Here is a 144,179-nt window from a genome sequence, read left to right on the forward strand (position 1 = left end):
TGGGGGACGATATGGTAACTGGTTTGGTGGGCGTCGGCCTCCGCGGGGTAGGTATGGCCCGTCACTCGCTCTTCCTCCTCCATAATTCCAGCCTCCGCCCTCTTCTGCATTCCATGGTGGTGGCGGTTGTGGGTGCCAGGTTCCTCTGGCCTCGTTCCTCCCCCCACGTGGAACGTTATTCAGCGTGTTGTGGACGGGTGTTGATTCTATTGGGTTAGGCGCCCTCTCCTGGGGGAATTCATGTCCACCCCGTGTGGCGCTAATATCATTCCTTGGAGATTCGCTTCCCTCCAGATCGAGGCATTCTTTATTTCTGGTGACGATGTGGGTTTTGGCTATGCCAGTGGTTTTCCGTCCGTTCACCCAGGCCGTGTGGGCCTTGCTTTCAATCTGGCGTAGGGAGGCAGTCTCGGGGTCCAACATCATTCCTACTATTCTCACTATTTCAGGTCTCAATGATTGGAAGAACATCACTTTTAAGACTGTCTTATCTCCCTGGGCATTGTCCACGTCCCCTGCGTAATATGCTTTCTTAAGGCGTAGGAGATAATCTCGTGGGTCTTCGTCTACACGCTGGGTCATCAACTTTGCCGCGTTCAATCCTTCGGATAGTGTGGAGTATTCCCCAAATCTCTTAACTACTGCTCGGCTCAATTGTTTAAAGTCACTCTTCACCCTATTTGGCAGGGAGGCTACCCATGGTCTGGCGGGTTCATGTAGGCTCCTTGATAATAAACATGCCTTTTCTGCTGATTTACCCAGACCCCGGATCTTAGCCTCCTGTTCCACTGTAGCTATGTGAGTGTGTATATCCCTGTTCTTGTTATGTGGATCGAAATAGGGAATTCTCACGAGTGCTTTGTCCATTAGTTTTAGTGTCTTACTGTTAAAAGTGTGTTGTTCGTCATCAGTGGTGTCGGTTCCTGAGGAGTGCTCCCTTGAGCTACCCTTGTCTCCACTATCACTGTTGTCATGTGTCCCGTGTCTGTGTCGTGATCTCCCTCTGTCCGAGGATTCGTATCTGTACCGTTGCTTGTGTCTCTTGTTTTCCTTATGTGGGTCTCGTGATTCGTGCTTGTGGGTTGGTGTGCGTGGTCTCCTTGAGCGGTGTCTATGTGGTGAGTGTTTTTGTCCTTGACCTTCATGCTGCCTACTACGTGTGTGGTGCCTGCTAGGTGAGGTGTTGCATTTATGTTTGTCTCGTGCTTCATGGTTATCGGGATTCCTGTCTCTGTCATCTGTGGTGCGGGTGGTTTTGCGTGAGTGATTTTTACATGTCATGCGTCCCTCTGGTGAGCTCTCTCTGTTACCCATGTCGTGTTGGTCATCGTCAGAGGAGTCAGTGTCAGATGAGCCGTCACCACCACGGTGGCTCTGCTTAACATAACTTTTGTAGTGCCTTTTGCACCTGTTACGTGGGTCAACTTGGCTCGGTGATTTCTGCTTATCCCATGGCTCATGCTTGTGTGATGTGCGTCTCTCTGGTGAGCTCCTGTTACCCGTATCGTGTTGGTCGTGTTTGTGCGAGGTGCGTTTCTCTGGTGAGCTGTCTCTGTCATCTGCGGTGCGGGTGGTTTTGCGTGGGTGATTTTTACATGTCATGCGTCCCTCTGGTGAGCTCTCTCTGTTACCCATGTCGTGTTGGTCATCGTCAGAGGAGTCAGTGTCAGATGAGCCGTCACCATCACGGTGGCTCTGCTTAACATAACTTTTGTAGTGCCTTTTGCACCTGTTACGTGGGTCAACTTGGCTCGGTGATTTCTGCTTAACCCATGGCTCATGCTTGTGTGATGTGCGTCTCTCTGGTGAGCTCCTGTTACCCGTGTCGTGTTGGTCGTGTTTGTGCGAGGTGCGTTTCTCTGGTGAGCTGTCTCTGTCATCTGCGGTGCGGGTGGTTTTGCGTGGGTGATTTTTACATGTCATGCGTCCCTCTGATGAGCTCTCTCTGTTACCCATGTCGTGTTGGTCATCGTCAGAGGAGTCAGTGTCAGATGAGCCGTCACCATCACGGTGGCTCTGCTTAACATAACTTTTGTAGTGCCTTTTGCACCTGTTACGTGGGTCAACTTGGCTCGGTGATTTCTGCTTATCCCATGGCTCATGCTTGTGTGATGTGCGTCTCTCTGGTGAGCTCCTGTTACCCGTATCGTGTTGGTCGTGTTTGTGCGAGGTGCGTTTCTCTGGTGAGCTGTCTCTGTCATCTGCGTCATGTCGGTCATACTTGCGTAGCGTGCGTCTGCCTGGTGTGCTGTTTATGTCATGTTTCCCGTCTTGCACCAGCTCCGCCCTTTTCCGCTCTATCATTACAGTGTATCCTGATGACTTAGGGTTAATTATTTGTCTCTCTCTAACGTTGGGGTGGTCGGCCTCATGTTTTCCCGTTTGTATTATTATTTCCTCTTCTCTCTCCTCGATTTGCGAGGGTGTTACTTTATCAAAATTGCTTTGCATAGTAGCCATACTCATTGTGAGATCTGGCCCTGGGCTACGTCCACGTGGCTCGGAGTGTGGTAAATTGTTACTCCCGTATGTGTTCTGTGTATCAACGTCTGGGTGTTTCACTGGTGCATTTAGTGCGGATTCTTTCTCTCTCACGAGGGCGTGCAGACGCTCTACCTGCACCATTAAGGACAGTTTCTCTTGTCTCTCCCTTTCAAATTTTTCCTCACTCCATAATCTTTCTCTGTCTGTCTGTGCGAGGAGATACGAGTCTACCCTCGCTATTTCTGCAATTTTTACGTCACGTTTGGCTTTGCCACATTTCATCACGTCCTTAAGTAGTTTCCTTCTATGGGCCTTAACATCTTCTGTATGGCTCCCCTCCCATATATCTCTCTGCTCCGTCTGCTGGCTAGCAGTCCGTCCAGTACGTTTTAACACAAATTCCCGATATTGTTTTTCCATAGATTCCATCTCCTCCTCAGAGGTCCACTCTGTATCAGTGTTATGCGTTGGTGTGTCAAACTCAGAATGTTGTGGATCCTGTGCCATCTCTATTATGTAGTGTGGTTAATAGACTTAAGAGTGTATCTTAATTCTAACATCTCATGTGCGTCGTGAGTTACTCTAGAATTCCCCTTCAGAGCACATATAAACAATTGTATCACAGGATGCGTCAGTTCAACTCGAGCAAATAATCTCAGCCCAGCTGTCTTTGTTATACTCTGCTACTCTGGTATTTCCCTTCAGAGCGCGTTTTGTTTGTATACCCTCGTTTACAATCACAAGGCAACGTTAGTTCACAACACTTTGATTAACACAACAGTGATTCGTTCCTGAATTCATGCATAAACTGTCTGCGAGAAATCCCGGACGACGCCCACATTATGTTGTATATGTTGGTTATCAAAATTAGTTATGTTGTATGCGTGCGTGGGTGAAATTATTATGTTGTATATGTGGGTTATGAATATTCAGTGAAAATAATAATAATTAAATGAAATTTGGCCAAATGTGTAATTATCCGAAAATATGTTAATTTATGTAATTATGCACATCTAATTATGCCAATTCGAGAGGCAATCGTATTAATTATGCGAGTGGGTGTAATTATGACAATGCAAGTCGTTATGATAACCAGACCCCGCCTCGGTGACGAGGGTGGGTTATGATCGGAATAAGGCAATTAATCGTATGCGGTTATGCAGGTGTGGTGTAAGTATGCAAGATTAACTTAGACTAACTCGGCATCGTTGTCTAGGTTCGTCTCATTCTCGCTTTAACATTCCCAGAGTGTGTATTCGTGGTTATATTTAGGTCCCCGGTTCACCCCGTTATCGCTTTAACATTTACTGAGTATGTATTAGTGTGTTTATTAAGGTCACCAAGTTCAAATCTCAACGCAGAAGCAGATCTTATGCATAGATTTCAGGAAAGAATCACACAACCACTTCTGTATTAATCAATTTATTACTAATTCAACCTTAACTATGATATATTATGCGAACTCTCAATCCCGGAACGTCAACACGGCATCAATACAGTATCATCAACGATTGTCTGATTTCACTTTGACAACTGCACATGGATCCCGCATAACGCGATGGTTGTTAGTGAGAGAGAGAGTCGTTAAAACACGCAAATACTATGCTAAGAAAACCTTAATGTTAATGAATGATTATACTCAATATTGTTCATAACGCGATGGTTGTTAGTGAGAGAGAGAGTCGTTGAAATATGCAAATACTATGCTAAGAAAACCTTAACGCTAATGAATGATTATACTCAATATTGTTCACGCAGTACCACACTCCTTATTGACCATACGCAACCCTTATCACGTTGTTAACACCTTGGGTCACGGGACAGTTGAATATTCTGTAGAGGATGCGAGTACGTGCGGCGATTATGACTGGAAGATACTTGAAAGATTATACGGCGATAAAAAAAACACAATCAAAACAGTTATTATTCTTAAAGGCACCAATCTCAACAGATACATCGGCAGGTTATCTGACAACAGAACGGCTCGGAGTAAGGGCCTGCGACGGTGCTCCTTTTCCGAAGATCGTTATCTTATACCAAGTTTACTAATTGGGGACCAGATCACCTGATAAGGATCCGGTGGGCCACCACTCCCCACGTGAGCGTAGCTCGGCGGAAGGAGGTGCCAAGAATCAGTTCGTATTGATGGATCTGTTGGGAATTTATGCGATTAAGAGTACAGCCCACTAAATATTAAAGATAAAAATTAAGAATACTCTTATAAACGACGGAGGGCCATCACTCGGTCTCGTTGTGATGCTTTCCAGCCACGGATGGCTTATGGGTTCGAGTGTTTTTGAGTGGTAAGAGTTGTCTTGAATAGTCAGTGTTCGGAGTCGATTCTTTAGGTCAAACAGACGCCTGGTGGTCGTGTGGTGAGGGGGCGGTGCGCGTCATACGTATCAGTCGATCCCCTGTCACTGTGGCGAACTGGTTCGGATGGCTGTTGATACGCTGTCGCAGTTCGGAACCCGGTCGGTAGGTGGCGCCCACAACTCGCTCGTAGCGTGCAGCTCTGGGTTGTCGCCGAACCGCGATGCTCACCACTCCGGTGACAGCAGAGACCCCCGATTCGGCAGAGGTTGACGAGCTGAAGATGAGTCGAGCCGACCCGCTGGTCGCAGCTCGCTCCTGAGTCGACCCTCCCGGTCGAGCTCGCTCCTGGGTCGACCCGCTGGTCGCCCTCGCTCCTGAGTCGACCCTCTGGTCGCACTCCTGAGTGGACCCGCTGGTCGCACTCCTGAGTGGACCCACTCTGGTCGCACTCGTTCCTGAGTCGACCCTCCCGTCGCACTGATTTCCAATGCTCAGGATCCTTTACTTTATGCCGAAAAATCCCCCTGGATCCCGCCCACAAGGCGGGGCTTCTTTCCGATTTTTGCTGTGTCAGGATCTGTCCGTAGGCAGGTGTGTCCATGTGTGTGTCCGTACGTCCGTATGTCCTTGTGTGCATTACTCACGGTATTCCGTTGTCCCACTCCCTCCATGAACCCACGAGCAACAATCAGATGTTACAAATTGCCTCGAGGTCGTCTCTCTGTCTGGGTGCAATATTATCTCTTGTCTGGCCTTCTTCATGAACCCAAAACACAGACGTTACAAATGTCTCATAGGCGTCTTTGTTCGCACCACCTGGAGGGAGGGGCAACGCTCTCTCCGACCCGGCGCACAAAGAAATGGTTAAAAGTTTTAAGTTAACATTTGTCCCTTACTATTTCACAGTTATGATTCTGTATGTAACCTAAGGTCTGTCGTTTCCCATCGTGGTGCTTGACTCAAGTGGAGGTGTTTCCCCGAGCGTATACACACTCCTATCCCGCGCTGCGGGGATACAAAGACGGCCGGGATCTCCCTTCCTCTCCGACCCTGGGTTTAACATCGTTTTTTTTTTATTATGTATTATATTCGACCTGGTGGTGATTCATCCCGTTATCCTGGCTTTTCATAAGTTTTACTTTAGTTTACGGTGAATAGCGTTAACATTGATGTTATGTAGATATTATGTATTGTGATGTCTTTAACTTAACTTGTTTGTCAGAGCTTTACTGACACGAAGTTGCATTTCATAGCCCCGCAGTCTTTGCCCCACCCTATCTCTGCTCGCCGTTGTTGTTGCCGTCCAGCTGGCCGTTGTTCAAGGCCTCATTAATTTCCGTCACTCCTGAGGTGAGGGCGGTTGAGCCTTGGAGTCAGTTCTGGTTTTTGTCTGCCGCCGTGCTCTTAATTTCCTTCCCTCTTCAACCTTATATATGATATATTCGCTCCTGTCTGGGTGCGATTCAATTTTGACTTAGGAAGGTTCTGATTGTCATATGCTTCGGGTCGAGTTGCATAGAAAGTATTAAAGTATGGAAATAACATTTCATTTGACTTAATGATGGTGATGGTTCAGTAGGCGTAACTTGTGGCCTGGTTTAATTGGAGTGGGTGTGAATATCAAACTTTAGCCTACCCTGTTGTTAAATTCCGACTTTAACGTTACTTTAATAGCAATACGGAATAATTGAGCTTTTTGTCTTAACTAGGCGAACGCGAACTTCTGGTGACCCCCGCAGCCTTGTTGTTCAGCTGGGTCTTGCCCGCCTTGAGAGATATACAACACTCTTTTAAATCAGCTCCCTGTGGCCCTCCAACCTTCTGCTCTGGGAATGTTATTCTTAATTTCAGGTCCAAGGCCTTTTTGGGTTTATCTTTGTTTCCTCAGCTGCAGGAGAACAAGGCGTGCTTCTACCTCCCTTTCTGTGTGCACGTGTTCTAATTAGCTCGGAATCCCTAACACACAATCAGTGATGATTCCTGGCTTTCTGTGGTTATGACTTAGACAAAGGCGCCTCTGCTTCCTTTCACTGCCTTTGCCTTGAAGCAAGGTTGCAATTCTGTCATCCTAGCCCTCCTCTCGTTCATTACTTAACAACACCTGGTGTTTTGCAGTTTGGTGCGCTTTGGTGTGTTTCACTCATTAAAAAAACAAGTAAAAAGATAATATATAAAAATAATCAAATATTATTAATCTCAATTATGGAAGAAGGGTTAGGATACAACAGTGTAATCACCATACTGGAGCCCAAATGTACAGCACCACACATAACACTGAGCCATCTTGTTCTCTCTTTATATCGATGACTTGGGCACTGACCTGGATCATTCCAGGGTAAATCTTTATGCAGATGACACGATATTGATTACTGCTGGTCGCTCTCCGGATGACGTGATTGCTCAGCTCCAGGGTGATTTCAAAAAAACAACAACATCAGCTAGTTGCTCTTAAACTAGTCCTGAATACCTCCAAAACCAAGGTGCTATGCCTCTCACCAGGACTAAAGCAGGAAGTTATTTTTCCCCAATTACATTCCTTAAATAATTATCAAATAAAGCAAGTAAAAATCTATAGTATCTTAGGGTCATGCTTGATTCAAAACTGAATTTTGAAGATCACATTGATTATATTGGTAAAAGGACAAAAAGAAAAATTGGTTTTCTGTATCGACACAAGCACTGCTTCCCCCCTATGTTCCGTTTGGAAGTGGTAAAAGCTACCATACTGCCTCTACTTGATTACTGTGACATCGTATATATCAGCCCCCAGTACGGTACTGAAGAAGCTTTACTCAATTTATCACTCGACCTTAAGATTTGCATTGAACTGCCCATATAGGACCCACCACTGTCATCTCTACATTGGGTCAAACTTAACATCTCTTCATGTTCGACGGCTTGTGCATCAGATCTTATTTATTCACGATGTACTTACAAAACAAATCCGCAGACTACCTGCTGGATCTTCTCTCTGTTTCGAAGAACAAATGTGACCGAAGGTCTTCGCTCATTTACTAGCTTCACATTCCTTATTGCCGTGCAAATACTGGAGGAAGGGCCTTTGCTATTCATGCCCCCAGGGTCTGGATGCTATTGCCAATAAACTGCAACTTGAATCTCTACCTATGAGATCTTCACTCAAAACTACTCTAGAGGAGTTGTACACCCCTAGATGCCACTGCTATTTAGTGGCCTAAAATCAAATGTTTCGCTCTGGATGACCGCTTTAAAGTATGATCTTGTGTTTTGATTTAGTGTGCTGATCTTTAAAGGTGCATTGACATTTTTTATACTCCTACTTATGCTCCTGCTGTTGTGAAGTGACTTATGCAGCCAGCTATGGCTACAGGGTTTGGTGGTATATGTTGTTTATGTCGTTTATTGTGAAATTTTGGTCACAGTTCCTATGATCACTGTTACATTGCTTTTATGGCTTTATTTTGGTGATTTCGAAACGTTTATTGGTTTGACCATGTCTGTTTGTTATAGTACGGAGTTAAACTGATGGCTTTAATCTAAGTTGTCTTGTGGCTGTTGTTGTTGTTTGACTTGCATCCCACTGGGATTTTTGCACACAGCGTTGGTGTACGGTGCTTTTTCTGGAAGATTTTGCTGTTTTTTCCTGAATTTTTCTGTTTACGCATAGTCACTTTAAGATATTTTCTTGTTCATGTTTTTTGTTTGTTGCAGTTGCACCCGATTCAAGAGCCGAATCGCTCACAGGGCTATATCAAATAAATGAAACTGAAATTGAGGCACACGAGTCAGCTTTTGTATGGATTTTAATTTGACATCAGCGGTGTAAAGTAGGAATAACACTGGGCCAAATACACCTCCCTGTAGCACACTGCACGTCACCAATGACCTGGTTGACAGGTTACCGGCAAAGCTGACCCTTTGTGTCCGACCTGTAATGAAGGACTCAGTCCATGAAAGCACAGTGCCTTGGATACCATAAGCAGTTCGAAGGCGGCTGACTAAGATGTTGTGATCAACCATGTCAAACGCAGCAGACAGGTCTAATAAGTAGAGTAGCGTGACTTCACCAGTCAGCTGCCATGAGTGCATCGTGGATGACCTTTAGCATTGCTATCTCTGTTTAGTGACCATACCGGTATGCTGATTGAAGATTGAAGTCTTGGAATGAGGCTATTTTCCTCTCGATAGGCCATAGGCTGATGACATTTCAATCATCTCTTGACTAGTTTCAACATGAATGTCAAATTGGAGATTGGCCTGTAGCGATTGTCAGAGGGGTCTGCTCCAGCCTTCTTCAGCCATGGTATGACGATAGCATGGTGCTGGCTAGTTGGTAGACAACCCTGTGTGATTGAAGCATTCGACATGTTTGTGATGAAAGACAAAAGCTCTGGAAGAAACTCATTAAAAAAATATTTGTCGACATTGGGTCCAGTGCACGGGACTTTGGTGGAGCAGCCATGGTGATCCTCCGGATTTCCTCGGCTGTTAATGGCACGAACATATCCAGAACGGCTAGAGCGAGTGGCAAAAATGACTCAGGAGCATTGCCTTCCATTTCCCGATGAATGGCAGCAACTTCTGAGTGAAATAATTCATGAGGTTCTGCGCTGACGAGCAATTTGCTCCTGGTTTCTTTGCCATGTCCGTCCCCAGAAGTTGCTATGGAGCTCCACAGCTTGCTCGGCTAAGCAGACTGCTGAGTGAATTTTTGGTTCCAGTATGATGACTCCGTCTCACGGTAGACATGGTGCCATTTCTGTTCATATTCTACCCACACCTGCCTGTCCAATAATAAGTTAGTTCGACGAAACTATCGTTCTAGCATGCATGAGTGTCGACAAAGTTGGCGGCATTCCATGTCTCACAAAGCCGTAAACTGGTGACGACGAACAGCCAATTTACTCTCGGGTGCGAATTCATTAGCCAGGGAATGGATATGATGCTGGCACAGGTGTAATAAAGGACTCATTCACTGTGTCTGTCTCCGTTGTCCTTTATTCAGGTTCCTTTATACTTGTCCCACACGGCCCTCGCTCAGAGCCTCTCCGCTCGGCAGCTCGATGCTGCCTTCGCTCCCATAGCCTCTCCCCACTCCGATGCAGCTCCACCGCTGCTGGTTCCCCCGTGCAGACCTCCGGCTGCCCTCACAGCAGCTCCACCGCTGCTGCTCGTCCCTCCGTGCTCGGTCACCGCTGGCCGACGGTGCCGAGTCTCACTCCCTGTGTGGCGATCTCGCCACTCTCCAACCTCCGCCCTGCGTAGCCTCACTCTATCTCAATCCCCAACTCTCTCTCGTCTCTTCCGGTTTCTCCCCCTTAAGACTTGATCCCTCTCTCCCACGTGACCTAACTCCTCCCCCCGTGACGTCATATCCGCGAGGCCGTTTACGCCCGCATTACACCACCCTCCCCCGTAGAGAAAAATCCAGCCGACCTCGGCTGAACAATAACGACAACAAGTAATGCGAGCGAACGCGACCGAGACACATTGAAGAACAACAAAGCATACAATAAATATAACAGTAAGAACAAGAACACAACAATAAAATTCAACGAAGTGTAAGGGATTTCGAGCGTGTGTGGGTCGCCGACCCGTCCCGGATGGTCGGCGGCCCTCCCGCAGACCGGGAACGTGACGGGGTTTTAGGAGCGACAGGATGAAGTCCTCCTGTCGCTATTGGAGGCCCGCCAACGTCCCGGTCCCGTATCCCCAAGGCTCAGCGTCGGAGGTGTCCTGCAATCGTGTCCGCAGCGGGGTCGGAAGGGCTGCGGGGCTCGGAGTTCCCGCAGCCGTGGCAGGCACCCCCCGAGCAGAGCCCCTCGTCCCCTGCGGTGTCACGGCCGGCTTGTCTGTAACAGGCACGACAGGCGCTCTTGCAAGATCAACAGGCACAGGCAAGGGTGAGTCGGCAGCAACAGACCCCGGCAAGGCAACATCAAGAGATGACGCATCAGGTAGAGGGGCCACATATGGCTTCAAGCGCGACGTGTGAATGAACCAACGCCGAGATCCAACCCGAACACGCGCCGACTGTGGGTTGGGAACCTTGATGAGGTGAACCGGCCCTTGCCATGGTTTATGTAATTTAGGAGAGGTACCTGGCCGCACCTGTGGGCAATCGAGCCAGGCCAGGTCCCCAACCTTCCAGCGGCACTCCCCCTTAGAGCGTCGAGCACACCGCTCGTTCCGGGCCTGGGCTTTGGCCGTAGCCATGCGGGCCCCTTCCTGCGCCTCAGTAACACGGCGAACGGTGTCCTGAATGTAATCAGGAAGAGGCTGAGCAGGTCTCCTCACTCCAGTTCCCAACTGCACATCCATCGGCGGCACGTTTTCACGACCGTACATAAGGAAAAACGGCGAATATCCTGTAGCCGCATGCGGCGTCATCCGGTACGCCGAAAGTACCCCAGGGATATGCAAATCCCAATCTGATTGTTGTTCACTCACCGTGTGACACAACATGGCGGACAAAGTCCGATTTAGCCGTTCGACCATACCATCCGTTTGCGGGTGGTAGGGAGATGTCCGTATTTTCTTAGTCCCAAGAGCCGCGCACACTTCCCCCAACAATTTAGAAGAAAAATTCCGGCCTTGGTCTGTGAGGAGCCTCTCCGGCGCACCCTTGTCCATAACGTACCCAAATAGAAAGGCGTCTGTAATAGACGCTGCCGACTGGTCGGGCAACGGCCAGGCCATCGGCCAGCGGGAGAGGTACTCCACCCCAACCAGCAAGTATTTATTACCCTTCGCGGATGGCGGGAAGGGTCCCAAAATGTCTAGCGCCACCAATTCATTAACTCGAGACACCTGAATAGACTGTATCGGCGGCACATATGGATGTTTAGGTGGTTTTCACCGGGCACAATCGGGACACGCGCGAACGTGCCCGATGACATCTGTCGCCATGCCGTGCCAAAAGTAATTTCGCTGCAACGTCAGTAGGGTCTTCTGCACCCCCAGATGTAAGAGCGTGTCGCAATGCAGAGTCTTAATCAATTCGTACCGCAAGGATGCCGGTACAACCAGATGCCAGCGTTCCTGTAATCCTTCCCTCCACATGAGCAGACCATCGCGGAGAGCGGTTTCCGGCACACCGGCCGTACCCGGACCCCCACTCTCCTTCGCAGGCCGCTTCCGTAAAGACACCAATGAATAGTCCAACATTTGTTCCCGAATCCACACAGCCCTTGGAAGATTCAAAACCCCATCAGGCGGTCCCGGCTCCATTGGAGCATCAGACACCTCGACTGCCAACGCAACCGGCTGAGGGGGAGGCTGAATCGGTGCACACCCTTGCGTCCCAGACGCGCACGCGCAAGGGGATCACTGCGGCAACCTAGAAAGCGCGTCCGCATTCGTGTGACGCACCCCCTTCCGATGGTGAATTTGGAAGGAAAATTCTTGCAGCGTGTCCAACCAACACGCCAACTGGCCGGATAGTTGGTCCATCTTAAGAGCATACTGCAAGGCCGCATGATCCGTGCGCACAATAAACGAACGACCGTAGAGATACGGTCGAAATTGGCGGAGAAAAAAAACAACAGCCAAAAGTTCCCTGCGAGTGACGCAGTAGCGGGTTTCTGCAGGAGACAAAACCCGGCTACCGTACGCCACCACGCGCTCCACACCCCCTTTGGACTGAGACAACAGCGCCCCAATGCCCGTGTCACTCGCGTCTGTATCCAGAATGAAGGGGTGATCAAAATCTGGATAATCCAACGTCGGCGCCGTAGCCAATAGATCGCGCAGGCCTTGAAAAGCCGCCTCTTCTGGCGGTCCCCAACCAAATTTTCGTCCTTTACCCGTAAGGAGGTGCAAGGGCCTCGCGATCGTCGCAAAATTCGGAACAAACCTCCGATAATATGAGGCAAACCCCAAAAACCAACGCACATCCCCCACCGTGGCCGGGGTTGGCCAGTCACGGACGCACGCTGTTTTGTCCGGATCCGTGGCCACCCCGTCCGCACTCACGATATGCCCCAAGTAACGCACGGACCGTTGCAGTAGGTGACATTTCTTAGGCTTAAATTTCAAATTAGCGGAACGCATCCTGGCGAACACAGCCTCCAACCGCAGTAAATGTTCATCAAATGTGTGGCTGAAGACGATAATATCGTCTAAATATATCATACATGTCTCCCACTGCAACCCCGTTAATACCAGCTTCATCAACCTTTGAAATGTGGCAGGGGCAGCATTCAACCCCATCGGAAGACAATTGAATTGGAATAACCCCTGCGGCGTATGGAAATCAGTTTTCTCCCGCGAGGGCTCGTCAAGGGGAAGCTGCCAGAATCCCGAAGAGAGATCTAGCGTAGAAAAGAACTTCGCCCCCGACAAAGCATCGAGGGAGTCGTCCATACGCGGCAGGGGGTACGCATCTGCCACAGATATCTTATTTAATTTCCGGAAATCTACACAAAATCGCAATTTGCCGTCCTTCTTCTTAACCAAAACAACAGGCGCGCCCCATGGGCTATTAAATGGAGATATTATGTCCGCAGCCAACATGTCATCCACTGCCCCTCGAACGTGTTCTCGCTCGGCCGGACTCATCCGATGTGAGTTTAACCGAATAGGGGCAGCGTCCCCTATGTCAATATGATGGTAAAGCAACGAGGTGCATCCCAAAAACCAAATCGTCAGAGTAAACACATCCGAATAATTCAATAACAATTTACGAATCGCACAACGTTGTTCCCCGGAAAGGGAAGGATTTTCCCCACACAATTCGGCGATCCAGGGATTATCCGCAGCTCCCGGCCCTGAAACCCCAGCAACCACGCCCTGGCTGCCCAGATAATCCTGTGCCGTAAACACCATAGTGGCATGTGCCACAACCGTACCAGCCGGAACACATACATTTTCGGTACTCGCATTAAGCACCTGCAAAAATGGCTGCTGGTCCGGCCGGACAATAGTCTGCGCCCCAACCAGCGCCGATCCGCCCGTTATGGTGGCGGACGGCGACAACAAAACCCCAATTGCACCTTGCCGACCAGGCACAGGCTTCCGATATCGCAAGGGGATAAGCATCTGTGAGCCAGGTGGAATGTCAACAGATTCCTCGGACAGCGCCTGCACCTGGGCGACCGGAGCAGGTCGCCCCAAGGGCGACGGCAGAAACGAAATCTTATGGCCACCCGGCAATTCAATGCAGTTTTCATTAATTCTAATCAGAATGGGCATCTTGGCCAGAAAATCAGTTCCCAACAAACAAGGGACTGCAAGAGACCTCGAAATTAACACAATTCCCGAGGCCGATACTCCCCCGATAGATATTTTAGCGTCCACCTGGCCCACAATGCCCATGCTACCCCCGTTCGCAGCGACGCACGACCCGTAAACCGGACGCACGGCCTCTGGTGGGATGCCCAACAGATGGAAAATTACATCCGATATAATGGTCGCGGACGCTCCGGAATCCACCAAAATACGCACGTCCACCCCTTGTATAGAACCAGGTACAGTGGACGAACCAGTAGCGGCCGCGACGACCCGCCGTGCCAATTTACGCCACTGCGTTACCGAGCGACATGGCCCAGTCGATGGCCTCCCGTTGTTAACAACACCCGGATCGCACGACAACGGTGATGAGTGAGGTGTCAAGCCTTGCCGGGTGTCTGGTGCGCACCGACTTGCCTGTCCTGGAGGATCCTTCCGCGGCGCGTCCGTTGACGAGGCCTCCTGCTGGGGCGGACCTGGGACATGGGCCCAGCAGTCCCTGGCGTAATGGCCCTTACGCCCACAGCGGAAGCAGTCGATGTCGTTGCGCCGCGCCGCAGGCCCCCCGTCCCGACGCGCCCGTGTCGGCGGCGCAGCTCGCGGCCCCAGCCCACTGCGGCCCGACCACGGAGCAGAGGCGGCTGTCAGCTCCTGCGGGCCCCCCCCCCGTCAGGCACGTACACCGCCTTTTTGGAATCCCAACCCACGGCACCTCCTTCGACGATGGGCCCCCCCCCCGACCACGCCGTGACTTGCCTCCAATGGCGCAGGTTGAACTGGGCATCCAGACACTTAGCGGCCACCCAGGATGTCAGCTTTTCGTGGCCACACACCGGCATAGGAATCCCCAAATCCCGGGACAGCTCGAGCATCTTACCCAAGATGAGAGGTTCGAGCAGGTCAGGCTCCGTCTCCGGGTATGCGACCATGGCCAACTCCAATACCGCACCCCTGTATGCCACCGGCGACTCCTCGGGTGCCCGCTGTCGTTGAACAAACCGGCGATGAGCATCATCCGGCGGCTCGTATGCATCTGCCATCTCGTCGAAAACTCCTCTCAATGTTTTCTTCTTCTCGGCCTTTATAGAACGAAAGAATCTCACCGACTCGTCGTCGAGAAGAGTCGGCAGAACCTCCAATGCCTCAGCGTCAGTCCACCTTGCAGAGCGTACCACCGCCAAAAATCTGCAGGCGAAAGCACTCCAATCGCCACCGATGGAGAATTCCTTAACGGTTGTAAGATGACGACTGCGACTCCTTGGCGCGCCGTCCTCAGCCGATGACTAATCAGGCGGCATATTCAAAATGGCGTCGCATCGCAACGTGTTCACGATGGCGGCTTCCCACCGTTCTTCTCCCGCCATGCCCAAGATGGCGTCTTCGTGCCGTGTGGCCAATGGCGCCGCCAGCACAGGCAAGGCGTTGGCCTGCGGACCACCATCGGCTCTCCCCAACGGCGTTCTCGGCGTGACGAGCTCACACAACTGCGCCAGCACGATTTTCAGCGTCTCCAGCTGCGCCGCCATCTGTCTCCATCGCAAATCCGCGTCCTCCGGCGCAGACGGGTCCACCAACGCGGCGACATCCTGAACTCCCGGACCCGCACTCGGTCCCGCTCGGATTTCCTCCTCCATCGCAGGCAGGTCCACCGCCTGAGGAAGGTCGTCATCGTCGGATGATGTAGCAGATGATGGCGCAGGAATATTCTTTCTTCTGAGCTGTTTTGACATGCCATTTCACTTCTGACACCAGTGTAATAAAGGACTCGTTCACTGTGTCTGTCTCCGTTGTCCTTTATTCAGGTTCCTTTATACTTGTCCCACACGGCCCTCGCTCAGAGCCTCTCTGCTCGGCAGCTCGATGCTGCCTTCGCTCCCGTAGCCTCTCCCCACTCCGATGCAGCTCCACCGCTGCTGGTTCCCCCGTGCAGACCTCCGGCTGCCCTCACAGCAGCTCCACCGCTGCTGCTCGTCCCTCCGTGCTCGGTCACCGCTGGCCGACGGTGCCGAGTCTCACTCCCTGTGTGGCGATCTCGCCACTCTCCAACCTCCGCCCTGCGTAGCCTCACTCTATCTCAATCCCAAACTCTCTCTCGTCTCTTCCGGTTTCTCCCCCTTAAGACTTGATCCCTCTCTCCCACGTGACCTAACTCCTCCCCCCGTGAAGTCATATCCGGGAGGCCGTTTACGCCTGCATTACACAGGTAAAAAAAATATCCACCCTTACTATCTAGCTCATAAGCTCCAGAAAGCTTAGAGTTGATAATAGCAGTCCGGAATAAAAAGCTGAATACCTAGAGCCCAGCCAGACACACGACAATATGAGGAGTTAGCTAACTCCTGTTTACCATCATTGTACCCTCCAATTTTATCACTTCACTTTCACAGGTCTCAGTTTGCATTCATAGATAGTCACGGCACAAAACATTATCTAGGTCTACTGCACTCTGGAAGCACGCCCCTCTCCCCCTCATAGAGGACTATGTGAACCTCCACCCGCCGGCTGGGGGGACTTCCCCCTTCCATGACATTTAATAACTATTGGTCTTGTCCCAGATTGGGGGGCACACAACCTATAACTAACCCTACGGGTGCACAAACTGAGGGGGTGGGTCTATGGGACCGGCAGTTGAACAGCCCATGCCACCTTATATATATGTAGAGAAGTTCTGACGGACATACTCGGAGACGGAGGTAAGTTAAGGGCTTCCGCCAGGGTTTATTAAAGCTGTTACAATATTACACATGATGCACAACTCCCAGGGGCTAGGGGTCCTACTCTGAGTCTGGGTCCCTGCCGGCTAGCTCCGGTCTCTCTCTCGTGTTGGATCGTGGACTCTGCCGACTCCACCGACTGGAGAGAAAAGCACCTCTACGGCTACCACCGGCTTCTCCCCAGACTCCCTATTCGATTCCCTCTCTCTACCCCTGGTTCCCTCTTCACTCTTCTTACTCTACCCGTTCCCACAGTGACCCCGCTTACGTCACGGGGTCTCCCTTAAGTACCCTAGGAGACGTGACGTCATCGCACTGAACGGCACACCTAACGTCACGTCCCCATTTACTCCTCTACATATATATACAATTACGCATGACCATCAAACAGGCCAGGTCCAAGAAAAGATACATGACATTCATGGATACAAGAGCCAGATGGGTTTTTTTTCATTCCACTCTGTTATGTGATAACATTAAGGGTTTGTACATAAATGTTCATGTTATTGTTTCATTGGTTGCCGTTTGGACGTGGATAGACACCGGCGCCCCACGGGCTGCAGTCATCACTCAGTCATTACCGAGTAAGATAAAGTAAGTACCTCCCAACCTTCACGATAAAAGACACTCTCCCTTCCTCTACCTACTGACTAGTTTGTAATAGATAAATCTACCTTTTTCATAGCTACAAATATATTGTTATTACATGAAAAAAATTATGAGTTCTGATTGTTAAATAGTCTGTAGTTGATTGTAGATCACAATGCATCACTGGGCCTAGGTAGGAGGCCAGAATCAAGCGTGAATGAAAATAGAAAGTTGAGGAACAACACACCGACTACCTTTCTTCAACCTCCATAATGCCCGGAGGTGAGCAGCTTCCTATCCCTACCCCAGCTTACCTACAAGTCACCTCCTTAAATGTTAATTGACTCAACCACGCAATAAAGAGAGAGAAACCCCTCAGATAATTTAATTTAGAAAAACTGATATTACATTCTTAAAAGAGACCCAATTAACTATATCTGACTCCGCTAAACTATAGCGTGCATCGGTGGAAAAGATATTTACAGTGCCACACATACCTCAAAGTAGAGGTGTCAGAATCCTGATCCACAAAAAATACCTTTCATACCCTCCAAACAAATAGTAGACCCTTCTGGTAGATACATAATAGCGTATGGCAAAATGGAGGACGCCCCTCTGACACTCTGCAACGTTTATAATCTAGCACCAATTAACACATCCACCATAAAAATGTATCACAATGAACCTACAGTCGAACCCTCACGATAATTTCATAATAGAGGGTAATGGAACCTGGCCTGCAACCGCCGAATAAACAAAACACCCCCTCCACCTAAAGAGAAAGGGATAACAACATAGAAGCCCTCGTAGCTATGATATTTAGTGGTAATGAATGGAGACCTAGTCTTCACTGGAGGCAACACGTTTATTTATAACAATAACAACTATAACACGAGGTCCCTAGCACAAAGGGGTATTGGCACCTCCACCAAATACCCTGGGGAGGTATAGCTTCCGGGCTAGCATGTCCTACTCACTGGGACCACTTCCTCGATATATCAGCCCTCTGGCTAGGGGGACCTAGGGGAGGCTAGCTGACCTGACCCAGCCAAGGTCCTCAGGTTCCGGCCACTGGTCCACTCAGTCCCGGCCCTTAGAAGGACGGCGGGTCCGGGGGTTCCCAGGGTCCTATGTTAGGTTGGGTCTTCGGGTCTTCAACTTAACAACGACTGGCAAACCCGTTCAGGGGTTCGCCTTATATACAGCTCCCAGGGTCACTCTGCCCCTGTCCACGCCTACTCTCTGGAACCTTCTGGAGGGACCTGGACTATTTCGTAATCCCCCAGCCCCCCTGGGGGCCTGGGATGTATACCTCCGGTTCCCAACCGCCCTCTGGGTTCCCTGGCCTAACGGCGTTACTTAATACAGACCGTACTCGATTTCGCCCCCTGTTGACCCATGGCTGGCGCTACATCAGGTAAGTAGCAGTGACCACGTATAACACTATCAACACCCACAACAATATAATAACTCTCCCTCATAGACCATTGGCGTACAATCCACCCCCTTGAAAACGACTCCACGCACACATCTGGAGATCACAAATCACACACAAGCTTCGAGCGAAAAGGAAGAAGAGATGCACAACACTACATTTGGTATCAGGAGTGGGGTATTAAAAAAATCCATCTGTAGTGTCGTCGGGATGAGGACGGCAAGACGGTCATCCCTCCGACATCCCCAGGACCCAAGACCCCAGACCCCGGTTACCAAGCCCATGGCTGCTGGGCAGCAGAGGAGCCACTGCGGATCGGCAGGACAGCTGCTACGCAAAATTGCGGGGTGAGCGGCTACGCATCCGTGAGGGGAGAGCGGCTGGGCATCGACGGCGGGGGCAGCTACCCAAGGAGGCGGGAGCGGCTACGCGTCGACAGAGAGAGACCTGATGCATGTCGACAGAGAGAGAGAGCAGCTGGGCGTCCATGGCGGGAGCGGTTACGCAAGAAGGTGGGAGCGGCTCCGCCTCAACAGAGAAAGAGCAACTGTACGTTGACGGAGAGAAAGTGGCCGAGCGTCGACGGAAAGAGTAGCTATGCCAGGTGGCGGGAGCGGATGAGCGTCGACGGAGAGAGAGGCTGCACGTCGACAGAGAGAGAGGGCGGTTGCACGTCGACGGAGAGAGAAAACGAAGGCTGCACATTGACGGAGAGAGAGCAGGAGCTACATGTCGACGAGGAGAGGGGCTGAGATGTTCCTGTGGTCAAGCGCCGACCAAGCAGCATGGCGGAGGACCGCCATGTGGAGAGTGGTGCGGGCCGGCATGAGGTGCGAACCCCAGGGGATGGCACGGAGGAAAGCGGAGAAAACAGAGCGGGAGCTCCCATCGGAGCAGGAGCAGGGGGCTCTGTAAGGGGAACTGCTCACATGGTGAGCACCATTTTGTCACCGGAGGACCTCCCATGGCCAGCAGGCGCCATTTTGAGGCAAGTGCAGGAAAGTGCAGAGGAGGCGCGAAGAGTGACGGAGATGCAGGAGGCCGCTCCTGATCTGGCACGGGAGGCTTGCACAAGATTCCTCCAGAGGGAGCGGATGGAGGACGAGATTCTCTATGCCTTCCGGGCAGCGCTGCTGGCACTGGGACGTGAGGCATACCCACTCTTGGGTGAAGGGGCGCTCAACCTTAGAGTGGCGGAGAGGTTGCGGGAGCTGGCGAGAAGATTGAGGGTTGCCCTGCACTCCGCTGTCAGCACAGAAATTCAATCCTCAACAGTGGCCAGGAAGATGCAGGTCTTCGAGGAGAAACAGCAGCCGGCAAGGTGGGAGGCTGAAACATGGAGCCTGCAAGATATGGTGGCGGCAGTGGGGGGCTGGGGGGCTCAAGCATCAACACCCCCGAGGGAAAACCTGTGGTGGGGAACGCTCCCTCTGCCTTGGAGACTCACGTCCAAGTGCTTCATGTGTGGTGGGTCGGGCCACACTGATGAGTAAGTACCTATAGAGTCATCCGTGCTCGTGGGCCCACTGGCACAGTCAACTCAAGCCCCGTCTCTGAGACCTACCGAGACTGCGAAGTGCGAGGTCTTGGGGACCGAACTCGAGCGGGCACTGCTGAGCGGTGAAGGGCCATGCCCTTTGAGCCGAGGACTCCACCTCCATCGTTTCTTGGCCCTCCGGATTCCGGAGGTGCAGGACCCCACTGAGATGGGGGTGACTGGCACCATGGACTGGATCACGTGGGGGGATTCTCCCTTGCACTGAGAGGGGATCCGAGGGTGAGGGGGTTTTGGGGCTAAGGGCCTGGGTTAAAGGGAGATTGAGGTGGTGCGTCGGTTGTGAGGGGGGGAGGGGGGTTGGCGCTGCATTGTGTGTTGAGGTTTTGCCGATTCGCGGATGGGGGGCCTGTGGGAGAGTTGTCGATTCGCGATTTCGGGAGCACTGCGTTGTGTGTTGGGGTGTCGCCAATTCACGGATGGGGGGGCCTGTAGGAGAATTGCCGATTTGCGAGTTCAGGGGTACTGCGTTGTGTGTGGGGTGTCGCCGATGTACGGATGGGGGGGGGGCCTGTGGGGAGTTGCCAATTCACGAGTTCGGGGGCATTGCGTTGGGGTGAGTGTTGGTTTGTTATCGGGGGGGGGCACCGGGGAGCAGTGGAATGTGTTGTTGATTGTGGGGGAGGCCGCGGTTGTAACGGGATTGTGGGGAAGTTTTTTTCATTCTCGTTGGTGTTCCTCGAGTTGGGGTTATTGCCCTGCCTTGCCTGTTAGTTGTTGCTGCTGTATTGACAGCCGGGACGGCTGTTTTTTTAATGGAGGGGGGGGAGGGTGGACATAGCGCTGACTATTATACAGCAACTGCAACTGCAGGTGGGCACTTACCGTACATGCCGTTGAGCATATATGTAGGACTCTTACTGACGCGACAGCTTCTTTGTCTTTCTCGTTCCTTTTATTCCGCATATAGTTCACATCTCCGACAGCATCACTCAATGTTCCTCCATGCTCTTCAATGCACAACTCTCCATCTCTCTCTCTCCACCAAGGTCCGTTACTCCGCTGCTTCGCTACGCTGTACTCGCTCCGTCCTTGCTACTCTGTCCGTACTCTCTATAGTCTATATCCACTGCTACCGTATACTGTATTCTCCTTGTCCACTGCTACCTTATACTATACACTCTTATCCACTGCTACCTTATACTATACACTCTTATCCACTGCTACCTTATACTATACACTCTTATCCACTGCTACCTTATACTATACACTCTTATCCACTGCTACCTTATACTATACACTCTTGTCCACTGCTATCCTATACTATACACTTTTGTCCACTGCTACCCTATACTATACACTCTTGTCCCAGGCACCAACTCCAACGCTAACTCCAACTGCGACTCCAACACTAACAATGATTCCCGTATCTCCATACGCTCATTGCCTTTATCCCCGAACCAATCAGCCCAAATTAATTATGTCATCCCCCGCTTCGTTACTCGCCCCCAGGCCCCCAGCCTCACGTGATCCTGTTATCGTCGCCACCCCGATGCCAGTCATCAACCACTCACCCTCTCGACCAATCACCGGCCTGCGTCCTCAGTTACCCTTAACACCTGTGGCGTCTCTTAATGATCTCACCCCTTAATTGGCGCAACAACAACTGTATATCCTCAGTTGCCCCCACTGTCCGCTGCACGCTCGCATCGCAACCAAACGCGTGGCGCATGCCATTTCAAGTCCTACATATACACTGGTGTGCCGGCAGGGCGGAGGAACTGGGGCAAGGGTCACGGTAGACCTCGTGGGGAAGCCCCTAGAACCCTCTGGTGGGTTTGAAAAGGGAATATAAAAAGCGGAGAGCTCTGGGCTGCCGGTTCTGGGATTGGATTCGTCTCGTCATCGCTGTCGTCGTCGCCGCCCTCGTTGCTGCCGCCTTCGCCCGATCATTGCACGGCCGGACAGTAATTGGAGAGGGGTTCTGAGTGGTGGCGTGAACTCAACAACAATTAAAGGGAAGGACGGTACCTCCTGCGACTACCTCGTCTCCGACTGAGTGTGTGTGCGACGCACGCCACCCGCACGCACACACAAGCCTCAAGCGAGAAGGAAGAAGGGACGCACGACACTACGCTTATAAGCAAACGACATGATTTGTCTCAGTGGGCCTCACCCGCTAAAGCAAAGCTTGCTGAATGCAACACAATAATTACGAGACTACTGGCAAGAGGGGAAGCCGCTTGGGCACTGCACTATGCATCCGGCCACTGAAGTTGCAGTCTCAGCCACGGCTAATATCAGTGTCCAGTGATGTCTGAGCCGATCCTGGGACCCACCTCTTCACCAACCCGCACTGATCAACCTAGTGATATATGGTCAAATAACCCCCACGATCGACATGGCGTGGGGAGGTCCTCATCCAGCAGAGGATAGACACTGGCTGAGGATGTTGACTGGCAAGAAGCCACCCAAAGAGTTGAAATGTTAGCTAAAATGCAAATCCGGTTAGATAATGAGAAATATGTTCAGCCATGAAATTGCAATTCTATGAACTTGGAAAACAATTAAAATAAATAATATCCCTTTGTCAACCTAGTGCTGAATTGAAGGATCCCCACCCTGTTGGTTACCTAGATTTGTTTGACTATACTTCACCACGCTGGTCAGTGCAGGTTGGTGAAGTCGGGAGAGGCCCAGTTCAGATATTACTCGCCACTGACGTTAGTCGTGACCGGGAATATAACTATCACTACAGAGCGCTGGGTACAATCGCATTGCACTAACCACTACACCACCGCGTAAACCACACATTCACATACAAAGATATTTTTATAGATATATATACCATATTTTTATCGAAGGTAGAAAGTGGACCAACGCATTTGAGCGGTCCCGTAAACTTGTTATGTGTGCTTTGGCTCCAGCGAGAACCCCCGTTAGTAACCATTGGGCCACTGGTCGCATGCACGCACAGACACGCATTTTTACAAACTCCCACGCAGAAAGAGAGAGACAACGCCGCACAGATAGATAGCCCAATGGGTCCCCTTCTTCTGGGCCCATGTTTTATTAAAGCGAATCGCGGCACGCTGCATTTCCCTCGCTGCACCTCGCAGTCGCACCCCCCTTACCGCATCAATTAATAAAGAGCTATTCTTGTAAATACCTTTTTGCGGTTACGGGTGGTGTTTTTTTTTTAATCCATGCTTTTATTTTATTTTTTTGGAAAGAGTCGCGCCAATGCTGCGATCGAGTGGGTTTCCTCGTGAGACGCGTCCTCCGAGGAATATCCCAGGCCACGGAAACCTGCATGCTTGCTATTAGTATTAATATTAATACCAGGGCGCGTGAAAAATGCATGTGTTGTGGCCCCCACTGCAGTGATTTTGCCGTGGTCTTTTCGCTGTTGCGCTTTTTTTTGTTTTATTAGTGCGACGCAAAGAAAAAAAACCCCACGACTAAAACTTTGCGTTAAAAATTGAAAGGTACACTCTTAGCGGTGGTGGCCGCTGCCATCGCCCCGCCACTGCGTGTATTTTTGGTATTTTACTTCGTTCTCTAAAACCTTTTAAAGATCCCAAAAGCCGCGCTTTTTAATGAATTATTGAGTTGTGTCGCAGATAATGTTTAAGTGTTCTCGGTGTGTGCGTGTGCGTGCGTGTGTGTGTACGCGCATGCATTCCTCCCACACTTAAAAGCGCGGCGCGATGGTGCCTCATCATCAGGCTGACGTGGATTGCGAGCAGGAAAACTCGAGCCAACCACCATGCCAACACTAGACATGCCTGCCCGCTAATAATATGCACAGCAAAGAGCTCTCTCTATTTCCCCGGTTCGCCGGCTGCGATTTATCCATTCCGAGGGGGTTCCCGTGACGGATCTCGGCTGGATTGACTTCTCGTTTAGAACGGCTTTCTCCGGCACTTGAAGATCTTGGCATGCGCTGGAGAGGGAAAGAAGAGAGGGGGGGGGGTAAAAAGGGGAGAGTGATGGAACACGAGGAAAAGCGAGAGTGGGGGCGGAGGGCGGGAGGCATGCGGAGGGAGAGAAATGCAGAGGAATCGCACGCTTTTGAAAAATTAATGGTGCCAAAATTTCGCCTTTCCGATCCATTACACTCAATAGCGGCCTCCCGACAAGCCCGGGTGCCCGGAGCATCGCGTCTACTACACGAGCCGGGCGGGACTTGGCCAGGGTGGGGGCCTGGGCGAGTCGGAGGGGGTCAGTTGGGGAGGCGGGGGACGGATGGGGAGGTGAATCTATCTCTCAGGACGTCGTCACTTTCAGCTGAAATCTTCAAAAGCTCCCTTGTTTTCCAAGGTGCCCTCACTGCGTGAGAGCGCTGAGTGAGCAGCGAGGGAAGCCTGGGTTTGAGCTGCCGGTCGGTGATGTTCGGATCGTTGCCGTTGTCAAACTTTTTAAACCACGTTATTAACAATTCGGGAGACTGGGTGGCCACAATAGGCATGTGGAGTTTTAAATGCTGGCTGACGGAGGCGAAATGAGAAGAAGCAACACCACTTACGGCTGCTACGACACTGCCCATGTGTGACCCAGCACAGCGGTGGCGAGATGTTATCTCCCTCACCTGGTATGCAGGAACTCATGGGTTCGATCCCAACCCTGACGCCTGATGTATATTTGGAGTTTGCATGTTCTCCCCGTGGCCACGTGGAGTTTTCCCCAGGCCCTCCTGTTCTTCCCTCCACAGTTAAAAACACGCGTTTGGAGGATTTGTCTGCGATACATTTACACGTGATAAGCCACTTAGTTGAGCTATCATTTGTGGCCAGGTCACTTTAAAAACATTGGTAATAGCTCAGTGGGCTTTACTTGGTAAATACATAAAATAGTGTAGTTTTAAATACTTTTTAGTTTAAATAAAAATGTTCAGCCCTTTTGTCAGTATGCTGCCGGATGAATGCCTGCCCATACGTTGCCGGCCATGAAGGTTGTTTGACCATACTTCACCACGCTGGTCAACAGTGGTGGGTGAAGGGGGAGGCTCAGAACCGGTTAAAATATCACTCGGCAGTGATTTTATCTGTGGATGGGAATCAAACTCGGGTAACCGAATTTGTAGCACGTTACTAGTCTATTCATATTGGTCTTAATATCACTTTATTATACCCCGTCCCATAATAGTGCACTCATTACACAGGTATGTTGTATATGTTGGGTTAAGAAAATTTGTTATGTTGTATGCGTGCGTGGGTGAAATTATTATGTTGTATATGTGGGTTATGAATATTCAGTGAAAATAATAATAATTAAATGAAATCTGGCCAAATGTGTAATTATCCGAAAATATGTTAATTTATGTAATTATGCACATTTAATTATGCCAATTCGAGAGGCAATCGTATTAATTATGCGAGTGGGTGTAATTATGATAATACAAGTCGTTATGATAACCAGACCCCGCCTCGGTGACGAGGGTGGGTTATCGATCGGAATAAGGCAATTAATCGTATGCAGTTATGCAGGTGTGGTGTAAGTATGCAAGATTAACTTAGATTAACTCGGCATCGTTGTCTAGGTTCGTCTCATTCTCGCTTTAACATTCCCAGAGTTTATTCGTGGTTATATTTTTAGGTCCCCGGTTCACCCCGTTATCGCTTTAACATTTACTGAGTATGTATTAGTGTGTTTATTAAGGTCACCAAGTTCAAATCTCAACGCAGAAGCAGATCTTATGCATAGATTTCAGGAAAGAATCACACAACCACTTCTGTATTGATCAATTTATTACTAATTCAACCTTAACTATGATATAGTATGCGAACTCTCAATCCCGGAACGTCAATACGGCATCAATACAGTATCATCAACGATTGTCTGATTTCACTTTGACAACGGCACATGGATCCCGCATAACGCGATGGTTCTTAGTGAGAGAGAGAGTCGTTAAAACATGCAAATATTATGCTAAGAAAACCTTAACGTTAATGAATGATTATACTCAATATTGTTCACGCAGTACCGCACTCCTTATTGATCATACGCAACCCTTATCACGTTGTTAACACCTTGGGTCACGGAACAGTTGAATATTCTGTAGAGGATGCGAGTACGTGCGGCGATTATGACTGAAAGATACTTGAAAGATTATACGGCGATAAAAAAACACAATCAAAAACAGTTATTATTCTTAAAGGCACCAATCTCAACAGATACATCGGCAGGTTATCTCAGAACGGCTCGGAGTAAGGGCCTGCGACGGTGCTCCTTTTCCGAAGATCGTTATCTTATACCAAGTTTACTAATTGGGGACCAGATCACCTGATAAGGATCCGGTGGGCCACCACTCCCCACGTGAGCGTGGCTCGGCGGAAGGAGGTGCCAAGAATCAGTTCGTATTGATGGATCTGTTGGGAATTTATGCGATTAAGAGTACAGCCCACTAAATATTAAAGATAAAAATTAAGAATACTCTTATAAACGACGGAGGGCCATCACTCGGTCTCGTTGTGATGCTTTCCAGCCACGGATGGCTTATGGGTTCGAGTGTTTTTGAGTGGTAAGAGTTGTCTTGAATAGTCAGTGTTCGGAGTCGATTCTTTAGGTCAAACAGACGCCTGGTGGTCGTGTGGTGAGGGGGCGGTGCGCGTCATACGTATCAGTTGATCCCCTGTCACCGTGGCGAACTGGTTCGGATGGCTGTTGATACGCTGTCGCAGTTCGGAACCCGGTCGGTAGGTGGCGCCCACAACTCGCTCGTAGCGTGCAGCGCTGGATCGTCGCCAAACCGCAACGATCACCACTCCGGCGGCAGCAGAGACCTCCGGCGGCAGCAGAGATTGACGAGCTGAAGATGAGTCGAGCCGACCCGCTGGTCGCAGCTCGCTCCTGAGTCGACCCTCCCGGTCGAGCTCGCTCCTGGGTCGACCCGCTGGTCGCCCTCGCTCCTGAGTCGACTCTCTGGTCGCACTCCTGAGTGGACCCACTGGTCGCACTCCTCCTGAGCCGACTCTCCCGGTCGCGCTCCTGAGTGGACCCTCTCGTCACACTCGTTCCTGAGTCGACCCTCCCGGTCGAGCTTCTGAGTGGACCCTCCCGTCGCACTGGTTTCCAATGCTCAGGATCCTTTACTTTATGCCGAAAATTCCCCCTGGATCCCGCCCACAAGGCGGGGCTTCTTCCGATTTTTGCTGTGTCAGGATCTGTCCGTAGGCAGGTGTGTCCATGTGTCTGTCCGTATGTCCGTGTGTCCTTGTGTGCATCACTGACGGTATATTCGTTGTCACACTCCCTCCATAAAACCCACGAGCAAACAATCAGATGTTACAAATTGCCTCGAAGTCGTCTCTCTGTCTGGGTGCAATATTATCTCTTGTCTGGCCTTCTTCATGACCCAAAACACAGACGTTACAAATCGTCTCATAGGCGTCTTTGTTCGTGTTGCACAACCTGGAGGGAGGGGCAACACTCTCTCCGACCCGGCGCACAAAGAAATGTTTAAAAGTTTTAAGTTAACATTTGTCCCTTACTATTTCACAGTTATGATTCTGTATGTAACCTAAGGTCTGTCGTTTCCCATCGTGGTGCTTGACTCAAGTGGAGGTGTTTCCCCGAGCGTATACACACTCCTATCCCGCGCTGCGGGGATACAAAGACGGCCGGGATCTCCCTTTCTCTCCGACCCTGGGTTTAACATCGTTTTTTTTATTATGTATTATATTCGACCTGGTTGTGATTCATCCCGTTATCCTGGCTTTTCCATAAGTTTTACTTTGTCTTTTCATGCATATACTTATTACTATTAATTTATTTCCGATATCTTAGGTTAAGGGGTAAGTTTCTTGATCCTAGGAATTCGTATTCCTTGGTGCCTGGATGGTTATATAAGCGGAATATAGTTTACGGTGAATAGCGTTAACATTGATGTTATGTGCGATATTATGTATTGTGATGTCTTTAACTTAACTTGTTTGTCAGGGCTTTACTGACACGAAGTTGCATTCATAGCCCGCAGTCTTTGCCCCACCCTATCTCTGCTCGCCGTTGTTGTTGCCGTCCAGCTGCCGTTAATTCAAGGCCTCATTAATTTCCGTCACTCCTGAGTAGGTGAGGGCGGTTGAACCTTGGAGTCAGTTCTGGTTTTTGTCTGCCTGCTTCTTCTTGTGTCCCCTGACCCCGGGAGTTATTATTCTACTTTATGGCCTGTCGAAGCCCCACTCGCTGTTGCTGGGCTGGTGTTGTTCCCGGCTTTTTGCTTACGTTTGCAGTTCGCCGTGCTCTTAATTTCCTTCCCTCGTCAACCTTATATCGACTATTCGCTCCTGTCTGGGTGCGATTCAATTTTGACTTAGGAAGGTTCTGATTGTCATATGCTTCGGGTCGAGTTGTATAGAAAGTATTGAAGTATGGAAATAACATTTCACATTGACTTAATGATGGTGATGGTTCAGTAGGCGTAACTTGTGACCTGGTTTAATTGGAGTGGGTGTGAATATCAAACTTTAGCCTACCCTGTTGTTAAATTCCGACTTTAACGTTACTTTAATAGCAATACAGAATAATTGAGCTTTTTGTCTTAACTAGGCGAATGCGAACTTCTGGTGACCCCCGCAGACTTGTTACTCAGCTGGGTCTTGCCCGCCTTGAGAGATATACAACACTCTTTTAAATCACCTCTCCCCCTGTCCAACCTTCTGCTCTGGGAGTGTTATTCTTGATTCCAGGTCCAAGGCCCCCTCACATTCAGACGCGCAGGGTTGTTTACATCAGCCCCCCCCCCCTGTGCACGTGTTCTAACTAGCTCGGAATCCCTGAACACACAATCAGTGATGATTCCTGGCTTTCTGTGGTTGTGATTTAGACAAAGGCGCCTCTGTTTTCTTTCATTGCCTTTGAGTCGACACTGCCCTATTATTTGCCCATGTGCTGAGGTCATAGAATTCGTTTTGACTTCAGTAATATTAACATTCAGTATTGGATTAGCAAATGGGCAATGGTTCATTTATGTAGCTCGCAGCCTGGTCTCCAATTTGAGCGAGCGCGAGGATCGATAATTTAGCCTACTCTGTTGTTGAATTTCGAATTTTGACGTTACTTTAAAACCATGCAGGATGGTTGGGCTTTTTGCCTTAACTATGTCTGGCTGACACTCCCACTGTCTCTGCCGCCTGCACGGGTGACATGTGCCCGTTCATCAGGCCTTATCTTTCCTTGAAGCAAGGTTGCAAATTCTGCCATCCTAGCCCTCCTCCAGTTCATTACTTAACAACACCTGGTGTTTTGCAGTTTGCTGCGCTTGGTGTGTTTCAATCATTAAAAAAACAAGTAAAAAGATAATATATAAAAATCATCAAATATTATTAATCTCAATTATGGAAGAAGGGTTAGGATACAACATACCGCCCTTTTAAAAATGACCAGTGGTCAAATGGCCACGGGTTATTTTTAAAAAAAAATGTATACCCTTCTTCCATCATGAACCATCGATTGTCCTCAAGTTTTGCTGCTATTCCTTACAACGCGCGCGTACGTGTCACAACTTAACATGGTTATATTTGAATTGAGCAAAGAAAATTAAACAAGCGTTAAACATCGATATTGCGTTACATCGGTTCTGATACATCATGACTCCGACGAATATTCATTTTTGTTTTTGTTAAATCCTGGGAAACGCTAGGTAGCGGTTTCGAACGCATTTATGCGTTACCTTCCTCATGTTGCCTCGTTCACCACTTATCACTTCGATAATTCGATCACGGTTTTCGGGTTCGTTTTTGTAGTTTCCTCTCTGACTCTCTGTGTCGTGGGAGTGTGTGGTGAAAAATTGTGCTGCACATAACCAGAATTCGCGCACACGACCCACTTTGACACTTGGTTCGAGGCATTCGCTCTCTCTGCGATTACATGCACATTTGCCGAGTCAGTGTGTCGATTTAATTCTGTCCCTCGTAATGTTGCCCTCTTTGTTTTTACTAGTGTGTTGGATTTCAACACCATTCCCGGTACGTCATGGACATTCGTCTCCATTTTAGCACTCCGATCCACATAATTTTTGGTTTCCCTTGGATATTTTCCATTCAAAGGCTCATGCCTGCGCTCCTCAGGGCGTGTCCCTGCTGTCTGTTTTTGTACTGTCCGATCACGCTTCAATTCAACCCTGTCCTTGTATTCGATCCGCGCGTCATTTACGGGAGCACTGTCCACGTTTTTGCCCGCCCTGTCACTTGCAGCCTGCCTGTATTTCACATTGAGCGCCGGGTTTAACACCTCGGCGGGTGTGGCGCGTATGGGCTGCCCGCTCTCAATCACTGTGGATGGTTCATCACGTATTTGGACCGTATTCTGTGTTATTCCTCTATTCCCTCCTGGTATAGCCGGTGGAGGAATTGGTCGGAATTGGATCGATTGTGTTTGACCTCCCATCCTGCGATTCTCGTGAATGTTCGCATCCATACCTCCGCGGTATGTGTAACACCTTCCCGCTAGGTGGTTATCTTCCCATCTCTGTGCGTAATTTGAACCTTGCGTGTGTCGTGGGATGGGGTGTTGATATGGTTCTGCTCTGAACCTCTCCCTCCTACGATTCTCCTGCACCCTTGGCCCAGTGTTTTTCCCATTTGGGTGCCAAATTTTTCCTGGATTGTTACTTCGCCATCCCTGTGGGTAATCTTGACCTTGCGCATGTCGGGGCATGGGGTGTTGGTATGGTTCTATTCTGAACCTCCCCCTCCTGCGATTCTCCTGAATGTTCGGCTTTGTGCCGCTCTCATTCTCGTGCCAACCTCTCTCTGGGTTATTTTGCCATGTGTGCGTGCGTTTCTGCTGCTCTCTGCATGGTGGGACTGCTCGGTGATTTTTATTCCTCTCTGAGAGGCTGGGTTCCTCATCCCTCTCCCTGTGTTCTGGATCCGAATTATGATTCTTAGCTCTGTATAACCATGCCATGTACGCCTTGCTCTCTATGCGGCGTAAGGATGCGGTTTCTGGATTCAAAACCATTCTCACCCTTTCTGTAATCTCTGGGCTCAAGGATTCAAAAAACATAATTTTGAACATTTTATCCCCTTCGTGGTATTGATTCACATCGCCTGCGTAATACGCTCTTTTAAATTGGACGAGGTAGTCACGTGGATCTTGGTCCATGCCCTGGGTCATCGATTTTACAGCATAAAACCCCTCAGTGAGTGTCGAATATTCTCCAAACTTCCGAATCACTGCCAGGCTCAATTGTTTAAAATCATTTCTAACCTTGTGTGGTAGTGACTTTACCCATGGAATAGATTCTTTATGTAAGGTCCGTTTCAACAAACTCGCTTTTTCATCCCGTCTCCTCAGCCCTCTAATCATTGCCTCCTCTTCCACTGTCGCGATATGTGTGTGGATATCCATAGTCTTATTGTGGGGGTCAAAATCGGGAATTCTGACTAGAGCCTTGTCCATCAACTTAAGGGTTTTACTGGTGAACAGGTATTCCGAAAGTTGATTGCTGACAGCGTCATCATCAAACAAGTTATCATCAGGCAATCTGTCACTTTGGTCTGTGCTGTGTCTCTTCTGTGTGCGCGCCCAGGGCCGTGTCGCTCGTGTTGCCATTTCCCTTCAGTTTTTGCCTCTGCCCTTAGTGTACCATGTCCTGGCGATTTTACTTTAACTTTTGTGCGATCAATCCCTGGACTCTGTCCACGTACCCAAGAGAGTGATTTGATGTTACTTCCATATTTATTCTGTGGCTCAACGTCTGTGAGTTTCGCTGGTGTCGCGAGCTTTGATTTCTCCTCCCTCTCGAGGGTGTGAGGACATTTCTCGTCGTTTATTAGAGACGATTTCTCTCCCGTTTCCTTTCCAAATTTTCCCTCATTCCACAATCCCTGTCTGTACGCCTGTGTGAGAAGGTATGAGTCCTGTCCTGCCTTCTCTGCAGTTTTTGCATCGTGTTTGCCTATGTTACTTTTTATCCAGTCAATTAGTTTCCCCCGAGGTGTGTTCGTGTTATCGATACAGCTCCCTTCCCATATGTCTCTCTGACTGTACTGCTTTGTAACAGATTGGTCGGTACGTTTAAATACGAGCTCCCCGTATCCCGTAACCCATTCAAATATTATTCTTAATCCTAGCATCTTAAGTATGGCAAGAGTTACCTTAATATTTCTTTTCAGAGTGCATATAAACAATTGTATCACAGGATGCGTCAGTTCAACTCGAGCAAATAATCTCAGCCCAGCTGTCTTTGTTATACTCTGCTACTCTGGTACCTCCCTTCAGAGCGCGTTTTGTTTGTATACCCCCGTTTACAATCACAAGGCAACGTTAGTTCACAACACTTTGATTAACACATCAGTGATTCGTTCCTGAATTCATGCATAACTGTCTGCGAGAGATCCCGGAAGACGAGCCCCCATTATGTTGTATATGTTGGGTTAAGAAAATTTGTTATGTTGTATGCGTGCGTGGGTGAAATTATTATGTTGTATATGTGGGTTATGAATATTCAGTGAAAATAATAATAATTAAATGAAATCTGGCCAAATGTGTAATTATCCGAAAATATGTTAATTTATGTAATTATGCACATTTAATTATGCCAATTCGAGAGGCAATCGTATTAATTATGCGAGTGGGTGTAATTATGATAATACAAGTCGTTATGATAACCAGACCCCGCCTCGGTGACGAGGGTGGGTTATCGATCGGAATAAGGCAATTAATCGTATGCAGTTATGCAGGTGTGGTGTAAGTATGCAAGATTAACTTAGATTAACTCGGCATCGTTGTCTAGGTTCGTCTCATTCTCGCTTTAACATTCCCAGAGTTTATTCGTGGTTATATTTTTAGGTCCCCGGTTCACCCCGTTATCGCTTTAACATTTACTGAGTATGTATTAGTGTGTTTATTAAGGTCACCAAGTTCAAATCTCAACGCAGAAGCAGATCTTATGCATAGATTTCAGGAAAGAATCACACAACCACTTCTGTATTGATCAATTTATTACTAATTCAACCTTAACTATGATATAGTATGCGAACTCTCAATCCCGGAACGTCAATACGGCATCAATACAGTATCATCAACGATTGTCTGATTTCACTTTGACAACGGCACATGGATCCCGCATAACGCGATGGTTCTTAGTGAGAGAGAGAGTCGTTAAAACATGCAAATATTATGCTAAGAAAACCTTAACGTTAATGAATGATTATACTCAATATTGTTCACGCAGTACCGCACTCCTTATTGATCATACGCAACCCTTATCACGTTGTTAACACCTTGGGTCACGGAACAGTTGAATATTCTGTAGAGGATGCGAGTACGTGCGGCGATTATGACTGAAAGATACTTGAAAGATTATACGGCGATAAAAAAAACACAATCAAAAACAGTTATTATTCTTAAAGGCACCAATCTCAACATACATCGGCAGGTTATCTCAGAACGGCTCGGAGTAAGGGCCTGCGACGGTGCTCCTTTTCCGAAGATCGTTATCTTATACCAAGTTTACTAATTGGGGACCAGATCACCTGATAAGGATCCGGTGGGCCACCACTCCCCACGTGAGCGTGGCTCGGCGGAAGGAGGTGCCAAGAATCAGTTCGTATTGATGGATCTGTTGGGAATTTATGCGATTAAGAGTACAGCCCACTAAATATTAAAGATAAAAATTAAGAATACTCTTATAAACGACGGAGGGCCATCACTCGGTCTCGTTGTGATGCTTTCCAGCCACGGATGGCTTATGGGTTCGAGTGTTTTTGAGTGGTAAGAGTTGTCTTGAATAGTCAGTGTTCGGAGTCGATTCTTTAGGTCAAACAGACGCCTGGTGGTCGTGTGGTGAGGGGGCGGTGCGCGTCATACGTATCAGTTGATCCCCTGTCACCGTGGCGAACTGGTTCGGATGGCTGTTGATACGCTGTCGCAGTTCGGAACCCGGTCGGTAGGTGGCGCCCACAACTCGCTCGTAGCGTGCAGCGCTGGATCGTCGCCAAACCGCAACGATCACCACTCCGGCGGCAGCAGAGACCTCCGGCGGCAGCAGAGATTGACGAGCTGAAGATGAGTCGAGCCGACCCGCTGGTCGCAGCTCGCTCCTGAGTCGACCCTCCCGGTCGAGCTCGCTCCTGGGTCGACCCGCTGGTCGCCCTCGCTCCTGAGTCGACTCTCTGGTCGCACTCCTGAGTGGACCCACTGGTCGCACTCCTCCTGAGCCGACTCTCCCGGTCGCGCTCCTGAGTGGACCCTCTCGTCACACTCGTTCCTGAGTCGACCCTCCCGGTCGAGCTTCTGAGTGGACCCTCCCGTCGCACTGGTTTCCAATGCTCAGGATCCTTTACTTTATGCCGAAAATTCCCCCTGGATCCCGCCCACAAGGCGGGGCTTCTTCCGATTTTTGCTGTGTCAGGATCTGTCCGTAGGCAGGTGTGTCCATGTGTCTGTCCGTATGTCCGTGTGTCCTTGTGTGCATCACTGACGGTATATTCGTTGTCACACTCCCTCCATAAAACCCACGAGCAAACAATCAGATGTTACAAATTGCCTCGAAGTCGTCTCTCTGTCTGGGTGCAATATTATCTCTTGTCTGGCCTTCTTCATGACCCAAAACACAGACGTTACAAATCGTCTCATAGGCGTCTTTGTTCGTGTTGCACAACCTGGAGGGAGGGGCAACACTCTCTCCGACCCGGCGCACAAAGAAATGTTTAAAAGTTTTAAGTTAACATTTGTCCCTTACTATTTCACAGTTATGATTCTGTATGTAACCTAAGGTCTGTCGTTTCCCATCGTGGTGCTTGACTCAAGTGGAGGTGTTTCCCCGAGCGTATACACACTCCTATCCCGCGCTGCGGGGATACAAAGACGGCCGGGATCTCCCTTTCTCTCCGACCCTGGGTTTAACATCGTTTTTTTTATTATGTATTATATTCGACCTGGTTGTGATTCATCCCGTTATCCTGGCTTTTCCATAAGTTTTACTTTGTCTTTTCATGCATATACTTATTACTATTAATTTATTTCCGATATCTTAGGTTAAGGGGTAAGTTTCTTGATCCTAGGAATTCGTATTCCTTGGTGCCTGGATGGTTATATAAGCGGAATATAGTTTACGGTGAATAGCGTTAACATTGATGTTATGTGCGATATTATGTATTGTGATGTCTTTAACTTAACTTGTTTGTCAGGGCTTTACTGACACGAAGTTGCATTCATAGCCCGCAGTCTTTGCCCCACCCTATCTCTGCTCGCCGTTGTTGTTGCCGTCCAGCTGCCGTTAATTCAAGGCCTCATTAATTTCCGTCACTCCTGAGTAGGTGAGGGCGGTTGAACCTTGGAGTCAGTTCTGGTTTTTGTCTGCCTGCTTCTTCTTGTGTCCCCTGACCCCGGGAGTTATTATTCTACTTTATGGCCTGTCGAAGCCCCACTCGCTGTTGCTGGGCTGGTGTTGTTCCCGGCTTTTTGCTTACGTTTGCAGTTCGCCGTGCTCTTAATTTCCTTCCCTCGTCAACCTTATATCGACTATTCGCTCCTGTCTGGGTGCGATTCAATTTTGACTTAGGAAGGTTCTGATTGTCATATGCTTCGGGTCGAGTTGTATAGAAAGTATTGAAGTATGGAAATAACATTTCACATTGACTTAATGATGGTGATGGTTCAGTAGGCGTAACTTGTGACCTGGTTTAATTGGAGTGGGTGTGAATATCAAACTTTAGCCTACCCTGTTGTTAAATTCCGACTTTAACGTTACTTTAATAGCAATACAGAATAATTGAGCTTTTTGTCTTAACTAGGCGAATGCGAACTTCTGGTGACCCCCGCAGACTTGTTACTCAGCTGGGTCTTGCCCGCCTTGAGAGATATACAACACTCTTTTAAATCACCTCTCCCCCTGTCCAACCTTCTGCTCTGGGAGTGTTATTCTTGATTCCAGGTCCAAGGCCCCCTCACATTCAGACGCGCAGGGTTGTTTACATCAGCTCCCCCCCCCTGTGCACGTGTTCTAACTAGCTCGGAATCCCTGAACACACAATCAGTGATGATTCCTGGCTTTCTGTGGTTGTGATTTAGACAAAGGCGCCTCTGTTTTCTTTCATTGCCTTTGAGTCGACACTGCCCTATTATTTGCCCATGTGCTGAGGTCATAGAATTCGTTTTGACTTCAGTAATATTAACATTCAGTATTGGATTAGCAAATGGGCAATGGTTCATTTATGTAGCTCGCAGCCTGGTCTCCAATTTGAGCGAGCGCGAGGATCGATAATTTAGCCTACTCTGTTGTTGAATTTCGAATTTTGACGTTACTTTAAAACCATGCAGGATGGTTGGGCTTTTTGCCTTAACTATGTCTGGCTGACACTCCCACTGTCTCTGCCGCCTGCACGGGTGACATGTGCCCGTTCATCAGGCCTTATCTTTCCTTGAAGCAAGGTTGCAAATTCTGCCATCCTAGCCCTCCTCCAGTTCATTACTTAACAACACCTGGTGTTTTGCAGTTTGCTGCGCTTGGTGTGTTTCAATCATTAAAAAAACAAGTAAAAAGATAATATATAAAAATCATCAAATATTATTAATCTCAATTATGGAAGAAGGGTTAGGATACAACATACCGCCCTTTTAAAAATGACCAGTGGTCAAATGGCCACGGGTTATTTTTAAAAAAAAATGTATACCCTTCTTCCATCATGAACCATCGATTGTCCTCAAGTTTTGCTGCTATTCCTTACAACGCGCGCGTACGTGTCACAACTTAACATGGTTATATTTGAATTGAGCAAAGAAAATTAAACAAGCGTTAAACATCGATATTGCGTTACATCGGTTCTGATACATCATGACTCCGACGAATATTCATTTTTGTTTTTGTTAAATCCTGGGAAACGCTAGGTAGCGGTTTCGAACGCATTTATGCGTTACCTTCCTCATGTTGCCTCGTTCACCACTTATCACTTCGATAATTCGATCACGGTTTTCGGGTTCGTTTTTGTAGTTTCCTCTCTGACTCTCTGTGTCGTGGGAGTGTGTGGTGAAAAATTGTGCTGCACATAACCAGAATTCGCGCACACGACCCACTTTGACACTTGGTTCGAGGCATTCGCTCTCTCTGCGATTACATGCACATTTGCCGAGTCAGTGTGTCGATTTAATTCTGTCCCTCGTAATGTTGCCCTCTTTGTTTTTACTAGTGTGTTGGATTTCAACACCATTCCCGGTACGTCATGGACATTCGTCTCCATTTTAGCACTCCGATCCACATAATTTTTGGTTTCCCTTGGATATTTTCCATTCAAAGGCTCATGCCTGCGCTCCTCAGGGCGTGTCCCTGCTGTCTGTTTTTGTACTGTCCGATCACGCTTCAATTCAACCCTGTCCTTGTATTCGATCCGCGCGTCATTTACGGGAGCACTGTCCACGTTTTTGCCCGCCCTGTCACTTGCAGCCTGCCTGTATTTCACATTGAGCGCCGGGTTTAACACCTCGGCGGGTGTGGCGCGTATGGGCTGCCCGCTCTCAATCACTGTGGATGGTTCATCACGTATTTGGACCGTATTCTGTGTTATTCCTCTATTCCCTCCTGGTATAGCCGGTGGAGGAATTGGTCGGAATTGGATCGATTGTGTTTGACCTCCCATCCTGCGATTCTCGTGAATGTTCGCATCCATACCTCCGCGGTATGTGTAACACCTTCCCGCTAGGTGGTTATCTTCCCATCTCTGTGCGTAATTTGAACCTTGCGTGTGTCGTGGGATGGGGTGTTGATATGGTTCTGCTCTGAACCTCTCCCTCCTACGATTCTCCTGCACCCTTGGCCCAGTGTTTTTCCCATTTGGGTGCCAAATTTTTCCTGGATTGTTACTTCGCCATCCCTGTGGGTAATCTTGACCTTGCGCATGTCGGGGCATGGGGTGTTGGTATGGTTCTATTCTGAACCTCCCCCTCCTGCGATTCTCCTGAATGTTCGGCTTTGTGCCGCTCTCATTCTCGTGCCAACCTCTCTCTGGGTTATTTTGCCATGTGTGCGTGCGTTTCTGCTGCTCTCTGCATGGTGGGACTGCTCGGTGATTTTTATTCCTCTCTGAGAGGCTGGGTTCCTCATCCCTCTCCCTGTGTTCTGGATCCGAATTATGATTCTTAGCTCTGTATAACCATGCCATGTACGCCTTGCTCTCTATGCGGCGTAAGGATGCGGTTTCTGGATTCAAAACCATTCTCACCCTTTCTGTAATCTCTGGGCTCAAGGATTCAAAAAACATAATTTTGAACATTTTATCCCCTTCGTGGTATTGATTCACATCGCCTGCGTAATACGCTCTTTTAAATTGGACGAGGTAGTCACGTGGATCTTGGTCCATGCCCTGGGTCATCGATTTTACAGCATAAAACCCCTCAGTGAGTGTCGAATATTCTCCAAACTTCCGAATCACTGCCAGGCTCAATTGTTTAAAATCATTTCTAACCTTGTGTGGTAGTGACTTTACCCATGGAATAGATTCTTTATGTAAGGTCCGTTTCAACAAACTCGCTTTTTCATCCCGTCTCCTCAGCCCTCTAATCATTGCCTCCTCTTCCACTGTCGCGATATGTGTGTGGATATCCATAGTCTTATTGTGGGGGTCAAAATCGGGAATTCTGACTAGAGCCTTGTCCATCAACTTAAGGGTTTTACTGGTGAACAGGTATTCCGAAAGTTGATTGCTGACAGCGTCATCATCAAACAAGTTATCATCAGGCAATCTGTCACTTTGGTCTGTGCTGTGTCTCTTCTGTGTGCGCGCCCAGGGCCGTGTCGCTCGTGTTGCCATTTCCCTTCAGTTTTTGCCTCTGCCCTTAGTGTACCATGTCCTGGCGATTTTACTTTAACTTTTGTGCGATCAATCCCTGGACTCTGTCCACGTACCCAAGAGAGTGATTTGATGTTACTTCCATATTTATTCTGTGGCTCAACGTCTGTGAGTTTCGCTGGTGTCGCGAGCTTTGATTTCTCCTCCCTCTCGAGGGTGTGAGGACATTTCTCGTCGTTTATTAGAGACGATTTCTCTCCCGTTTCCTTTCCAAATTTTCCCTCATTCCACAATCCCTGTCTGTACGCCTGTGTGAGAAGGTATGAGTCCTGTCCTGCCTTCTCTGCAGTTTTTGCATCGTGTTTGCCTATCGTTACTTTTTATCCAGTCAATTAGTTTCCCCCGAGGTGTGTTCGTGTTATCGATACAGCTCCCTTCCCATATGTCTCTCTGACTGTACTGCTTTGTAACAGATTGGTCGGTACGTTTAAATACGAGCTCCCCGTATCCCGTAACCCATTCAAATATTATTCTTAATCCTAGCATCTTAAGTATGGCAAGAGTTACCTTAATATTTCTTTTCAGAGTGCATATAAACAATTGTATCACAGGATGCGTCAGTTCAACTCGAGCAAATAATCTCAGCCCAGCTGTCTTTGTTATACTCTGCTACTCTGGTACCTCCCTTCAGAGCGCGTTTTGTTTGTATACCCCCGTTTACAATCACAAGGCAACGTTAGTTCACAACACTTTGATTAACACATCAGTGATTCGTTCCTGAATTCATGCATAACTGTCTGCGAGAGATCCCGGAAGACGAGCCCCCATTATGTTGTATATGTTGGGTTAAGAAAATTTGTTATGTTGTATGCGTGCGTGGGTGAAATTATTATGTTGTATATGTGGGTTATGAATATTCAGTGAAAATAATAATAATTAAATGAAATCTGGCCAAATGTGTAATTATCCGAAAATATGTTAATTTATGTAATTATGCACATTTAATTATGCCAATTCGAGAGGCAATCGTATTAATTATGCGAGTGGGTGTAATTATGATAATACAAGTCGTTATGATAACCAGACCCCGCCTCGGTGACGAGGGTGGGTTATCGATCGGAATAAGGCAATTAATCGTATGCAGTTATGCAGGTGTGGTGTAAGTATGCAAGATTAACTTAGATTAACTCGGCATCGTTGTCTAGGTTCGTCTCATTCTCGCTTTAACATTCCCAGAGTTTATTCGTGGTTATATTTTTAGGTCCCCGGTTCACCCCGTTATCGCTTTAACATTTACTGAGTATGTATTAGTGTGTTTATTAAGGTCACCAAGTTCAAATCTCAACGCAGAAGCAGATCTTATGCATAGATTTCAGGAAAGAATCACACAACCACTTCTGTATTGATCAATTTATTACTAATTCAACCTTAACTATGATATAGTATGCGAACTCTCAATCCCGGAACGTCAATACGGCATCAATACAGTATCATCAACGATTGTCTGATTTCACTTTGACAACGGCACATGGATCCCGCATAACGCGATGGTTCTTAGTGAGAGAGAGAGTCGTTAAAACATGCAAATATTATGCTAAGAAAACCTTAACGTTAATGAATGATTATACTCAATATTGTTCACGCAGTACCGCACTCCTTATTGATCATACGCAACCCTTATCACGTTGTTAACACCTTGGGTCACGGAACAGTTGAATATTCTGTAGAGGATGCGAGTACGTGCGGCGATTATGACTGAAAGATACTTGAAAGATTATACGGCGATAAAAAAAAACACAATCAAAAACAGTTATTATTCTTAAAGGCACCAATCTCAACATACATCGGCAGGTTATCTCAGAACGGCTCGGAGTAAGGGCCTGCGACGGTGCTCCTTTTCCGAAGATCGTTATCTTATACCAAGTTTACTAATTGGGGACCAGATCACCTGATAAGGATCCGGTGGGCCACCACTCCCCACGTGAGCGTGGCTCGGCGGAAGGAGGTGCCAAGAATCAGTTCGTATTGATGGATCTGTTGGGAATTTATGCGATTAAGAGTACAGCCCACTAAATATTAAAGATAAAAATTAAGAATACTCTTATAAACGACGGAGGGCCATCACTCGGTCTCGTTGTGATGCTTTCCAGCCACGGATGGCTTATGGGTTCGAGTGTTTTTGAGTGGTAAGAGTTGTCTTGAATAGTCAGTGTTCGGAGTCGATTCTTTAGGTCAAACAGACGCCTGGTGGTCGTGTGGTGAGGGGGCGGTGCGCGTCATACGTATCAGTTGATCCCCTGTCACCGTGGCGAACTGGTTCGGATGGCTGTTGATACGCTGTCGCAGTTCGGAACCCGGTCGGTAGGTGGCGCCCACAACTCGCTCGTAGCGTGCAGCGCTGGATCGTCGCCAAACCGCAACGATCACCACTCCGGCGGCAGCAGAGACCTCCGGCGGCAGCAGAGATTGACGAGCTGAAGATGAGTCGAGCCGACCCGCTGGTCGCAGCTCGCTCCTGAGTCGACCCTCCCGGTCGAGCTCGCTCCTGGGTCGACCCGCTGGTCGCCCTCGCTCCTGAGTCGACTCTCTGGTCGCACTCCTGAGTGGACCCACTGGTCGCACTCCTCCTGAGCCGACTCTCCCGGTCGCGCTCCTGAGTGGACCCTCTCGTCACACTCGTTCCTGAGTCGACCCTCCCGGTCGAGCTTCTGAGTGGACCCTCCCGTCGCACTGGTTTCCAATGCTCAGGATCCTTTACTTTATGCCGAAAATTCCCCCTGGATCCCGCCCACAAGGCGGGGCTTCTTCCGATTTTTGCTGTGTCAGGATCTGTCCGTAGGCAGGTGTGTCCATGTGTCTGTCCGTATGTCCGTGTGTCCTTGTGTGCATCACTGACGGTATATTCGTTGTCACACTCCCTCCATAAAACCCACGAGCAAACAATCAGATGTTACAAATTGCCTCGAAGTCGTCTCTCTGTCTGGGTGCAATATTATCTCTTGTCTGGCCTTCTTCATGACCCAAAACACAGACGTTACAAATCGTCTCATAGGCGTCCTTGTTCGTGTTGCACAACCTGGAGGGAGGGGCAACACTCTCTCCGACCCGGCGCACAAAGAAATGGTTAAAAGTTTTAAGTTAACATTTGTCCCTTACTATTTCACAGTTATGATTCTGTATGTAACCTAAGGTCTGTCGTTTCCCATCGTGGTGCTTGACTCAAGTGTAGGTGTTTCCCCGAGCGTATACACACTCCTATCCCGCGCTGCGGGGATACAAAGACGGCCGGGATCTCCCTTTCTCTCCGACCCTGGGTTTAACATCGTTTTTTTTATTATGTATTATATTCGACCTGGTTGTGATTCATCCCGTTATCCTGGCTTTTCCATAAGTTTTACTTTGTCTTTTCATGCATATACTTATTACTATTAATTTATTTCCGATATCTTAGGTTAAGGGGTAAGTTTCTTGATCCTAGGAATTCGTATTCCTTGGTGCCTGGATGGTTATATAAGCGGAATATAGTTTACGGTGAATAGCGTTAACATTGATGTTATGTGCGATATTATGTATTGTGATGTCTTTAACTTAACTTGTTTGTCAGGGCTTTACTGACACGAAGTTGCATTCATAGCCCGCAGTCTTTGCCCCACCCTATCTCTGCTCGCCGTTGTTGTTGCCGTCCAGCTGCCGTTAATTCAAGGCCTCATTAATTTCCGTCACTCCTGAGTAGGTGAGGGCGGTTGAACCTTGGAGTCAGTTCTGGTTTTTGTCTGCCTGCTTCTTCTTGTGTCCCCTGACCCCGGGAGTTATTATTCTACTTTATGGCCTGTCGAAGCCCCACTCGCTGTTGCTGGGCTGGTGTTGTTCCCGGCTTTTTGCTTACGTTTGCAGTTCGCCGTGCTCTTAATTTCCTTCCCTCGTCAACCTTATATCGACTATTCGCTCCTGTCTGGGTGCGATTCAATTTTGACTTAGGAAGGTTCTGATTGTCATATGCTTCGGGTCGAGTTGTATAGAAAGTATTGAAGTATGGAAATAACATTTCACATTGACTTAATGATGGTGATGGTTCAGTAGGCGTAACTTGTGACCTGGTTTAATTGGAGTGGGTGTGAATATCAAACTTTAGCCTACCCTGTTGTTAAATTCCGACTTTAACGTTACTTTAATAGCAATACAGAATAATTGAGCTTTTTGTCTTAACTAGGCGAATGCGAACTTCTGGTGACCCCCGCAGACTTGTTACTCAGCTGGGTCTTGCCCGCCTTGAGAGATATACAACACTCTTTTAAATCACCTCTCCCCCTGTCCAACCTTCTGCTCTGGGAGTGTTATTCTTGATTCCAGGTCCAAGGCCCCCTCACATTCAGACGCGCAGGGTTGTTTACATCAGCTCCCCCCCCCTGTGCACGTGTTCTAACTAGCTCGGAATCCCTGAACACACAATCAGTGATGATTCCTGGCTTTCTGTGGTTGTGATTTAGACAAAGGCGCCTCTGTTTTCTTTCATTGCCTTTGAGTCGACACTGCCCTATTATTTGCCCATGTGCTGAGGTCATAGAATTCGTTTTGACTTCAGTAATATTAACATTCAGTATTGGATTAGCAAATGGGCAATGGTTCATTTATGTAGCTCGCAGCCTGGTCTCCAATTTGAGCGAGCGCGAGGATCGATAATTTAGCCTACTCTGTTGTTGAATTTCGAATTTTGACGTTACTTTAAAACCATGCAGGATGGTTGGGCTTTTTGCCTTAACTATGTCTGGCTGACACTCCCACTGTCTCTGCCGCCTGCACGGGTGACATGTGCCCGTTCATCAGGCCTTATCTTTCCTTGAAGCAAGGTTGCAAATTCTGCCATCCTAGCCCTCCTCCAGTTCATTACTTAACAACACCTGGTGTTTTGCAGTTTGCTGCGCTTGGTGTGTTTCAATCATTAAAAAAACAAGTAAAAAGATAATATATAAAAATCATCAAATATTATTAATCTCAATTATGGAAGAAGGGTTAGGATACAACAGGTACCCTAGGCCGTTGTGCAAAAAATGGTGCTATAGGCTTCTGCGAGGCTGCATTGTTGGCAACATGGGGCAGTGCGGCAACATCCATTGTTGTACTGTACTTCTATACTCCCACGTCTATGCTCCCCACTTTCACCAACCCACACTGACCAGCGTGGTAAAGTATGGTCAAATAATCAATGCGATGTCTTCATCCAGCAGTACATTATGTAATGGGCTCAAGTAACATCTGCAGCAATTTGAGGCCACCACATCCACAATTATATTAATGTATAGAAAATGCATACGTGTATTATCAATACGGTAATAATACACTTCAACCAACATCTCGCAGATCGGACGAACAACTCTGCATCATGAATTGTGGTCAAGTTTGCGGCCGCGGCTGCCGCTGCTGCGTTTGTCATCGCGGCCCCATGCAGCCTCGTGTGACCACACCAGCGGCGGGGAGCCAGTTTAAATTAACGAGGGGGCAGGGTCAGCCCCCCCCCCCCCCACCACCACCATCACCGTTGGAGATGGAAACCCCGGCTGAGAGAACCTCGCGTTCACCAGCCGTCAGCCACTCACGGGGCCACGGTCCCGCCACGCGCGGGGGGCTCCACACGCGGCCCAGCCTCAGCGCCGTCGCCACGCATCGTTCCCCATGACCACTGGGGAATCGGCCCCCCTCGCCAGCGCAGCGGCGGCGGCTCAGTTCTGGACCCCACGAAGGTCCGGTTTCGGCATCCCGGATGCTCTGAGCCGTCAGGATTTTTGCCGCGGTCTTTCATTCTATGCACTTCTCCATGACCGGGTGGTTTGGAGAGTAAACTTCTTAAGATGTACAAATGTGAACGTGTACAATGGTTAGGGATTTTTTTTTGTTTACCAGCGTTTCACTAACATTTAGATGTGTACGGTACCGCTTAGCATGTTATGTGCTTAGTCACTATGATATCTCTTTTACCAGTGGCAAAATATAGTCGTAGGTTTTTACCCTTTTAAACTGGTACAAAACTAACACCTTTATTCAAGGCATCATGTTTGCAATAACCACAACACAAGTAGTCAAAAAAGCAAACAAAAAGAGGCAACTCTGATAATGATAATAAAGGTGTCAGTTTTGTACCAGTTTAAAAGGGTAAAAACCTACGACTATATGTGCTTAGTGTTTGATCTTAATTTGCGTACAACATAAATCGGCGACAGCACTCCCCTCGCAATCGTTCAGTTGTAACTAAATGTCCTTTACTCAGGACAGCCTCGCTACTTAAGTCTATATTTGTTCCTGCAGGTCCTATCATGAGATGTTTGAGGAAATCCATTACTGAGTGTGTGGCATATGGGAGGAAAACAGAGTACCTATCAGAGGTCCGCGCAGACGGATTTGCTGTACTGCCATGTCCTGATAAACTGGCCCCCTAAGCCCACAAAACCCGGTCTTCCTATGCAGTCACCCATCCAAGTACTCAACATCTTGAAATCTGCTTTGCTTGTGCATTATCTGACGAGACAGGGCGCATTCATAGTGGGTTGGTCGTAGGTATGCAGCGCCAGGAGTGATGTCGCAAGATTGGAACAAACCAGAGCAGCGCTCCGTGAATTTGTCCACAAAATACAAATTAAACATTTATTAGAAAGACGACTGGATGGGAATGGGCACTGTTTGTTAAGGGCGCTTCCGTGGAATATTCATCGCCTCCACGAGAGGCCAATAAATATATATTTTTTAAATCATCTAACTTAATTCGTAAGCGGTGGAGCAGTTACACCGTGGTTAGCATGTTGCGCTATGAACCTGGAATTCTGATTTCAATGCCCGACCACAGGAATCCGCAGCGAATGATACCTCAACCAGTCGTATCGGCCACCAAAATCTCACTGACCAGAGTGTTGAAGTATGGTCTAAGAATTCACATGGCCGTGTTCGATGATGATTGTTATCAATTGTTCGCAGTGCGATGCACCTACGCATGGCACCATTGCCTGGCCTGGTGAGGCCGTCTCAGGAAGAGTCCACCGAGCAGTGCAGGCACACAGCTTGGCAGAGAGGCGCGTGTCGAGGCGTCCCAGCACGGAGCATTAAAGCCAGCCATGGCTACAGGGCACGCACACAGCTCGCCCTCGGGCACAAACAAAATACAAAGATCACCCGTGTAGCCTTAAGAGACGGTTAGGGCAAGTGCTGTTAGCGAGTAGCACCTATGAAAGCCGGCACGGCACACGAGGGGGTGGGGTGGCCAGGACCACGCACGGCTGCCTCTGTTTCCCCAGTGTTGATGTTTACACACCACCAGGTGCTGTACTTATTTAAGGCTGAGTCAACCTAGATGAGCGGGAATCGAACTCTATGCCGGGTTCGTAGCGCAGCGCACTAACCACTAAACTACCACACTCCACACACACGCAAAAGACATACACACATACATAGACACAAGAACGACTCTTCACGCATGCATGTAGACATGGACCGATATCAAGCCCGAAACAAATTGTCATAAATTATGTGTTAGAAAGAACTGCATTTGCTTTCAACTAGGGACCCATATCTCACAAGAAAGAGAGGCTCATTGTATAGAAACATCTGGCAGTTCAAGCAAGACTAACTACTGATGATGCCCTGAATACTTTTTGTTTTTTCGGTAAAGTCACGGAGGTAGAAAAAATAATAAATCACGACGTTTCGATCGCAGCAGGCGAACTGCTGAAGCGTCAGATGTTCGCCTGCTGTATTTTTTCACCTAATGACGATTCATTGTGTTGCGATCGAAACGTCGTGATTTTTTTTTCTAACTACGTGACTTTACCGAAAGAACCAAAGAGTATGGATTCCTGCAGTCACGAAAGCTTCAAATAAAGATACACTGAATGTCGAAACGAGTCCAGGGTTTGGTTGTGCTGAACCAATGTTGCCAAAATAAACGACAACTCGTTGATACAAAGATCCCCCGTATAACCTTCAACAAGCTGTTGACGCAAGTACTGTTAGCGAACACCAATTAAGGCCCACACGATTGCGTGGGTGACCTGCGACACGCTCGGGCGCCTTTATCTCCACAATGCTGATGTTTACACATCGCATCAGGTACCCATTTGGGGTTGAGTCGACCTAGGGAGGGGGCCCAAGAGCTGTTCAGATATGGATCCGTTTCTGTGAGCTAGCGGTGAGCAGGCAATCGAACTGGGGTCCACTGTGTTCGAATCGCTAACCGCTGCTTCACCGCTCCCACATATCTCCATTCGTATAGCCCCTATCAGACTGTTGGGGCAAGTGATGTTAGCGAGCACCTGTGAAAGCCGGAATCACACACGAGGGTGTGTGAGTGGCCAGCGACACACCCGGCTGCCTTTGTCTCCCCAATGGCGATGTTTACACGTCTCACCTGCAGGGAACTCAACCGGTGCGCGTGTGCACCCCGGGGCATCTCCCTCCTCCAACACGCGCTCGGCTCCCGTGGGAGCGACGCCTCGCGCCTGACACGAGCACGCGCGCGCCCTGAGTGCCACCGCCGTCTGCATCATAACAAACAAACACCCCCCGTATATATTCTTGGTTCTTTCGGCAAAGTCACGTAGAAGGGAAATAATAATAAAATAATAAAAATTAAACATAAAATACAATTCTGGTGAGATGGTGAGGTGCTGCTTGCTAACAGCACTTGCCCCTGGTGAGAATTGTATTTTATTATGTAGAATTTTTATTATTTTATTATTTCCCTTCTACGTGACTTTACCGAAAGAACCAAGAAGATGAATCCCTGCAGTCACGGAAGCTTTAAATCGAAATAAGCCCCCCTATAACCTGCAAGTGCTGTTAGGGAGCACCTTTGAAGGTCGGCACGGGACACCACGCCCGGCCGCCTTTGTCTCCCTGGCGGCGGCGTTTTCCCCACTGCACCACGAACTCATTTGAGGCTGAGTCTACCTAAGGGAGAGGCTCGGTACCGGTTTAGATATTCGTCACTGGTGTTGGCCCTTATCGAGAAACGAACTCGGGTCGCTGGGTTCGTAGCGCGACGCGCTAGCTCGCACCTCCGATTAGCACGTTTGGCTAAGCTCAGTGCGAAAGAAGTTCAACACACAGAACATATACACAACCTCTACACTACCGCGCCTCGCCAGGTACCCATTTCAGGCTGAGTCATCCTAACAGCCCCGCGAACACGCGCGCATCCAACCCCCTCGGGTCTCATCAGCAGCGCAACGGCACCCTCTGCGCTCACAAACGTGTTTTGTTGTTTTTTCGACCGTGGCAATGTGCGCAATTAGCAATGACAATGACAATTGTGACATTTCAATGTTTTTCAGCCTTTTTTGACGCGGTGGTGATGTGTTAACTACCTCGCCTGGTATGCAGGAGGTTGTGTGTACGATCCCGACCCTGACGCCTGCTGCTGTATATTTGGAGTTTGAACGTCTCTCTCCCTGTTGTCGCGTGGATTTTTCTCCGGGCCACTCTAAAATTTAGAAAGATGTTTTCTAGATTATTTGGTGACTATACATTTACCACGTGATAAGCAAACTTCATTGGGGCCGTCCATAAATGACGTCACGCGATCTTGGACGATTTTTGACCCCCCCCCCTTCTTCACACGGCGTCACAAAAAGTGAGACTCCCCCTAAATATGACGCCAAAAAGCTCTGCCCCCCCCCCCCCCTCCCAAAAAAAAAAAAACATGCTTTTGCAGTGCGTATTTAATGTGGCGCTGCACTCTGATGTTATAAGAGAAAACATTTATTAAAAAGTCTATTTAATTGAGTAGAACGTATTCTTGGTTCTTTCGGTAAAGTCCCTTCTACGTGACTTTACCGAAAGAACCAAGAATATGAATCCCTGTAGTCACGAAAGCTTTACATCAAAATTTAAGTAGAACGTGTTGTATATACTTATTTAAAGTTGCGCATTTTAATGTGACGTCACATTTCTCAAACCCCCCCCTCTCGTCACAAATGTCTGACACCCCCCCCCCTTAGGTGCGTGACGTCATTTATGGACGGCTCCTTACCTGTAAAAATACAATTAGTTTAGGTTTCGTTAATCAATCCACTTCTGGATGAAAACCCTCCCCACGCCGTGTCGATTGTGTGAGTGGGGGGGGGGGCGTTATTGGCTATGGCCCTGGTAAGTAGAGGCAGGAGTGCAGGTGCTATAGGTGTCAGGACCAGTTCGGCTGTCGCTCACCATTGAAGTTAGCCGTGGCCTGAAATACAAAGCTTGATCGTGGATTTGTTTGAATCGCTGGGGTGGTGTGGGAACTGAACATCAGCTCCCTTATCAAGAGAGCTCAACAGAGAATGTACTTCCTACGGCAGCTGAAGAAATTTAATCTGCCAAAGACAATGATGGTGTGCGTCTATACAGCTATCATTCAGTCCATCCTCACCTCCTCCATCACCGTCTGGTACGCTGCTGCAACTGCCAAGGACAAGAGCAGACTGCAGCGTATCATCCGCACTGCTGAGAAGGTGATTGGCTGTAATCTACCAACCCTTGAGGACCTGCACACTTTGAGGACCCTGAAGCGAGCGAGGAAGATTGCGGACGATTCCTCGCACCCTGGACACTCTCTGTTCCAGCTACTCCCCTCCGGCAGAAGGCTGCGGTCCATCAAGACCAAAACCTCACGTCATAAAAACAGTTTTTTTCCCATCTGCTGTTGGCCTCCTCAACAAGGCCAAGGGCTTAAAATTACTTTTACACTTAAAATGACTGTTACACTTACTATAACATTTTATCTACATAATAACACCTTTCCATACTTACAACGTGTAATCTTATTTGTATTTTTGTATTTTAAGATTGCTTAATACGGCTAATTAACATTTTACATTCGCATTTTATAAGGTCTACTTATTCATAATTTTAAAGATTTTAGCCCTTTGGTATTACTTATACTTTGTAACGTTAGTATAGTTATAGTGTATACCTTTTATATAAGTTAAGATTCCTACTTGTTCAATGTATGCACCGTCCCGCCATAGTGAATTCCTTGTTTGTGCAAACTTACATGGCGATTAAAACCGTTTCTGATTTCTGATTTCTGATGGAACTCATACACTTTTATTTAATCTAAATAATTCAGTTTCATACGTAGGCTTTCACGACCAATATAACCCATAATATAGGCTTGTTTTGTGTTAGATCTCGTTGATGTTGGTCGAAATCATAAAACAATTTGCCTATCACAATGGGAAGCAATGTCATTGTTTATCCAGGAAAGCGTAGATTAGTCTCGCATCTCTATTGGGATTCCAAAGAACACAGGATGAGATGTTATTATCCTTTGTGCAAGCACTTCCAAGAGTTCATGAACAGTGAGCCTGGTGAAATTTGGGGAGCGCATCGTCAGTAGTGAACCTTTGGGTCCTAGGGTGTTTCGGCCTTTCATACTATACACCCTCCCCAAAGGCGGCCAGCGACAGGGTGATCAATCCTACGCTTGCGTCCCATTCCCAATTAGTCATAGGAGTTGCCTTGTTGTTGATAGCCAACATCCCATGGGACTATGCATGGCAGGGGCGTCCTCATCCCTGAGTCAAGCATTGTTGACTGCATACCTCCTGGCCCTCTCACTTTGGGGCCCAGCTGGGGTCTTTCCTCTTCATCCAGAGCCACTGACTGCTGCCTTCTGCCGCCTCCGATACAGCTCTGATTGCCGAACGCTGGCTCTGGCCCTTAATTCCCAGGTCTCTAAGCAGTCTGGTTGTAGATGTTGCCACAAAACCTCTGCAGCCCACCTCCACTGGTCGGACTTCTGTGTTCCAGCCATGATGCCGTGCTTCAGCAGCTAGATCGGCATAGCGCAGATGTTTTCGTTCATAAGCCTCATCTACTGAGTCCTCCCAGGGTACTGTGAGCTCAATGATGAAGACCTTCTTGAGCGAACGGGACCAGAGCACCATGTCAGGTCTTAGGGTGGTGGTTGCGATCTCCGGAGGAAACACAAGTTGCCGGCCAATGTCAGCTAGCATTTTCCAGTGTAGAGCCGCTCTTTGGTGGTTTAGCCCCTTCGCGGACAAAGGTCGTCCGTAAGGGGTGTGATGCTGCTGGGGGTGGTAGGGAGTTGGTGGCAGTTCGCTTGTCCTCCAGGGCGGATGCAAGGTTTTTAAGGACTTGGTTGTGACGCCAAGTGTAGCGTCCTTGGGTGAGGCTTGTTTTACACCCTGTGAGAATGTGCCTGAGGTTGGCTGGCATGGAACAGAGGGCACAGTCCGGATCTTCACCATACCATTGGTGAAGATTAACTGGTGTTGGAAGGACGTCATATGTTGATCTGATGGAAAAGCTCAACCGCCTCGCTTCCATGGCCCACAGATCCTTCCAGCTGATCTTCCTCTTCTCCACACTGTCCCATCGAGTCCACTGTCCCTGTTTGGCAAGAGAGACTGCCTTGGCCCACCTTGCAGCCTCCTCCTGATGGCGTACTTCCTGCACTACCATCTTCCGCCGCTCTGGTGCAGTGGCCTTACTCCAAGCAGCACGGCTAGTTAGTCCAAAGCCTCCTCTCCCTTGCTGAACATGACCCACAATGTCAGCATGTCTCAGGGCTGCTGTTGCCTCCTGGACTGCTTTTCCTGGCCTCCATTTGCGCCCAGTTGCCAAGGTCGGCGCGTTGTTGCTCACCACTGGGTCTCGAGATTCATTCAGTGTCATCTGGAGCCTGGTTTTTGCACACTTGAATTCCTCGGTTAGACTGGTGAGGGGCAGCTTGAGGACACCATCTCCATAGAGGCCTATGGTGGTAAGGCATCGTGGAAACTCCGAGCCACTTCTTTAAGTAGCCTGTGACTCCTCTTTCCATCTTCTCCACTGTTGAGATTGGAACCTCATACACTGCTAGGGGCCACAACACCCGGGGTAGGAGACCAAACTGCAGACACCAAGCCTTTAACTTTCCAGGTAGCTGGGTGTTGTCGATGGACTGGAGGCTACTACTGATGTCTTTGCGCAGCTGTTGCACCTGGTCTTTGTCCTTCAGGCTTGAATCATACCACCTTCCAAGGCTTTTTACCGGCTGCTCAGACACTGTTGGGATTTGGTCATCTCCGATGAAGAATTTCAGGTCACAGAGTACTCCCTTCACAATCGAGATGCTGCGTGACTTGGATGGTTTAATCTTCATACGGGCCCAGCTGATGTTCTCCTCGAGTTTTCTGAGCAGTCTCCTGGTGCATGGGACAGTGGTGGTCAATGTTGTAATGTCGTCCATGTAGGCTCTGAGTGGAGGGAGGCGACAACCAGAGTCGACTCGCTGTCCACCAGCAACCCATTTTGAGGATCTGATGATAACCTCCATTGCCATTATGAATGCCAATGGAGAAATGGTACATCCCGCCATTATACCTACATTCAGGCATTGCCATGAGGTGGTGAACTCTGAGGTGGTGAAGCAGAACTGCAGATCCTGAAAGTACGACTTCACCAGGGTTGTGATGGTGTCCGGTATGTGGAAAAATCTGAAGGCAGACCACAGGAGTTCATGGGGCACAGAGCCAAATGCATTGGCGAGGTCGAGGAAGACTACATGGAGGTCCCTTTTCTCCACCTTGGCCATTTGGATCTGGTGCCAGATCATGCTGGAATGTTCCAAGCAGCCAGAGAACCCTGATATTCCTGCCTTCTGTACAGATGTATCGACGTACGCATTCCTTTGCAGGTACTCGGCCATCCTCTGGGCAATGACCCTAAAGAAGATTTTACCCTCGACATTCAGTAAGGAGATTGGGCGGAATTGGCTGATGTTCACTGCATCCTTCTCCTTAGGGATCAGGACCCCGCCTGCCCTACGCCACACTTTGGGTATTATCTTTTTTTTCCAAGCTATTCCCATAAGCCTCCAGAGGAACCTCAGGACGTCTGGTGCGTTCTTATACACTTTGTACGGGACTCCATTTGGCCCCGGGGCTGATGCTGTTCTTGCCCTTCGAACTGTGTTTTCCACCTCTTTCCATGTCGGAGGGCTGGTCTCAATATGATGTTCCGGGGGTTCAATGGGTGGGATATCTGATGGGATGGCCAGATGTTCATGTCGCTTTGAGTCAAAGTTTGTTGTTCTCAGGTGCTCTTCTAGGTCTTTCTTTGTTGTTTTTAGAACTCCACTTTTTTCCTTCGTGAAGAGACTTTTAAGGAACTTGAAGGGATCTTTATAGAATCGAGTTCTAGTTTGTTCTTTCTTCCTTCTGCGTTTCCGTAGGTTCTCTGCTCTACGGAGGGATGCCAACCGGGTTTTGATGTCAGCCTGAAGTGCCTCTATGCCCTCCTTTTCCACTTCAGAGGCTTTCTTCCACTGTTTCTTAAGCTGTCTCCTTTCTTGAACGAGGCGCTTGATTTCTTGTTGCCTCCTGGAAACTGGTGGGGTTGGAACCTTTCTCCCGCCTTTTGCCTCTTGCACTCCAAAGCTTTCTGCCCCGTACTCATAGATGATGTCCCCCATCCTCTCCAACTTCTTCTCCACTGTGCCTCGAAGTTTCTCGAGGGTCAAGGTAAGGTCAGTATTCACTGTTTCCCACAACTTCTTGTCACTGGCGCCAGGCCACTTCACATACGGTCTGTGCCCAGGTAGTCTCCTCTCGACTGCAGGTCTGGGAGGCTGGGTGAGTTCCACTCCTGTTGTTGGTTCCACCTCAGTTGTTACTTCGGTGCTTGAGTTTACGTCCTCCATGACAGTGGTACTGATGCACTGCAAACTATGGTTTGCGTCCAGTTGCTGTGCTTCATTCGACTGATTTGATCGCTTTCGCAGAAAGTAATCAATGCGAGGCCTCTGTCTCTCTTTACCCAAACACCCCTTCTTCCCCTGGTGGATCCTCAACCCATGGTGTGATGTAACTTTCCTCCAACCACAGACACATACCTGCATCTGTTTGTGGCCTGCTGTTGCAGCGGAACTTGTGACAGTTGCTGTGGTGTTCTCTTGTGCTGTGCTCTCATTACTCGTAGTCGTTTCCGGTCCAGTCGTTACCATGTTGTCAGTCGATGAGTCATCTTCCGCCCCCGCTCTCGCAGACTCTAGGGGTATTCTCGTATGTTGACTTTCTGTAGCTAGAGCGGGTGTTTCCAACATACTGCGAAGCATGGGAAACTACAGAAATGGGAAGCTAACCCATGACTGTCCCAGTGGGGTCTATTCCCTCCTGTCAGCCGTCTCTCCGTGCCGCCACAAGGACTTTCCCCTGTTGTCAGCTGATCTTTCTCAGCAGTCACTGGACAAGTCCAGATATTCAGATTCCAAAGAACACAGGATGAGATGTTATTATCCTTTGTGCAAGCACTTCCAAGAGTTCATGAACAGTGAGCCTGGTGAAATTTGGGGAGCGCATCGTCAGTAGTGAACCTTTGGGTCCTAGGGTGTTTCGGCCTTTCATACTATACACCCTCCCCAAAGGCGGCCAGCGACAGGGTGATCAATCCTACGCTTGCGTCCCATTCCCAATTAGTCATAGGAGTTGCCTTGTTGTTGATAGCCAACATCCCATGGGACTATGCATGGCAGGGGCGTCCTCATCCCTGAGTCAAGCATTGTTGACTGCATACCTCCTGGCCCTCTCACTTTGGGGCCCAGCTGGGGTCTTTCCTCTTCATCCAGAGCCACTGACTGCTGCCTTCTGCCGCCTCCGATACAGCTCTGATTGCCGAACGCTGGCTCTGGCCCTTAATTCCCAGGTCTCTAAGCAGTCTGGTTGTAGATGTTGCCACAAAACCTCTGCAGCCCACCTCCACTGGTCGGACTTCTGTGTTCCAGCCATGATGCCGTGCTTCAGCAGCTAGATCGGCATAGCGCAGATGTTTTCGTTCATAAGCCTCATCTACTGAGTCCTCCCAGGGTACTGTGAGCTCAATGATGAAGACCTTCTTGAGCGAACGGGACCAGAGCACCATGTCAGGTCTTAGGGTGGTGGTTGCGATCTCCGGAGGAAACACAAGTTGCCGGCCAATGTCAGCTAGCATTTTCCAGTCGCGGGCCAAGCGCAGCTGGTCTCGCTCTATTGGTGTAGAGCCGCTCTTTGGTGGTTTAGCCTCTTCGCGGACAAAGGTCGTCCGTAAGGGGTGTGATGCTGCTGGGGGTGGTAGGGAGTTGGTGGCAGTTCGCTTGTCCTCCAGGGCGGATGCAAGGTTTTTAAGGACTTGGTTGTGACACCAAGTATAGCGTCCTTGGGTGAGGCTTGTTTTACACCCTGTGAGAATGTGCCTGAGGTTGGCTGGCATGGAACAGAGGGCACAGTCCGGATCTTCACCATACCATTGGTGAAGATTAACTGGTGTTGGAAGGACGTCATATGTTGCTCTGATGGAAAAGCTCAACCGCCTCGCTTCCATGGCCCACAGATCCTTCCAGCTGATCTTCCTCTTCTCCACACTGTCCCATCGAGTCCACTGTCCCTGTTTGGCAAGAGAGACTGCCTTGGCCCACCTTGCAGCCTCCTCCTGATGGCGTACTTCCTGCACTACCATCTTCCGCCGCTCTGGTGCAGTGGCCTTACTCCAAGCAGCACGGCTAGTTAGTCCAAAGCCTCCTCTCCCTTGCTGAACATGACCCACAATGTCAGCATGTCTCAGGGCTGCTGTTGCCTCCTGGACTGCTTTTCCTGGCCTCCATTTGCGCCCAGTTGCCAAGGTCGGCGCGTTGTTGCTCACCACTGGGTCTCGAGATTCATTCAGTGTCATCTGGAGCCTGGTTTTTGCACACTTGAATTCCTCGGTTAGACTGGTGAGGGGCAGCTTGAGGACACCATCTCCATAGAGGCCTATGGTGGTAAGGCATCGTGGAACTCCGAGCCACTTCTTTAAGTAGCCTGTGACTCCTCTTTCCATCTTCTCCACTGTTGAGATTGGAACCTCATACACTGCTAGGGGCCACAACACCCGGGGTAGGAGACCAAACTGCAGACACCAAGCCTTTAACTTTCCAGGTAGCTGGGTGTTGTCGATGGACTGGAGGCTACTACTGATGTCTTTGCGCAGCTGTTGCACCTGGTCTTTGTCCTTCAGGCTTGAATCATACCACCTTCCAAGGCTTTTTACCGGCTGCTCAGACACTGTTGGGATTTGGTCATCTCCGATGAAGAATTTCAGGTCACAGAGTACTCCCTTCACAATCGAGATGCTGCGTGACTTGGATGGTTTAATCTTCATACGGGCCCAGCTGATGTTCTCCTCGAGTTTTCTGAGCAGTCTCCTGGTGCATGGGACAGTGGTGGTCAATGTTGTAATGTCGTCCATGTAGGCTCTGAGTGGAGGGAGGCGACAACCAGAGTCGACTCGCTGTCCACCAGCAACCCATTTTGAGGATCTGATGATAACCTCCATTGCCATTATGAATGCCAATGGAGAAATGGTACATCCCGCCATTATACCTACATTCAGGCATTGCCATGAGGTGGTGAACTCTGAGGTGGTGAAGCAGAACTGCAGATCCTGAAAGTACGACTTCACCAGGGTTGTGATGGTGTCCGGTATGTGGAAAAATCTGAAGGCAGACCACAGGAGTTCATGGGGCACAGAGCCAAATGCATTGGCGAGGTCGAGGAAGACTACATGGAGGTCCCTTTTCTCCACCTTGGCCATTTGGATCTGGTGCCAGATCATGCTGGAATGTTCCAAGCAGCCAGAGAACCCTGATATTCCTGCCTTCTGTACAGATGTATCGACGTACGCATTCCTTTGCAGGTACTCGGCCAAAATATTTGGCCAATCCTTTTCAAACTTAAAAAAGAACATTCGTCAACAACACTGCCAGAAATATACATATCATAGGCGACGTTCTGAGCAATGGCCCTTTTTCGTGTGTGTGTGTGCTATGAAGAAGAGTCATTGCTTGAAACACCGCTTGTGATATTTATTTGTGTTACGTGTGATGTTAAATGTGCATCCGTGGTTTGCAAGATAAGCACCTCCATGGCTCTGCTGCGACACGCCGTGTTGGAGTCAGCAGCGGTTGTCTTGTGAAAGAGAGACATCACTGCGCTGGACGCCACTGGACCCCTGCATCGCTGGCTCACAGCTACCAGTTGTAGAAGTACAGCGCCTCCCATCGCTGAATGAGTGTAAAGGGACGCTGATGACTTCGGAGCTGCAAGCGGATCTTTAAGGGTTGCTGCTTCGTGACGTTATACTGGTAGGAACCTCCTGGTTACACCAGCCCACAGGGGATTATTGTGTCCGTCGTGCAGGGAGGGGCTGGGTGGGGAGTGAGGGGCTGGGTGGGGAGGGGCTGGGTGGGGAGGGTGGGGAGGGGCTGGGTGGGGAGGGTGGGAGGGGCTGGGTGGGGAGGGGTGGAGCTAGGTGGGGAGGGGCTGGTCACCCCGTGGTGCCCTTATAAAACGTTTAACCTACTCACGCCGGCTTGTGCCCGCCCTCACAGTCGGGCATATTTGCGGAATACACCACGCCGCCGTTGACCCTGGTCATTGACCGAGCAACCCAACGTTTCACACCAGCTCCCTCTGCAGGAATGTGTTTTATTGACGACCACTTGCTTTGAAGTTTTTGTTTTTTACGAATTCGAGAAAAATGGCTCTTGTTATTTCGGTTGCAAACCCCTTTGCATGGGGATGGTGCCGCGGTGGCGAGATGATAGCTCCCTCGCCTGGTGTGCAGGAGCGCATGGGTTCGATCCCGACCCTGGCACCTGCATAGTTGTAGTTTGTATGTTCTCCCCGCGGTCGTGTGGATTTTTCTCCGGGTCCTCCGTCCCCCCACTGCACATTTAGCATCAACATGCGTTTATAGTATGTCGCTGCTATACGTTTCCACGTGATGATAAAGTTCTTCGTTGAGCTGTAATTTGTGATAGCCATGTCGCTTCCAAAAAGAAAGAGCTGTACAGTCCGTATAGCTTAATGGGCCTTACATCGTAGTTTTTTAAAAATGTGGAATTGGCTTGAAACGTCGTGAGAATTTAATTGTATTTGTTTTATTGTTTCCCTTCTACGTGACTTTACCGAAAGAACCAAAAATATGAATCCCTGCAGTCACGAAAGCTTTAAATCGAAAAATATATCCTGTAGTTGGTATGACAGTACTTTGTTCCATTGATTGACACGCGACGTGACGTCACAACTCTCAAACTTCGTCGCATGACGTCACGCGCGCGTGTCGGAACCGCCGCGATGACGTCACGCGCGCCACTTCGCTTCACACGTGGGTAGGCGAGCATGGCGACGCACGGCAAACATGCGGACGAGGCGAACGCGCCGGAGCCGAAGCCGAAGCCCGCGGCGACGGGGAAGGTGAGAGAGGAGCCGCGCCGAGACTCCCGCAGCTCCGCACGCCGCACGCGAGCCGAACGCTGCTCGCTGCTTAAATCGGCGCCGCGGTGCCGATTTAAACCGCAGTGAGGCCTCGCTGGGTCGCCGCGTACCGGTCTCGGCTAGCTGCTTCGGCCAGGGAGCGCGAGGGGGGTACGGCGGAGTTGCGCTAGGCCAGGACGGTGGCGTGAGGGCCGCACGGCCTAATCGGAGCCCGTAGCGTTCGTGTATGGCACAGTAGTCGTTAGTAACAATTATATGGGTTTCTTTTTATTTAAAGCTTTATTGAGATGCTTGCTTGATGTTTGGCCCTTTAAAAAAAATAAGTATGTGTTTGGAAAGAAACTGGCGTGCCTGGAGAAGACGCACAGAGGAAAGAATACTCACGTTTGCAATACTGTACAGATCGCCTGATTGATACCGTATTCATATTCTTTGGGTCTTTCGGTAAAGTCACGTAAAATTAACAATAAAGTTATAAAAAATAAAATAAAGTTAATAAAAAAATATCACGACGTTTCGATCGCAAAACAAGCAATCGTCATCAGGAGTTAAAAAAAGTCAAGATTGATACCGTATTCTCCAGAGCAGTGCTTCTCAACCGAGGGTAATTTATAAATGTGTGATATTACATCATACACGAGGGTCATTAGTTAATACTCAAGCATGGTTCTGTCAATATAAAATAACTACGGTAACATTAAAATTCATATGGTAGCCTAGAACGATGTAAAATACCTGTCTAAACTCATTGGTCGTAAACTATGAAGTTTCCAAAGAGTAACCAGCGAGCGCTAACAAATTTTTCCACGCATGCAGAGCAGCGGTTAATTTTGTTTCTATTCGCTCTATTCGCTTGTGTTTAGTTTAGGGCTCTAAACTAAACGCTTTTTTTGCCAGGTAAGACCCACTGAGCTATATAGCTATTTTTAAGAAGCGACCTGGCCACGCATAATAGCTTAACGAAGTGGCTTATCACGTGGAAATGTATAGCAACCAAATACTTTAAACACATGTTGCTGGGTTACGTTCTGGTACAGTTAACCTTTTTCCCCAGTTGTAAAGTGTGGCCTATTCACTATTTATGCACATTTAACGGTGCATATGCAGTGTGTGGCACCACACCCAGCAAATGGACTTCATGTGCTCTTCTCATGTCTTCCGTTTGCTGAATGAATACATGAAAAGGTAGCACTCATTACACACCAAGTGCTTGCCACAAACGAACCACAATACCTTGCAGATCTCATCAAGGATCATAAACCATCACGCGAACGCCAGTCATCCTGTCAGCGGTTTTTGGCTAATCGTCAAACAAAGACGATCACTGCAGTTGTCGCTTTGAGATGCGCTTCTGTGGACGTCTGTAATGCTCTTTTTTACGATATTAGGAAGCCACTGGAGCTATGCATTTTAAAATCTAGATTGAAAAATAATTTATTTATATCTGCTTTTTGTGTTTAGATTTTTGTCCTTCCCCCGCACCTCTGATGAGCACAGTTGGCTCCATACGCTGTGAAAGTTCAACATACATATGTACATGTATCCCACTTTGCAGAAGAAACCAGCCAAGCGGTACTGGGAGCCTGAAAAATTTGAAGATGTGAAGATCAACAAGACTCCTCTACAACGGAGCGAGGGAGAGAAGCCCGAGAGACGGAAGGTTGAAAATATAGTGAAGCAACATCGGTTTTCGCAATCCGCCAAGGTGAGTAGCAGCAGGGCGGTCCATAAGGGCGCTTCAGTTACACAATTAATGTTTTGTTTAAAAGCAGGTGAGAAACACTCTGGCCTCTTGTGTAAGGAAGGCCTTGGTTGGAGATGGTAAAAAAAATCAAGGTACGAAAAACATTTTGCTGCATAAAAAATATATACAAATAATAAAAATACTGCGTATACTAAACATCTAAAACATTGTGCCAGACAAAAAAAACCCAAAGATGCCCAAGAACGGTGTTCAACTAATTGTAATAAGAGTTAAAATGTGTACCCATATGTTGGAGTAGATTTGAATTGCTTCCTGTAGGTGCCTGCATTTGTTTCCAAAACATTCACTTTTCTGATTTCTCAATTTTGTGTTCTCTCATTGATGAAAAGTACAATAGCATCTCCCATTAATCTTACTTATACAGCAGCTACAACAACCGCACTTTGCCACTATGTGGCGGTAACGTTACCAGGCTAGGTGGAACTTGAGGCCACGTGAAAACTTGCTGGCAGGTCATGGGATAAGCCCAAGTTGCATGGGTTGACTCACTGAGATGATTGGCAGATGCACCACCTGTGCGAACCTTCTGTGTTTTAACCGCCTGGTGCTCTCGTTGTTAGCGTCGCTCCTTTGCCCTCCGCTGTGTGTAGCAGTCACCCACATAAAAACCCACATTTGTATACAATGCGAGCCTTATTGCACAGCAGGCAAGTGTACACGAATAGCAGTGTTCCTCGTTAGCTGTGTGTTTACAAGAGCGTCGATTCGCTTAAAACCTGATTATCTCGTGAACTGATCGCACCTGATGTGACCTTATCCTAACCGACTGCAGCTTGTTTACGTGAACTAATATAAAGTCCTTCTTCACTTTGGTTAGGAACTCCTGTTCTGAGTCTGTGCCTGTTTAAATCACCTCCAGGCGCCTCGTGTTTTTCCACAGCTCGACATTAGTTAAGAGTAAGCTTCAACAGAATTCTTCAAATTTCGTTAGAGGTGCTGTGGCAGGGCACTGTGGCAGAGTGCATTACTCGCACTCTGAAGGTTGACAATTTAATTCCTGGTCGGCGGTCGGCCCAGTCCATTATCCCTCCAAGTTTGATAAAAAATGTATTCCAATTTTAGAAAAGTGATTGTCTGATGGAGAGACTGGTCTTTGGTATGGCGGCACGGAATTTACACCACTGGCTCATTGCCAATAACAGAGATAAATGCCGCCCCATATTTGTTTGACCAGGGAGACGCTTTGACTTTATGACATCAAGTGTGTGGGGAACAGTGGTTATTGCACTGGACTAGCAATCCAGCAACCTGAGTTTTATTCCTGGCCATTTCTAATATGAGCTGGAAGTGATATCGGAACTAGTCATGGCTCTTCGTTAGGTCGACTCAGCCTGAAGTAAGCACTTGGCGCGCTGTGTAAACATTAGCACTAGAGAGACAAAGGGGTTGAAGGGTGGTGTTGGCCGCACCACCCCCTCGCGTGCTGTGTTGGCTTGAAAATGCTGCAACAGTCTGTGGAAGGCTATATGGGGATATTTGTTTTTTGTGTATTTCTTAAAACCAGTCCACAATCAGAGAATCCTGGGTTCACTTTCACTTGTTCTGAATTACCTCGTATCTCGTGGAGATGCATACTCCTAACTCGGCCATAATCTGGCTCCATTTGAACTTTTAACCCCTCACACACAGACATCCCATGTACATATTTGTACATTCACGAGTAGAGAACCTGTTGCTCTGCAATAGAAAATAAGAGACAGCTGACATGTTCATACTCTTATCACATTCGTGTACTCGGAAGCACTCAAAAGTAATCTGCTTTATTATTTTCTAAAAAGCCAAGCTAATATGTATTGTGCCTTTTTTTCTTCTTTAGGACTTAAATAATATCCTGACGAAATAATTGCGTTACTAGGAGCACAACATTTAAAAGTTAGAGAAATTTTGAATAAACCATGTCTGTCTTCTGTGTTCATTCCTCCCACCTCTTCGTTGTCACTATCGAATATATGTCTTCCGACTTCCGCCCAATTCAATGTTTAATTGTTACATGGGAAAAGACTCGTTTAGCCAGTTACCCAGATAGTTTGTGTGGCAACAGCCCACAGCCACTAACAATAAAGTTATTGTTGAGGTGGAGGAGCCCAGCCAGCAGCTAGCCAGGAAACTCAGGAATAGATTATTTTTAATAATAGTATAATATTTAAATTAATAAAACGCCCTTAAACAATCGTTCTCAGGGCGCTAAGTATTATGGTTGTGGGTGGTGCAGGTAGTGCTGAGATTAGCGCACTGTGCTGTAAACATGGAGACCTGAGTTTGGTTCCGGCCATGGCACACTAGTGATGATTGATCTGTGAACCAGTTCTGGGGCCGCCTTTATCAACCCTCTTTGACCAGCGTGGTGAAGTTGGATCAAATCCCAGGGCTCTGAAGCAATTGGTTGAGATAGGGTTGTGAATAATGTGTTTTATATAGTCATGATTCAGATTGCAATGTACTAACACGACCCCTTGGTGTGACCCCACCGCCTTTGTCTTCCTTCTCATCTCTCAGTCAAAGGACGTGTTCTTTGGTCCTGCTCCCCTGCCAGAGGCGAGAGTGAAGCGGTACCAGCGTGGAGAGAAGTTTCAACTGGTGCGTGTACCCAGTGTGTTCGTGCATCATGTGTTCTGCTCCTATGTGACGCTGGCTGTGTGCGTGTGTCGCGTGTTGTGCTCCTATGTGACGCTGGCTGTGTGCGTGTGTCGCGTGTTGTGCTCCTGTTGTGACGCAGACTGTGTGTGTGCATCGTGTGTTGTGCTGCTCTGTAATGCAGACTGTGTTTTATGTCGAGTGTTATGTGCCACGCATCGTTTGCTTTGGCAGTGGACTAGATACGTATGTGTGTGGCACGTGAACTCACGGCGTGTCTAACACGGGCGGTGTGGTGCAGAAAGGACGGCAGCCCGGGGCGTTGCGAGAGTTGGTGACGCGCGCTACCAAGAATGCAGAGCTCAGCGAGCCAGCAGACGGCACGGTGTGACCTGCTGTTGCCTGAAACGCAAGGGTGAGGACCCTGCAGCATCGCACTCCAGTTGATCAGAGATTGCTTGTCAACTGGAGAGACTGCTGTGACAAGCACGCATGCACACATACACACAGAAAGTCCCAAGATCTTTGCAGTAGATATAGGGGAGGCCTGGGTCCAATACATAAGAACTAGCTACTGGTGGTGTTTTCAACATATCAAACAGTTGTCACACGCTACTGATGTTAGCCATGACCGGGTGAAGAAATCACATAGCAAGTGATGTTATCATTGGCTGGGAATCAAACTCCTGTATACACTGCTGTTATTGACTGGGCATCGAACTCAGGTGGCCAGGGTAATTGAACATTGCTCTCACTAACAAATTAAAGTAAGGCAGTTTCGATTCCAGAATGTTACCTTATTTCTTCCGTGTGTTTATGGAAGGCCAGTGAATGTGGGGTGCAATGATGTCTTCCATAATATAGTTTTTTTTTTGGGTTAGATCGCGTAAATATAAATGTGTCGTTAAACCCGCCAACACTTGACACAGCCAATTTGTAAGGTTTGTCCCGTAAACAGAACATGCCAATATTTACAACTAGCATCATCAGGCGGACAGCCAGATTTGTGGAGAAATCCTGTTTTATTCCTTAATGATGTCCTAGTGGACATCTGTTAAAAAGAGTCGTACCTTGTCGGATTCCTCCAGGATAAATAAAGATGCAATGATGTCCACAGGTTCATAGAGCCGGACGAGGGCGAGGAGACGTCGTACGTCACACAGAGGGACATCCAGGAGGCGGTGGACATCACCAGTGCCAGCAAGGTACTGAGTTGCTTGTGTGCGCATGCATGCGCTTGTATTCACATAGTGGGGAGCGGCGGTGCAGCGGATAGCACGCTTGACTATGAACCCTCTGATCCGAGTTTAACACCTAGGGTTTCGCGACCAATATTACTCATAATAAAGGTTTTTGGGTTATATCGCGTAAGTATAAATGTGTCGTAACCCTCCACCACCCGACACAGCCAATTAGTAAGGGATTTGTTACGTAAACAAAACGCCAAATAGTTACTATTTCAGCCCACCGATGTGTTGGAGAGTAAATCCACAACATTTTCAATGTGAGTGTTTCGCTGGCAATTACATCTAGCATCATCGGGCGATTTGCCAAGACTAGTGACGATTATCTGAACCGGTCCTAGTCCCCCCAAGGTTGACTCGGCCACAAATGAGTACCTGGTTTGGTGTGTAATCATTGCAACTAGGGAGAAAAAGGCGGCCGGGCGTGGTGCTGGCTACCCACCCCCTCGTGCGCCGTGCCGGCCTTCATCGGTATTCGCTAACACCTCTTGCCCCAACAATCTATTAAGGCTACAAAGGGGATCTTTGTTTTGTTCTATGTGCATTTAAGTGCGTGTGGGTGTACGCGTGTCTGTGTGTCCTGCTGCTCTCCCCTTCACAGAGTTTCGAATTGGACCTGAACCAGTTCGGGCCCTATCGAGTGGATTACACAGCCACTGGCCGGTATGCCTCCGTTTCTCTTTCCTGCGCATGAGGTTTGGTGGATGGCCAGAATGTTGTGAAACTCCCTTCCCGTGGGCTTCCAGGTGGTACCATACCCTGGCTTCGCAGGAGGGAGGCGGTCCAGCAATATGGGAACGAGCATCATCTGTCCCTTCTATATATGGGATAGTGTTGCCCCCTTGCACGCGTGGGTTTTCTCCCACATGTATAAACGCTGATTATTTGGATGAACATCTGAATATATAGAGGATCTGAAGAGCTTGGGCAATTGTTGGCACCAGCTCACCGCCTGGTGGCCTTCCAGCTTGTCTGTGGTTCCTCAGCGAATGTGATGTGCAATTGCGTGAATGACACAATGTAAATATAAACATTCACTCGCAGGCACCCCCGTGTAAAGATAATTGCACTTCAGTTATTGTAATAGGGATTAAAAGGTGGTGATCAGTCGGACATGTGTAGAATGGAGGGGGTGGGCAGGTTATTGGGACGGGCATTGGAGTGGCACCCAGACGCCCGTGACCAGGGAGAGGAGAAGACCTAAAACCAGACGAAGGCGGTGATGAGACTGTATTCGCAGACCTTGGAGGTCAAGTTGTGAGCACGCTGCTGTTACCCCTACGCTCCCGCATCTATGATCCCCGCCTTCACCAACCCGCGCTGGCTCACTTTGTAAAGTATGGTTAAATAACCCCCACAACTTGCACAGTGTGGGGAGGCCCTTATTCAACAGTGGATTTACAAAGCAGCTGTACATACTCTTTGGATACCAAAAAGTATGGATCCCTGCAGTCACGAAAACTTCGAATCTAGATTGAACAGCTGAACATGTCACTGAGTGTATTAAAATTTTCAAGTCATTTCTTGCTCAAAAGAGCATTGAGGCAGTGATCATCTCCTGTTTATAGCCCTGAGCCTGTGGTGGAAATTCCACATTCCTGTGATGGGGGTGAGTTTCCCCATGGAACAACCACTGTTGACTTCCACACAAAGTGGTATTAGTTTTATTAACCTCAGAGGGATGATGGGCTGAGTCAACTCCTAACCATATTTTGAACTCACCACCTTCTGATAGTGAGCCGCTCGTTACTGCTGGTTTAGAATATTTTATTCTGTATTGTAACATATTTTATCGTGATGTCTTGTGTTGTTTTGTAATGTATTATGTTGTATTGTAAACTTTTGCATTGAATTGTACGTTGTAAAAACACTTATTTCATGGTAAATTGTATTGTGATTTGTATCGAATTTTAACGTGTTGCATGGAAATGCAACCTATTGTATTGCAATCTACCGAATTGCAACATTGTATTGTAATGTATCAAATCATAACCTATTGTATTGATTTGCAACATTATAACGTATTGTACGATATTGTATTGTGCTGTATTGTAACGTATTGTTCTATATTGCATTGTAACGTATTGTACTATATTACATTGCATTGTAATATATTGTACTGTAACGTATTGTACTGTAACGTATTGTACTTTATTGTAACTGTGTTGCGCTGTTGTCCAGGCACCTGCTGCTGGGCGGTACACGGGGCCACGTGGCTGCGTTTGACTGGGTCACCAAGTCCCTGATGTGCGAGATGAACGTCATGGAGACGGTCAAGGACATCAAGTACGTTCACTCGCACGCCCAAACAAAGTTCCCCCCTGTAGCCTTCAACAGACTGGTTGGGCAAGTGCTGCTAGCGAGCACCTATGAAGGCCGCCGGCACAGCACACGATTAGAGTGGGTGGCCAACACCACGCCCGGCTGCTTGTGTCTCCCCAGTGGTGATGTTTTACACACAGCACTGGATACACATTTAAGGCTGAGTAGACCTAATTGACCTAGGGACCAGATATTCGCCACTTTTATTGGTCCTGAGCGGAATTTAAACTCGGGTTGCCAGGTTGGTATCACAGCGCGCTGGCCACTACACTACCATTCATATTTACTTCATCACCGTTAAGATTTCATGCCAATTTTCAGCTATACCCTCCACCACCTGACAGAGCCAATGAAACAAAGTGTCACGTGGGAATGTGCCAATTTATTTTATTTGTCAGCAACCGGTTATGTTGAAAAATAAACTAAATGGTAAAAAAAGAAGTAATATTTAAAAATACTTTTAAAAACACGCTTTAATGAAATGTACCGTACGAGTAATGGCGGAACTCCACGACTCCAGGAAGTGGCCCCGAAGCTTGCCATAACGTAAGGCACCGTGGTGATTTACAGCCAACGTCAGTTGAGCGTGGACAATTAGACGCAAGCCGAAACATGTAATTTTTTTTTTATGATAGAATATAGTGTTGTCACCAGTATGACATATACCAAGTTTGCAGTCGATACAACATTGGGAAGTGGGTTTAAATTGAGTTACAAGATTTGAGGATACGACAACAGACAGAGTGAGTTAAATAAAAGCGTGTAATTTACATATTTTTGTTCTATTTTTCAACAGAACCATTCTTTTATGAAAAACTCAATCAATTGTCACATTTTGCCCACATGGCAGCTCAAGTTGTGTGGCTCTTGTCAGGTGGTGAAGGGTTGACAGCTCTCATTTGAGATTATTATACCTGTCCAGTCTTAACCCATAAAAGAAACTGATTCTCACTCAAGTTTGATTGCATCTTTCTCTCACACCTGTGCTCATGTGCGTCACTTGTGTAAAGTTTCCTGTTGTCTCGCTGGGCTCTTTCCTGGTCACATAAAGGCCACTGAACTGGGTGTACATATTAACAAGCGATTGTTTTGATTTAGGTGCCAATAAAGGAGTGGTGATGGTGGCATGTCAGGATCAAATATAACTCCGTCGCCGTTATTAAACGCGCATTAATTTTAGAGCTAAATCTAACATGCACACCGGTGAATGCTGGGTTGTCTGCCATACTCTCTATACGTTCACACATTGAAATGAAATCACCTTTTCGGATTGGAAAAAAAAACAGATGGGCAGCATCGGCAGTGGGGAAACATCAGTCGCAAATTATATCAGCAGCAGTCGCGGGCCTCCCCTAGGTCAACTCAGTCTGAAATGAATACCCGGCGCAAACATGTAAACATCACCACTGTGAAAATAAAGAGGCCTTGGGCTGGCCACACCACTCCCTTCCTGTACCATCATTAATAGTTTATTGCGAGCAGCACCTGGGTGATGATCGTGCTGCTGTTGTTTTCCTTAAGAGGTGCTCGCTAACAGCACCTTCCCTACGTTCGCTCCGGATCACCGGGTGATGAGCGTGCTGTTGTTGTGACTGCGTCGGAGTGCAGGTGGCTGCACACGGAGTCGATGTTCGCCGTGGCTCAGCTGCACTGGGTGTACGTGTACGACTCGCAGGGCATCGAGCTGCACTGCCTCAAGCGCTTCCACAACGTCACCCGCATGGAGTTCCTGCCCTACCACTTCCTGCTGGCCACCGCGGTAGCACGCCATCTCATGCCGCACTGTGCCACGCCACTCCACATCGCGCCAAATCACAGCATGCCACGCCGATCCATACCATGCCAAGTTGTATGATGCCCAAGGCACGGCGTGCTAGGCCATGCCATGCCGCATTCCACCACACTATGCCATGCCAGGCCACGCCACACTAATCACGTTACAAATTACACCAAACCACGCCTAGCCATACAACATCACATCACGCGAGGCCATGCTAGCCACCGTTAATCCACGCAAGCACCCAAACATCACCACGCATTGTCACCTGTTCCACCTCCCATTTGCATGCAACTAAAGAATATGATCTTTTATGAAAACGCCTGTGGCCCGACACGCAAAGCAATGGCTGACCCTGATAAAGCTGTTGTACTTCTCGACGTGATCGCTCGAAGTTGTAGCTTGACACTCTAAGCTTAATAACCCACCGACCCAGGCCGCTCTTGCCTTTGACACTTTCCTGAAGCAAATAAACTAGACTTGACCTTGCACGGTGTGTGGGTATCTTGTTGAACGCAATATTGATTGAATAATAATAATCCCAATGGAGTAATTTGCAGGTAATAAAAAAGGTCCATATTTTAAGTTTATGCCACAAATCGCTCAACACAGCAGCAATAATCGCCCTCTACTGGCAGACGAATGCCCGTTTGCAGGCCAGTCACCTTGTGCCCACATGGAAAGCTTCCACTGAGGGGGTGCTCTTTCAAATTCAGATGAGATGTGATGGCGAGTGCCCTGAGATGCCCTGGTATATGGGGCACCATATAAAAAACTAAAAATTACCATTCATGCGACTTTGCATGCCTTGTCGGCCTTCATTGGTGCTTGCTAACAGCACTTTACCATTTTAACTTGGGATGTTTGTCATTTCGTTGTGTGGTGTGTGTTGAGCAGAGCTCTACGGGGTACTTACAGTACCTGGACGTGAGCATCGGGAAGGAGATCTCGACGATCAACACCAAAGGGGGCAGCCTTCAGGCCATGTGCACGAACCCATCCAATGCCATCGTGAACCTGGGTCACCACAATGGTGCAGCCACACGCTCACAAACCTCACCACACGCTCACAAACCTCACCACACGCTCACAAACCACACCACACGCTCACAAACCACACCACACGCTCACAAACCACACCACACGCTCACAAACCACACCACACGCTCACAAACCACACCACACGCTCACAAACCACACCACACGCTCACAAACCTCACCACACGCTCACAAACCACACCACACGCTCACAAACCACACCACACGCTCACAAACCACACCACACGCTCACAAACCACACGCTCACAAACCACACCGTACGCTCACCGCATACCTCCCACGCTCACCAGCACACCACGTGCTCACCACCACACCGCACACTCACCAGCACACCACTTGATCACCACACACTACACGGGCACTACCACACCACAAGGGGTCACCAGCACACCGCACTCACCCTCACCACACACGACATGGGCACTACCACACCACACGCTCAACACCACACCGCACTCTTAGCACCACACTGCACGCTCACCACCACACCACACTGACCAGGACACCGCACACTGCCGATAAGTACCATGGAAGTAAAAAGCAGCCCGGAGTTTGCCTTATTAAACAAATGCAGCGGGAAAACACTGGTCCAGAAACCGAATAGGCGCATGGCTCTAAACGTTCCATTATTCTGGCATTGGTCAAGACCATTCCCTCTTTTTTAAACCATTAAGTGGTGCAGAGCAGAGGATAGTGCAACAAAATCATTGTTGTACTGTCCTATGCTCCCAATAGCTTCACTCACCACCTTCAACCTGCGTGGTGAGGTCTGGTCAAATAACCCCCATGACCTGCACGGCATGGACACGTCCTCATCCAGCAGTGGAATGGCACGAGGGCCATACATGTTTACATGTCTTCTGACGACGTTTATTGCTTTCAAATTACGGTTACAAACTTGGAACACGCTGCCCAGATTTCCTTAGAATATACAGAGGCGTGGCATATCGCACACTCGAGCGGAAACGCAGCCACCACCGTCGCCACCAACAGTTGCCCAAGCTCTGCGTTTCTACATCGGGATGTTTGGCCAAGTCCCCTCCATTGGGGCGAGGCGCGTGAGGGGCGTGTGCCGTGTCTCCACGGGGCCCCCTGCCTCCCGTGTGCTGACGGCGCTGTTGCCGGTGTGGTCGCAGGCTACGTGACTATGTGGAGCCCCACGATGAAGGAGCCGCTCGTCAAGATGATGTGCCACCGTGGAGCCGTGCGCTCCATCGCCGTGGAACGCACCGGCACGTACGTATGCACGCACGCACGCAAACACAAAGATCCCCAAAATAGCCTTAGCGAACTGTTGGGGCGAGTGCTGTTAGCGAGCAGCACCTATGAAGGCTGGCATGGCACATGAGGGGGTGGCTGGTCAGTACCACACCCGGCCGCCTTTGTTTCCCCGGAGGTGATATTTATACACCACACCAGGTACTCATTTGAGGCTGAGTCGACCTAGGGGAGGCCTAGGACCAATTCAGATAATCGTCACGGGTGTTGGTGGCCGTGAGCGGGAATCGAACTCTGCCTGCTGGGTTCGTAGCGCAGCACGCTAACCGCTGCACCACCACTCCCCACATCTCCGATTAGCAAGGTTGGCTACGTACAGTGCGAAAGAAGATCAACATACATATATCGCTCAGTTTAGAAAAGGTACCCATCCCCCTCCCTGTGCCGTTCCCAGGTACATGGCGACGTCGGGGCTGGACCACAAGCTGCGAGTGTGGGACGTGCGCACTTTCAGGCCTCTGCACTCGTACGTCCTCAGCTCGGGCGCCTCCAACCTGGACTTCAGCCACCGCTCACTGCTGGCCGCCACCTGCGGCAACGTTGTACAGGTGCGCGTGCGTCCATTCCCGTTCGCTCGCCCCCTCCGCCCGTGTGCACGTGTGCTTGTGCAATGGGTATAAGTGCTCACTAATAGCACTTAACCCCAACAGTCTGTTAAGGCTAGACAGGGGATCTTTGTCTTTGTGCGTGAAGTGGTGGTTTTGTAGTTAACGCACTGTGCTATTAACCCGGAGGCCTCAGTTGGATTACGAGCAGTGGCTTGCATGAGTGGTGAATGATCTGAACCAATCTTATCACAAGGGGGCACTAGATGCTTTGTGAAGGAACCCGTTGACAGCACACTGGTGCTGTCAGTGACGCTTGGTGCGGTCCACTTTCGTCTCCTAAATTGTTTGCGTCTGTGTCTGAGCAGCTGTATTTGGGTTGAGTGGTGGTGCAGTGGTTAGCGTGCTGTGCTCAAAACCTAATAGCCAATGTTAGATAGCAAAGATCAATGACTAACATCTGAACTGGACCTGGGCCACCCATAGGTTGACTGAGCCTGTGAATTAGTACTTGATGCAGTGTATAAAACAGGACTAGGGAGACAAAGGCAGCCGGGAGCGGTGCTCTGCCACACACCCCCCCCCCTCGTTGTGTGCATTGCCGGCCTAAATAGGTGCTCGCAGCACTTGTCCCAACTGGCCTGTGTCAGGCTGTACGGGGGATCTTTGTCTTTGCAGGTCTACAAGGACACGCACCTTGGTGTGGGCCGGCCCTACCTGACGCACGTCTCTCCTCACCACGCTCACTCGCTCAAGTTTTGCCCCTACGAAGACGTACTTGGTCTCGGCCATGGGAATGGCTTCACGAGCCTCCTGGTGCCCGGTAGGTTTCCCTGGTCATCCAGAGTCACCTTCAGTTAATGGTAACAAGGTGTTGTTGGGGCGGGTTCATGAATCTGACCTCCGATGACTGAGCAGGTGCTTGGGGTGTAGCCCTAGGCCTAGGTTACAGTGCATACATTGTTGTGCTATGCTACAGCATCTTCACCGGCCCCCTCTGAAGTATCGTGTATGTGCATACACGCATGTCTATGGGGGATCGCTGGAGTAAAGTGCGTATGTTGAACCTCTTTCACACCGTACGTAGCCAACCGTACTAATCAGAGGTGGGTTAGTGCACGGCATTGTAAACCCGTACCTGTCAGGTTCAGTGCTAGTCCATGGGCCAGACCTTAATTCGTCACCACTTAAGGTAGCAAAACTCTTGTCGCACAGATTGATTGATTTGGCTAATATGGCTGAATTATATGTTGACCCATTTATTTCAAATGGTTCCCACAAAATTCACTATTATTAGTCGCGTAGAAATTGGATCTTCAAAAGTTACGTCACCTCTGGTGGTACCGACAAGAGCAATATCTGGTCTGGGCTCAAGGGCTATACCTGGCCACGCACATCGCCAGTGGCCTGTGGCTGCCCTAGGTCATCTCAGCCTTAAATGACTACCCGGCGTGGTGTTTCCTCATCATTATTCGCACTCGGGAGACGCGATTGGCCGTGTGTCCGTCAAGCCAGCCTCCGTAACTTCTCTCCGGCCTTAATGGGTGCCCGCTGATGGTAATTGTGTTTGCGTGCGGCGTGCAGGAGCGGGTGAGCCCAACTTCGACGCGATGGAGGCCAATCCTCTGCGCAGCAAGAAACAGAGGCAAGAGTGGGAGGTGAAGGCTTTGCTGGAGAAGGTAAAGCACACACGCACACACGCACACACGCACAGGGTACGCAGTCTTGCATACAACAAGGTTGAATAGTGTTTTGTTTCAACCAGGTGAGAACTCAAAAGACCAGGATGAGGCTTGTGTGTAAGAGTCACCTGGGGTGGTTAGTCTGCCAGTCGGGGTCAATGATTGTCGCTGTGTGAAATTCAATTAATTAACTCATGGAAGATATTTTACCCCAACTTCGGCACACTACTCTTGTGAACACTGTCACGGGATCTTTAATGTCCACTGCGAAGCAAACAGCACATGCAGTTTTTTCTATTTAAAGCTTTCGTGACTGCAGGGATTCATCTTCTTGGTTCTTTCGGAAAATGTCACGTATAAGGAAATAATCAAATGATAAAAATGAAACATAAAATAAAATTCTCACGATGTTTCGGCCACAACACAAGCAGCCGTCTTCCGGTGAAGAACAGAGCTGTCTGAAAAATAGCGACGCTGTTTTTCAGACGTGAGAATTTTATTTTATTATGTTTTATTTTTATTATTTTATTATTTCCCTTCTACGTGACTTTACCGAAAGAACCAAGAAGAGCACCTGCAGTGTTGTTATGGTTAATACCCCCGCAGTAATAATCGAGCGGTCCGCTGCAAGTGACAAACATGCTACCGCTGGGCCGTGTCTCTGCCCCACAACAGGAGCTAAATTCCAATGTCGAGGTCTGCTTGCCACGAGAGGGCTTCAGGACAGAGTTTGCGTACTTTTTCTATTCCTTCACTGAAGAAGTGCAACAGCCAATGGGGTGGTGGCTATGTCTTCATGGCAATTGGGCCAAGTTTAGTGCACTTTAAAGCCACGCGAAGTGGACAAAGCCTCGCTGGCACAAGGTCACGGGGCAGATCCAGATGTTGCGTGTTAAACGATATCACTAGCAGATGCATCACCTGCATTCCCCACCATGCCAACTCGCCGTGTTTTTGTCACCCGGCGCTCTTGCTCATTGTTGTAAGCATCGGGTGGCTAAACACACAAGCGTGTGTATACGTACATACACATATGCACACACACACACCTGCACAAACACATGTACGCGTATAAAACGCAGACGACACACACCTCTGCACACTGCGTGGGGAGCGGCGGTACGGCGGTTTTGCACAGAGAGCTCGCCGAGGTTGACTTATCCTTAAATAAGCACCTTGCACAGATGGTAGTGAACATATGGTAGTGAACATAAAAGTAAACTACTCATACTAGATTTTATTTTACCAGGTAAGGCCCACTGAGATATAGAGGTGTTTTTTTCACAAGTGACCTGGTCACAAATGATAGCTCAACGAAGTGGCTTATCACGTGGAAATTTATAGCAGTAGCCAAATACAGTATGGAGAGAAAAATCAACGCGACCACAGTGATAACATATAAACTCCAAATATACAGGCGTCAGGGTCGGGATCGAACTCACGACCTCCTGTATACCAGGCGAGATAGTTAACATCTCACCACCGTGGCGCCACCAAATCAGCGCTGGGAAGACAAAGGTGGTGGACCAGCTGGGCCTGGTTCTGTCCACACGGTTGCTCAGGCAGTGAGCGAATCTCGCCCCTCGTGATGGAGGAAGTGTCGCGTTGGCAGACTGGTGGTGCTGAGGAGCGCGATGATTTCTCCGGGAAGGATGCGATAGCGTTGTTCCCGTTTGCGGGCCGTGCTCGACGGGATTATTGTTGGCGCTGCATGTGCTCCAGAGGCCGTCCGCTAATCGCGCCTGTTCAAGGGACTCGGAGATTTCAACAAAACCGCCGGCGAGCAGGAAGCGCAGTGTCCCGTTAGAGTGGCTGGTTTCACTTTATCAGCGTGTTTTTGTTGAGCTCTCCAGCTCGTCCGCGGCGCGCGACATGCATTGGGGGAGGCAGGCACAATGGGCGCGTTGCTCCGAGTCAACAGGGCCAGACTCTGCAGCAGCAGCTTTACGTTGAACTTTCCGAAAGCTTTGTCGATGGCGGTGATGAGGGATGGCTTTCTCGCAGCAGGGTGGCACACCACTTGTGCCTCACAGCAAGCAGGGCCTGAGTTTGATTGTCAACTCTGGCGCCTTTCTTTGTGGAGTGTGTGTTCTCTACTCCTGTTCTGCAATGGGTTTCCTCCACGCTCCAGTTTCCTCCCATAGCTAAAGAAAACAAGTGCAATGTAAATGCTATTGGCCAAACATTCCAATACCTGAAAACGACTGGATTGGGATGAGACACACACGCGCACACCAGTAGCATTGCCCCCTATTGCGAAAATTTGGCAGGACCCTCCTAAAGAGACTATTGAGACTCAATGATGCTTTCCTGGGTAAACCTGCATTATAATAATATGTATGTATGTTGAACATGTTTCACACCGTACGTAACCAACCGTGCTAATCAGAGATGTGGGGGCTAATTGGAGGTGCGGTGTCAGTGAGAAGAGAGGGATGTGGAGGGGTTCTACAGAAGTTTTTGTGATTCGGTAGTGATTCTGTCCAACATGCGGAGGGAGATTGTGAAGAGAGGTCAACAGGCGGATTGCACTCGCAGGCCAAGTATTTTTTAATGGACCGCACAAATCACTCAGAAGAGCAGAGATCATCTTGAGCGTTAGGGCCTGAGTGAAGCAGGCGTGACCCCTGCGGAGAGAGTGAGACTAAGCAACGAGAGAAGAGACGTACAACTTCTGAATGCATGGGATGCTAGCAACTCTGCGCCAGGATCATTTAAGCAATTCGGATGTTTGAATAGAACGTAGCGGTGAAAGTACCATATACTTAATCGGCGAGTGAAGATTGTGATGGGTGGGACTCGTACGCAGGATAGAGGAGGGAAAGTTACTCACGCAGGCTCTTTGAGTGGCGTCCAGAGGTCGCTAGATTCTCACCGTCGCCACCAGATGGTGACCCTGAGACCGTGATAGCAGAACTCGGTTGAATCTCGATTGCGATACGGGCGGAAAGGAAGTGATGGAGAGGTGTGGTGGTGACAACGTTTTCCCTGAAACTTCTGAGTTAATCTCCGTCTCGCACCGAAGAATCCGTAATGTACTTGCAAGAACGTGGCTGTTTTGGCGCGCTTGTGGGGATATGCGAGCACCGCCAGGCTATGAATCCACCAACCCAGAATCGAGTTCCCCGGCCCTGCGCAACACTTTCAATTGGTGTCCAGCCCTGGCAGCGACGAGCCCGCAGTAGACTTGCCATGAAATGGGTACTTGTTGCTTTGTGTCAACTTGCTTACCGGGGAAGCGAAGGCCCTATTAAGTTGTGCAGTTAGAGATTGTGAACTTTGGAAAACATATAAACGTATTTTATGCACGAACGTGTACCCTTGTTAAAATCACTTATTCTTATTATGATGACTGCGACTCAGGGGCCCCCCTTAGGTTTTCTGAGGTTACTTTATACATCCCATGTCAGTCTGTAACTGGGCATGACTCCATAAAGAGAGCGAATTGCATCCGTGTCGCCTGTGCAATGGACCGCCTCTCTTAAAGGCACGTCGGCTGAAAGACGATGCTATTTATCAATACATTAAACACATTTTTGTAGAAAGTTTTCTATGACATACAATTATTATTACTATTGTTGTGGTCCCGAGCAGTGAGGTGCTGGCACAGTGGTGAGCACAGTGCACTGTCAATCCGGCCACGTGAGTTTACTTCCCAGCCACAGCTAACATCAGTGATGAGTGATATTTAAGCCGGGCCCAGGATCACCCCCTTCGCCAGCCTGCACTAACAAGTGTGGCGAAGAATGTTCAAACAACCTTCATTCGTGACCAACATGGCACGAAACTTAAAACTAAAATTTACCAGGTAAGGCCCACTGAGCTATGTAGATATTTTTCAGAAGCGACCGGTCCACAAGAAATAGCTCAACTAAGTGGTTTATCACGTGGAAATGTATAGTAACAGCCAAATACTCTAAACGCGTGATGTCGATTCTAAATGTGGAGGGAAAAACCGGAGGACCCGGCAAAAAATCTACGTGACCACAGGGAGAGAGAAATGCAAAATCCAAATATACAGGCATCTGGGTCAAGATCAAACCCACGACCTCTTGCATACCAGGCGAGGTAGTTAACACTCGCCACTGCAGCGCCGGTCGTCATCCAGCAGTGGCTTGACAAGGGGCTGCAAACTTAACGAAGCTATTTTCGGTGACTGCTGCTGACATTTCACTGCACGACGCGGTGACGACAGCCACGTTCCATCGCTCCACAGCAAGCCCGAGTGAGGTCGCGATAACGTTCGAAGGCACTCTCTGCGAACAGAGATGTTTTGACGGGCTAGGCGCTAGCTCTATCTGCGTCGTAAGAGCTGCGCTGACCGCAACTACGTGATCCCCTTCGCTTATCACGCTTGTGCCCCCCCCCCCCGCCGGCGGCCCATTTGAAGGGCGGGGGGGGGGGATTGCGTCCCGCCTTATCGGCGGCGTACTTTTCCGTTGGCGCGAAGTCCCCGCTCCGGCCGAAGCTGGGCACGTATCCCCTCCACGCGGCCACCCGACACCCGACCGTGTTTGCTGCATGCAGCGAGCTCGCTATGGAAGAGTTCTGCTCTCGCCTTGTTAGAGCAACGTCACGAAGCTTTCACGGAGAGACACTATGACACAATTATTTCATCCTGTTAGTATAAGCGCATGGCAGGGATAATAGTACCACTACTACTCATACTATTTTTATTTTACCAGGCCCATTTATATATAGAGCTGATTTTTCAGAAGTGACCGGGTCACAAATGATAGCGCAACGAAATGGCTTATTGTGTGGAAATTTATCGTAGGCAAATACTCTAAACACATGTTTCTAAATGCGGAGGGAAAAACCGAAGGACCCGGATAAAAATCCACATGACGATTGGGGAGACCATGCAAACTCCAAATATACGGGCGTTAGGGTTGGGATCGAACCCACGACCTCATGTATACCAGGCAAGGTAGTTAACATCTTGCTATCATGGCGCCCCATGGAATATTAATGGCAGGATAGGATAAGCAACTTGGAGGTTGTTGAATAGAATGTGGCAGGAAGAATAGGTTGCAATGGGTAGGGAGCAAGGGAATACCTACGTACATGGTGGTGATGAGGCATCTGTGATACTGGAAGGAAATGCAACAGTCCATCTAGCTCCTGCGCAATGTGAGAGGGCAACGGCTTGCAGAGACCTTCATCTATCAGTAGGATAGATCATGGCTGACGATGATCTATCATGCTGTACCGCCGAGAGTCTGTGTGTACACGTGGTAGGAAGTGACTTCGTTTTTGCTGTTATTGGTAACTCGAGAGCCGTTGTATTTATATTTTAAAGAGAAGCACAGGCGCATTGGTAGAAGCCTGCGCACATGCGTGCGGCATGTGTGCATGTGCACGTGGCTTGACTGAGTGAGCTGTCCCAATGGGCCAGAGGCTGACTGCACTGAACATCCGTTTTCCCTTCACACTGCCAACTGTCCCCCTTCCAGTCCTGGCCTAAGACCTCCCTCTCCTCCTCTGCTCAAGACCGTTTCAATCTGTCTCTCCCAAGTGTCAACCCACCCACATTTGTCCACCCAACGGTGTAGATGGCTACAATGCAGCGAGTCGATTTGCAGGACGTGCGCGGTGGGGTAAAGTGTGGGTACTCGCCACCTCTTCCAACACGTTTGGTCAGTGTGGAAGAGTAGACCAAATACCCTCTTAGAGTTCACTCGTGGACGCCCTTCCTCCAGCGGTGGTGTGAACAAGCAATTGCAGGCATGCACCTTTGGCGTATTCTTTTGTTTAAAAAACAAAAGAATGGAGTATTCCACCCCAGGTGTTTTATGCAACCGTCCACTACGTATACTTAGCTTTGCTTTACCCCTCACCACTCTGAGATTCTCCAGACTTACCCCTCACCACACCGTGTGTCTCCAGTCATACCCCTCACAACCCTGAGATTCTCCAAGGCTTGCCCCTCACCACCCTGAGATTCTCCCAGTTCTACCCCTCGCCACTGGGATTTTCCAGGCTTGTCCCTGACCCCACCGGGTGTCTCCGGTCCTTCCACTCACCACACGGGGATGTCGATGTTTGCCTGTCCCCCCGAGCATTACTCCCCATATATGTGTGTGTATGTTGAACTTTTTTCGCACTGTATATAGCCAACCGTGCAAATCGGTTGTGTTTTGTCTGCCGTGTGCAGCTTCAGCTATTCCCCACGTATGTGCAGTGAATGTATGTGCTGTGCAGATTCAGTCGAGTGCAGATTCAGCCGTTCCCCCTGTATGCATGCATGTACGTATGCTGAACTTCGTTCGCACAGTACATAGCCAACCTTGCTAATTGGTTTGCGTTTGGCATGCCGAGTGCAGATTCAGCCGGAGCTCATCACGCTGGACCCGGCCATGCTGAGCAAGGTGGACACGGCCTCCTTCGAAACGAAGTACGCGGAAAGAGTGCAGCGGCTGGTGAGTGCACAACACGCCACAACACAACAACATGCCACAACATGCCACATGACAACACGACAACATGCCACAACACGACACATGACGATGTGTTCATGCGTTTGTTTATGTTTTTGAACGTCGGGGTCTGTACAGGCCTTCTAAACAAGTGTTGTCCCACAGAATTTGTTTATGCACGCAAACTCTCTGGCCTGTTTTCGGTGAGAGCACTCCATAGCTCACAATGGGGCCCCTTTTGTTCAGCGCCAAAACGGAAACATTATAGAACGTACATTGGTCCGAAAGGCCCTAAAGCCAATGGACAATCAAAAATGTTTATTGTCCATGGATAATCGGACTTTGTGTGCATTTCTAATTTATTTCCATGATCCTCCTGCCACGCAGTGGTGGCTACGCACGTGACCTGTAATCTAGCGCTGTGAAGGCAGCAAGGGTTGGTGGATCGCACACAAATTTACACCGTTGGAACCTCTTTTGCCAGCAGCAAAATATGATAATTGGTTTTTTACCCTTCTATCTGGCAACAAAACTGACACCTTTTTACAAGGAGTCATTTTGCATAGACCACAATACCTGCAGTCGGAATGCAAACAAAAAACACAACTCTGATAATGTATGCACTGTCCTTGAAATTGATTGGTCCACACCCGAGACAACTTTTCTTAGAGCCTAGTCTCACATGGTGTTGGACCAGATGACGCCAAAATGCGCACAACTTAAAGACAATGCACCGTCAGAGTATGAGAGCTCGGGGTAAGCATTTACACCATTGGAACCTCATTTGCCAGTAGAAAAGTATGATCATTAGTTTTTTACCTTTTTATCTGGCAACAAAACTGACACCTTTTTTACGAGGAGTCATGTTTGCAATGACCACAGTACCTGCGGTCGGAATGCAAATAAAAAACACAACTCTGATAATGTATGCACTGTCCTTGAAATTGATTGGTCCACACCCGAGACAACTTTTCTTAGAGCCTAGTCTCACATGGTGTTGGACCAGATGACGCCAAAAGGCGCACAACTCAAAGACAACGCACCATCAGAGTATGAGAGCTCGGGGAGTTGTGCGCCTTTTGGCGTCATCTGGTCCAACACCATGTGAGACTAGGCTCTAAGAAAAGTTGTCTCGGGTGTGGACCAATCAACTTCAAGGACAGTGCATACATTATCAGAGTTGTGTTTTTTGTTTGCATTCCGACCGCAGGTATTGTGGTCAATGCAAACATGACTCCTTGTAAAAAAAGGTGTCAGTTTTGTTGCCAGATAAAAGGGTAAAAAAACAATTATCACACGCAATTTGTTCGATGGTAGCAGCGACTCACCGCCTGGCTGCTACGTGCCAAGCTTGACTGTTATTTCTCAACGACTGTGAGACGACGCCATGTAGAGAACTAAACTTACCCGTCAAACATCACGGTGGTGCACTGTGACGTCTGACATGTGCAATTGGGTGCGCATATCGGCTTGTGACAAAATCGTTCGGAACGCGCTTCGATATCATCAAGGTCCCGGCTGCTATGCAGGTTTGAGTAGTGCTGGGATGGGTGACCACCATGCATAACAAATGTTATGTTCTGTGAGGCTACGGGCTGGGCAGCGGAGGGCAGCACAGCAAACTCCGTTGTTGTACAGTAGAACCCCTCTCAACGACGATAATTGGTTCCACGAAACCGGTCGTTAAGTGATTTTGTCGTTAAGCGAGTCTAGGAAATGCACGCTAAAGGCTTAATTCGTTCTGATAGCATTGAGAGTTACACTTTTTCACCCAAAAAACTTTACTTTGTGATATTTAAGCAATGTATATTAATACATAAAAATACTAACAACATTATAAACACATAATATTAAAAGAAACATGGTTAATTAATGCATTAATTAATATTTAATGTCCCTACATACGCCCGTTGTTAACAGGGGAATGGTCTGTAAGCGACCACATCAGGCTCTATGGAGACCTGTCGTTAAGCGATTAGTCGTTAGCAGAGGGTGGTCATTAAGAGGGGTTCGACTGTTCTCTCGCATCTACCACCACCAATCCCACGCTGACCAGCGTATTGTGATCAAGCACTTCATGGGGAAGGCACTCATCCAGCAGTGGATTGACACGAGGGCTGTACGCGCACGTGACTCAACACGCGTGCTAATCTACCCGTGGCCTGTGCGCATCGTGAGCGAAGGGTTCGTCAAGTGTGGTCCTGATTTGCCGCTCGTTTGACCGAGCCTAAAATTAGAAGCCCAGTGCATTGAGGAGGTGGTCAACAATGGGGGAGACAAAGGTGGTTTTAGAGCAGCCCTGGTCACAATTTCCCATTGTATGCCCTTGTCGGTCTTGAATAGGTGCTCGCTGACAGGACTAGTTATAACAGGATGTGCGAGTTAAATAAGTGTCTATTGATCGGTTAAAAAGAATGGTTGTGTTTTTTTCGTTTGGCTTGATGTCTTCAACTCTATAAATATTTGCAGCGGCGTGATAATATACCCTGTGAAGGCCGTCGGTTGTATTTCTATGTTTATAACATTGCGTGCAGATTTGCTGTGTTTCTTTTGTGTGTGCGCGCGATGCGGGGACCGGTAGTGGGTAGTGTAGCGGTTAGCGTGCTGCGCTATGAACCCGGCGACCCAAGTTTGATTCCCGCTCACAGCCAACACCAGTGATGATTATCTGAACTGGTCCTAGCCCCCCCCCTAGGTCGACTCAGCCTCAGATCAGTATCTAGTTGGTGTGTAAACATTACCACCAGATGTGGTGCTGGTTACCCACCCTCTAGTCTGCTTTGCCGGCTTTCATAAGTGCTCGATTACAGCACTTGCCCCAAATGGGGATCTTTGTCTTTGTGCTGTATGAATGTGCTGTGTATGCTTTATGTATGTGTATTTGTGTGTGCTTTTGTTTCCATGGAGGTGTGTTCTGTGTGTTTGTGTGCGTATTGGGTGTTTGTGTGCATTGTATATCAGTGTTACATGTTTGTCTTTTCTGTGTTTGTAAGTTGCTTGTGTGTACATATTTGTTGTATGTTTTTGTGTGGTAAATGGTCGTGTAGTGATTGGCACACTACGCTACGAACCCGGCGACGCTAGTTCAATTCCCACTCATGACCAATAACACATTCCTGCGGAGGGAACTGGTAGGAACGTTGGGTTGCTCGGGTCAATGGCCAGGGTCAACGGCGGCGTGGTGTATTCCGCAAATATGCCCGACCGTGAGGGCGGGCACAAGCCGGCGTGAGTAGATTAAACGTTGAGTTTTATAAGGGCACCACGGGGTGACCAGCCCCTCCCCACCCAGCCCCACCCCCCACCCAGCCCCTCCCCACCCAGCCCCTCTCCACCCAGCCCCACCCAGCCCCACCCAGCCCCACCCCTCCCAGCCCCACCCCTCCCATTTTTGGATGCACGACGGATGGACGGACACAATAATCCCCAGTGGGCTGGTGGAAGCAGGAGGTTCCTACCAGTAACAATCTGCTAATGTTTGAACTGGGCCTGGGCTTACCCTAGGTCGACTTGGCCTCAAATGAGTTACTGATGCGGTGTGTAAACCCACTGGGGAGACAGGCGGACGGGTGTGGTGCTGGCCACCCACCCCCTCGTGTGCTGTGCGAGCCTTCAAGGTACTCGCTAACAGCACTTGCCCCAACAGTCTGTCAAGGCTATACAGGGGATCTTTGTCTTTGTGTGCTCACCAACAATGAGCAGAGCAACGGGCAGCTAGTCGTCTCAGTCAGTCAATCCATGGCACCTGGGTCTATTCTGTGACCTGCCAGCGGGCCTTCACGTGGCCTCAAAGTGCACCTAGCATAGCACATGAGCCGCGGTGACGTCAACGCCAGCTTAGTAGGTGAACGGCGGTTGTTGTTGCGTGCTCACCTGGCCCCGTGTGCTTATCTGTGCAGGGTTTCGACCCAAAAGCTCCCAAGAAGTTTGAGCCGAGGTTCCGCACCAAGGGCCGCAGCTCCACCGCCAACCGCGAGCTTCGGAAACGCATCGTGGCGGGGACACAGAAACGGGTAACGATCACACAGCCTCGCTCAGCCACGCACATCCTCACCGAGTAACTCACATTCTCACCCAGCCACTCACCCAGCTACTAACAGCCTCGCTCAGCCACTCACTCCCTCACCCAGTCACTCACAGTCACTCACAGTCACTCACAGTCACTCAGTCACTCACACTCACCCAGCCACTCACACCCTCACTCAGTCACTCAGTCACTCAGTCACTCACTCTCACCCAGCCACTCACTCACCCAGCTACTAACAGCCTCGCCCAGCCACTCACTCCCTCACCCAGTCACTCACAGTCACCCAGCTACTCACAAAATGACGCACTCGCAACTTCACTGAGCCACTCACACTCTCACCCAGCCACTCACTCCTCCAGACAGCAACCCTCACTTAGACACTCACACGCATTCAGCAACTCACTCACCCAACCCACTCAATCACACTCACCCTCGCGGCTCTGATAACGTGTGTTCCCTTGGAAATAATTGCCGTGTGTGCGTTGCTGCGTTCACACACTGTAACTCTAGCCTTTGCTTATTTATTTAAAAATTTTGTTTGAACGCTGCCCCTTAGGAGACGATCAAGGCTTCTATGGAAGAAAAGCAGAAAAAACAGAAAGAGAAGATACAAAGCAACGAGACGGAGGCCAAGGGGGGGGCCCTGCAGAGATTCAAAAAATAAACACGCACACACGCGCGCACACGTATATAATACACAGAGGCATACACACGTGTATATATGCAGACAATCTCGCATGCACATACACCGCATCACACGCAGATACACTTGTATGTAGACAGCCACGCACATATCCACGCATATACTCGCATACACTCTCATACACAGACAAACGTGTATGTGCAAAACCAAGACAAATAAAAAAAATACACCATTTACCTTTTACAAACTGTTGTGGCAAATGTTGTTAGCGGGTGCCGACTCAGGCCGTCGTTGCGTGGTGTGGCCAGTCCCGCACCCCCACCGCTTTTTTTTCTACTCGGTGCTAATGTTTACACACCACAGCAGGTACTCGTGTTTGATGCCACCTCGGGGAGGCTTAGGACCAAATCAGACATTTGCCACTGATGTTGACCGTGGCTAGGAATTGTAAACGGGTCGCCAGGGTTCGTAGGGTAATGTGCTAACCACTGTAGCACAAACACATGCACATACGTGGTATCGTATCCTGTCTCCTACACTTACACAGTGTGTGTGCAAATGTCTCAAAGACGCTTGACAAATTACACGGCAATAATCGCGCCTTGTGCCACACAGGGATGGCTGTCACTGGGAGTGCCCTTTCAAATGTATTGAGATGAGATGTGATGCAAAGTGCTCTGAGACGCCCTGATGTATAGGTGGCCGCGGTATCAAAAACATCACACACTTAACACGCACACCACCCTTGCACTGCGCGTGCACACCATATGTGCATGTTTGGCGTCCCGTGGTCTACGCGTGCGTACACACGTGGAGCGGGTAGTGTAGCAGGTAGCTTACTGCACTATGAACCCAACGACCCGAATTAGTCCCGCTCACGGCTGATACCATTGGTGAATATTTGAACCGGTCCTGAGCCGCCAACCCTAGGTCGACTTTAAAGATCTCCACTTGGGAGAGAAAGGCGGCCGGCCATGGTTTTTGGCCACCCACCACCTCGTGTGCCATGCCGGCCTTCATCTGTGCTCGTTCACAGCACTTGCCCGGACAGTCTGTTTAGGCTATACGGGGGGTCTTTGTACACACGTGAATACACATGCGTATACATGTGCAGTGAATTTCAAGTATAACAATTACACGTGTCTTGTATTTTTCCCATGGCTTTAATTTGTTATTGTTTTAACTTTTTTCCCGCTCAACAATAACTGATATCTGTGCAGCAAGTCTGAGGCCCCTGTGGCTGCTGGCACGCATGCTAAGCCAAACACAGACGTTTTCACCCAGCTCTACACTGCAGACAGCTGCCCGGGTCTCAATACCGATGTTAATACGCAACAGGCCTGGATACTAAGAATCAGTTTTCGACTTCTAAGGACCATTTCGTATATATTTTGGATCGACTTCATATTCTAGTCTGCGAACAATAGTGATGTGATCCGATGCCACGTGAAGCCACTTTTATCGGGAAAAGTGCGTAAGTGACGTTAGTAACTAGTTTGTGATGCTGCTGGATTGGCAGTGGTGCAGCAAGCAAGATTTACAAATACTCAACACATTTGTAAACACTGTGGCCTTAAAATGAAAATATATATACACATTAATCACAACATTGGAAATATCCCTACAGATGCCAACCAGTGGTGGTTACTATTATGCACATGGTCTGCAATGCATGAACTATAACTTTTTATTTTGATAGCTAAGGCCCACTTAGTTATATAGCTTTTTTTCAGAAGCCACCTGGCCACAAATGATAGGTCAACGAAATGGCTTACGTGGAAATGTATAACAGTAAAATACTCTAAACGCATGTTGAGTCTACATGTGGAAGGAAAACCCGCAGGACCCGGAGAAAATTCCACGCGACCACCAAGACATGCAAACTCCAAATATACAGCGGGTCGGGAACAAACCCACGAGCTCCTGCATACCAGGCGAGGTAGTTCACATCTAGCCACCGGTGCGCCCACTGGAGGCGATGGTTGGTGGATCGAAAAAAATGTTGCTAAACTTCCGTTGGCGTCGAGGAGAATGAGGTTAAGCAACAGTGGACCCACCTGTTCCGCCTCTGGGATAGCGTTTCCCCCCTTTGAACGCGTTGGTTTTCTCCAGGTCCTGGTTCTTCCCACAAATAAAACACTCGTTAATTGGCCCACAGCACCTTAATATATATCGAGGACCCGAGAGCTTTGGCAATTGTTGGCGCCGTCTCATCGAGCGACTGACTTCCCACTTCTCTGTGGTTCCTCCTTGCGCAGACTCTGCCACCAATTTACAAATCCAAGAATTCCCGGTATAACTTTAAAGGCCACGGCATTTTGTTGGTAGCAACCACCTAATAAACATTGCCACACGCACACCACTTGCCAAACACAAAACGTGCAACCATAGGCAGGCACAAATGCTGCACACGTTCTGCAAACATGCAGTGGCGATTGCACAGTCATGGAAGCGTGCAAAAATAATCTACGTGCACCCTCAATCGCGCGCGCACTGCACTGGCGTTTCAGCTTGCACTCGATCATGTACGGACGTACCCACAACAAAGGAAAGCCCCCACCTCCTTTGGTCTCATCGGGGAGGACCGAGCGCTGTTTAAGATATATTTCGTCTCGCGCACACAGTCGTCTAGCACGTACACATTCCAGCACCTACGCCCCGTCGCTAGCGCACACGTGCGCAATCCATCACATCATCATACGCGCCGTTACACGCACACACAAAATCACACGCGCGCACATTCAATTCGGCACACACCCTTCCATCACACAAACACATGCCGTATCTCTCCCCGTATGGCCTTAAGAGAGTGTTGGGTGGGCAAGTGCTGTTAAGGCCGGAATGGCAATACGAGGTGGTTGATGGCAAGCACCACGCCCGGCCGCCTTTGTCTCCCCAGTGTTGATGTTTATTGCAGCAGGTATTAAAATAAGGTTGAATCAATCTCGACGAGGCACAGGAGCTGTTTAGATATTCGTCACTGGTGTTGGTCAAGAGCGGGAATTTAACTTGCGTGGCCAGGCACGGATATTACGGTGAAACAATATGACATGCACACTAACACACACACACCATCACAATTACGTATTACATTACATTTTGGCAAACGTACTCCATCGCTCACACATGCCAACACAGTCGCACACTCCATCAAGTACGTAATTGCACACTCCATCACGCGTAAATCCCACGCACAATAGCAGCCACATTTCGCTCCGACGTGGTGTTGACGTCACTACAGCGCTTGTGCCAGGCTAGGTGCACTTTGAGGCCATCACCTGAAGTGTCAGAGGCTCGCTGCTGCTGGCAGGAGATCACGGTACAGACCCAGGTGCTGTGAGTTGACCGAGACGACTGGCAGAGATGCACCGCCTACGCCCCTAGTGCGTCAACTTGCTGCGATTTACTGGCCCAGCACTCCGCTCGTTGTTGTGAGCGTCGCTCCTCCGCTGTTGCTGGAGGGCGGCTGCCTCCACCTGTCCAGGAGCGTCCTTCACGAGCCTCCTCCACAGAGGCCGATCTTGACACCGCTGGTATTGGTCATCTCCAAGTCCAAACATACGTTGCCACAACAAAGGCAAACATCCACATTTAGCCAAATAACAGGTAAGGGACGAGCCAGTAAACACGGAACGTTGGCCCAACGGTCCCAATCACGTGCCAGCGTTGGCGCTGCGTTGGCGTGTTTACTGCTCCGTGCGTGTGACTACTTCCGTTGCGTGTGCCCATCCGCATTTGGGGCCGTCCATAAATGACGTCACGCGATTTTGGACGATTTTTGATTCCCCCCCCTCCCCCATCGTCACACGGCGTCACGAAAAGTCAGACACCCCCCCCCCTCAAATATGACGTCACAGAGCTCTGTCCCCCCTCTAAAAAAAACATGCTTTAAATCGCTTTTAACTATTGTCATTGTAGTGCGTATTTTAATGTGGCGCTGCACTCTGATGTTGTAGGAGAAATCATTTATTAAAAAGTCTATTTAATGAAGTAGAACGTGTTGTCTATATTTATTTCAAGTTGCGCATTTTGATGTGACGTCACATTTCTCAACCCCCCCCCCCCTCGTCACACATCACAAATGTCTGACCCCCCCCCCCCCCAGGTGCGTGACGTCATTTATGGACGGCCCCTTATACTTTGAACTCATATCGTGTTTTTTTTATTTGTTGTAACGTTCAGACACGTCCCTACTGGATATTTGTGAGAGCGAAAGAAAAGCTCTCTAGCTCATCGGATCCTGCCGGTATACAATAAAGATTTTGATTCTGACCGTCATGCACACACGCATGGGCCGGAGCAAGAATCGATAGCCACGTGAGCTCGCAAAACTTTAGTTTCAATGAGTTGACATGCTGATTAAGAGCGCGTAATTGGGTAACCCCACTCATTTCAAATTGCTACGGCACAATTCACCGTTATTGGTCGTAAAGAAATTGGAACCGTGAAAGTTATGGGACCCCAGGTGGTAACGACAAGTGAAATATCTGTCTCTAAGCTCATGGGCCAGCAATCATACGCACTCTGCAATGCATCATACGCACACACACCCTCTATCCACACATCCCATCACTCGCTCTTCATCCATACACACTCAATACTACTGGTAGGAACCCACTGGTTCCACCAGTCCACGGGGGATTATTGTGTCCGTCCGTCGTGCAGGGAGGGGCTGGGTGGGGAGGGAGGGGCTGGGTGGGGAGGGGCTGGGTGGGGAGGGTGGGGCTGGGTGGGGAGAGGAGGATGGGGAGGGGCTGGGTGGGGAGGGTGGGGCTGGGTAGGGGGTGGGAGGGGTGGGGCTGGGTGGGGAGGGGCTGGTCACCCCTTGGTGCCCTTATAAAACTCAACGTTTAACCTACTCACGCCGGCTTATGCCCGCCCTCACAGTCGGGCATATTTGCGGAATACAGCACGCCGCCGTTGACCCTGGCCATTGACCGAGCAACCCAACGTTCCTACCAGCTCCCTCCGCAGGAATGTGTTGCGTTGCACCATCTCAATATCATCACACGCATACAATCACTCGCACCGTCTCATTCACCAACTGACAAAAAAACGCCATTTTTCCACTAAGTGCCAGGCCATGTGCACCTTGAGGTCACGTGAAGTGTCGAACGCCCGCTAGCAGGAGGTCACGGAACAGACCCAGGTGCCACGGGTTGACTGACCGAGATGGCTGGCAGATGCACCCAGCTTGTGCCCCCCCCCCCTACTCTGCCAACTCGGCAGCATCTTAGCCGCTCGTTGTTGTCGCTCTGCCCTCCGTTGTTGCTGCTGGAGGGCGACTGCCTCCAACTGCCCAGTAGCAGCAGCATCAGCGTCCTTCACGAGCCTCCCCCACGCACACACGACGTCCCACACACGGTCATGAACACACTCATCATCAGACACTCTCCCATCGCGCACACCATTACAAAGACAAATATGCCCCCTACCACACCCTATAGCCCCAGAGACCAGTTTGGGACAAGTGTTGCTAGCGAGAACCTATGAATACCGGCACGGAACACGAGTCGGTGGATGACCAGCAGCACGCCCGGCCGCCTTTGTCTCCCTAAATTCCGACGTTTTATACACCGCACCGGGTACTCATTTAAAGGTTGAGTCCACCTAGGGTAGAGCCCAGAACCGGTTCAGATATACGTCACAGACGTTAGCCGTGAGTGGGAATCCAACTCGGGTGGCGGGGTTCGCAGCGCACTGCGCTAACCACTGCGCCACCGCTCCACATCATCAGCGCAAGCCGTGAGTGGGAATCCAACTCGGATCACAGGGTTCGTAGCGCACTGCCCCAACCACTGCGCCACCGCTCCACATCATCAGCGCAAGCCGTGAGTGGGAGTCAAACTCGGATCGCGATGTTCGCAGCGCACTGCGCTAACCACTGCGCCACCGTTCCACATCATCATTGCACGCCCTCCTCCTCTCTCCCTCCCCGCCTTCTCCCCCCCCCCCGCATCCGTTTAAAATCTGGGCGCCTCGCTCCCACTCGCTCACGAAACGCAGTGGCGAGGAGACGCGTGGGGGAAGACGACGAGACGACCGCGACTTGGAGCACAGGCGACGAGGGGAGGCGCTGGAGACGACACGAGGGGAGGCGATGTGAGTCGCACCGCCACCACTCCCCTCCTCTTGCTGCACGCGAACCCTTCGCTGTTCCATTTAAAAGTCCAACTCGCGCTGTGCATATGCGCACAGTTAGTATTGTAGTAGTAGCCACCGCTCCGTATCGGTCAATCCACTGATGGATGGATGAGCGACCCCCTCCCCCACGCAGTTGCGGGTCGCGGAGGGGTTATTGACCTTGCCATGCTGGCCAGTGCCGGCTGTACGCGTGAATGTTGGACTTCTTTCGCGCCGTACGTAGCTGGTCGCAAACCCCAAGCGACGCACAGGCCCAGACCGGCTGAGCTTGCGAGGTCTGGGCGCGTTCCGGGTGGTTGGGTCCTAGGCCAACTTTCAATCGGTGTTGTGGTGGGGAGTGCTGTTGTGTTAGTGGTGATGTGGTGTTGTGTTAGTGGTGTGGTGGTGGGGAGTGGTGTTGTGTTAGTGGTGTGGTGGTGGGGAGTGGTGTTAGTGGTGTGGTGGTGGGGAGTGGTGTTAGTGGTGATGTGGTGGGGAGTGGTGTTAGTGGTGATGTGGTGGGGAGTGGTGTTAGTGGTGATGTGGTGGGGAGTGGTGTTGTGTTAGTGGTGATGTGGTGGGGAGTGGTGTTGTGTTAGTGGTGATGTGGTGGGGAGTGGTGTTGTTAGTGGTGTGGTGGGGAGTGGTGTTGTGTTAGTAGTGATGTGGTGGGGAGTGGTGTTATAGTCAGTATTGGTGGTGTATTCGTGGTGTTTTATTAGTGGTGATGTGGTGGGGAGTGGTGTTGTGTTAGTGGTGTGGTGGTGTTGTGGTGGGGAGTGGTGGTGTTGTGGTGAGGAGTGGTGCTGTATTAGTGGTGGGGAGTGGTGGTGTTGTGGTAAGGAGTGGTGCTGTATTAGTGGTGAGGAGTGTTGTTGTATTGGTGTTGTATTCGTGGTGTTGTGGTGGTGTGATTTGTACAGTACACTACACTACCGTCCCGCAAAACCGGATTTCATTTTCTGGTCATGCACAGAATCTGTGTAAATTGCTATCGGAACCGATATGGAGTCCACCCCGCGACCCTACGTTGACTCCGCCTAACCTGAGCATCGTATGTAGAGTGGTTGTGGTTTAATTAAACCTAACATCAGTAATAGACCCAAAGTGACTTGTGCGCGCATGGTGCTAACCACTCCGCCTGCTTGTATGTATGTTGAACTTTGTTCGCACCGTACGTAGCTCAGTCGTGCTAATCGGAGGGGCTTCTTCCGTTGGCTGATGTGGATTTAGATCAACGACTATAATGTTACAATGTGGTGGATGATGAGCCAGGCGATTGCGTCAGGAGTAGTGGTGCTTCTTTGCTGTGATGCTGATGCTTCCTGCTTCGTCTTTCTGAATCTGGTATTGAGTCGCGTTATGTTCCACAGTCCGTTCTGGGGGACCACAGTTGCACACCGGAGATAAAAAAAAATCCATTTGTGCATCATTATCATCGTCAAGTATCCACATCTGCCATGGTTTGTGAGGCACGACCAACCTTAATAGGCACTCGCCGACAACACTTGCTCCATCCAGCAGCACTCCCATCAGGCTTAAGGGGAGTCCTTGTCAATGTGTGGCTGCTTTCATTAAGTGATATACAAAGGAACCGTCCATAAATGACGTCACGCGATTTTGGACATTTTTGACCCCCTCGCCCCCTCGTCACACGGCGTCACAAAAAGTCAGACCCCCCCCCCTCAAATATGACGTCACAAAGCTCTGCCCCCCCCCCCCTAAAACCATATTTCCATTTTGAAAATAAAACATGCTTCAAATCGCTTTAAACTATTGTCATTGTAGTGCGCATTTAATGTGGCGCTGCACTCTGATGTTGTAGGAGAAAACATGTATTAAAAAGGAGGCGTTGGAAAGCTTAAATTTAGCATAACATTCACTTGAAAATATTAAACGTCTAACTAAAACTGCAGATGTTCAGAATATTATATTGAAATTATCTTATAATTATACAATATTAAAAGTAATTTTGAGTATAAAAATACTTAACTTGTAGTAGAACGAAGCAAAATGCAGATTACAATTATAACAATCACATTCATTCCACAATGAAAAGCCCTGGTAGAATCATTAGAATCAAAATGTTTAATAATAATCATTAAAAAAATGTTCAAAATTTATGCTTCTCCATTCCCCCATGGAGAAGCAAAATGCTCCTTCATGGAATAAATAAAAGGTGACATGAGTAAATTAAAATAATCAAATAGTTAATAATGAAAATTAATCAAAATTAGTGTTGATTTAACAATTCTATCTTTATTTAAAGTTGCGCATTTTGATGTGACGTCACATTTCTCACCCCCCCCCCTCGTCACAAATGTCTGACCCCCCCTCCCCCTAGGTGTGTGACGTCATTTATGGACGGCCCCAAACATACGTGTTGAATTTTCAAAGTGTGTGTCAAGTGCTTGTGTAAAAGCTTTGTGTCAAATATCTGTGCAGCAGAGTCTTGAGTACCAGGGTCAGTGTGTCAGCGAGCATAGGGTGCATCAGTGTGTCATTGTTTTGTGAAGATATCGTGGGTCAGAGTCCTGTTTTTTGTGTCTTTGTCTGGCTTACAACCAAATTAACCTGGAAGGAATACGCCCAATCCCATCGGATCTCAAAATCCAAGCATGCTTGAGCCTGGATAGCATTTTGATGGGTGACCACGATGCCCAAACAGGTGACAGGGTGCATGGCTACGTTGTGGGGAGCAGACGGCAGTGCATCAACATCTAAAGTTGGACTGTGCTTCTGTCATTCCACATCTGTGCTCCGCCCCAACTAACCCCACCCCGTTCAGCTTCACAAACCCGCAGTGACGATTGACTGCGGTAAAGTATGGTCAAATAACCCACCAGGATCCACACAATGTATGGGGAAGAGACCCTCTTCCAGTAGTGGTGTGACCGTAGGTCTGCACGCGTACGTACGTCGGGGTCTTATGATTGGTTTGGTGGCTACGATTAGTGCAGTCGGCTACGTGCGGTGTGAAAGAAGTTCAACATACGTGTACGTGAGAGAAAAGCCCGTTGCCTCAAAAAAGTGAACTTGACGGGTGCGTGAGCCTCTCTCTTCTATTACTCGCGGGGTCTCTCCGCTCCGCCTGCCTCGCGTGCTGGGACGCGCGTCGTGGTTTGACGCGCGTGGCCCGGTACTCGTGTTGTTTCCGGACAATGTTTGCTTTTCCCAAAGTGTTTGTCCACCCCCGCTTAAAAAACACACACAGTGATGTCTCTCATCACCAAACTCTGGGGCATATCGCAAACGCCACGATGCCCTTTGCACACGATGCGAATCATCTGGTTTTTTTAAAAAGCGAGAAACTGGTAGAGATGAAATAAACCACTCCTACGTCTCCGAAATCAGCTGAAGCCTCCCGTAAGTCACGTGATTTCTGTGTGTGGCCAAGCCAAATCCCTCGCCTCTCCCCGCCACCACGCACTGTGGAAACGGACGCCGCTCAATGCAGCAGCATCGAGGCCCTGATGCAGCTTCTTCCTTCATATCCTCATCTCTCCTGACCCTCGGCTCCCCCTTTTTCTCCTCTCTTTTTGCATCCTTTTCCTCCTATTTACCGTTCTCTATCTTTTCCCTTCCTTTTCCCGTTCCTCGCTCTTTCGCCATTCGTTACATCCTCGACTCTACTCCCGCGGCGCGCAGCGTCTCTTTGACGAGATGTTAACTCCCTCGCCTGGTAATGCAGGAGGTCGTGGGTGCGATCCTGACCCTGGTATTATCGTGGTTATTACACCCGCGGTGATAACCGGGGCGGCCGCTCGGGGTCGAACCACGAACCTCTGCAACAAGCGGTGAACGCGCTGCCTCGGGGCGCACGTCACCTGCGTGTGCGCACAGCTGAGTTCATGCACAGCACGGCTGTGTTCGCACGCAGACTGCAGGCGCAGGCCGCGTGTTCTGATTTATCGCCGTTATTATCCCCGCTCGAAAGCCAGCTCCTAAATAAGGGCCGACGGCGCGTGCGTGCGTGCGCAGGCACGCGCCGTTTGTTCACGGAGCACCCTTCGACTCGCAACGCCTTTTTAAACGTTCTGTAGGGAACAGCTGTTGGTGAGCCCCTATTAAGGTCCGCAGATCACTGGGAGGCAGGGGGGGGGGGGCGCGATGTTGCTGTGGTGGTAAGCGCCACGCGCGTTCGACCATCTACATCTGCCCCGGTGTTGATGTTGACCGTCATCGCTCTGGAATTGATCAAACGAGTACTTTGCACTGCACGTAGCCAACCGTGTTAATCGGAGGTGCGGGGGAAGGACAACAAACTAAACAAACGGTGAAATATGGTCAAACGACTCCCCCGACCAAGATGGCATGGGCAATTCTTTATTCACCAGTCAATTGACATGGCTAAAAATGTTAATAATTAATGACGGCCCTGTTTGGGAATTTATTTTTTTATCAATTTCACACTGCACACATAGTCTCCAACTCCACTGCGAATCCACCCACCAATTGGCCCATGATTTCTTGGCAAAGCCCGCAGTTTACATCCAGTTTGCAGGTGGTCACTTCTTCTCTTCTGCTGCCCCTCCTGTCTAAGATGTCTCCTCAGCCCCCGCGCCCCAAAGTGTTCTATAATATTAACTCCATCTCACTCTTTAAGTACAAAACTTAAATTTCGATTTAAAGCTTTCGTGACTGCAGGGATTCATCTTCTTGGTTCTTTCGGTAAAGTCACGTAGAAGGGAAATAATAAAATAATAAAAATAAAACATAATAAAATACAATTCTCACGACGTTTCGACCACAACGCAAGCACCCGAGGACAGCTGCTTGCGTTGTGGCCGAAACGTCGTGAGAATTATATTTTATTATGTTTTATTTTTTTATTTTATTATTTCCCTTCTACGTGACTTTACCGAAAGAACCAAGAAGACAACTTAAACTTTCATTTTTCCTTTGCCTTCGCCCAAGGGGACCCATGCATTACAGTCCAACCCTCTCCAGTTTCTCCACTTTTCCACTGCTCGGCCCTCTTGCTATCATCACCTCTTCCCCAAGTGTATGCCCCTTCACTACATGCCACGTGAGAGATCGCACTGGAGGCAATTTATGAATCCAGGTTGTATGATTAATTATTCGTAATGTTGTATATGCACCGACAATACGTTGAAAGACGAGCAAACTCGAGCAGTTTCGGCACGCAGTGTCTCATAAACTGAGCCTCGTATTGGTCTCATAAAAAAAAAACAAATAGAAGCATTCCTTACACGGCCCATCATACACATGGCCTTCTGGGAGTGCATCATTTCAGCAGCATTGTTTCAAGATAAGCAAACTCTGAACTGGTTTTGACACTCGTCCCCATCGCCAGGCTTGCTGAACTCGACGATAATTAATATTTGCTCGATAAAATATCTTTAATTGCACATTTCTCTGCCATCTGCATCCTGTAGCCTCCCACAAAAAAACCCTCTTTGCTTCCAATAGTCCCTATGAAGTGCGTGCTCCCCTATTTTATGCAGGATCTTGAGATGCGGTCAGATTGTAATTATGTTGTATACATACATACATGATGCATATTTGTTTTTTAGCATCGCATTTGCTGAGCACACAGCCCAAAGGCCCAAAATGCCAAGGGGCCAGCATAAACACCACACTTGAAGGTGTAATAGATAAGATTTTATAGTTTTCTTGGAAAATCCTACACATTGTAATCGATGTGCCATACTTTAACAAAACAAAGACAAAGATCACATTTTCAGCCTTAATAGACTGTTGGGGCAAGTGCTGTTAGCGAGCACCTAATGAAGACGAACACGGCACACGAGGGGGTGGGTGGCAAGCACCACGCCCGGCCGTCTTTGTCTCCCCAGTGGCGATGTTTACACACCGCACCGGTACTCATTTTAGGCTGCGTCGATTTTGACACACGCGCACGCACAGGCGCGCATAAACACAGACGCGCATAAAACCTTACAGCCTTACAGGGCAGAAAAAATTGGTTGTTTAGCTGCCCAGACAAAGAAATTTGAAGGTAATGAAGATCTATGTTTTTTTTTATATATCAAACTGTTTAGTAGAAAACATTCCATTGACCTGTACAGACAAAGAAAATTGTACAGACCAAAAAATGCATAAAGGGGGGAAAAAAAAAAATCTATCTTGTTTAGCCTTGCGGATCGTAGCGGGAGGCCGGTGGGGGGGGGGGGGGGCCGTGGCGCGTCGCGTCGCGTGCTTCATTACTTACACGTGCGCACGAGGGCCACTGCTAGGGCCTGTCCAGACGAGAGTGACTGTACACTGGCGCAGAATCCTGACACGCCGCCCCCACGTAGGGCCCACTCTTGTCCACTCGCACCACGTGTCCTGCCCGCGTCGCGCCGGGGTCTTGCTCGTCCGTGTGGCCCAGCTCCTTGCCGTGGTCGTTTCTCTTGCGCGGCGGCAGCGGCGGCGGTGACGAGTCGATGGCGCGGGCGCTGAAGCGCCGCCTGTCCGCGGTGCGACCCGGTGCTCGTGCAGCACGTGCCTCTTCGTGGTCCACTCGGCCAGAAATGTGGGCAAGTCCAAAGTCAAATCAAGTAGTCGTCTCGGCTCAAACGGGTGTTAACGTTGTCTATCCTAAAATGAGTGTTGGGGCGGCTCTGAGCCGGTGGCGGAAATTCCACGTTGCTATGCCAGGGACAGGTCTTCCACAGGACAACCACATATAGAGAGTCGTGCAGTATCACAAAATTGCTCCAATTTATTGGCCCCAGAGAGTATTGTTGATGATGGTCTTGATGGTGAAATGGTCTTCCTTTTGCATGGACCTGTCTTTCCACAGGACAACTGCTGTGATTTCAGTTCACGTAATGCCTTGTCACAACTTGGTTGTAACTTTAGCGACTCTAGAGATGATGCTAAGCATGATCGTGGTCTTGAGACGTTGGTGAAAATTCCACATTCCTATGGGAGAACCAAACTGAAAGCCCGTTCACCTTTGACCAAAGTTAATGCGTATTTTTCCAACCAGATGTCATTCTTGACCAAAATGTTGATGAATGGTACAATTGAAAAAAAATTGTATTGTCACATTAACGTTTTATACGTATATAACTACGAATAAAAATATATAATTCTGCATTCTATGGAGTCACGATGTTTATTTTTAGAGTTTCAATTGTTTCATTGTGGCCAAGTCTGGGTGGATTATGATGATGCGTGCTTTTTTTCCTCTCATTTATAGACTAGCCTCGCCCATAGGAATGTGGAATTTTCACCACTGGCTCAAGACTACAAACGGAAAAAACAACATCACACATTACTGTCGCCAGGGAGACCGCCCTTTACTTCAAATAAACTCACTACTTTGTTTAATGATCATTGCTCTGCAGCGGTCAAACGCACAGTCAGCTAATATGCAAACAATGGCCCTGAATCTGCGTTTATGATGTACATTTTCTCGTTATAAGTTGAACCCTGTTCTGGGAATCAGCTCAACATGCCACTTCCATCTCGCGGTGTTTTTTTCATTATCTTAATTTGCCTCGTTTTATAAATTTGAATCGGGAACAATAACAAGGGTTGTTATGAAGAGGCTTGCCCGTATCCTAGTTGTAGTGCCTTACGCCAAATGTCCCTATTCCAAGCCTAGCAACGTTCAGACATTTTCTCGAGCGAGACATTAAGGCCTGGCTATAATGACGAAGTGCACAGTTGTTTTTTTTCGACCGTCGCTTCAATGTTTCTACCGAGCGGTAGTCCCTTCATGTTTAAAGGGAGCTCTTCGCAGGCTGCTTCTGATAGCTGTGCGTGGCAAAATAAAAAGTGTCCTTCCGAGGTCACGTGACATGATTTAACGATCGCTACAACCCACCCCCCCTCCAATGTGTCGCTATAAATCGCGGTACCGATGCCCAGATCTCCGGAGGGTTTGTTTTTTATTTTAAAGAAATTTACACGAAAAAAAGTGCTCTGTAAAATAAAGTCTCTAACTTTTACCGGCGTCGTGGAGAAACCTCGATAAAATAAGTGCGCAGACAACATCTGCTTCTCATGTACGTCGCCCAAGATTATGTTTGGGTATTTATAATATTAATTTTACGTCAAACTATGCACTCGTATCATAAAAAGAGTGTCCTTGCCTGTCAGATCGACAGTTCACCAACAATGATTCAAGCGAGCATGGCTGCTGATGAGACATTGAATGTCAAATCCGGTCCAGATTTTTGCTCGTCTTGAAACAATGCTGATGGCTTGCGAAATAAATACTTTTATATTTTTTCGTGTAATAGTTGGATACGTGTAATAGTAAGAAAAAAAACAGATTGCTACGCTGTGTACCCGTGCGGTGAGCTTGCACGAGGTAAGACGTGAGTAGTTCCGCATCGGTATTCGCTCGTGCGCCCTTTTCTACGTGTGCGCATTTCTCAGCACCGTCAAGTTTACTGACAAAGTGTGGAGGCTCCTCTTTAATGGGCAGGGTTGCTAGCTTGTTACTTCAGGCCGTCCAGATCTCAATTTGTCCTGCGTTGTCTCCTTATTTCATTATCGTGTGTAGGATTGCGAGCCTTTAGCTACGTAACATCGCTCATTCTCAGTAAACGATGATTAACGTAACCATCTTGCCACTGGGCTAAAGCCACGATGTTGTCCATGCAGATTTTATTCATGACGAATGAGCCCGAGCAAATTACAACTTTTGAAATTTGACCTCGGCTCTGGGGTCAAATGCAAGGTCACTCGAGAGGTCAAATCCTAATTCGCAACAGGACCCCCCTCAGGACGTTTGAGGGGAGGGGGGGGGGATCGCAGACGATGAAAAAACAACGCCACATTGTAACTTGACGTAATTTTCGGGGTCAAATGCGTGGTCACCTAAATGGTTATTTCCTGCTGGTTTATGTTTTTTTCCGAGGGGGCGGTGTGGGGCATTTCGAGATGGGGGTCCTATTTCGGAGCGGCAGAGTCCCACGCGGGATAATCCGTTGCCGTAGTGTTGGTGACGTCTATCAAGGAGTTGGGCCAATCGCGGCTCCGTATCACCGTGAGAAACTAGAGGGGACCGAGCCCCCCTCACCTACTGAAGGGGGGGCAGGGCTCCCACTTATAAATTCTTAAGAGTCAAGTCCAAAAAATGCTGGTAAAATATGTAACTCTGGGGCTTTGTTTTAATCGCAACTGTCCTGGGCTGAGCTCCAGAAAATATTTTAATAACCCCCCTCCGCCCCGCCTCTCCACGACAGCAACGGCACCTAAGAACATATTTAATGAGCAGTTAAGCCCAGTTTAACACCATCACCGACGAGAAAACTACATCGAAGCAACTAGTCATTAGTCATTTGCATATCAGGGTGCTGTAATCCTTGATTTGTCCGTTGGCCGTGAGGCCGCTGTTCGTTGCGTCCATGTGTTCTGCATCTTGCGTGATCATTATTCTGCATTTTTTTTTATTTTACCCAAGACAAGGGTCGAGGTTTTTGTTTTCCTGTTTTCAGGGCGAAAAACGTTGGACCACTTCAAAATGCGTCTCGCATTTCAGTGTGTCGTACCACCGTCCCCCTACCCCTGCCCCCCCTGAGTTATTGCATGCCCCCTACTTTAAACACGGCCATGCCACGTGACTGCCCCATCATGTTGAGACATCGCCGTTATTTCAGAATGACAAGTTTCATTCCCCAGCAAAATCCTGCTGAGCGTCTCTCTCACACACACACACACAAACCTCAACACATTCGTCAATAACCCTGTGACTTTCAATAGAAACAAACATAAAATAGACGACATTTGGGGCAATGACCCTTCTTCAAAGCCCATGCTGCTATTCTTGCGAATGGAAATATGTTCAAGAGCTCTGCCAATGTCGAGGTCTGCTAGCGACGAGAGGGCGACAAGAAAGATCGTGTAGCTTTGCTGCGCCTCTTCTGCTGCAGGCACGCAGACTACAGTGGCTTACGACGTGCTCCGTGGTTTGAGTTGCACGGCTCCATCCGCACGACTGTGGCTTGCATCTTTAATCCTACATTGATACAAGGAGATTTGCCCAGTGGTCCGTCAATGTTCTGATTATCTTCTCGATCGGAGAGACTGAGTGGATACTCGGAGTTGGAGAGCTGCTACTGGACATCTATGAAAAATTACTTAATAGTTCCTCGAATTTCCTGCAGTTTATATCAATATTCTGATTCGGATTTATTTGCACCATGGGGTCTGAGAATTAATTTTAAAAAATATATATGTTCTGATAACCATTTTTTTTAATTGGCATGTGAATTGTTGCACTGATAAAAGCTTTTGAGTAGCAGAAAACCACCTTTGTTGATCAAGAACGTTTTGCTCCTCAGCTCCTCTGATTGCAGGGTGACGTGACTGTCGCCCTACCACGTGGCTTACAAACCAGGCCTTGCCATAATTAACGAGGCCTTGCCATAATTAACGAGGCCTTGCCATAATTAACGAGGCCTTACCTTAGTTAAAGTACAATGTCAACACCATTGTTTGCAAAGGGCTTTGTTCTCACAATAGGATACATGCAATACGATGTTTAAAGTGTGTTCGCTCCGTGGTCGTAATGAAAGGCGTCGTAGAGTTGGTGGAGTTGGTGGGTCATCACGCAGAGACGATTGCGTGCGTGAGACTCCTCCTACCTGGCCGGTAGATGACACTACAACAAGCAGGATGATAACCAATCCGTAAATATGTTTGAATGTCGCCCACGAGTACGCATTGGTGCTAGCGACCTTCCCTCCCTCGGGCAAACACACACTCCATTGGCTAAACATCTCGGTGCAGGACCCTCCTGAAAATGTGTCTTGAGACTCGGTCAGGCGTTCCTTGGCGGCTGACGGATTGATCCGTGGCGGTTAGAATGAAAGTGCGTCTCTGGAAGATTGACGAATTTCTCTACGATTTAGAATTCTTCATGCACAGACGCGCATACATACACATGGGGTATAGCCTTGCAGTGCAGTTGTTGATTTTTATTTTTGTTAAACCAGAAAAGCCTTGCTGAGCCTCGACTCATTGCAACGAGGGCCCTTCATTGAAATATTTATTTTGTTCGAAGTTTAAGTGTTTTGCACATGCGAGGAAACCAACGTGCCTGGAGAAAACCCACGCATGCGAGGGGATGACACCAAAATATCGTCACGGATATTTGCTGTACTGCGATTCGTGCTGTCGTCCTCCTTGCAGCACAGCGACTGGGAGTCTCAAAGCAAAAGACGATCTCCATGTGATCCATCAACCCCACCTGCACCAACCCCATATCGATGTGTCCCTTGGCTCTAGACTTCCAGATTAAAGCCCTGCCTGGCCTCGCCCCCAAGCGTCACCCCAACCCCGAACCGCTACCACTATCGCCAACTTAACTCTGACCACCAGCCCTATCCCAACCCCACCAGCCCTAACCCCGACCACCAACACTAAGCGTCGGTATCAATCCTAAACCCAAAGGATACCATAATCCCCACCCCTGCTGTCAACTGTAACGTGAATATGACCTCCAGCTCTAACTCCTGCCACCGACCTGAACCTAAAGCTCAAAATCCGCTCCGTAACATGAATCTGACCCCCAGCCGTAACATTAACTCCTGCCACGAAACCAAACGTAAAGCTCACAAAATCAGCTTCCTTTCCACTAACAATGCCGATAGCCCTTATCCCACTGATAATCTTAACCCCTATCCCTCTGCCTGGACGTGAACTTTCTTCGAACTCTAACCCTGGCCGATCCCTGCTCCTGTGTCTGTGTGGCCACCGGGTCTGTAGCCCAGGGCTCCCTGCTGGGCTCTCAGCCCCAGGCGGTCTCCGGGGAGGGGGGGGGGGAGTGGGGGGGGAGGTGGTGGCGTCAGCTCGTCTCGTGTCCCGTGACCCCCTCCTTCCTCTCGTCCTCCTCCCACTGCCGCTCTTCCTCCTCCTCCTCTTCCTGCGCCTCCTTTTTCTCGTGGGGATTTCTCCTCTCCGCTCGAGGGCTGGACAGGCGTTTCCGGAGCTGCTCTGATCGTGAAAGGGGATGCTCGCGGCCACAATGGGCCCCCATCGCTTCCGCACGCCGAAACAGTGGGGGGGGTGGAGGGGTGGAGGGGGGGTCTGGAGCTTTGGAGCCAGGCCCAAGTCCCCAACCCCCCCCCCCACATTCTACCCCCCACCCCCAATTCCCTAACTCTGTGGCACCCACTCCCCACCCACCCGGGCCATCCAGTCAAGCGGCTCTCGGCCAGATGTGTCCAGCCGTGATCCCCACCCGAAGCATTGGCAGTATCGTCCGTCCCCCGTCTCTACGGGGACGGCCGTCGCGATGAGCTCATCCGGCATTCATTTACCAAGCCCAATTTTGCTGATGGGACCCAGAAGGTTGACACCAGTCCAGCGTGCTCGCTTGCTTTGACGAATGACGCTCGAAAATATTGGTCCGGAAAGCATACAGGCAAAATCGAGCAATTTTTTTTTTACCCGAGGACTGGTGGATCGTGTGTTTGTGAGACTCTTGGCCCTGATGAGCTGTTACACCACATGGAGAGTCTGACTCGGCTGTCGAGTGTTGTACCCTCGTGTATGCATGGGTTCTCTCTACATGCTTTCGTTTCCTCCAATATGTGCATCGCTCTTTAATTTTATTAATTAGAAAAACAGCATTTTAACACGTCATAGGCTTTTGCGACCCGATATGATTTTGCAGTCAGATCCCGTGAGTAAAAATGTTTGTCGTACACCCTCCTCCACCCGATGCAGCCAATGTAATAACAATTGTCAAGTGATTGAACAAACGTGACGACTTATTACTGCTTCAGCACAACCGTGTGTTGCTGGAGAGCGATCTTGCAACATGTTTAACGATTTGGTACGGACGTTTCGCTGCTAGTTACAGCCGGTATCATCAGGCAAGTTGCGTCCATGAGCACCGATAACTTTACACCACCTATTTAAGACCCAACCCTTTAGAACATTTCCGATGCTGGTCGTAACTAGAAGCAAAACGTCGTGCCCAATCGTTAAATGGCAATTTTGTTCACGTGACAACTTTTATTCATTGGCCTTCGTCTGGTGGAGGAGGGCATTAGGAAATTGACACGCAAATCCATTCTGAATAATCGGGAGACTGCATTGGCAGTCGTGGGTACAAGTCCAGACAAAGTCTCACCGCCTGCGTCAAAAACTCTGACCTATGATCCTCAAATATATCACGCTAACATTCCAGGCAATGACCCCCCCCCGCCTCCTTTGAAGCAGGAAGATGGTGGGGGGGGGGGGGTACAACCACACTCGCACTGGCTTACGGTTGGAGATCGCACTCACAATGTGGTGCTTTGAAAACCGAGAGGAAATGTTGTGAAGGTTGTGATGTGAGCAATGTTTATATTCAAGGAATTTTTCCAGACACCCGCAAATGCTGGGACCTTCCTGAAACACTCTGGAGAGTCATTGAGACTTTTTTTTCCCCGAGATAATGTAGGCAATTACTATCATTGTTATGTTTAAAGTGCGTACACGTGCATACACATCTTTATAATATATAAACGAAACAAATTATTTGGTGACGCTGCTGCTGCTGCGTTGCCAGTGGCGCACATGCACAAAATAACAGAAAGTCAACACAGTTTGGCTTTAAAAGGTAAAATCTAATAATAGGTGATTGTAGTGGGCAATGGCCGTTCTTCATCGCACACGGATATGGAGGCCTGAAGAATCGTGGGGATGGGCGTTGGAGACCGCAACGTTAACACCGTGGGGCCTGATGAGAATTACATAAAAAATATTTTTGCTGATGACCACTCTTTTTTTATTGGCACGTGAATAGTTACACTTAATAGTAGCTAAGGAGGAACACAGAAACCCTTGAACATTCGCAACCGTTATACCACATCAGCTAAACAACGCCGCACAGCAAAGGCCAAAAACCGCCGGTCGGCACGGTGCCCCCGGCCGTGCGATCCGGCGCTTTGGGGGCAAGGGTCGGCGGATCGCGTAGATCCGTGAAACTCCCAAAACCCACGGCTGTCAAGTGGCAGCACAGCAAGTGGGATCGCGGTCCCATCTTTTGGATTCCCTTGTGTGCTAGCTACATCGCCCTTGTTCGGTCGTGTGGATTTTCTCTGGGTACTCTGGTTAACCTCCCAACCCCCCCCACTCCCCCCTATTACATGTAAACAGAAGGGGATTTACAGCTTGAGATGGCATTTAAATGTACATGGGATGTAAGGAAAGAGTAAAGCGGGTCATGTTACTGCAAGAATCTTAGCCGCACTAATTTGGTATTGGACGATAATATTCTCAACGGAGCAAAGATGCGGTGTTTCTAGGTTTATGGTCCCTCTCAAGGCTCTTCTGTCTGACATGGGCCTCTTGCTTTGACAGAAGTGGCTGAGGCATGCGCGTGTGTGTGTGTGTGTGTCCTGGACCTCCCCTAGGTCGACTTTGCCTTAAATGAGTACCTGGTGTGGTGTGTAAACATCGCCACTGAGGAGACAAAGGCGGTCGGGCGTGTTGCTGGCCCACCCACCCCCTTCGTGCGCCGTGCCGGACTTAATAGGTGCTCGCTAACCCGTGGCTGCCGACCAAAAGTGTTTTTGAGAGTCGATTCGGCCCTCGTTAAGGAGAAGTTTAACCCAGCTCTAATCTAAGTTCACGGGACGCAATTGGCCACTCACGATGAAGCCACAAAGGCGACCAACGCGCCATTTCCGCCGCTACTACTGCTGCTGCGGTAGCGACCGGTGAAATGAATCGCTTGGCCAAAGATTCTGTTCCTTTTTTTCCTCGGGGAGGCAAGTGCTGCCCCGCTTACCATGGGGAGCTGCTGAGCACGCTGCTGCTGCTGCGATCAGAACCAGCCGCCCCGCGCATGATGGCGCTTAGCGGTTTCACTCCGCATTGAAGCCATTTGGCTGTATTGAGGCTTTGGCAAATGTGAGGTGCATTCCAATGAAATTTTTGTTTTATTATTTTGTTTTAACCAGGTGAGGAGTCCAAGAGAGCAGGATAGTCTGATTCGCAAGCGAGACCTTGCCAGTAGGGGGCAACGATCGCTGTGTATAATCCCAATTGTATCATTTGCGCCTCCTTTTTTGAGTTCGCTATCACTTTTTTTCCTCGCGCAGGAATGTGAGGGCCGACTCTTGCCAATGACGTCAAGGTTTTTTTTTATCAAAAGCAACATTACACCAAACGCGCGGCACACTCCAAGGGTGCGAAACTAGAAAAACACGTGCCAAATTGTGTCGTCGGTTTAAACGCGGAGGTAAAAGGCGGAGGTGAGAGTCTATGAGTTGGGTGGCGTTCGTGGGATCTTTTAACATCCGCTATCGTAGTATTATTGCGAGTATTACACCCGCCGTACACAAACTATTACTGATATTTTAAATTTTACCATGTAAGGCCCACTTAGAGCTATATAGCTCTTTTTATTTTTTTTACAGAAGCGACCCAGCCACAATTGATAGCTCAATGAAGTGGCTATTCACGTGAAAATTTATAGCAGCCGAATATTCTTAAACGCATGTTGATTCCTAAATGTGTGGAGGGGGGAAAAACCCTGGGCACCCGGAGAAAATCCACACGACAACGTGGAGAAACATGCAAACTCCACATATATGCAAGTTGTGATCGGGATCAAACCCACTACCTCCTGCATACCAGGTGAGGTAGTAAACATCTCGCGAGTAATAATCGTGGCGGCTGCTCGATTCGAACCATGAACCTTTACAACAAGTGGCGAATGCGCTACCGCTGGGCCTACGTTAACCGCTCTAGCTGACTTTCGGCGTGTACCAAGGTATCCATTAAACACATTCCTGCGGAGGGAGCTGGTAGGAACGTTGGGTTGCTCGGTCAATAGCCAGGGTCAACGGCGGCGTGGTGTATTCCCGACTGTGAGGGCGGGCACAAGCCGGCGTGAGTAGGTTAAACAGTTGAGTTTTATAAGTGCACCACGGGGTGACCAGCCGCTCCCTCCCCACCCAGCCCCTCCCCTCTCCACCCAGCCCCACCCATCCCATTTTTAGATGCACGACGGACGGACGGACACAATAATCCCCTGTGGGCTGGTGTAACCAGGAGGTTCCTACCAGTTCAATTGACCTTAACTCTCTTTCCCGTTGTTGGACCACTGCAAGTTGCAGGGTGTGTCCCATTCGCCACTGAATCTCGGAACGCGCAAGCGGTTCAGAATACATTTGTTTAGAGATCCAAAGCGCCGTTGTGTTTAAAGACATTGTACTCAACGTAGAGAACTGTAGCGACACGACTGCACTCTTGATAGCTGGCGCCAAACTGTGCCACGTGCCCTCCCATAGGGCCTTGAGGGAGCCTCGATACCGATAAAGTTATTTTATTTAAGTTGTCTTCCGATTCCATTTCGATGAAGTACACGTACGTCCACATGTACATCATCATAACGGATTCGATGCTCACGGTAAGAGCATCAAATCACACGTCTGACGATCAATGTTTTAGATTCGTATGTGTTTAATGCAATGGGTTCGTGTGACCCCCTCCAACCACTAGAGTCCGCTACGTTTACAGCGGTGTTTAAAAAAAAAATTATAAGAAGTTCTTGAATTAAATGGCAAGGAATGTAACCGTGAGGGGAGCAAATAGATACATCCATGCAAAATGAGGCTCTAACGTGGCACTTTGAGTCTAGGGGAATTTCCAGTGAGTCTTAAACACACCTTCGTTTCGCACCATAAATATTGGGCATTTTTGTTGGTGAAGTATGGTCAACATACCCCAATTCAGCAGTGAATTGACAGTCTTGAGAATTGCTATTTATTATTATTAAGAGCCCATGAGACCAGAAGTCTATTTTTCGTGGGAAACCTGAGGTTTAGATAAATACAGCCAAAGAAAACTTGCGACGCGTAAACAAATCAACATCTGACGCAAAACCGAGAATAGATATTGAACAAGATAAAGTTAAGGTTTTGAAACCTCCCCCCCCCCCCCCCCCGAACACAAAATGCAACGTTCACTCGATCCTGAACCGTTCGCGCTCGCAACCTTGGCTCTGTTTCTAGCGAGCGAGGGTGGCAGGGGTCGGTGGCTTCGTTCACGGTGACGGCCCAACTTGTTTCTGCTCGAAATGTCTGTGGCCACGACAACTCCCACCCGCACAGGAGCCGTCGGCGCACCGTTACCACCTGTCAGCTTGCAGCGCCGCCAGAATAAACGCGATAATTGCAGCACTGCCCGGCCCCCCCCCACCGCTCGCCCAGCCCTGCTAATTGAAGGCAGGTGCTCTCCCAAGGGGCGCGCTGGATACCCAGTCATTATATGTGCGTAGGCCGCCAGGCTTTTCCGAACTGCAGTCGGCGCGACCTGCCACGCTCCGTCTCTCTCTCTCTCTCCCTGTCCGCCCGCGGCGTTTACCACTTGACTCCCCGTTCAAATACAAATTACACGGTCATCTCACGCTGCGCTCGCCCGATGATTGTTAAACACGTGCCACTTGCCTCGACGAGCAGCTTGTCTGCATCGCGTGGCGTAACGCACGTGCACACACACACACGTGGAATACCTGGTCACACAGACTTCAAACGTCATTCGAATCGACTCCATTAACATGGTGTTAATTCGTATTTTAAATGGGGAGCAAATTGCGGAGAAAACCCGGAGTTGGGGAAAGCTTGGCCTGGACTAGCGTTCTCTGGCGAGGATCGACCGTGGGGATGGAATCGTGGCTCCAGTTCCAGAGGAAAATCGCTCCGCCCCGAGTTTTTCGGCAGTTTACGGGAAACCGTTTTATGCAAAGGTACATCTGGGGCGTAATCTTGCATCAGAATTATCGAAGGCGCGTATTCCTCCAACATGCAATTCGACCTTTAAAGTTGGCCTAATCAGGTTTCTGCTACTTAGTGCGTACCGCTAGATTATATTTGTTGATTACTTTCATTTTTTTGTGGGGTGGGGGGGTAATGGGGGGCGTGTAAGTTGAGTGATCTTATAAACAATCTTTTAAAAGGGGGAATTGATGGAGTCACCAGCTTGGCTTGTGTGGGGACAACAATAACAGCAGCAGCGGCGAATGCACGCACAGGGCACCACCGATACACAGTCCCCTGCAGTCGCAGCACGGAGCTGGTATGAACCACCAAGGTCAATCGCCGCGGTGGTGAGATGTTAACTCCCTCTCCTGATATACAGGAGGTCGTGGATTTGATTCCCGACCCTGTCGCCTGTATATTTGAAGTTTGCTTTTCTCTCTCTCCCCGTGGTCGCAGTGGATTTTTCTCACGGATTCCTCCGGTGTTTCCCTCCATTTAGAATCGCATACTTTTAGAGTGTTTGGCTGCTGTACATTTCCACGTGATAAGCCACTTTATTGGGCTATCATTTATGGCCACGATAGATGTGGAAAAAGAGGCAAATAGCTCCGTAGATATATAAATCAGCCTCGTGCGTGTTAAAATTGATAACATAATCATAAAGACAATGGATACGTCAGCTTGTGTTATTTTGACAATGGTAAATATGGAATTGCAGCTTCGATAACCTTGAGCAATCGTTAAGCAGACACTGGCTATTCAATGTCACCACCATCTCAGTCCTGTCTCTATTTTCATTTAAACATTTGTACCGAGAAGATGCGAGTCGCAAGATGGCTGTCGATGTCTGTGGGAAAAAATACATCGACCACAATTACAATAACTGGATCCAACATTTTTTTGTTATTATCTACATATAAATATGCTGTGACCTAAAGTGGGATATATTTATAAAAGGAGATATCCGTATTTTTTTAATCTATCTCGCATTTCCAAACTATTTTCAATGAAAGATGTTTTAGTTTTTAAAAACCAAAATGTATCGTGTATAATTGCAACCGCTGTGGTGTGTACGATCATTGACCGGATGATGCCCTGACCTGAAACCCTTGTGCCCAGTCCCTTTTTCCCCTTACCCAGCCCAGACACTGGACCCCAGAACCAGTTCCCAGGATAGAGTGGCATAGCCTTGCTGGCAAGGGCCCCTGTGCGAGGAAAGAAATGGGTCCCCACCCGCCTGTCCAAATCCCCCCACATCCCTCCACTCCCACTCCCCCCAACTCCCTTAGCCTGGCATCTAGACCTCTCTGGCCCTTGATCCACTGTGCACTTGCACCACCTGCACAGCTGATACCTTAAACACCACCAGCACCCCAACCCCTAGTCTGAGTTCCCAATCCGTGGAACCAGTAGTCGTGAGCTCCTCTGACTCAGCCTTTGCTAGTCCAGGCTCCTGCCTCTTCTCTCCAGTGTCCCGACTCCAGCAACTCCGTACTCCTGACTCTAGAATCCAGACTCCAGAGTCTCCAGACCCCATTGTCCAGGTCTGGACACCCGGCACCGGATTTTGTCGTCGTAGGTGGTGGCAGCGTTCGGGGAACTGCAGACGGCACGAGGGAGCTCACCCCTCTCCCCCTCTCCCCCTCGCTCTCCCCGCCGCTATCTCTTGCCTCCTCCTCCGGCAGTGCGCAGAGCGAGCGTCGGACAGCGGACAGCGAGCAGGCCCGAGGCGGACGGCAGCAATGATTCCCTGCGGCTGGCTCATCCTCTTCACCTGCCTGGTGCCCCTCGCCTCGGCAGGTACGTGTGCCCGCTCGTAGGCGGGCGGCAGGGGGATGTCGTCGCCGGTAGAAATCCGGGGCAGCTCCCGCGTGGTGCCGCACGGAGGGATGGACGTGAGGACCCAAGCCTCCATCTCTATCTCTCTTCTCCAGCGCCCCCCCCCCCCCCACATCTCCCCACGACGAGTTCTGAGTTCCCACACCCGGCGATGCTGTTGTAGATTGGGGGGCACCATCTTTGGACCCCCCCTGTAAGAACGGAAGCGCTGACGAGGCTACCCGACCCCAGACGACGTCACCGCGTTTAGTTTGGGGGATATAAGAAGTCGCCTCTGGGTCTCGCTGAGGTTGTGTAACCGTGGGAGGGTGGAAGGGGGGGTGTTGTTTGTGGTGGTGGTGGTAGTGGTCATTGGTGGTGGGAGGATGTGGGGGGCAGTGTTACCAACTCAGAGGGTTTTTCCTCCACTTCTTGGAGGTTTCTTTTGCATTGAGGGATATCACGGGGAAACAAGTTGCTTTAGATGTGGACTTTATTTGTTTTTGCGTCTATGGGTTTTTTTTATTTTTTACCGGATGGGTGGAATGTGTTTTGTCAGCGCATTGTTTAGTTGGCTACTCTGGGTGATTTTTAGAGAAATCTAATAATCCATGTTGTTCTTATTTGGCGAAAATCTGCAACTACTTCCAGCAAATGTCTGAGAGTTTGTGCTCATTAGTGTGAGGGAGAGTTCATTTCACCCAGATCGGAGCGGCCAAAACTCACGTGGATAGGTGTGTGCCCAACTGTAATGGTTTTTTGAGTTGCTTACAGCAGAGTGCTGACACTCCCACACACTATAAACACTCGCTCGCAACAGACGCACTTGAATTCCGATTTGGTAAAAAAAAATCTGGGTGACTTAGAAGGTTGTTTTTTAAAGGCTCAAATCAAATCGTGGCTGAATAACACGCCGGTGTTGAATCTGTCGCTTAAGGGGTGATAGGCAGGATGCCCTTGTCCATGTTTAAGTTGTTGACCTGGTTGCGGGAGGTGACCGAGTTGGGAGAACACAGTTCGATACAGAACACTGGCTGTGAATGAGGTGATGAGGACGGTCAGGGTCTGCGCATTAGATGGGTAGCGGCAATGTTTAGACGGTTTCCAGGCGATAGGTTTTTACCTCCACATCTACTACACTTCTGCTTTTTCAGTCGAGGGAATTCAGAGCTGACAGGGTTGGTTTGCAATCTGTTACTCGCCATCTCTCCCCCAAACAATGGTGCGCGCGGCCGTATTATCCATATTAGGAGACACACTTTTTCCCGCTGCGTTCTAAAAGCAAAAAGTTGGGGGTTTGTCTTATAAATCCGGTAGGTGTGCGCAATGTGTGTGTGCCTGAGACCGGATTTGTAGAACTGCATGGACGCCGATCACGAGTTTGGAGTGAGTCTTATTTTCTGGGGCATCTTGTAAATCCGAAGAATACGGTGAAATCCAATCTGAAACATCCCCGCTGCTGCCTTCACAAGTTGAGATTCAAAGAAAGAGCACCCGGCGGCGTGCGATTGCGGAGAAAACTTCGACGAGACCGTCTACCGCACATCGAACCCTGCTGTGAACCCCAAACGTTCAAAGGAAGGAGACTTCGTAGCGATCCGCTCGCTCGCTGTTCACCCAGTGGCGGGACGCTGCCGTGGAGTGAACGGTCAGCAAGCTGGGCTCGCAATTCGGAGGTGGCCTGTTCGATCTCCCGGTGCGACAGAGGTTTAAACAAATGACCAAATATCTGATAATTGTCCCCTCCCACCCTTTGTCCACCCAGCGGTTAAAATGGGTACGCAAACAGTTAGTCAATTAGCAGGTGCTTGCGTGTTGGGTGAAGCCGTGGGTGCTCCCACCATTTTCACGACATCTGACCGACGCGGAGGAGTCGGCTCTTGAGGGCTCAGCAGAGCTCCCTCTAGGCAGAAGCTCGTCTGCCAGCAGCAGTGGCGTAAGCGAGCGGCTGCGGAGCCTGCGCCTTTGGCTTTGTGGCCAGCGGTCCACGCACAAGCGACAAGGCTTGCCATCTCTGCGGACGCGCTGCCCTGGCCTGCACGTCGAGCGTTGTGACGCCGTGGACGAAGACGTCACCTCGTCCACGGTGTGCGCGTCTGTGTTTGGGCGCCACTGAGGTGGCTGGGAGATGTGAACTGCCTCGCCCTGGCATGCAGGAGGTCGTGGATTCGATCCCGGCCCTGACACTTGCTGTATATTTGGAGTTTGCGTGTTTTCTCACCGTCGTGGCATGGATTTTCTCCTCGGTCCTCCAGTTTTTCCCTCCACATTTAGAAACATGCGTTTTAGAGTATTCGGCTGATTATACATTTCCGCTTGATAAGCCACTTTGTTGAGCTATCATTTTTGGCCAGGTTGCTTGCGAATAAAGAGCTATATAGCTCGGTGGGCCTCACCTGGTAAAATAAAAAAAAGCACATTGCCGGGCTGCCAGACGACTTATAAATATTCCTGTCGGCAACTTGGGGCCGATGTTGCTGCACCCAAACTGGAGCCGGGACAACAATGCAGGCAACGACAATGGTAGCGAACTGCGGCCGGAGGAGAGAGGGAGGGAGGTGGGGGTGATGGGGAGCAAAGTTAAACTTAGAGAGAGAAGCAGCAGTGGGGACTGACTCAGGAGAGAGTCGCTGAGTGAGTACAAGGAAACAAAGATTCCCCCCCCCCTCCCCCCTGTTGGAGTCCATTGTTGTTAGCGAGTGTCTATTAACGGAGGCGCGTGCACACAAAATGGAAGGTGTGGCTGGCGCCGTGGCCCTGAGTGCCTGGCTGCTTTTTGCCGCTACGTAAAATCGATGCAGGCCACGCCACCGCACGATTGCATAGCTTCTAGATCTTGTTCGCGAGCACCGATTGATGGCAGCTCAGAACGCCATTGGATGACTCGACTCGCGTCACGCATGGCCGCCCTTCTTTGTCCCTCCGAGTTCTGATCGTTCTCCTCTCCGTATCAACTATTTATCTTGGGCCCAGTTGAGCTATTTTTATTTTACCAGGTAAGGTCCACTGAGCGATATAGCTCTTATTCGTAAGCAACCTGGCCACAATGTGACAGCTCAACGAAGTGGCTTATCACTGTGGAAATTTATAGAAACCAAATACTCTAAACGCGTGTTGATTCTAAATGTGGAGAGAAAAACCGGAGGACCCGAAGAGAAACAAAAATCCACGCTGCCACGGGGAGAACATTGCAAACTCGAAATATACAGGGGTCGGCGTTGGGATCAAACCCATGGACCTCCTGCATACTAGGCAAGGAGTTGACATCTCGCCACCGCGGTGCCCCAGCCTTGGCGAGGCAAAATCCGATTTGAAATGACCAGCAGTTGAGCTTCAGTGAGCAGTGCGCTAATCACCGTGCCACCACTCCCCACACACAGCAGCCACCATTGAGAACCAAGCAGTGTGAGACGCCACTACAGATCGTGCCAGGCTTGGGAGGCCGTACATAAATGACTGTCACGCACCTAGGGGGGGGGGGGTCAGACATTTGTGACGATGTGTGACGATGGGGGGGGGGGGGGTTGAGAAATGTGACGTCACATCAAAATGCGCAACTTTAAATAAATATAGACAACACGTTCTACTTAATTAAATAGACTTTTTAATAAATGTTTTCTCCTACAACATCAGAGTAGGCACTACAATGACAATAGTCTAAAGCAATTTGAAGCATGTTTTATATTTTTTTGGGGGGGGGCAGAGCTTTCTGACGTCATATTTGAGAGGGGGTCTGACTTTTTGTGACGCCGTGTGACGAGGGGAGGGGGGTCAAAAATCGTCAAATCGCGTGACGTCATTTATGGACGGCCCCTTGATACATGTTTAAGGCCACATAAGAGTAATGGCTTTAACGTTTTTGTGGTCGATTTCTTATTGAAGACGAATATGCCATCGCATGAGCTTCTTGTACGAGGCCGTGTTAACATGGGGAAGGTCCAGGCCATTATCGGATGCCTACTGTCATTACGACCATCTTTGGCCAGAACTAAAACCCAGATTGGCAGAATTGTGAGAGAAGAGCTCCAACCACTTCAACACCACCTTGGCCAACAACACTATTTAGTCTTGCAGACTCGGGGCACGAGCTGTTAGCGATTGCCTGTTAAAGCCACGCGGAACATGGGTGAGCAGTCGGGCCAAATACCTCGCCGTCTTGACTTCCTTCATCAAGTGGAGATGTTGATCACGTCAGACACCCAGTGGGTACTCCGTTTAGGTGGAGTTGACATAGAGGAGGTCCAGAATTGGATCACGGTTTTTTTTTGGCCAGGACATCAGTAACTTATAAACATGCGTTCTAAATTTGAAGCTTGGAGTATTTGGCCGCTATACATTTGCCACTTAATTGAGCTATCATTTGTGTCCAGGTCACTTTTGAATGAGAGCCATGTCGCTCAGTGGACCTTAGCCTGGTAAACAGAAGTTCAGTTTATTAATACAGTGTATTTAAGCTTTTAATTTGTGTACATTTTAAACGAATAATAAGAACACGAAGGAAGGAGTGGGGGATGGAGGCAGCAGCTTGGGCGAATGCGATGACGGCGGCAGCCGACGCGCACACACACATCAACGGGCGCACGTCACATGTGGCCACATCTAATGTTAACCTCCAGAAAAGTAGGTTAACACGTAACCACATCTAATCGTCAAAGTAATCCAATTACACGTCAAAGGTCGCATCAAACATCTCGCTCTCTCGCTCTCTCTACTCAAGCGATCGGTCGGATGGTGCTGTGCCCTACTACTCATTGGCGGTACAGAGACGTGGATGGAAATTCCACGTGTCCATGGCTGGGAGCAGTCTTGCAGGCTATGTCGCTTTGACAGTGAGTCGTGCAGGAACGCAGTCCACTGCCTCTGAAACCTCCAGTGATGAGGAATTGCACTGGAGTCGGATTACTGTTAAAATCTCGAGTCATCGGTCATTGGACTGGAGTCGGATTGCTGTAAAAATGTAACCACCAAACCCAGCAGTGCGCACAGTGAATAATATTACGCGAGTATAACGGCCGGATTTGGTTGCAAACTGATTTAGCAAGGCGATGGTGGGTGGGGGGTAGACCAGAAGCACAGAGAGGCAGGGATGGAGATGGGTAGGGGAGATGCAGGCAGGGAGAGTGAGCGAGATGCAGAGGGGAGGGAGGGATGGAGGTAGAACGGGGGGGAGATGTAGGGAAAAGAGGGATGGAGAGGTGCTGGAGATATTAGTGGTGGAGTGGGGGGGGGGGGTGTAGGAGATGTGGAGGCAGGGAGAGTGCGGGAGAGAAGGAGAGGAAAAGGGAAGTAAGGGTGGGAGGGATACAGGAGGGAGGAGATGGGGAGGATGATCAGAGAGAGATGTAGTGGGCAGTAGAGATAGAGGGAGAGATGTGGAGGGAGGGAGGGAGCGAGTGAGGGAGACTGAGGGAGAGACAGAGAGTAAACAGAGCCGCACGCAGACTGCGCTTGCAGCCAAAACGGAAACCCTAAGTGGGGCCGGGCAGGGGGAAGAGTGACCGGCGTGGGTCTGTGCGAGCACGTGTGTGTGTGTGAGCACGTGTGTGTTTCTGTGTGCTTGTGTGTGTGTGTGTGGGGGGGCATGGGGAGCGGTAGTGTAGCGGTTAGCGCGCTGCGCTACGAATCCGACGACCCGAGTTCGATTCCTGCTCATGGCCAACATCGGTGACGATTTTCCAAACCCTGGTCCTGGGCCTCCCCTAGCTCGACTCGGCCTTAATTTAGTACAACGTGTAAACATTGCCACGAGGGAGATTAAAGGCGGCCAGGCATGGTGCTGGCCACCCACCCCTCACGTGCCGTACCGGCGGCCTTCATAGGTGCTAACCGCACTCGCCCCAACAGTCTGTTAAGGCTATACGGGGGATCTTTGTCTTTGAGCGCATGTGCATGCACACTTGTGTGCACATGTGCGTGCATGTGAGTGTTTCTTTTCCCGTGTTTTTGTAGTGTGTGTGTGTGCCTGTGGGTTTGGAGAGAATTGGTGCTGTGGTTTTAGTGGTGCCTACTGTAGGTTGACTCAGCCTTAAATAAGTCACTGGTACTGTGTGTGTTACCATCAGCACTGGGGAGGCTTAATGTGGCCAAGCGACATTATAACCACTACACATCAGTGACTTACAAATGTCATTAATTTGCCAGATTCGAATGAATATAAATTCAAATTAATCTCAAGTTGGCAAATTACACGCTGGCGCTAGTGTAAGCTTACAGGAACAGTGGTTTGCACTCTGAACTCGGTAAATTACAGCCCACCGCTATTAACATCGGTGGCGATTTTTTTGGGTTTCGGCACCAGTAATGGGCACCCTCTTTCACATATCCACAACTGAGCAGAGTGGTGAAGTATGGTTCAACAATCTCTCATGACCAACATGGTGTGAGGGGACGCCTCCGTCCGTCCAAACAGCGGTGACCTGTCTTGTGTGTAATTATTTACCATGCAGTTCTTAATAGGTGCTCGCTAGCAGTCTATATTGGGGGATCTTGGTCTCGTGTGTAGCGGCTACTGCACCGTTATAATCTAGCTATCCACATTGTTCATTACTGTCCATCGGCAACCAGTGGCATCTAAACCTGTTCTAGCACTCCCTGGGTGGCAGTGTTGATTTAATATTAGCTCCAATCCCTCGTGTCCCCCATGCCAGCCTAAATCGGTGCCCACTAACCATTATGGGTGTTGTGATGTGAAGTGGTGAGTGCTGTCCTACATTCCTCGTGACCTGTGCTACATACCATCATGGTAGTTGGGGTATCTGAATTGGGACTGGGGCCTGCTGTACTTCAACTCCACCAAAATTGGGGCACTTCCCCTACAATGCGGTACGACACGGTTTGGTTTTACATAGCATCTAAATGTCACCGCATCTTGGGACCAGAGAGGCAGAGGAGGAAAAGGGCAAGCATTGAGCCTGGAGTTGAACAGGGGCAGGGAGTTGAGAGGACCGGTGGCTGGGGGAAGGGAGTTCCAGACCGTGGGAAGCCGCAGAGGAGGAGGAGGAGCGACCTCCCACCGAGCAAGGGTTGAGTGGAGGCTTTGACGGTTAACCCCCCCCCCCCTTGAGAAACGCCAATATAGGTGCTCGCTAACAGCAGCAGCCCCAGCTGGCCACAGGCTACAGCACGGCGTCGCCGTACGTCGGCACCAGTCTGGTGGCTGGCCCCAGGCCTGGTTCGGACGCGGGGAGCGAGAGATGTGGTGTGGGAGGCGCGCACGGTTGCGCGTAGCCATTGACGTCAGAGTGTTTGCAATCCGTCACTGCAGATCGGCGTTCTCTCAGAGCTCCTCAGGATTGTTATGATTTTAGGAACAGAAAATGTAACGCACGGCAAGCCAATGGAGGGCAGTAAAAGCCGCTCCCTTTTGGTCAGCTGCACCGTCGGCCCAAGATTGCGTGCTTGACAGTCGGTTGCACGGCTACGTCTGCGGTGTTGACAAGATCACCCCAGTAAACGTGCTCACGTTGGGCCACCGTCGGCACGTGGTTGGAACCGTTGGGGCAACATTGAGCCCGACGTTCCGTGTTTACTGGGATGGTGATTTCGAGTAACCCGGATTTTGGCTGTTGCCGAGACGGTAGAGGTTGTGGGAAAAAACCGCGCAGCGATCGTTTTAAACCAGCCCGTTATTCACCATCAAAGATACATTTTTGTTAGCCACCGCTCAAGAGACTCAAGACCCGCATTGAGGAGGGTCCAAACTTGGAATGTTTGGGCCACTTCATCGTTAAGCATGGTTTATTAACGATCAAACTTAAGATCTCCCTAGATTTTTTTTTAAACGTTTGACAAATGTTGTTGTGTGGTTCTTTTTTTCTGTGGGGAGCAGTGGGCTGGGAGTTTAGCACTGCGCTTCGAACCCGGCGTCCTGAATTCAATTCCAGCTCACGGCCAACACCAGTGACGATTATCTGAACCAGTCCTGGGCCTCTTCTAGGTCAACACGGCCTCAAATTAGTTCCTAGTGTGGTGTGTAAAACATTGCCACTAGGGAGACAAAGGCAACTGGGCGTGGTGCTGGCCACCCACCCCCTCTTGTGCCATGCCGGCCTTCATAGGTGCTGCTCGCTAACCGCACATGCCCCACCAATCAGTGAAAGGCTATATGGGGAACCTTTGTCTTTGTGTGTGTGAGCTGGGGGAGGAGGGGGGACAGGACGGGGTGGGGCGGAGACTCGCTGCCGGGGTGAAGGTAGAGGGCGGGAGAGGGCATTAGGAAATGGAAATGGCTGAGAGATTGAACGGAAACGTCTGATCAAAACAAGCTTACGTCAATGGACGTCCGTGCACGTACGGACGTACACAGCGCCAGGCGCGCGCATACACACCAGGGAGTGCCATGCATCCTCGACGTCCCGTAGACGGCCCTCGCCACCCCGTTTCCAAAGCTCGTCCGACGGGTGCCGGACCGTGGCAGCGTTGGCCCATTGCCCTGCCGCTGCTACTATCTGTCCCCAGCGATCCTCTGAGCAGGTCCTCTGTCTTTTGTGAGCCATCCGTGAGGTGCGAGCCACATTTGTTTTTGCGCGTTCGGCTAACGTGGTAGTCTTGTGCCAAAATAACTCGTCATTTTGGCATGAAATCACAGTGCTGGCTGAACCCAGAAAACAAATACGGATCGTTGTGCTGGCTGCGAGCGCCAATGGTGGCGAAATGTTAACTACCTCGCCTGGTATACAGGAGGTGGTGGGTTTGATCCCGACCCTGACGCCTGCTGCTGTATATTTGGAGTTTGCATGTTCTCCCTTGGTCACGTGGATTTTTTTCCGGGTCCTCCGGTTGCTATAAATGTTCACATTTTGGCCGCAATAAATTTCCACATGATAAGCCACTTCGTTGAGCTATCATTTTTGACCAGGTTGCTGGTAAAATAAAAAAAATAGTTTGTGTCATGATTTTAAATGGGGCTGCAAGTGCCGTTAGTAGTGGGAGCTGTGGTTTCTTCTTTTTGTTACTATCTACCATTTCTGCTCTCGTACACTGCCCACGAGACAAACTGTTGCATTCGCAACTCTCACGGCAAGCAGTGCATCGCATTGTCGGACAACGGCCCTGGAAGACGATGACACGAGAGCAGGAATTACTTCTGAAGTACTGTAAAGATGCCCCTCGTGAGCATGAGGTGGCAGACGCAAAGAGCACGTGTCACACGGCTATCAAAATGCGCACTAATTTAGTCCGCAGCTCTCCTTTACCAAAATAAGCGACCAAACCAAATTTCGCGTAATTTTAGTTTTTCTAGTCATTGGTGACTGGGTGGAGAGACCATCAACTTTCCACGCCTGAACCCGGATTTGAATCACGAACATCTGAACCCGAATTTTAATGCAAAGTTTGATTTATTAAGGTTTTGAGCCAGATGGCCAGGATTGGGCAGAGCCTCGCCCACTTTTCACCGGGATCTGAGCGGTGCCACCTCGTATGTTGAACTTCTTTCGCACCCTACATAGCCATCCATGCTAATTCGAGGTGCGGGGGAAGAACAACAAACTAAACACAAAAAACAGTTCTGATGGAATGATTTTTCAAACTAGATCTAAAAGTGCATAGCTCCACTAGCTTCCTAATATCAGAAAGAAGAGCTTTCCAGACGGCCACAAAAGAGCATCTCAAAGCCCACAATGCAGTGTCGGATACAGCTCCCCGTTACCATTCGAAACCAGCACCGAGCCCAGGTGTTCATGGCTACCCCAGAGCAATCGTGTGATGTGCACCACAGAAGGAGATTATGGGCAGCGGAGATTAAAATGATTTCAACTTTTAGATTGATTTTTTTAGAGCTGCTTTTTGTGTTTTTAGTTTATTGTCCTTCACCCGTACCTCCCAATTAGCACAGTTGGCTACAATTCGGAGGTGCGAGGAGGAGCCGCAGAGGAAAGGGAAAGGCAGCAGCCAGGCAGTGAGTCGGTGACGAAGTTTCCCTCTCCACCCTCCCTTCCCCCCCCCCCCCTGCAAGGTCTAATCCTCTCTCTTTATTAAGGTGTTATTGGCCAATTAATGAGCGTATCATGTGGGAGGCGCTTCTGGAAAAAAACGTCTACGTGTGCGAGGGTGCAACACTCTATCCCATACAGACGGAACAAGGCAGAGTACACTGTTGCTGTACTGCATTTCTCCTGCTCGACGCCCACGGGAAGGGAGTTTCCCGACATCTGTGTGGTCGGTCCAACCCTCGTTGCCTCCCAGTGCGGCATTGCGGGGTCACGTGCTCAGCCACTGCACCAAACCGGGGCCATTGAACTCGCAGCCTGATTTGGGAGCCGAGCATTCTGACCACAGAACCACAGTATCGCAATGTTTTTGGCATTTTCCTAAATTATTCTCTAAACGATATTTCAACGTTACAATCGACTTAATCGCAGCTAACAGTGCATCACCCCGTGCCAGAGAGCAGCCCTTTTAATGCCCTGCAAAAAATTCTGGTTGTATGTCAATCAAACCGAAATGTTTCATTCTCAAAGGTGTAATTTTGATTTATTTAAGTGTAAATAAGATGGGGAGTTTTTTTTTGTGCGCAGTCATTGTTGACCAAGCCAAGGCCATCGACTCTCTCCGCTTTAGAACCCGGTCTAACAATGGGTGGCTCGAACACAGAATGCCAGTGATGGTAGCCCACTTCCCTGAACTCTGAGCCACCCGGCCACCCCTCCATGTGACTCGGGGATAATGAGGACTGCGTCAAAGTCACCACCCTCAGGACCCCCCCCCCCATCCCGCTGCAGACCCCCCCCCCCCCCCCCCCCCCCCCCCACTGGAAGAGCACGACGCCGAGCGTCGCCCCTCTCCAAGACGCCACCGCCGCCGACATCAGCAGTACCTCCCCCCCCCGCCTCCCAGGCTCCAGTTGTTCAGAACAATATTTGAAATAACAAATCTCGGTGGCGGTGGTGGCGACGGTCGCGCGCGTTCGATTGCGGGCCCCGATAACGAAGGGACGAAGAGGGCTCGGCTCCTACAAATGGCATCGGGGTGGAATTGTGTTGTGTGTTTTTTTATTTAAAGAAAAAGAGCTGCCGCCGTTTCCGCCCGTGACGCGCCATTGTAGGCGCGCCGCGTCCTTTCCTGTCGCCGCCGCCTTCCGCCGAACAAAAATAGCGGCAGCAGCAGCAGTGGCAGCGGCCAGCCGGCCGGCGCTCGGCACTGCCGGTCTCCGCGTCACGCGCGCCGCGGTGACGCACGTGTGCACCGCGCGTCCACCGTGTTCATCGCGTTCACCGCGCACGCCCCGAGAGCTATTTTTGAGAAGCGACGATCGGCCGTTGATCTGCCGAGTTTTTTCTCGGTGTTTCGAAGTGGCGCCGGCGGTCGTCGCGCGTTCGATTATTCTCCGACGCGATGCGAGCGCTCAATTCGGTTTGATTTTTTTTCTCGCAGCGGCCGTTCCAGAGGCACAGTGGTGGCAAATCCAGTGCTATGTTCAGGGAGACATTATCTCCAAATGGCAACCATTGTCTGCTTCCTGCTGATTGGTGCTGATTTTGTTTGACCGGTTGAGTCGGTCTCTGTTCGGGATGTTTCTTTAATGAACATTGACAAATTTGTTTTTAGGCCGATCTGACTTGAGGATGACCATCACTGTGCTCTTGATTGCAGGCTGTGTGTTGTGATCTATGCTAAACTGCTGTTGTTGTCTGCACAGCCTCCATGCGTGCATGGGGTATCTCCACGTCCTCCGGTTTCCTCCCTCATGCTTAATCATCATTAATTAGCTGAAAACGTCTTATTCTATGCACCTCCACCTTTGTGGATTGCTTAGCATTGTGAGATGCTAAGCATCTCACAATGCTTACTTGGAGCTAAGTGGACTTGCCAATAACTTGTACCAGCGATTTCAATGTCGGCCTCTTTTGGAGGAGGCTTGTGAAGGACGCTACTGGGCAGTTGGAGGCAGTCGCCCTCCAACAACAGCGGAGGGCGGAGGAGCAATTCTCACAACAATGAGTGGAGCGCCGGGTGATTAAAACACAGCAAGTGGGCACAGCTGGTGCATTTGCTCTTTACCGAGAACTCTCAATGAGCCTCCCACACCCTATGTGACCACCCCTAGCATCGGTTGCAAGCAAAATGTGAACCGGTCCAAATTGGGCATTTATTGTTCAAAGTAACTTTTACTTGGGGGGGAGTTTAGCGGCAGCGCAGTGGCTTAGCCCCACTGACCCGAGTTCGATTCCCGACCATAGCTACAATCGGCGACGAGTAATATCCGAGTCGGTCCTGGGCTCCCCCCCCCCCCCCCCCCCACTTCACCAACCTATACTGACCAACATGGTGAAGTATGTTCAAATCGCCCCCTCCGGAGACCACGCGATGTGGGCAGGTGGGGGGAGGAGACCAGTGCTGGATTGACCAAGGATGATGATGATGATGTTTGTACATTGAACTTCTTTCGCACCACATGGAGACAACCGTGCTAATCGGAGGTGCGGGGGAAGGACGACAAACTAAACACAAAAAGCAGTTAATGATGATGATATTCTTTTTTTAAAAATAGGTGTTCGCTAACAAAACTCGTGTGCCTAAAATGTGCACGGAGCCGAGCAGACAGGCAGGGGGGTGGGAGCAGCATTGTTGTTGCCGTCCCCCGAGCTGCGATCTCTGCCCTGGCCGGGGTGAGAGACACCGCCACCGCCGCGCCCTTTCCTATCGCGCCTTTGTCTCCCCGCGAGCCGGGAGGGGTGGAGGGCAATCGGCACGCGTCCTCGCTGGTCCCCAGTGGCGCCAGCGTTTTGATCTGCTCGTGCGCGCCGGCGTTAAAAAATTTGCCCCATTACCGTTTGGAGGGTGGGGTGGGGTGGGTGTGGGTGCCCTGTTTTGTTCGGACGAAATCGATGTGTTGGACGAAATTAAATGTTTGCGAGCGGGAATGGAAAAAAATTGTGCGTCCTCCTAAGTTTTGTAGATTTTAAATGTTATCTCGTGCGCAGAGGAATGAGGTGTGCTTTCATTTGGAGATGGGCCGCACTTGACGAAATCCATCCAAATCGTCGACGGTTATAATCGGGATGCTACTGGAGTCGTAGTGGTAAAACACGCGATAGATCACAGCACGCGGCGCCAGCAATATCCACTTGCAGAAAGAAAAAAAAATTCCGTTTTGGATAACGGAAATCTTACTTGGCTGTACGCAACTAACAACGTTTTTATTTGAATAAACAGGGCTTATATCGTCCCACTCCTCGTTTAAAATACATCCATGGTTGTCTTGGTGGCCTTTAAAAGGTGGTACAGCAAGTAGGCTGGATGTTACATTGGGGACCTTTTTTGAATGTCGGCCTGCATTTTTTTTTGTGCTTCCTCTGGGTCCTCCAGTTTCCTCCCAAACAAGCGACATTGCTCGAAAAATGAATAGGCCAATAGTTCCAAATAGGATATTCCTGAAAAGGAACAATAGCATTTAACCCTCCACCTAAATATCTCCTGGGTGACAGTGGCGTTTGGCGGACATGTGGCAGAGAACCAGTTGACTTCATCCTAACGGTGACATCCATAGAGTTTGCAAATTGCAAAACAAGCGTGGATTTTAGATGTTTTATTTTATTTATTTCAGCAGGAAGGGCCCGGTGAGCTGTTGGGCTGTATTTCATTGGCATCCTGCGACGGTACAGATGTTTTACAGTCGAGATATTACCGTAGATTTAGATTAAAACCAGTGGAGCTCAGTGGGGGGCCACGGCGGGGAGATGTTAACTCTTGCCTGGTACACAGGAGATATTGGGTTCGAACGCGACTGACGCCCGTATATTTGGAGTTTGCATGTCTCTCCCCGTGGTCGGCATGGCTTTTACTCCACATTTTAGAAACGTTGCGTTTAGAGTATTTGGCTGCTATAAATTTCCACGCGATTAAGCCACTTCGTAGAGCTATGAATTTGTGGGCAGGTCGCTCATTGGGCCTTAGAATAGTTTAGTAATAGTTGAGAGAGACGCTGTGGGCGTAGCGGCGGGGGATCCGTGTGTGGGAGGGGGAGCGACCTTTGACACACGAAAGTCGCGGGCTCGTTCCACGTTCTGTAACAATTTGGGAGTTCATCTTCTTGGTTGAACCAAGTTCATCTTCTTGGTTCTTTAGGTAAAGTCACTTTAACTTTACCGAAAGAACCAAGAAGACGAATCCCTGCAGTCACGAAAGCTTTAAATCGAAATTTGGGAGTTTTTATTTTTTGTCAATTAAACACGTTATTTTGTAATGAAAACAAATTAGCATTAATCGCAGATTGGAAGTGGTTTTAATTGTTAAAACTAATGCATCGCAACGTTAATCCTGCGGTAGAAATTGAACCCGTCGACCTTGCTTCAGGTCTCGTGACTTACCACGTAGTCATCGCACAGCAAAAACTTTCCACTTGACGCTGATTTTTTTGCTCTCATTTATAACAAGTGTGCTGATATCTTCTCTACCCCCCCACCCACCCCCCGACTATGAAGTCAGCAAGCGCCTCCCCCTTCCCGCTTATAAAACTGCCGCCCCAGTGAGAAGCTGTTCTTGTCGAAACGTGGACAAACAAGTCGGACGGGCCGCTGCTCGTAGCAAACATTTCCTACGTGCACGCGCGCGCGCGCCGAGGGTTCTTGGATGTCGGCATGGGACGGGAAAGTCATCGTCGTCGGAAGTAGAAGCTGCGATCTCTCAACCCTTGGCTGTGTATGAAGGCCTCCCCCCAAGGTCGTCACCATTTTCCTCGCGTGTCTTGCCAACACAACAACAACAACCCGCTGAGCACCTGACGTGCGCTGGAATTCGCGCAGCGGGCGACCCCTTGGATGCGTTTTTCCTCCTTTTCGGCTGCCGCTCCGTCGTTAAGTCCTTGGCCGTCGGCCATAATTTCTTCCCCCAGCGTCGTGTCCTGCTCAAGCCCGGGTGTGGGATGAAAGCCGGTGGGACGATGATGACGCTTACTTTGATGGACTCAAAGGACAGTTTACTGAAATAGCGCACAGCTTTGTCAAGGTCCGATTGAGAACTAATTTCTTTTAGAACTGATTTTCGTGTTTTAGTTTTGTTGGCCTTCACCCACACCTCCCGATTGGCACGGTTGGCTACGTACGGTGCAAAATAAGTTAAACATACGTACATGCAGCCATTGCTTTCCATGCCAGGTCATCGACTTGCTCCTATGAACAACCCCAGTAGCTCTCGCGCTGACCCCAAACTCTTCCCTGCAGTGGTTTAGCACGCTGGCCTTGCGATCCTGGAGTCTCTGCTTGGATTCAGTCTGATGGTGTGGCAGCAGTTAATCTCCCGGTGAAGCAAGTCCATAAAATCCCCACCCACCTCTGTCCATGCAGCACTATGAACCGCGGTTGGCATATTGGCAAGAGGCGCACGGTGAAGCGAAGTGCTGGGTACTCGCACCTCGTCTACGATGCCTGGCCAGCGTCGAAGAGTAAGATGATATATGTCCTCTAAGAGTGGCTCTTTGGAGCTCCCGCCGCCTGGAAGTTCTTTCGCCAGCAGTGGCACGCGTCGCGAGTGGCGGCAGGGCCACTCTGTAAACGTTTCATCGTAACGTTCAAAACACCTACAATGTTTTGAATTTCTTTCGCACCGTACGGAGCCAACCATGCTCATCGGAGGTATGCAGGGGAAGGACAACAAACTGAACACCACAAAAAGCAATTCTACCCAAGAAAGCCTCAATATCGCTCTGGAGGGGTCAGCACTTGGGTGTTGGGCAACTTATTTTTCATTTTAAATAAAAAAATGTATATTTTTAAAGAAATCAGTTTTCAATCTAGGTTGAGGGCTGACGCGTATCGAACCTTTTTTGCGAATAAGCCACCGAAAGGGGAGATGTGGCCTTTTCACTCTCTTGTTTTTCACCGTATCGCTATTTCTTATTGCTGCGCCATCTGTGCTTCCCTCCCCAGGCGCCCCCCCCCCACCCCCCGTCAACTCGAATTCCGTTCCCGCGAGGAGCCCCGGAAAACAGCTCGCCTGTTGGGTTCCGAGCGCTCTCCGCGTTTCAAGCGCTGCCCTTAAACAAAAAAAAAAAACACTCCACCCCAGTTGAAATCTTCCACTTCTAACCATCGTAACAGATTTTCCCCTGAATGTGAAATGCAGCCTCGAGATGTGGAAGTCTGCGTAACCCTGCTGTTTGTAAAAGTCTAGCCCATAGGACGGTCACGACAGTTTAAGGGTTTTTAAATCTGTGTGCGATGTGTGTTGGGCAGGGTGCGTCGGTCAATACACACCGCTGTTAAAAAATTCCTTAACCTCTCGATTTCAAAAGCTACTGAGAAAACAATTTTGCCATTTTTTTAAATAGAGTGCACTTGCATGTATGCATGTTAAACTTCTTTCTACTTTCGCACAGTACGTAGCCAACCGTGCCGATCGGAGGTCGCTGATGTAATTCCATTGCCACGCGTCAGACGGCCGGCTGAACACTCGAGCAGAAGGTGAAAGTAGTGGAGCGGCGTTTGGAGAGAGAATCGCTCATCGCCGTGCGACAACAACGTTTTCGTAACAAAAACGGTGTTCTCATGCGTCATTCGGTCGACTACGTCAAACAATGCCGTGAGATGGCGGTCGGTAACTCGGACAAACCGCGGCTGTCATCAAGAATTTTCGCCGTCGAATAATGGGAACGCCGAGGACAGAATACGGCACTGCGGTGGTGAGATGTTAACTCCCTCGATTGGTGTGCAGGAGGTCGTGGGTTGGATCCCAACCCTGACAACGCCTGTGTTTAGAGTTTGCGCGTTCTCCCCGTGGTCACGTGGATTTTTCTCCGGGTCCTCCGGCTTTTTCCTCCACATTTAAAATCAACATCGCGTGTTTAGAGTATATGGCTGCTATAAATTTCCACGCGATAAGCCACTTTGTTGTTGAGCGATCGTTTGTGTCCAGGTCGCTCCTGAAAAAGAGCTACATAGCTCGGTTGGCCTGAACTGGTCAAATTTAAAATGATCTTTGGTTGAATGAAAAAAAATAGAGGAAAACCCCTATTTATTATGTTTTGGTTTAGTTTAGAATCCTCGCGGCGTCTCTGTCAATGGAAGCCAACGGCGCCGGTGACAACGGTTTGGTGCAAAATCCACTCCAGAACCTTTTCTTTTGAACTTGCACCATCTGCTCGAGCGTCAGTCCTACCATGCGACCGTGGCGCGTGGTGTGTGAGAGTGACGTCAGCCTCGGGTCACGACATTTCTGCCCGCAGTGGGCAAAACAACTCTGACGCTTGCTCAGTGCCGTCGAAAGACAGACAATGACCACAGCATCTGGGTGCCATGCCCTGGCTCGCCTAGAGAAAAGGTAGCTACAGCACTTGGACCGATCGCCATCCGTTTCCATCTATACGTTGGATAGAGCGTCGCCCCCCTTCGTGCAAGGTGCGTGTCTTTTTCTCAGGGTGCTCCGGTTTCCTCTTCCATGCATAAAACGCTTATTCGTTGGCCGAAAATATCTTTTAAAAAACAATAACAGGAAGAATATAGCACCCTCCTGAAAAAGAGGTCCTACGGCACGATGTGGCTTTGCCTGGATAAAACCAAAAATACCAATAATACTTATTAGAGAAGAGCCCAGGTCCAGTTTGGATACATATATATCACTTGGCCATGGCCAGGTTCATAGTCCAGAGCGCAAAGCCCCCCACCGTGCTTACCGCTGGCCCCCTTCCGAGGCTCGTGACGCACGCGTCAAACGGTGCGTGCGAGTGTCTCCGTCTTTTGTGATTTGGGGAACGCGACCACCTGCAACCTCTTGCGGAAGGGAGTATTTGTCGCATTGCGGGAAAACAAAATCTTCAAATGGAATCTCGATCCCGAATTGTGCCGGTTTTTCTTAAGCCTGCGGTGATTTGGGGGGAGGGGGGGGGTCAATCGTCCCATGCGTAGACACTGAAGCCGAGGTTTGCCAGCCTGTGTGAATGTACACAGTGGAGATCAGATGTAAACCCGAAGCAGTGGAGTCACATTCGTGTTTACTCTTTTAATATATATGGCAACACTCTACATTCCTCTAAGACGTCAGGGGACAACACTAATTTTCATTTGGCAGCCCTTCTGCAGAAATGGAAATTCCACATTCTTATGGTGGGGGCCAGTCTATATTTGGGCAGCCGTTTTCGGCTTCCTTCCCCCCCCCCCCCCCCCCCCCCCCCCGTGTGTTTTGGTCAGTCCACATTTCATCAGCCCCAGGGGGGTGATGTACAGAGTCGGGATTTGAACGCAGGACCTTCCTCATTGTTGGTTGAGTGCTCGGAGCGTAGAGCAGCCTCCCGGAGGATCGGCACGGCGGCAGCGGAAGTCTGTGGCGTGGCACGGTTGGCATGGGCCCTGGCGCAAAAATAACGAAACGAGGCTCCCTGTCCAATTTGTATTCGTGCGTGTACGTTGACCTTTCTTTCATGCCAATTCTGGCCATCCATGCTAATCGGAGTTGCGGGAGAAGGACGACAAACCAAACACCAGAAATCGCTTCTAATGGTTTATTTTGGTGGAGCGTACGAGCCGGGAGCGTGCTGCTTGAATCAATGTGGACAAGGTGTGAGGAGCGTTTCTCCGTGGACACGGGTTGAGACGCGTGTCCAAGCGAGTGGCATGCAGTTCGAGCATCTTCGTGGTCGACGCCTGTGCCCCCTCCGGCCGTATTTGCCCTGGTGCAAATGCACTGCCTGGGCCTTTTGATAGCTACGCCACGCTTGCAAAATCCCAAAGAAACATCTGCTTTTGTAAACTCGATGTGCGTGTGACCTGAACCAGTTGAGACTGGAAATGCTCATGTATGTACATGTGTGTCCAGGCCCCTTTTTGTTCATCCACTGCTGGATGAGAGCCTCCCTGCACCATGTGGGAGGGGGGGTGCAGAAAAGATAATGGATTTTGCTCCACAGCCCTCTACTGCCCACAAAGCCGACTCCACCTTACCTCTTGTGCACTGTGGTCGCCCAACGAAGCATTGTCCCAAGCTGCTAACCGCTGCTGCGTTTCTGGGATCTGACGCGTTGCGGTTGACTGGGGCAGCTCGGTGCTCACAGAGCTGCATTGGCTTCTGGTTGCCGAGTGAATACGTTGTGATAAGGTCGCACTCGTGCTTGCCACAAATGAAGTACGATACCTCACTGATCTCGCCGAGGACCATACACCATCACGCGAACTCCAGTCATTCTCGCAGCAGCGGCAGCTTTTGGCTGGCCATTTGAACGAAGACGGTCACTGCATCGCGTGACGCTTTCAGATGCGCTTCTGCGGCCGTCTGGAACGCTCTTCCTTCCGATTTATTAGGAAGCCACTGGAGCTATGCACTTTTAACTCTCGATTGAAGACTCCTTTCTTTAGAACTCCTTTTTGTGTTTTAGTTTGTTCTTCGCCCACACCTCCCGATCTTAGCATGGTTGGTGTGAAAGAAGTTCAACATTCCATATATGCTCGTGGATCAAAATTCGGATCGGATCGCAGCATGTTTTAAATGTGAGGCTTCATCTGCTACTTCATGTAAACACCGTCACTGTTGACACCGGTCCTTTTTCAGCATCAAGTGTCCCGAGGTGGTGTTTACATTTTCTGCATGGTTTTGATTTGTAAACTGTTGGCTAAAGTCCGCGTAACGTTGAAAACGTAAATATCAAAATTATTATGAATGCGGTCCCGTAACGTTCCATTTACGAAAAATGCAGTTGTATCAACAGAGCTGTAATTGTTTGACTCTTTCGGCTTGCAAAGAGTAAACTCGCAGCGGGAGCTGCCGTACACGGCGAACCAGTTGGTGGGATGTTCGCGTAAGACGTAAAGTAAGCAAGCGATCGCGTTAATCCAAACATGAGCGGAGCCGTTCATGCACTAGTGAATGCAATGGTTTTCCGAGTAGCAGGAGTCTCCGCAAAAGCAACCCCACTTATTCTTTTTTATTACATAATTTAAATGTTTTGCTGGCAAAACACTGGTATGTACGGTGACCTTAAAAAAAATCCAGCACATTTTCCTGTAACGTTTCATACGCTTAGAGGGCAGCAGCAGAGCCATGAGTTACAAATAACGACCAGTAGTGTTGCACGTATCAAGTGGACCGCGGTGGTCTCGTGGCAATAGACTTGCAATCCAGAGGTCAGAGGTCACTAGTTCGATCTCCTGGCGTGGCGTTTGAAACAAGCTTTTTAAATTTTCCCACCCCCCCCGACCCACCGCTGTACCACCGAGCAGTATAAATGGGTGCCACCGCAAGTTACCCTTTAGGCAGATCGCGTGTGGTGGGGTCTGGTCGTAAATCTGCCGTCGCTGCTGTAGGGCGGAAGAGGGTGGTGGCAAAGAGGACCTAACTTTTTTGCGGCATAAAAATCGAAGTATCTCCCCGCTCGGAGAAGCTCTGCGTCCATCGCTAATTGTGTTCCTGGACAAGTGATGGAAATCATGCGTTCCCCATGGCAGGGATAAATACATTCATAGGACAAACATCTGTTTTTTAAAAAAAAATATAATGTTGCTAGCCCTTCGTAACAGATGGCTTGTGTTTACACACATGCTGAGAATACTTTATCACCATCGTCGATATTGTAACTCCTCGCTCGGTGGAAACAAAACGATATGATGCCCTCTGTTCCGAGCAACGCGTTTTCAGTTTGCTGAAGTATTTGGGGCTCTGATGAAGCAGAGCGACGCATGCGAGCGTGCCCCAGGAAGCTCAGAACTAAAATCACTTTTTTTTTTCACCAGGTAAGGCCCACTGACCTCGAAGTAACCTGGCCACAAATGATAGCTCAACGAAGTGGCTCATGGTGTGGAAATGTACAGCAGCCAATTAACCCAAACGCATTTTTCTAAATGTGGAGGGGGAAAACCGAAGGCCGCAGAAAAAAAAAATCCACGTGAGCACGGGGAGAACATGCAAACTCTAAACACAGGCGTTGTCAGGGTTGGGATCGAACCCATGACCTCCTGTATACCAGGCGAGGTAGTTAACATCTCCTAGCCACTGTGATGATGATGATGAGCAAAACGTGCAAACTCCAAATATACACCAGGTGTCAGTTTCAGGATTGAACCCACGGCCTCCTGTATACCAGGCGAGGTAGTTAACATCTTGCCACCGTGGCGCCCCTTAGCAGCGCGGGCAGCGTCGGCGATCGTCTGGCTATGAGGAACCCTTCCCGGACGTTGTGTCGCGGGGCCGTGCCAGATCGTGGAGCGGCGTGCCGACTGACTGAGCGGATCTTGGCTCGTCGTTCCCGGTTTTCCTCGGATTACATAAGCGGCGGTTGTTGTTTGGCCGTGCGTGCGTGCGTGCGTCGTGACCGTCATCCCGAGGGAAGGGAGCGAGCACTGCGCAGCGGAAGAACTCTCTCTCTCTCTCTGCCGGGGTACGTGGACACGTGCCAAGCACTCTTCACGCAGAGGCGGATGGCACCGATGATCTGGCACCAGTTGTGTATCGCCTGACGAGAGATTGTCGCTGCTCCATCATGGAAACTTGCCCCAGCTGCCTGTGTAGGCTTCGTGAAGAAGAGGCACCGTCGTCATTGTCTGTCTGTCTGCCTGTCTGTAGCCTTTTGTGCGGAGCGGTGGCGTTGCGAATTTTTTGTATATTGCTCTTCAAACCCAGAAAAAACTTGGTTCAATTCCCGGCCATCAGTGGCGAGTGGTATATAAGTATAACCCGTAAAAACAAAGTTTTTCACTATAAATCCTTTATATGTGTAGAGGTGTTTTTGTGCATGGGCACGGATGGCTAACAAACACAAGGGGCGTGGTTAGAGCCGTACACAGAGGAGGTGCTCACACCGACGTCCGCACCTGCATCCCCCACGGGCCCCTCCCGGGGGGCCGAGTACTATAAAAGGTGGTGAGCCGGAGGGCTCAAGGTCGAGTATTAGCTTAAACCAGCGAAGAGTGAAGACCAGCTAGAATAGGCCCCGGAACTCCCCTGGCTCGCTGTCCTTGTCAGGGCCGACCAGGGCAAGCCGGTGGCGTGGCCCCGAGAGCCCAGACTGACGTTCTTGTAAGAGCCGGTCTGGAGACTCAGGGTGCTGGGATCCCAGCTTGACCAGGGCTGGGATAGGTAGCCTCCCCTAGCTCCATAGTGGAGGACTTGGGCGTAGGTTAGCGGGGTTAGATGTTGTGTCTCCCTGTAGCCGAGGTGAAGGGGACGATAACCTCTTAAGTACTGTGTGTACCCGTTACTGTGCACAAGTTGGTGTTAATAAATAAGTGTGCCTCCGACCCCGTCGTCAAAGCCTCCTGAATACTTACTACATATGCGTGGCAGCGAACTTAATATAAAGGATTTAAAAATATATTCGCCTGTGGAGGACGCGGGGATCGATCCCGCGATCTTTGGCATGGGAAGCGAGGGCGCTACCAACTGCGCTACTCTGCCACAGCCTGTGGAGGGGTTACGCTCTGGGCTCTTACACTCTGACGTTCAGCCAAAGCGATGAATGAGTTCTGTTTGAATATATGTAAAATAAATTTTTTTTGCCTAAAAAGTGTAACATTTTGGGAATTTTTTTTCACGAACATTAATTGTCTGGCACAACGAGTCTGTGTGGAAAATGTCAGCTCGATTGGATCACGGGAAGTGGGTTAAAAAACGACCGAAAGATTTGCACGGTCGCAAGCAAGCAAGCGAGCACGCAAGCAAGCATGCGAACTTAATATAAAAGATTTTAAAAAGCAGTTCCAGGACCTCTCTTATGTTGACTCGACCTTTGTAAGGAGCAGCTGTTGCAGTGTGTAGAACATGAACAACTGGAGAGACTAAGGTGTTCCGTCTCGGTGCTGACCCCCCCCCCCGCCACTTCCCATGCGAGTGCCGGTGCTTGTTTTGGTAGTTGTCTATGCAAGTGTGTATGGTGATGTTTGTATGCATGGAGAGGGAGTGGTATCTGAGAGGTAATTCGCCCATTGCACTACGATTCTAGAGAGATTTTGATTTAAAGCTTTCGTGACTGCAGGGATTCGTCTTCTTGGTTCTTTCGGTAAAGTCATCACGTAGAAGGGAAGTAATAAAATAATAAAAATAAAACATAATAAAAGTATTCTCACGACGTTTCGGCCACAACGCAAGCAGCCGTCCTCAGGTGAAAACCAGGTCCGTCGAGGTTTTCACCTGAGGACGGCTGCTTGCGTTGTGGCCGAAACGTCGTGAGAATAATTTTATTATGTTTTATTATTTTATTACTTCCCTTCTACGTGACTTTACCGAAAGAACCAAGAAGATTCTAGAGAGCTCGGTTCAATTTCCGACCTTGCTCAGCAACGGTGGAAACTGAAACCCGATCACCATGGTGCCCTCCTCTTGGTCAATTCAGCCTGAAACGAGTACCTGGTGCAGGGAAATCACACTTTCATTATTATTATTAAACTGTGCGTGGTGCTGGCCTTGTGATTGTGACCGCTGCTGTCTGCCTTTTATCAGAATCAGAATAATTTTTATGGACACTTGAGGAATCCAATGAACTATAAAGCTCTTTTTCACAGATGTCCAGTCAGGAGTGAGAGCTGGATCGGACACTGAACGGCACGGAGGAGATTCCGTTTGTCGCAGCTTGCGAGCACCGAGCTTCTTTCTTTTCCTACGATTCTGAAAATCCTGCGGTACACCGGGAGGACTTCCTCCATCACCAGGGGCGAGATTCGTTCACTACCTGAGCAGCGGTGTGGACAGAACCAGGCCCAGCTGGCCAACCACCTTTGTCTTCCCAGCGCTGATTTGGTGGTGCCATGGTGGCGAGATGTTAACTACCTCGCCTGGTATACAGGAGTTTGTGTTTTGATCCTGGCCCTGATGCTGGTATATTTGGAGTTTGCATGTTCTCCCCCGTGATCGCGTGGATTTTTCCCACCACATTTTAGAAACATGCGGCTGCTATAAATGTTGTCATTTGTGGCCAGGTCGCTTCTGAAAAAGAGCTACATAGCTCGGTGGGCCTTACCTGGTAAAATAAAAGTAGTTTCGTTTCAGTTTAATAAATTATTTGTCGATTGTTTCATTGGTAAAACCATTCTTCCGTGCAGAGCAACAAGGGCTTTGAGCAATGCCCCGTCTATAAACTATGAACTTTTTTTTATTTTACCAAATAAGGTCTCTTGGTTGTGTTCGTATGCCATAAAACCTTGAAGAGCCCGCGTGGCAATAGCTTTCCCTTGTCCTCATTTATTCACAAGAATAATAGCGGCATAAGACGACCAATGGCCGCTTGCCACTGATTTTTTTTGTAATTGTTGTTTTGTTTTTGGCGCCTGTGCTTATTTACGAGCGACTCGCGCACTCGTCCGCCTTTTGCTTCCCAATCAGAAGTTGAAGTTACCCCACACTCTGGGCTCGATGCAGAGAGCACGTGCCGCGCGTCTCGCCGGCGTGCATGGCACGCCTGGTCGGTAATTGAGTTGTAATGCGAGCGATTCCCAATCGGACCCTGCTCACTCCGGGGTCGGCAGTTCAAGTGGCACGGCCGGCCTATGTATTCCTCAAGTACGTTTCTGAGGCCTGCGTTTCCTGATCCGCTGTTGTGTATCTCTATGATCTCGTGGGTGGGGAGGATATTAACGACCTCGCCTGGTATGCAGGAGGTCGTTAACATCCTTGCCACGGTGGCGTGATGGAACCAACGACCTCGCCTGGTATGTAGGAGGTTGTGGATTCGATCCTGACCCCCCTGGCGCCTGCTGTATATTTGGAGTTTGCATGTCTTTCTAATCGCGTGGATTTTTCTCCCAAGTCCTCCGGTTTTTCCCTCCAATTTAGAATCAACATGCGTTCAGAATACTTGGCTGCTTTTCATTTCCACATAAGCCACTTTGTGGAGCTATTTCATGCCAGGTCGTGTCTGAAAATTAGCTACATGGTTCAGTGGCCCTTACCTAGTAAAATAAGATAAAAAATAGTTCATAGTTTTTTATTTATTTTCGGATATGCATTTGAACCTCGTACTATCCAATAAAAAGTAGGCCTACTTCACTTGAACAGGAGGCTATTCTAGGCCCAAAATTGTTTCTCAGACCCCGATGGCCTAGCGTGGTTGACACGGGCCCTTGGTGCAAGAAATAAAATGTGCAGATGCACCATCTGTGCGGCGCTCGATAGCCAAGTCGCTGCACGCGATGTCAGCGAGATGCGTAAACGTTTTTGCGAAGACGGCAAGTTGAGAAAAAGTGTTTTATTGCCGGTTGGCTACGTACGGAGCGAAGAAAGTTCAACACGGCGTACATAAACATTTTTAAAGTACTGTAATCGTATAACAACGTGAGCACTCTGATTACATTAGGTGAGAAAAAAATACACACGTGGGATTACAATGCCTCGCTTCTACTTTCTCTCTCGTATCTATCGTGGTCAACTCTGGATTCGGAGGTCAATGATCAGTGTGTGGCGGCACTCCTTCTCGGCGAAAGATCCATTGATGTTCTCCGTGCCGAGCTGGGTCCGCTTCCTGACGACATCTATCCCCTCCCTCTCCCACCACGTCCGTCTTTGTCTTCCTCTTCTGCCTTTGTTCTTGCCAAGGAAGAGGCGTGATGGTTGGGCTCCCTGTTTGAGCCTCCCAGCGCACGTCCTCAATGCGTTCCGTCTCCCCGCCTTCACCAAAATCCGACATCGTTCATCCTCGTGGCTTTTCCATGACAGTAATCGGAACTCAAGTCACCCCAACCCCCTCCCATGTACTAATTGTTGCTTCCAGTTTTAATGGGCGTTCACAGAAACCCACTGACAGATTGATGAGTCATTATTACTCGGCATGGCAAAAAACAATGTCCTTTAAGCAAAAAAATCTGCAAGTGACCATTGCAGAGAATGAGGTTTTGCCCTTTCTCGCAATGAAACAGGTGTTAAGATCTTCAAACACTAATTTTTTTGCAAGGAATCAAGTTTGCATTGACCACACAGTACTTGTGGTGAACATGCAAACTAACATGCTCTGATAATATATATTGCATTGTCTTTGAAATTGATTGGCCTACACCAGAGACGGCCTTCTTTGTGGCCTCGTCTCACCAGTGTCAGACAGGAACACCAAAAGGCGAACAGCACAAAGACAATGCACATATCAGAGCATTGTCGAGCTCTGGGTGAGCAGCTATATCTTTTTGCCAGTATTAAAGTATGAAAAAAATAAGAATAGATTTTACTACTTCTGGCAATGAAGCAGGTGTTAAGATGTTCAAACCGATATCTATTTGGTGTTTAAACTTCTTGACACCTATTTTAGTATCGGAAAGGGTAAAACCTATTAAAAAATTTCACGCATCCTCCAGTGCTTGGCAAACCCGCCCGTCATTGTGCGGTACAATTGCCAACTCTGCGATGGGCTGGCGTTGTCGCGAGCTGACGCACCGCGCAGCCGCACATGCGATTTTACCTCTTCCTCGCCCAGTCCCCAGAATCCAGATACGAGTCTCCCACGATAGCGATCTCCTCTCACGCTCTGTTGTTTTGAAGGAAACACTCAGGGCCACGGAGTGTTGCAACCGTGCGATACGGGGTGTGGCAAAAAAGTCACGAACCGTAACATATCGACTCGAGGGCAGTATTTCTCAAACTCTTGTGGCCCGTGGACTGCTCGGCCGATGCAAATATTTCCATGGACCACTAAGCCCCCCCCCCCTACCTCTGGTGACGAACGCTTTCACTTCTCTCTCAATACCAGTCATACACAATGATTCATATTCCCGGAAGATGTTTTTTCATGCAGCTATCAGTTGTTTTTCTAGGGGTGGGGGGGGGGGGTGGAATTAAGATCCTGGGGTTAGGGTAGTTTAATCAGGGTTGTTTACTTAACTTTTTAAATCCAATATCCTTGAGTAAAATGTTAATTAATGTCCAAAACAAAAGGCTATAAACGTTGTCATTATTGGCCGGATCCATCTGCGTTTGCATCACAGCCCCCATGGGACCACCTGGAGGACCGTTGAGGACCCCCTGGTGGTCCAGGGACCGCACTCTGAGAACCACCGCTGTAGGACCTTGCAGCCTAGAACTGTGGTTCTATCATGGTTGGCTACATACGGTGCGAAAAGAAGTTCTACATACATAGTGTAATGTGGTAATTATTGCCATGGCTCAACTGTGTATTGCAAGCAGGTACGTGCCGAAATGTAAAATATTTTTGTTTATTTTAACTTTTGATTCGCATTTACAGATCGTATATCACATTTTTAAAATCCCAGAACTGAAGTGACCAAGGTGAAATAGCAAATGAATTGTTTGGCATTGGGCATGGTTTGTACAGTATTACAGTAATACCCCGATTTACGTCATTTCACTAATGACGTCATCACTTTATTAACCCTTTCCCATTCTAACCCTTTCCCGTTCTGATGACGTACTTGTACGTCATCAGAAGTTGTGTTCACGCACAACGCGTCACCGTTCCCCACCTCATCCACATTGATCCGAGCAGCGGCTCGTATGCTCCACCGCAATAAACCGGAGCAATTAACTCGTTTTTTTTTAGAGCTCCTTTTTGTGCTTGATTTGTTGCCCTTACCCTGTACATCCGATTTAGCACGGTTGGCCACATATGATGCGAAATGAGTTCTGCATATATACATACAAACCACCAAGCGAACTCCGGTCATCCTCGCAACGGATTTTGGCTAGCCGTCGAACAAAGATGGTCACTGCATTGCGTGCTTTTAGGTACGCTTCTGCGGCCGTCTGGAACGCCTCTTCCTTGCGATATTAGGAAGCCACATGAGTTAAACACTTTTAAAACTAGATTTAAAACTCATTTCTTTAGAACAGTTGTTTGTCCTGTCCTTTCCCCGCAGCTCTGATTAGCACGGTTGGCTACGTACGGTGCGAAATAATTTCTACATACATACAAATCGCGATGTTCCTGACATTTGCCGCATGGTGCGGAATAGAATTCGTAGAGCAGCCACTTGGCAGCTTCGCCTACTCGCGCTCACGAATGCCGATCGGTGTTCCAATCTGTGAATTGTATTAATCGTCTCAAATGACTGCAAATTGTTTCTCCAGATATCTCTGCATTCCATTGTCTGGGTTGCATCATCCCACTGGAGTCGTACCTTAGGCCTCGCAATGGTGAATACGTTTCTGTACCACGGGAAATGTTTGCTTTCTATTCGGTATCGTATGTTTTCCCCCTTCCATTTAATGTCCCAATTGCACGATTGGCCGTCTTGTGAATTAGATGAATTAATGTCCTCTTTGGAACTCTCACCTCAAGCGGTGCAGGGCCACTGCTGGGAATTGTGTTCCATCCTGTTCCTGCGAATGTGTTCAAGAGCTAAATGTCTAGGTCTCGCCACGACGAGAGGGCTTCAAGGAGAGGGAGTTTGCGTAGTTTTGTTGAAGGAGTGCAGACTGCAGTGGTGTGGTCCATAGTTTGGGTCGCGTGGCCACAAACTTTAATTTTCCATTCATGAAGTTGATGTACGCATAGGCCTGTTGATGTTCCGATGACGTTGATGGTTACACCAGTACCTTTTTGAAGATAAAATAACGGATGCACATCATAAACACCTTTTTTGATCCCTCCAAACTATTTCCACTTAACAAAAATAATCCACTGATAATATAAACACAGCCACAGGGAGCAATCTTGCTGATACTCGCAAAAAGTACATGAAGGAAAAGGCGTGCGCGTTTGAGCCACACAAGGTGTTGGCAAAAGTTCCGCCAGCAAGCACCTATCGAGTTTGACAGGGCGCAATAGATGTGCGCAGGGGCCTGGGAGCGAACACCGCACTCGCGCTTGCCTGAACAAGGAGAGACGCCGACTTGGACTAAAACCGAGTCTATCACGTCAATCAATCAAAACCTCGCCGCTTTTCTCACGGGCATTGCATCATCGCAAAGGTGCGTATCTAGTTGGCCAATATTATACTTTATCGATGTTTTTGGGTTAGATCGCATAAATAATGGGTATCCATTGTAATTGATATGAATACATGAACCCCTCCCCCACCCACCTCTGGTTTTGGCACCTGACATCACATTTATCCCTCTATTTAAGACCAAAACAGGAGTATTTCTCCACAACTCTGGCTTGTCACCTGATGATGCTGTTTGTTGTAATTACCGGCGAAACGCCATGGTACTCGAATTGTAAATGTTGTAGTGGGTTTACTCTCCAACACACAACCGGTGTGCTGCACTAGTATACTACACTATACACTACACTATAATTGTAAATGTTGTAGTGGGTTTACTCTCCAACACACAACCGGTGTGCTGAACTGGTAACGAAAAGGCATGTCTTGTTTACATGACAAGCCTTTACTAATTGGCTGTGTCGGGTGGTGGCGGGCTTAACGACACATACGTACGCGATCTAACACAAATGCCTTGAAGATCGGGCCTTGTTCAGAGCCAAAGTGCGTTGTTTTGGTCCGGCAAGGCCACTCGTCCCCAAAGGTCGAGATTTTCCTTTCCCTCTCTTGGTGACGGTGAAAGTAATAACCCAGCGAGTGGTTCGCTCTGTGCCAAATTAATTCAGTTATGCACCCTTGGCTCCGCACAGCTGGGCTAAATGCAAAATTAGGAGAGAGTGGAAAAAAAAACGAACATTCATTTTGTTTGGGAGGCAACCAGCTGTTGCAGTTTGTGAAACCCAATTTGTAGTTACAATTTATAATCTGTCGTTCACATTGTAATGTGTTTTTTGCCCTGATTTTTTTTAATCTATCCTATTTAATGCTTTCGTTGTTTACTTGTCAGCATAATTATTGATTTGCTTTTATTTCTCATTCATTACCTTTTTGCTGTCCGTGTAGCACATCGCCGCAATGTATGGTGAAGGGCACTGTGCCAAATTAAGATGGATTTGAGTGATTTGCTACGCACAAGAACCTGGTAATCCTGCCTACCCTACCTACGTGGACTTTATTTGTCATTGGTGAGCGTTCTGCGAGAGTACAGTCTCAAATTGTTGTGGAGATCTTGAAATCACGGGCAGCTACCTTCATTGGAACCCAGAGTAAAAAAAACAACTTGTTTTACCTCGTAAGACCCGCTGAGCTCTGAAACTCTTTTTCAGAAGTGACTTGGCCACAATAACAGCTCTCCGAAATGGCTTATCACGTGGAACCTTATAGCAGCCAAATACCCTAAACGCGTTATGTTGATTCTAAATGTGGAGGAGGAAAAAGCGGGGAGGGGGCCCAGAGAAAAATCCACGCGACCACTGGCAGAGCACGCACACTCCAAATATGCAGGTGTCAGTCCGGATCGAACCCATAACCTTCTGTATACCGGGCGAGGTAGTTAACATCTCGCTACCGTGGCGCCCCACGGTGCTTGCATTGATACAGCCAATGACCCTTTAACCCAGGGGTTCTTAAACTATTATCTGGCCAGCCACATCACTAATACGAGCGTCGCTTGGCTTCGTGGCGTCATAATACCTGTACCTGTGACGCCTATTCTGTATCTCATCCCATCTCAGTCTAGTTTATCCTGCTTTAGTCCTGCTCAATTGTATCTCCTTGGTAACGGCTCTCTCATCTCCATCTCTGGTTTATCGCTCACCTCACCGATCTGTGTCTCTCTGCGTCGCCGTGAGCGCTGTGTCTCGTCGGGCCGTAGCTCTGCAGGCGGCTCGGAGAGCCTTCATCGCTCCGGATGTGGCCCCCGCTGGCTGTCAGGTGGGAAAACCCAGACTTGAACTCCCCCCCCCCCCCCCATTCATCTTCAACGCCCATGCTCAATCAATCAATAACAATTTTTTTTTATTTTACGTGCCAATATCACCCTCGATTAAAGTAGGCATTGGTGAACGGCGGTACAGCAGAACGGGAATGATACCGGGGGCATGGAGCAGCAACGAGAATGAAACGAGAAATCCGTCACGAACTCGGCGGCGAACACCGACCTGAGTAGAGTAGATTGCGATCGTGCGCAAAATAAAGTGCAACCGGGCAGAATGAGTAGGATAAATAAAGGTAAGAAGTGTAAATACAAATAGATAAAATTATTAAATGTAAAGACACCATTTTATTTATTTAAGATTTCATGGGAAGGCAAGTCTCAATAGGTGCGTCTTGCACAGACCATGGAATTGAGAGACACTTGGCACATTTCGGATGTCCGGTGGCAGGCAGGCACGGTGTTCCAGATTTTTGGGACTGCGCTCGAAAAGGCTGTATCCCCCGAGTGTCGGGTGATCAATGCTGGGCTGCTGTGATGTTAGGCGTGATGCCAGGCAGGCTCCTTCTCTCTACAGCACCACCAAACTCTGTTTGGTGAGAACGCGGCAAAACTAATTGACTAATTAGCAGGCATGTCACGCTTCACACCACAGTGATTCGATGATTTTTCATGGTTCTGGATTGTGATATGGATTGATTCTTTGTGATTTTTTTTTCTCTACTGTCCAGTTTTTTTATTAATCTCAATACCAGAAATGTGAAAATAACATTTCAGTTGAAAATAATTATCATAAAACGTGAAAGTACTAAATTCTCACGCTCGTGATTCGTGTTAATGCCTGAGTCTATGTCACTGGTGCCTGCCCAAACGTGTGGTTTTGATTCTTACGGCCTCTACAGAGATTTTTTTTTATCCATAATTATATATTTTTAAAGATATAAAACCCCAAAGCCACTTTGAACTTTTTCATAATTTTTATCACTGCATTGGCCACCTGTAAACAATCTCTTTTGTAAATGTGACAATCTTGTCGGGTGGCGGAGGGATTCATGTCAAGAGTTTTTGGCAGAAAAATTACCACGTGTGGCCAATCCCCCCCCCCCCCCCAAAAAAAAAAAATATCAAAACAAATAAATTGGTGGTGCTGCTGCTGCTGCATTGTGCAATAGCATTGCCCGAAACATCACGCATTGTATCTTTTTTTTAAGGCCACAGTGTTATTGATAAATGTGTTGAGAGTTTTTTCAAAAAGTACATGTCATCGTGGTATTGGCCATGAAACCCTGCTTCGAAAAGGAAAGGGTTTTGTCTGGAAAAAGTCCGAATCGTCCCGCAGAGGTGAGCATTGTGGTGGGTGGGGGAGGGTTGCTATACTTCCTTAAGTGGCTCAGAAGCATGGTGGAAATTCCACATTCCTATGGCAGTGCATAGGATGAGCCACCGGTGAGTATGTTGTGCAGAGTGATAGTGGATGTTAGTTTGAGGTCTCGGAAGTCTGGAGAGCGCTTACGAAACTTGTAAAATTCCACCGTGCGTGTTTTTTTGTGTATTATTTTTAAATCGGTTTATTTACGTTGGGAAGACGCCGCTTCCATCAGAACGTCGAGATAACGGTGGGTTCGGATAAGGCGCTGTTCTTGGCCGAGCTGTGCGAGACCAATCAAAAACGCACGTGCATGCATGCACGCGGCCAGTTTGGCTATTGTAAGACTGTGTGCAAACATCAGCAGGTTTTCACTGGGCGGTGCGATGCCTTCAGATTGCTCCCATTTCCAGGGGGCCCGTGTTGCTCGGGCGAGATTGTAAGATTTGCGGAGACGCTTGGTAAGCGTCGCAGAGCTCCCTTGGGTTCAAGGGCCAGACTTCGGCCACCCATATGGTTCAACGAGATATTGCGTCTGGCGAGCCGATGACTTCAGCCCGGTTGCCCTATGGCTGTACCAAAAAATCGTCACGTTACATTTTGGTTTGTCACTTGATCCAGCATACTGCTAACGATTACAATTTTAAAATTATTATTTTTCCGTGAAACAGACGCTTAGCAAGGCGTGTGAAGAGGTGATGTCCCTAGTGTAGTGAAGAGGTCCCTTGAGGTGACCTTCAGAGATTTCGTGACATCACCTTTTGTGATCCGGCACTTACTGATTTACTCTAGTTACTCGATCGCTGGCGGTCAATTGCCTCCTTATCGTTCGACTATCACTACAACCATGGTTATCATGCCCCTGAACTTCACTGATTGATTCATGCTGTGTTCAACCACCACGCTAGCGTGCAGCTCACCACTCTCACTCACTCGCCGCACTGCAGGTCACAACATCACCCACGCACTCGCCGCACTGCAAGTCACAACATCACCCACGCACTCGCCACACTGCAGGTCACAACACTTCTCCATCTGCTTTTATTCCTCACACTGCTTGACTTTGGAATTCGCTCCCGTCATCCCTATTCCAAAGTTCTTATAACTGAGCTTAATGAAAGAAACCAGTTATCTCCGTTATCTCTTACACTTTTTGTAGTTCTGTTTGTTGCTGGCTGCTTGGAATTTTGGGCATATTGGCCTGTATTCAGCAAAACTGTGATTTGTTTTCTCTTCTACACTTCCCCACTGCTCACAGTGGAGAGTTCTGAAATTGAACCCCTTTGTGCCGTGACGAGACTCCGGTGGCGCAGCTGGAATATTTAGTCGGTAAATAAAAACGGAGCTTTTTTTGCTCGTAGAAGTACAGGATTGTAAAACAACACTTTTTTTTATTGCATACAAATTTCCCAAAATTATATTAAATTTGAATGTTTACTTCCCAGCATGCACCACCATGAGCGTTTCCACGGCAGTGAAATGCACTGGGAATAAAGCCGCGCTCTTTTTGCAGTGGCTGTGATTTGGGGAATAATCCTTGACTGGAGTCAAAATAAGCCAGCAAATCGGGCTCTTTACGTAAACCATACGCAGCCCATCTGCCACACAAGTTTCTGGGAGGGCATCATTTCAGCAGCATTGATTCAATACGAGCAAAAACTCTAGACCGGTTTCGACACTCGGTCTCTCCCGCTTGAATCTGTAATGTTTACAGTGTTCCGATAACTAAAAGCAGATAATGCTAGTCCCACATTACTCAGCTTCTCCTGTGTAATCGTAATGCTGATATTTGGCACGTGACGGTTGATCATTTGTCACGTTTACATGAATAAAAAAATTATATAATTGACAAAAAAATCCCAAAAACAAAAGGGGGAAGTGATGGTGTCAGCAGCTTGGGTTAACGCGGGGACAGCCGCAGAGCCCAATGCCTAATAGATCACAATACAAAGTCAACAGGCCTAGCGCACGTATTTCCAAGGTTAAATCAATCTAATCCACTATGATAATAAATGTATAATACGTCGTCGAGTCCAATTCGCAAGTTATAACAAAATACCGCAGCCCTTTGTCAAACTACTGCCGCTCGTGAAAGCCTTCCCATGCCGTGTCAGTCACGGGCAGGGGTCTGAAACCTGTGGCCCCAGAACTGCACGCGATTCTCTTAAGGACTGCTTCGAACTCACCGTCTCGTATTCGCATGCATTGCGGGTTCTTGAAATATTTGAGGGGTTTTTTAAATTGTTACGGATTCTTGTTAGTTTGGTGGCCGACCCCTGCTCATGGTGGTTGTTTGACCATTCTTCACCACGTTGGTGAGTGCAGGTGGATGTCAGCTCGCGAGCTCACATCGATAGCCGTGGCCAGGAATTTAACTCGTGTCCCAGGGGTTCATAGCGCAGCGCCCCCATCACTTTGCTGCCGCTCCACCCCGGGAAGTAAAGTTACTTCTTGTGAAAGACCCAACACAGAAGATCTCGAGTTTGATCTTCCACGAAGCTCGTGGTCCACCCGAAACACCATCCCCACAAACCATGACAGATGCGGATACCTGATGCACACATGGAAAATTAAAACCCCTCGAGTTCTGTGCGACCTGTGGTCATCCAGAACAGACCGTACGACGCAAATGTGCGATCCACAAATATGAAGGGGACGTCGTGGCGATACACTCCGCTGCTACTGCTGCGGTTATCTGGCTTGACCACCTTGTTATTAAATTGTAGTTGTTGCTCTGCATATACATCGGCAGTCGTACGACAAAAAGAAGCAAAGTTACTTCCAAACCAGAAAACCCAAGCGATTTATGCAATTTGCGTTTCGCTGCTTCTATATAAAAAAAAACAACAACCTCGTGACCGAATATACTTCTCAGGGTACTGACAACAGAGACGGTGCCGAACAAATGGCACGCGGTATGACCTGAACGCACACCGGTAGAACCCTTCCCCAGTTGCCGGCACTCGCAAGCCCGCGCGCTGTCCGTGGGCTCTCCACTCGGCCGACAGTGAAGGCTGTCGGCACAGACAAACGACAACAGCAGATTGACAGAGGAGGAAGAAGCCAGCGGCAAGA

General features: G+C 49.0%; 2 protein-coding genes and 1 long non-coding RNA gene across 4 annotated transcripts in view; 2 read left to right on the forward strand and 1 right to left on the reverse strand.

Moving 5' to 3' along the window:
• Positions 1 to 23,293: 23,293 nt before the first annotated feature.
• On the reverse strand, positions 23,294 to 86,974 carry LOC133348647 (uncharacterized). Of its 2 annotated transcripts, XR_009755816.1 has the most exons (4): positions 86,840 to 86,974; positions 82,765 to 82,868; positions 47,360 to 47,489; positions 23,294 to 24,185 (listed from the first exon to the last, which is right to left on the reverse strand). It is a non-coding gene; the product is annotated as an uncharacterized LOC133348647 (long non-coding RNA). The 2 variants fall into 2 exon arrangements; XR_009755817.1 differs by lacking the exon at positions 47,360 to 47,489.
• On the forward strand, positions 58,041 to 87,317 carry WDR46 (WD repeat domain 46). The gene is given in 17 exon segments (XM_061561579.1): positions 58,041 to 58,205; positions 59,782 to 59,931; positions 62,488 to 62,568; positions 62,867 to 62,929; positions 62,931 to 62,980; positions 63,683 to 63,770; positions 64,411 to 64,472; positions 65,991 to 66,095; positions 67,740 to 67,890; positions 68,806 to 68,941; positions 70,104 to 70,203; positions 70,640 to 70,793; positions 71,469 to 71,613; positions 72,375 to 72,469; positions 78,799 to 78,894; positions 82,791 to 82,904; positions 83,475 to 87,317. Coding segments are annotated over 17 exon segments (1,773 nt in total). The 5' UTR covers positions 58,041 to 58,130; the 3' UTR covers positions 83,583 to 87,317.
• Positions 87,318 to 89,554: 2,237 nt separating this feature from the next.
• LOC133348459 (transforming growth factor beta receptor type 3-like) overlaps positions 89,555 to 144,179 on the forward strand; it is a 76,413-nt gene continuing 21,788 nt past the window's right edge. Inside the window, 2 exon segments of the mRNA XM_061561275.1 lie at positions 89,555 to 89,663; positions 109,057 to 109,171. Of these exon segments, the coding sequence (XP_061417259.1) occupies positions 109,114 to 109,171 (58 nt within the window). The 5' untranslated portion in view covers positions 89,555 to 89,663; positions 109,057 to 109,113.

The sequence above is a fragment of the Lethenteron reissneri genome, chromosome 27 (genome assembly GCF_015708825.2).
Source record: "Lethenteron reissneri isolate LAM-NWPU_2019-01 chromosome 27, ASM1570882v1, whole genome shotgun sequence".
NCBI lineage: Eukaryota > Metazoa > Chordata > Hyperoartia > Petromyzontiformes > Petromyzontidae > Lethenteron > Lethenteron reissneri.